This window comes from Coptis chinensis, chromosome 9, assembly GCF_015680905.1.
Source record: "Coptis chinensis isolate HL-2020 chromosome 9, ASM1568090v1, whole genome shotgun sequence".
NCBI lineage: Eukaryota > Viridiplantae > Streptophyta > Magnoliopsida > Ranunculales > Ranunculaceae > Coptis > Coptis chinensis.
In genome coordinates, this window is record NC_141464.1 from 9,407,153 (window position 1) to 9,551,331 (window position 144,179).

Below are 144,179 nucleotides of genomic sequence, written 5' to 3' on the forward strand. Positions count from 1 at the left end.
CATTCTCGCGAGCGGAGGGTGGTTATGGCCTTTAGCTCACCTACATTTTCATACTCGTTACTAGTATTATCGGTTACCTCAAAGGCTGTATTTGTTGTTTTAGGATTAGGTATTTAGATTACACGAAACACACCTTTGGGTTGGGCTTTATCTTGAGCCAACCGCTGTTTGGTTAAATTATTAACGGTTGTAGAAGCCGTTGGTTAGATTGAGCCATGGTTTGGAAAAGTTTTGGCTCACTTGTATGAAGGTGTCAAGACGATCCGGTTGTGTGGGTGTAGTAGTCACGGGTGGTATGACCGGAACTATTTCCGTGAATTATTTATGGGTGGATTTTGATAGTTATTATTTACCTAACGATACCTCTATTAGCATTATAATTATTATAATTACCTTGACTTTGTGCTTGACCTTGTCGAGTTTAAGCTTTGGTTGTTATAATTATTAAAATTCCCTGACCACATCCTTGTAGTAGTGGGGCTTGGTTAAAGCCGTGCGTGAGGCCCTACATATTGGTTATTGTACCCTTGAGGTGTGGCGTTTTGGCTATTTCTCCAACCAAAGTTGGGATTTTGTCTCAAAGCGCTTAGGTTCACTTCACTATTAATGGAACAAGCCTGTTCATAGGCTATAGGACAGTGGGAGTCGGGATGCTCAGGGCTCCAACAGAAACTACATGGATTTGAATTTACATTCATGATGGGGATTGGCTTTTGTTGTACAGAAATGGCCTCTACCTTTTTTGTGAGGGATTCAATTAGTGTTTTAAGCTCAGGATCTGATTTAACCTCAAACATATTGGTAGCCTTAACTGTTGAAGAAGAACTAGCGGAGCGGGAGTAATCGTCACTACCCCCCCAGTTGTTATTTCGCTTAGTTTGGTCCTCTAAAAATTTATAAGCCTCCGAAGCTCCTTTGCTTAAGAAACTACCCCCATTCATTATGTCAAGGACTTCTTTATGGTGGTGTAGAAGTCCTTTGAAAAAGGCACGAACTAACGTGTCTTTCGCTAAGTTATGATGTGGACACTCTATAAGGAGATCGGTGAAACTATTCCAAGCCTCTGAAAATTTTTCATGAGGATTTTGTCGAAAGAAATGAATCTTGGAAAGCATCTCATCCGTCTTTAGGGGTGGGTAAAAATGTTCCATAAACAGCTGAACAAGTTTAGCCCACGAGTCCACAAAATTAGGTTTGGGCGTTAACCAAGACGCCGCCTTTATCGGGCTAAGGTGAAAGGGAATACCCTTAATTTAATTTGTTCCGCACCAACCGTAGGATGGTGGAATGTTGTTAAGACTTGTTCAATCCTACGCATGTGTTGATAAGGTTTTTCATGGTCTAATCCATGAAAAACGGGTAACAAATTAAAAATATTTGGGGGGATTCGGAAATCCCCCGGTGGGTCTGCTAGAACGATGCAAGATTTGGGGCTATCGCTCAAGGCTTTGTAGAAGTCAGAGAGAGGCCTCTCTTCTTCGTCGGGCATTGTGTCAGGTGATGTGTGTGAAATAGTAGCTAGAGGTGTAGTGGGTGGTATACTAGATAGACTTGTTTGTTGACGTTGTTGTGTAATTACGTTCGGTGTTTTTGTTCGGCCAGACCTTAATCTCATACAAGGATAAAACCAAACTTAGCTAAACACATCAACACTCCAAACAATTCTGATATACTAGTATAAACCTCTAACAGGAGATGTGAGGTGTGAAAGAAAGGAATACCTGATTCGTCCTTGCTTCGCTTTATGAATAGCGTCTTGTTTTTACGCTTGTTCGGTGTATATAGCGAGTTAGAACACCGAAAAATATGAAAGATCAAAGTTCGAATCAAAACTGTCGAAATCCAAAAAATTTTGTTAAGGGCACGGGTCGCGCTCAGTGTATTTTTTTATAATTCGAGTTGAAGGGCTGGGTCGCTCGAGGTCCAAATGAGTTAGGGCGGTCGCTCGAGGTCCATGAGTTAGGGCGGGTCACTTCGAGGTCCGATGAGTTAGAGGGTCGGTCATTTCTCAAAGGAAGCGGCCAAATTAAATTTTACCCGAATTTTTCAACTCAAAATGGACAACCACAGTATGAATCAAACAAGGGTGGGTGGGTGTAATGGGACTTTAAGAACAGTACTAACACTACGAAAACAATACGAAAGTGAAACTAAGACGGCAGCGGCGCCATTTGATAAATGGGTAAAATTGAATGTTTACCTACGAAATGAACAATGAACTCAAAACGTAAGTAAACTAAAACTAATCTTATGATGCTTATATTTATCAAAGATTCTACTCTCAACTCTATTGAGATATAGTGGAGTAGAGTGATTCGTTCCACTTTTAGTCCTTCCGCATGCTATGTTCTCACGTGTTCGTACTATCTACTTAAAGTCTAATGAGAGATTTACGAAAATAACAACTAGACTGCGATGCAACTACCCACGAAATGCAACTAGTCGATGATATGGGGATAACTAAAGGGAATGCTACGTTGATTCGATGATAAGGAGTTATAGGGGATTGATTCCACCTTAACTTCGACTTAATTCTATTAACGGCACGAATCATCGTAATCGAATTGAATCGCCCATTGCAGAACAATTGGTTCTTCCTAATCCCTAATTACACATGACATTCCTACCAATTCATAACTAGCATGTGAGCGATTAAACCCATTCTCATGGTGAACTAATCGTTTCTAGAGTGGAAAGGAAATTACTTACGGCGAATTCTACGATATTCGAATCAAGCTTTCATCAAGGCTTCTCAACCCCTCTAATGGAGGTTTAGCCGAGAATCATTATGCAATCATTTCGATTACATTTAAACTAAACATGATATAAAGAATTGAAATTTACTTAATTAAACAATAATGAAATCTAATTTAATGACTCAAATGAAATAAGGACAGGAATTGAAATTAGATCTAGAAATGGAAATGACAAAAAAATCGAAATTGATAAAAATACTACTTTATTGATCTAATCAAAATGAAGAACAAGATTCAAAGGTTTAATCTAATCTGATAATTGAAATGGAACTAAACTTAATTAATCTACATGAAAAACTATATCTAGAATTCATTAATGGAGGCTACTAATCTAATCTATTTCTAGGTCTAACTATCTACCATTAACAAAGAGCTAAGCTTTTGTTTTTATACATTCAGATCCAAAAATCGTGCATGGGCTTGGAGCCATGTTTTGGGCCAGAGAATCAGGCCCAAAACCCAATTCTTTTAGTCCAAAAAGGCCTCTTCAGCTGCAGTTGGCTTCAACAGACTTTCCGTCCACTTTTGCTCCTCTGATTGGGTCAAGGCTTAGACCATTGGAAAGCTCTTTCCGAGTCGGTCGTTTTGACATAAGGTAGGCCTCATTCCGAGGTCTGAGTCCAAAGATATGTCCTTCGGAAGTTCTGCTGACTTTGTGTGCTGTTTCGGCCCGCGTCGACTTTTCAGCTTTTGACTGGGCTTTTAGAAAGGCTTTGTCTCCTCGAAACTTGGCCTTTAATCACAGAACTCCTTAGTAACCGACCTTTGCTCCTTTATCTCGCTAAAGTGGCACATTTCTGCACATAATGGACTTTGAAGCCTGAAATGCATAAAAACACGTAATCAGTGTTAACTCTTAATTATTACTCACATAATTGGTCTAAAAGTATGACTGTTAAAGGGTTAAAACTACAGTTTTGGGCTCTTATCAGTGGAGTAGGAAGTTCGTTCCACTCCTAGTCCTTCCGCATGCTGTGTTTTCTACGTATAAATACTCTTAACTCTAAAGTCTAATGAGAGATTTACGAAGTGGCAACTAGACTACGATGCAACTACCCACAAGATGCAACTAGTCGACTATTAGAACAACTATGGGAATGCTACGTTGATTCTATGATAATGAGTTAGAGGGGGATTGATTCCACCTTAACTTCGACTTAATCCTACTAATCCATTTAATCGTCGTAATCCGAATTGAATCGCTTCAAATAATATATGGTTACTCCTAATCCCTAATTACACATGGCATTCCTACCAATTCATAACTAGTATGTGAGCGATTAAACCCATTCTCATGGTGAACTAATCGTTTCTAGAGTGGAAAGGAAATTACGATGACTCTACGATAATCGAATCAAGCTTTCATCAAGGCTTCTCAACCCCTCAATGGAGGTTTAGCCGAGAATCATCACGCTTATCATTCCCAATGGAATTCAAACAAGACATGATATAAAGATTGAAACTTTGCTTGTTTAAACCCAATTCAAAACTACTAATGCAATAATTGAATTAAACTAATAATGACAATTAATTGAATCTACGAATTGAAATTAAACAATTAAGGGAAATGAAACTAACTTATGGAGAACACTATTTTCTTAATCTAATGAATCCCAAAACAATGATTCAAATACTAAATTAATAATCTACTTGTTCTAAAGTAATTAATTTAACATGGAACTAGATCTAAACAATTGTAAATGACCAGAATTGAAATTGACAAATAGCTATTTTATTTATCAAACTAATTAAGAATAATGATTCTAAGAGTTTAATCTAAAACAAGAATTGAATTTAAAACTAAACTTAATTTTATTACATGAAAACTAGATCTATAATTATCTATAGTTTTAGGTCTAACTTGCTACCATTAACTATCTATCATTAACAAAGAGGGAAGCTTTGGTTTTTATACTTTCAGATCCAAAAATCATGCATGGGCTTGGAGCCATGTTTTGGGCCAGAGAATCAGGCCCAAAACCCAATTCTTTCAGTCCAAAAAGGCCTCTTCAGCTGCAGTTGGCTTCAACAGACTTTTCATCCACTTCTGCTCCTCTGATTGGATCAAAGCTTAGACCATTGGAAATCTCTTTCCGATCCGGTCGTTTTGACATAAGGTAGGCCCCATTCTGAGGTCTGAGTCCAAAGATCTGACGCCTTCGAAGTTCTCACACTTTTTGTGTGCTATTTCTGCCCGCGTCGACTTTTCAGCTTTTGACCGGGCTTTAGAAAGGCTTTGTCTTCTTGAATCTTGGCCTTTAATCATAGAACTCCTTAGCAACCGACCTTTGCTCCTTTTTTTCGCTAAAGTGGCACATTTCTGCACATAATGGACTTTGAAGCCTGAAATGCATAAAAATACGTAATCAGTATTAACTCTTAATTATTACTCACATAATTGGTCTAAAAGTATGGCTGTTACAGGGTTAAAACTACAGTTTTGGGCTCTTATCAGTTGGAAAAATCTCTCACTAAACTCTCTAAACTTTCTAATGGTATAGTGTCACTCTACTTTGGAAAACATGAAGGACATGAAAGCAAATAAGGAAGAAAACACTTTGTAAATTAAGAAGCTTAAAACAAACAACTTTTAATGGAAAGGGGTTTTGATTGAATTATGGGATGAAGAGATTAACTTGAAGAATATGAAGAACATAAAGTAGAGAAAGCAATAAGGACTTAGATTGAAATACTTGTAGTGAAAGAGAACTTGATTAAAACTTTGATTGAAGAACTTGAAGACAACAATGGAAATTGAAATAAAGCAAATAAAAGAAAATAAAAAGACTTTCAATTAAATGACTTAATGTAAATTTAGGTTACACTACTCCTAACAAGCCAAATGGTTTGGACCCTAAAACATTGGATAGTTAATTCTCTATATCTCTTTGGTTTATATAGGACACCATTTACATCTTTGCCTTTCCTTCTAGAAATAACCTTGTGGGCTTTTGACCTAAGCCCACACAATATAATTCTTGATTTTGGCTTTAAGTCCCTGAGTCCATAGCTTTCAGCCTTAAGTCCTTGAGTTTTTGACTTTGACAGTTGACTTTGACTTTGGACTTTGACATTCCGGCAATTTTGCTCCTAAGTTGGAATCTTCCCAAGCAACATAAATAGTCATCCATTTTGTGCTAAAATGCACGTATTAGGAATATGCGTCCTAAATGGCCTGTATCCTGCAAACGATAGCAAAAGCTATAAGTTGTCTGTTCATTAAGAATAAGAAAGGCATATTTGAAGCATTGTAAAGGTAATAAAACGCACATTTGGGGACTGATCAGCAAGTTGTGGATCATAGCTCAGACACTATGGATCAACTTGGTAATCAACACTCTAAATCCATTTGACTCGAGTTAATCTAGCTTATCAATCTAAAACTAGTTAATTTATTAGATTAGTATAATATTAGTTTAGTTTTAAGTTTGGGCCCTTGAAGGCAAAGTTGTATAAATTATCAAAAACCCAACTTGTGGGCCTTTTAAGTGGGCCTTTATTATAACTTAAAATAGGGTAAAGCTCGAAAGGTTGGGCCTGATTCTCAAATCACGCGCCAACCGACGTCGCCTTCTCCTCAAGCAGCGTGTTGATAAGTGCTCAAAAAGTGCTATTTAACCCTCGATTATGCCTCTTGTTTAGCCATCTTAGTGGACTAATAGTGTTTGTAAGTTATGTTTTAAGATTCTACAGGTGAAAGAGAGAGTTTTGTGGAATATTAGGGAAAAAGGGGTAAAATGGAGCAATTCGGAGCATTAAGGATCATATGGAAAGCCCGTGGACAATCATGGAGAAGGCCAAGGAATTGGAGTTATTAAAGATGGGACTTGGACCTATTTTAAAGCCTATTTGGAATCCCAAGGCCAAAGGATTCGTTGCTTGGACCAAAGCCCGCAAAAGAGGATAGAAAGATAAAGCAAAAGAGATAAAATAGGCTTATGCGTCTGGGACGCATGGATCGAGCGTCCAGACGCATTGATCGCGTCTGAGACGCATTAATAGTGCGTCCAGACGCATGGATCGACACTGTAGCCAATTTCTTCTCAGTTTTGGAGACGAAGTTGGACTCTGAAAGAAGTCTATTTGTATTAGGAAACAAATGACGGTTTGGAATGCTTCTAGAGCTCATTGTAACCTCTATAAATAGAGGACCTAAGTGCCTCATGTAGTTTGCCAATTCACTTATACTCTTGTCTCCAGAACTTGAGGTAGAGAGAGATTAATAATAAAAGATCGGTTTTAACTAGCTGAGTCTTAATAAATTAGTCTTTCTAGTCTTATGTTCTTCGACTCTTTTTCTTCTCGTTCTTCGTGTTCTTCCTTCTTTATGGAAGGCTAATCTTCTCCTTCAAGGCAGAAGATGAAGTCGGTGCTTAGGGTTTGTTGATTCTTATAGTTTATGGTGTTCTTCAATCAGGTTAGTTCTTTATGTTTTTAGTTATTAGTTCAATTGCCCAGACCAGGGGATGGAAGTATAGATTAAGGTTTTTATTTATTGCAATCGAATATCATGCAAATTTAGGGTTTTATTTATTGCAATTGAATATTTGCTAGTGACATGCTTTTATTTATTGCAATCGAATATTATGCTAGAATAGGGTTTTATTTATTGTAATTGAATATTATACTATTATTCTCTACTTTTCTTCTAGTTGTGTAGTGTTTTAAAGTAAGGGAAGTATTCCTTGTGTTTGCCTTAGATGGTGATTTATTAAATAGCTGCCCAAACTCACATAAAAGGAAAGAAGATACTAGTAACATGAACATAGGAACAACCTTAAGTAGAGTTAATTGTTAACAATGTTTCATCTAATAGGCATCAGCAATCGCTCGATTGCCTAATTGTAGTCTACTTGTAAGAACAACCATGAAGCAGAAGGTCATAGATCAAAAGTATTGGTGGATTCTAATCTCTTAAATTCCCTTTCTTATAAATTCTCAATAGTTTAGTTTAGTTTAGCATTAGAATCTATAATATCTATAATCATAGTTTTTAATCCCTCAAACCCCTTTCCAATCCTTGTCCTTCATATAAACATACACTTAAAAGTGGAACGATACCCTACTCATCCTTTACTTATTGAGGGATAATTAGGTTTTGATACGCTTCTATTTTGTTCAACGACCATACACCATCTACATCATCTACCTATATCATCCATATCCCACATACACCATCTACATACACAAAAAGAAGCTTGTCAAATGGCGCCGCTGCTGTTTTAAGTTGTTTATGTTTAACGTTTTCTTTCAAGATTAGAAGTTTGGATCTTGAGGTAATTTTAGCCGCATCATCTATCCTTTTGAGAAAGAAAGAAGCTTGAAGGACATCTCGAAGACAGGATCTACCATCCAGGTTAGTCGAATCTTCATTATTTTTATTTCATTCTTAGTATAGTTGCATCGTAGTTTAGTTTTATTGCTTTCTTAGTATAGTTGCACCATAGTTTAGTTTTATTGCTTTCTAGTATAATTGCATTTAGGACCTTTTCAACAATTGAAGTTGTAAGCCAACACAGTGAAACATCAAACTCTAGTGTTTCTTGTTTGAATCTTGACAAACGGACTATCGTCTGTGGGCCGTGGTACTTAAGCAATCCAAGTGATTCACCATAACCCTAGAAGAGACAGCTTTAGACAACGGGCGAGATACTAGCTGCAAAGCCCAACCCAGTTAAAGGAAAGTAGTTTTGCATATTAGTATAATTTAGAATAGTTGCATATTAGTTTAATTGCATTCAAGCATAGTAGGATAGTTTTCATCATCTTCGCATAGCAAGAATACTAGACAGGATTGATACAATGGCCACACGCAATGATGGAGGTGTTGTGGACACCAATAATCCTGAAGCTATCCCACACATGCAAGCACAACAGAGGAAGAAGTTGAGCAATTTCTATTCGCCAATCATTAAAGACCCACCAAGCAGTATTGTTTTTCCAGAGACAGAATCTAACTAGTTTGAACTTAGAGCATCAGTAATCTCTATGCTTCCAAAAGTTCAATGGTTCACATAATGTTCAAATTTTATGTCCACATGAACAAATTTCTATCGATCCTCGAACTTTCAAAACCGAATATCGTGGGGATGAGAGTATCAAGTTAATTCTATTCCCACTCTCACTCGAAGGTAAAGCATCTGAATGGTTAACTGCACAGCCGATCAATTCAATAGACAACTGGGAGAAGTTGAGAACAAAGTTTATGAACAAGTTCTACCCACCCCAGAAGACAGATGCCATCAGCAATTTCAAAGAGAAGGTGACTGAAGAATATCATCAAAGCTGGGAGAAATTCAATAATCTGCTAGTCTCATGTCCACATCATGGATATGACAAGAGCACACTGGCTCATTTTTTCTATCAAGGACTCTCGATGATGAACAAGCAGATGATACAGTTAATGCATAAAGGCAAGTTTACATAGATGGATGGAGAGGAAGCTTACAACTTTCTCGAGAATTTAGCTGAAGAAACACAACAGTGGACCACTAGCAACGAGGATGTCGCTAGCATGGAGGGGGAACCAAAGCAATTGGTTACCAAGCACATGAACAATCAGATCAAGAACTGAAGTTTACATTGGCCAGCCTGGCCACCAACATTGAAACTCTGAGTAAGAAATTCAACCAGTTCTCTATGAATCCCTCCAAGATCAACAAGTCTCAAACTAAATCTCTCCCAGTCATGCAAGCTAGCCGATATTGTGAAGTCTGTTCGAACATTTCTCATGCAACTCTAGAATGTCCTGGTTACTATCAACATGTATCAGTTGGATAGTACAATGTGAACTCATTTCAGAGGCCCAACCAAGGTGGTAATAACTTTCAAGGTAATTATTGGAGACAGAACGCTGGACCCCCAGGTTTTCAAGATCAAAGTTATATTCCACAGACAAGTCAAGCTTCATAGTTGGTTCTTCAACAACAATTTTACTCTCAGCAAAATTCCAATACAAGTGAAGAGTTAGTGCCTGATCCTAGGATAAATTATGCCACACTTGCCAACCTGGAGAATGCAATTACTTTGCGATCATAGAAAAATCAAAAGTTTGAAAGTGTTCTAGAGCTTCTTGCACAGTCTTAACTCAATCTCCAACAATCTCAGACAAGTCAATGTTCTAGAATGGAGTCTCTAGAGGCTAAGGTCGACCAACTCACTACTGCTTTGTCTGTAAAGACACAAGCCATTCAACCTAGCTTATTGGAACCAATATCGAAGAGTGAAGATGTATGCCACATTGGGACAACTTCTAGTACTGATCACTTCCATGATCATGTCACCGATTACTACTCTCGGTCGATTGAAGATAGACAATAAGGTTGACTTACCCTCTCATGATGACATTGCTACAGAGCAATCGGTCAAGATTTCAAATGAAGTTCAAAAGGAAGTGGGGGAAATCCTTTCCACTCCCATTTGTCAAGATGAACAAGACAAGATATGCAAGAATGCCAAAGAGAAAGAAGAGTAAATACATGTTGATGTGTTTGTACCAAAGGCACCTTTTCCTATGTTTTTTGCTCAAAGCAAAAAGGACAAGCAATTTTTAGAGATGAAGGAGGCATTTGAGAAAGATAACATCAATATCCCCTTTCTCAAAGTGATCAAGCAGTTGCCATCATATGCCAAATTCTTGAAGGATGCATGTAACATAAAGAGAAGTACTCATGTTCCAAAGCGAACGTTTCTAGCTGGACAAACAACATCTATTATCCATCAGCAAGCTCCACTCAAGCTCAAAGATCCAGGAAGTCCTACAATATCATGCAAGATAGGAGAAAAATTCACGGGTAATGCCCTTTTAGACCTTGGTTCTAGTGTTAATCTCTTGCCATATCATGTGTACTAAGCGTTAGGCCTGGAGAACCTAAAGCCTACAAAAGTCAAATTGAAGTTAGCTGACCGCTCTACCAAGATTCCCAAAGGCATAGTTGAGGATGTTCTTGTTCAAGTAGCCGATTTCTACTATCCAGTGGATTTCATTGTGATAGACACCTAGGAAGCCTTTGATAAAATACCAATTATTCTAGGCCGACCTTTCCTCACTACCGCAAAAGCTTTGATAAATTGTCACAATGGTGAAATGAAGATCAACTTTGGTAAGATGTCCATGGATATAAATATCTTTCACCTGTTGCATAAGGATTGTGATGAAAACGAAGGTGGAGAGGTGTACTTCCTTGATATCATGATACAAGAATCCTTCCCATTCGAAGATACAATTGAGAGTGCTCAATCTACGGAAAACTGTGATGAACCTGAGAACCCCACCACAGAGGCATTGCTAGTCATGTTCTTGGAATCTCTATAGAAAATTCAGGATTTAAGTGAGCATAATGGAAAATTGGCAGAGAGAGTATCATACCTTGAGAAGATGAACTCTACATTTCAGGATGAACAACAGACTTCTGCCAAGAAAAATCAGTTGCTAGAGAATCAGTTTAAAGAAGTTTTGGAAAAACAATAGAATCTAGAAACTGAAATGAGTCTTCTGAAGCAGAAAGTGGACCATATTGATAAGAAGCATTGCACTGTTGAAGCCTCTTCTACACCATCATTATCTGAATGAGAGAAGTATGTGAACCAGTCTACCGCCCACCTTGAGCGCAGTCAGCCAGACATCCATTGTCATTACTGCGGGGGCTAAAAGGCACATCAGATACTATTGTCCTGTTAGAAAGAAAGATTTTCGTCAATCTTCTACACAGAGGAACCACAAGGCCTATCACACAATCATCAGACCTAAAATAGTTCAAGGTAGAGAAGCAACTTCACCAGCAATCTTTCCGACATATCAAGGAGTATTTTTGACAACCTACAAGGTGAGACCTCCTCGTCCTCCAAACATTCATCAGATTTGGGTAAGAAAATCTGATCTCCTTACTCCAAATTGATAATGCATGATATAATACTAGTCTTGAGAATCTGACTTTAAAAGACTCACATTACGTCTTGGGGATCTGACGTAAAAAGACCTAAATTTTTTTTTCTTGAACTAATTCTTGATATTCAGCATCAATGGTAATATCCTACCTTTTCCTCATCCATTTCATTTACTTCTTTATACATTGAGGTCAATGCATGCATAAGTAGGGGGAAGGTGTACTTGAGAAGTACTTGAGAAATGAATTTCGAAAATTAGTTTTCAAAAACAAAAATATTTTTGTTTCTATATCAGTAGCATGAGAAAAATAAATTTTAATGATGAGTTTGGGATATAGATTCTATACTGCTTAGTGTTGAGTTTGATAGATAGTTGATATTGTTGATTTCATTACCGCTTAGACTATTTATTATGCTCAGACATAGTTCTTGTCGATAGAATTCTTTATCAAGGAACCACCACAGTACTTGGTTAGTTTTGTGTAGTTTTGCTAGAAGAGAGATTTAAACCCCTAGTAAACTGGAAGTAGAATTTTCAGACTTAGCCCGTTGATAAAACATAAAAATGAAATAGTTTTACCTACGAAATAAAGCGATGAAACTCTATACGAAAGTAAAACTACAAACTATCTTACGAGTCTATTTTTATCAAAGTTTCCTACTCTCAAGTCTATGAGATATAGTGGAGTAGGAAGTTCGTTCCACTCCTAGTGCTCTAGCATGGAATGTTTTCTAATCTAATTAGTCGGTCTTAAGTCTAATGAGAGTTTTACGAGGGGGAATTATACTACGATGCAATATGAAAAGCAATATGTTGAATGTCACTACTGAAATATATAGAAATACTAATGTTCTTGAATCTAGATAAAGAATTAGGGGAATTGAATCCACCTCGAATCCAACTTAATCACCTAGAATAGATCTGTTGTAATCCAATTCTTACGTTCTTCTTCGGTAAGAATTGCTCGCTTCTAATCCCTAATTAACATGGCATTTCTACCAATTATAACTAGCATGTGAGGTCGCCCACCCATTCTCATGGCTAAACACGACCTTCTAGAATGGAATAGACTCTACAACGCTTCTACACTATACAACTAAGTTTTCATCAAGGCTTCATCAACCCCTCTAATGGAGGTTTTAGCCTTGATTCATCAAACCATCATTTCCCATTGAAATTGAATACAACATATTACAAAGATTCTAACTTTATGAAATTTAACTAAACAATAATCGAAATCTAATTAATAACTTAGAATTGAATGATAACAAGAATTGAAATTAGATCTAATAAATTGTAAATGACAAAAATCGAAATTGACAAGAATAACTATTTTATTTATCTAATCAATAAAGAACAATGATTTAAAGTTTTAATCTAAAACAGGGAATGAAATTCTAAAACTGAGATCTAAAACTAATTAATGGAGGCTACTAATCTAATTTCTAATCTAGGTCTAACTATCTACCCTTAACAAAGAGTGAAGCTTTCGTTTTTATACTCTCAGATCCAAAAATCGTGCATGAGCTTGGAGCCATGTTTTGGGCCAGAGAATCAGGCCCAAAACCTAATTCTTTCAGTCCAAAAAGGCTTCTTCAGCTGCAGTTCGCTTCAACAGACTTTTTGTCCACTTCTGCTCCTCTTATTGGGTCAAGGCTTGGACCATTGGAAAGCTCTTTCCGAGCCGGTCGTTTTGACATAAGGTAGGCCCAATTCCGAGGTCTAAGTCCAAAGATATGGTCTTCGGAAGTTCTGTTGACTTTGTGCTTTTTTTTCTACGTGGACTTTGACTTTTCAGCTTTGACCGGGCTTTAGAAAGGCTTTGTCTTCTTGAATCTTGGCCTTTAATCACAGAACTCCTTAGTAACCGACCTTTGCTCCTTTATCTCGCTAAAGTGGCACATTTCTGCACATAATGGACTTTGAAGCCTGAAATGCATAAAAACACGTGTCGGTGTTAACTCTTAATTATTACTCACATAATTGGTCTAAAAGTATGATCATATTGTGGTTAAAACTACAGTTTTGGGCTCTTATCAAACCACCCCTAAACAGCATTTTGCTTGTCCTCAAGCAAAGATGAGAAATTAGAATAAGTGACCAAAATGGAGTTCTATCTACTCGTTTTTTGAGTCGCGATTGCATTGACCATATCAACAAGACCTTAAACCACTAGGAATTCCCTAGTGGGCCGAAGTTATAGCCTCGTGAGAGTTTTCCAATGAAGGTACTCACAAACTTCATCTATACTACAATGACTAAGAAATAAAACTATTGTTTCCTTATTCATGCTCTAAATTAACTATACCTCTCACTAGCAATGCATATAAAAAGTAATCAAGTCGAAACCTAAGCTAATATATGCATAATAATCAATCATCTACAATAAACATATATACAATGAGTAATACTATGAAATGCAATAGCAGGTCCGTTTAAAACTTCGAATAAGCGTCCTTAAGTAGGTTCTCACAATAATAGTCAAGATACAACACTCGATTTTTCCACTCAAGTTTCACTACTCTAGTGCACAATGGCACACTTTTACCTTACAATCTCAATGATGACACACAAGGAAGCCGGAGTCGATCAAACACATTTGCCACTTACTATCACACTAACCTATTCCTAATTGAGCTAGAGGTCTTTATTAGGTGTTTCGGGGATTAGGAGATAGTTTAAGAAGGAAGGAAATGGATATTCAAAAAGGACAAGTCTGAGATAAAAGAGTCTTCATATTATGTAATTAGAGAAAACCTTGTTATTTACTTTTGCTTCTACACTTTGTTTCCATCCTTAGCCATATTTTTTTCTTTTTCTTTGGCTTTTGACTCCTTTTATTCTATTTTTTTGGAGTTTTTATTTTATTTTTATTTTTATTTTTCTTTTCTTTGGATGGAAACTTCTTTTCTTTATTTTCTGAAGCAACTAACTAATTTTTGTTTACACATGTTTTTCTCTTCTTCTTTCTTTCTCATTCTATTATCAGACTTATTCTAAATTGGGTAGGTTGCTTTTTTTTTTTATTATTATTATTTTGTTTTGTTTTTGTAACAGGGTAAAGGATTTGTGGTTTATGAAATGCTAAAGAAATGCTCAGAGGGGCGACTAGCGGAAAATAATTCATAGGTTTGAATTTCTGGCTATATCGATCCAAAGAGGGCCTAAATTCTCGCTTAGGATATGGTTTAGTGATCAAGCAAGTGGACGTGTGATTTCTCTATCCGGATTTTACTTCTCCCTTGTGTCATTTCTCAAATGTTTCACTCTTATAAGGCTTTAGGCTATATTCTCACAGGATTTGTAAAATAAGTACTCTAGCCTAGATTTGAAACTTATCTTGCTAACAATCATAGATACTCATGTAATATATTTATAGATAGATGCAAAGATTATTACCTACATATTAACCTAAGTTTCTAAAAATTATTCTAATGCAAAAGCTACGTGAGACTTCTAGATTGTTAAGAGCATAGAGAAAGAAAACAATACCAATATTCCTAAGTGTATAGCATGACTTATTTATTTATATTTTTGAATTTTTGAAATTTTAACTAGAAAACAAATGCATATTATACATATCTATATCCTAACAGATGCCTTAATTACACGTGTTTCTATGCCCCCCAACAAGAATCATGCTTTGTCCTCAAAGCATTTAAATAAAGAGGGTAGGAAAAATACCATTGAAGCGCGTGAAATTCAGGAACATCTGCAAAACAAGGTTAGAACGTACTAATATAGGAAATAAAAAACTGACGCAACTCTATAAGAGTTCCACCCATTATGGGGTTAACAAGAATCAAATTGCTTGGGACATAAGCAGACACTAACTAGAATTAAAACTTACCTTATCTCCCGGACATGCATATTATCTACCCAATAACATCATGGGTCTTGTATTTCAGCGGGCATGGCAAGTCCAAGAACAATTGCTAGCAAGAACCATAAGCGGTTCCCGGCCTACGTGTGTGATCACCTCGTGAAACCAAGCACCATAAGTAGTGCTTTGGAACAAATCTTCGAAAGACTGTTCCGGTATTAATGTAGGAGATGTCATCTCAAAATACGCTCTGGAACAGCTGCAAATCACCCGGGAACAACCCGCAGAAAATTGGAATTTTCCGTGTTCCACGAAGGCGGCGGGTCGCTCTCAACTTAAGCGCCGGGTCGCTCCTCGATGATTTTGGGATTCTAGTGTTTGAGCCGAAGTCGCCACACCTTGAAGCCTGTGAGTCGCCCCTCCGGGTTTGTATTTTTTTTTTTCAAGGGAGCGAGGTGGGGGTAAGAATAGGAAGTTTAGTGATCAAGCATGGAAAAAGCAAACACCCCACCCCCAAACAAATTTTTGAAAACAGGTTTGTAAAAATTTGTTTTAAAACGTGGGTCTTTTAAAGTCAGATTCCCGAGACTTGCTAGATTACTATTTTTATAGCTTTGAACTTTTTTTTTTCTTTTTATGAATTAGGTTTAATATAAAGGAAAACAATAAGCAGTAAAGACATAATTCACACCATAGAGAAACATGACTCAAAAACCAAGAAAACATGCAAGAGTGGAAAACGTGAATTATGTGAACCGTGGACTTAGGATCCGGTACTTACAGCCACACACTCCATAGGGAGGGCCCGGTTACCTGAATGGTGCATTCACCAATATATGGAAATGAAAGGAAATGCACCAAACACAAAATTTGAGTCGTTTATAGTCAGATACTCGAGACTTTATCTAAATATATGTATGAATATGCAATTTATCATATATCAATAACCGAAATAGTTGTGGATCGCTCCATAAATAAATATCACAGAAAACATATCCAAACACAATCAAGCACCAAGATTTCCTACGACGCTGCCTAGTGGAATGAAAGCGAAGTTGGATAGACCTATAACATAACCGAGCATGCACCTTATGTTTCATCTTTGAACGAGAGGGTGTCCTAGTGAATAAGTGTGGAAAAGTTAATGGTTGTGGAAGATATGGTGGATTGGGATAAGTTTTAGAGAAAAAGCATAGAAAAAATGAGGATGTGGGTTTAGCACAAAACTCATTCATGGTGCAGTTAGGGAATGTCTCAAGTCTGAAAATGACGGTGTCAAGTGGTTTATCCTTGGGAAGTATTTGTTTACTAGGTGGATTTAAAAAATCATGAAGCACAGGAGAAACTAAAGGATCGAGTGCAAACTCGAGGTTCCTTTGAAAAGGTGGAGGGTGGGGAATATTGGTGATGGAAGGTGAATGATTCTCAGCTAGAGCTCTCAAGTCCATATCATCAGAAATCTTGATATATGCAAGACATTCCTCAATAGGTGGGTCAAAAGGATCACTGGGATAGAGATTGAAAAATTCATCTTCCGTCATAGCATCAAGGGATGAATGGTTGTTGGCAAGGGGGACTCGCGAAGTGGTAAAGAAGCGGTGCAAAAGAGTTGCAGGAATTCTTCTTCGATTTTGTCTACTACCAGGGAGTCATTGTTAAAGTCGAATTTCGAAGGAAAGGAATTTGTTAATCTGTTTCTCCGAAACATGTTTTTGAAGTAATCTTGAGCTAAGCTCTCGATCGAGGCTAACCTCGCCATTTGTAGATGAATCGGGATCTGTGGTCCTCGTTTTGAAAACATTTACCTCAACGAAAAGATGGCCAAAGGACAAGGACATCGAACCATCGCTGGCGGTTTATGAGCCGTTGGCGAGCCAAGAAGGGACGCCTAAAATGATAGGTACAGAGTCGTTAGTGACTTACGTATCGAGGATAACGAAAGTCGGCCGGGTAATAAAAATTTTGGACTTTAACCAAAGACGCGTTTTCAACCACACCCTTAGGATACTTAATAGACCGATCGACTAATTGCAATGTCATTTTAGTAGGTTGCATCTCCTCTAGACCTATTTGTTTATACAAATAAAAGCGGGAGTAAGTTAACACTAGCCCCCGTGTCTAGTAAATACGGTCATCGTGTGAGAATCTCCTAAGGTGCATTATGCAAGATGGGATCGACCGGGGTCCTTGTACTTAACAATTCCATTATTTTCGGATAAAGTTGGGAACTGTTCAGTTAGAAAGGCGTCTTTAGGTATGTTGGTCTTACGCCTAGTAGTGCACAACTCCTTAAGAAACTTAGCAATGTTAGGTAGCTTTTTTATAGCTTCGAGAAAAGGAAGGTTTATCGTTAGATTCTTGAAAATGTTCCTAATCTCCTCAAAGTTTGTATCCCTGGTTAGCATGGCTAACTTCTGAGGGAATGGTGGTTTCGCTCTATATTTAGCGTATGGCTCGACTTGATGTGTAACCTTGGCTTTCTGTTTCTTAGGTTGTGGTTTAACTGGTACCTCTACAAAGCTGGTAGGTTCTTCGTTTCTATTTCGGTATCTAGTTCGATATCCGGTGTAGGAGATCTTGATGGGGTAACTATAGGCATAGTTACTTTGTTATCAATCACTCTTCCAGAACGGAGAGTGGTGATGGCATTTAGCTCCTCTACGGTTGTAGTTTCCGTACTAGTATTACCGTTTACCTCAAAGGCTGTGTTTGCTGTTCTAGGGTTGGGTATCGCCACCCGGAAACACGCCTTTTGGTTGGGCTTTCTCTTGGGCTAACTATTGGTTTAAATTATTAACGGATTGTAAAATGTGTTGGTTAGATTAAGCCATGGTTTGGAAAAGTTGTTGGCTCACTTGTATGAAGGTGTCAAGACGATCCGGTTGTGTGGGTGCAGTAGTCACGGGTGGTGTGACTGGAACTATCTCACGTTGATTATTTATGGGCAGATTGTGATAGTTATTATTTACCGGAATGATACCTCTATTAGCATTATAATTATTATAACTACATTGACCTTGTGCTTGACCTTGTCGAGGTTGCGCTTTTGTTGTTATAATTATTATAATTAACTTGATCCCCGTCCTTGTTGTGGTGGAGCTTGGTTATAACCGTATTGGCCTAACATATTGATTATTGTACCACAGTAGGTGTGACTTGTTGGTTATTTCTCCAACCGAAGTTGGGATTTTGTCTCCAAGGGCGTTAGGTTCACTATTAATGGAACAAGAATGTTCATAGGCTATAGAACACGGGAGGAGGGATGCTTTCGGGACTCCAATGAAACTACATGGATTTGAATTTACATTCATTACGGGGATAGGCTTTTGTTGTACTGAAATGGCCTCTACCTTTTTGTGAGGGATTCAATTAGAGTTTTAAGCTCGGGATCTGATTTAACCTCAAACATCTTGGTAGCCTTAAACTGTTGAAGAAGAACTAGCGGAGCGGAGTAATCGTCACTACCCCCAATTATTATTACGCTTTAGTCCGATCTTCCAAAATTTATATGCCTCGAGGCTCCTTTTACTTAGGAAACTACCCCATTCATTATGTCTAGGACTTCTTTATGGTGGTGTAGAAGTCCTTTGAAAAGGCAACGAACTAACGTGTCTTTTGCTAGGTGATGGTGTGGACACTCTATAAGGAGATCGGTGAAACGATTCCAAGCCTCGAAAATGATTCATGAGGATTCTTGTGAAAGAAGTGAATCTTGGAAAGCATTTCATCCGTCTTTAGGGGTGGGTAAAATGTTCCATAAACAGCTGAACAAGTTTGGCCCACGAGTCCACGAAATTAGGCCTTTGGGCGTTAACCAAGACGCCGCCTTTATCGGCTAAGGTGAAAGGGAATACCCTCAATTTAATTTGTTCCGCACCAACCGTAGGATGGTGGAATGTTGTAAGGACTTGTTCAATCCTACGCATGTGCTGATAAGGTTTTTCATGGTCTAAACCATGAAAAACGGGTAACAAATTAAATATATTTGGGGGGATGCGGAAATCCCCCACTGGGTCTGCTAGAACGATGCAAGATTTAGGGCTATCGCTCAAGGCTTTATAAAATTCAGAGAGAGGAGTCTCTCTTTCTTCAGCCATAATATCAGGTGGTGTGTGTGAAATAGCAGCTAGAGGTGTAGTGGGTGGGAAACTAGATAGACTTGTTTGTTGACGTTGCCGTGTAATTACGTTAGTTGTTTTTCTTCGACCCGGACCTTAATCTCATGCAAGACTAACTTCGAACTTAACTAAACATGCAACACTCCAAACAATTACGATATACTAGTAGAAACCTCTAACGGAGATGCGAGGTGTGGAAGAAAGGAATACATGATTCGTCCTTGCTTTATGAATAGCGTCTTGTTTACGCGTGTTCAGTGTATATAACAAGTTAAAACACTGAAAAACTTGAAAAATCAAAATTCGAAACAAACCTGTTGAAATTCGGCAAATTTCAGCTTAGAGCGGTCTTCGCTTTAAGCTTTGGCCGCCCGCGTCCAAGTAGTCGATAAGTGGCGTATCGCTTTGGTATGAGGGCGGTCGTCCCGAGGTCCATAATAACTAAGCGGTCGCTGGGTATGAGGGCTGGTCGCTCGGGGGTCCATAGATATGGCGCGCCCTTTATAGGCGTGCTGCGCGGTGTATATTTTTGCGGAACTTTTTCAACGCTGAAATGGACAACCATAGTATGAATCAAACAAGGGTGGGTGGGTTTAATGGGACTTAAAAATGACTAATTCTACTATGAAAACAATGCTAAAGTGCAACTAAGATGGCAGCGGCACCATTTGATAAAACATAAAAATGAAATAGTCTTACCTACGAAATAAAGCGATGAAACTCTATACGAAAGTAAAACTACAAACTATCTTACGAGTCTATTTTTATCAAAGTTTCCTACTCTCAAGTCTATGAGATATAGTGGAGTAGGAAGTTCGTTCCACTCTTAGTGCTCTAGCATGGAATGTTTTCTAATCTAATTAGTCGGTCTTAAGTCTAATGAGAGTTTTACGAGGGGGAATTATACTACAATGCAATATGAAAAGCAATATGTTGAATGTCACTACGAAATATATGGAAATACTAATGTTCTTGAATCTAGATAAAGAATTAGAGAGGAATTGAATCCACCTCGAATCCAACTTAATCACCTAGAATAGACTGTTGTAATCCAATTCTTACGTTCTTATGGTAAGAATTGCTCGTTCTAATCCCTAATTAACATGGCATTTCTACCAATTATAACTAGCATGTGAGGTCGTCCACTCATTCTCATGGCTAAAACACGACCTTCTAGAATGGAATAGACTCTACAACGCTTCTACACTATACAACTAAGTTTTCATCAAGGCTTCATCAACCCTCTAATGGAGGTTTTAGCCTTGATTCATCAAACCATCATTTCCCATTGAAATTGAATACAACATATTACAAAGATTCTAACTTTATGAAATTTAACTAAATAATAATCGAAATCTAATTAATAACTAAGAATTGAATGATAACAAGAATTGAAATTAGATCTAATAAATTGTAAATGACAAAAATCGAAATTGACAAGAATAACTATTTTATTTATCTAATCAATAAAGAACAATGATTTAAAGTTTTAATCTAAAACAGGGAATGAAATTCTAAAACTGAGATCTAAAACTAATTAATGGAGGCAACTAATCTAATTTCTAATCTAGGTCTAACTATTTACCCTTAACAAAGAGTGAAGCTTTCGTTTTTATACTCTCAGATCCAAAAATCGTGCATGGGCTTGGAGCCATGTTTTGGGCCAGAGAATCAGGCCCAAAACCCTAATTCTTTTCAATCCAAAAGGCCTCTTCAGCTGCAGTTCCTTCAACAGACTTTTCGTCTACTTTTGCTCCTCTGATTGGGTCAAGGCTTGGACCATTGGAAAGCTCTTTCCCGAGCGGTCGTTTTGACATAAGGTAGGCCCAATTCGAGGTCCGAGTCCAAAGATATGGTCTTCGGAAGTTCTGTTGACTTTGTGCAATTTATTTACGCTGCGTGGACTTTGACTTTTCAGCTTTGACCGGGCTTTAGAAAGGCTTTGTCTTCTTGAATCTTGGTCTTTAATCACGGAACTCCTTAGTAACCGACCTTTGCTCCTTTATCTCGCTAAAGTGGCACATTTCTGCACATAATGGACTTTGAAGCCTGAAATGCATAAAAACACGTGATCAGTGTTAACTCTTAATTATTACTCACATAATTGGTCTAAAAGTATGACTGTTACAGGGTTAAAACTACAGTTTTGGGCTCTTATCACCCGTGAGACTTGAGCGTTATACCCATTCTTTGGAGAGTTCTTACGAAAAATCTGAGTCTTAGTGACTCAACATCTTTCAGTTCTTTATGTCGTTGTAATATAGTCTCATTATTCGTTGATTTGGTTAATCACGAAGTGACATCAACTGGGGAGATAGCCATTAGGTCTTGTAGTCTATTCGAAATAGAGTATCATACTGATAAGTCAAGTAGTGAACCCATTCAGCCTTTATCCCACCTAGTAGGACCATCATGTTAAACCCTTTTGAGCCTTACAATAAGCCATTTTCTTTCATAAAACCCTTTACCCTTTACCCAACTCCAAATAAAGAGTATAGCCAAAAACCTTTATCAGCCATACCCATATGTTTCTGAGAATACGAGGGGAACAAGGAGGAAGAAAGAGCACAAAAGGAAGATTACAATGAAATACCAGAGAGATACAATGAAAACCATCATTTTGTTCTAAGTGAAAGAAGCTAGTGGAAAACAAGCATACCAGTACTAATCAAGGATATACCACTGAGCTAATAAAAAATAAATAAAAAAAGTTGAATATAATGGATGGAAAAGCTAAGATAAAGGAAGAATTTTCTTTGCAATACAGAATTTGAAGAAATCTTCCAAATAATGAAGCAAAACCCTTAGTGTTTTTCAGAAAAAACCTTTGAATCCTTTTTACCTTTCCTTCATAAACCAATACCCAAGCCAAGTTATAACCCATGACTTATCATTACAGTATGGTACGAAGTCTATAATAGGTGAGAGGATGCTAAAGTGAAGGACCCGACACTTTATATGTGATTGACATTCTTTCCATGAGACTAATTTCATCTAGAAGTCCATTTTTCAAGGTAGTATGTGGGATGTTCGTATTCATTATTCTTTTCCCCACATACATGAGGTAAAATAGTAGACCATCTTCTGAGAGATTCTTTTCTGAGAGTATGACCAGTGAGGATTGAAAGTCGAGATTATCTACCTATGGTAATCTAGGGATTCCGTTTCTTGGATAGGAGAGTATAGAAGATTGACTAAGTACACACATAAGCCTTGATTGAGAATTTTGTCAATTTTTACTATCTCCCATCATAATTTATGAGTCTTTGCAGCAATGTAGTTAACAATGGAGACTGTCTACGGGAGTAAGCACTAAGTGGGTAAGGAATTTTTCTCTCTGAAAAATACTATCATTCTTCAACATGCTATTGATTGATTTTGTGGGTATATCACCTGAAAACCCTCACGAGACTATAACTCGTCCTTTTTGGGGAACTTAAAGGTTTAAAACCTTGTTGCATATGGTAAATACAATCGCGATGCCTGCGAAAATGAGTTAGGATTTTATTTTTGTTATTAGTATGTGATTTTGATCACTTATCTATTTTTTATCTTATTTGCTAAGAGACTAGCAAAATGCTAGTTGGGAGTTGTGATAAGTGCTCAAAAAATGCTATTTAACCCTCGATTATGCCTCTTGTTTAGCCATTTTAGTGGACTAATAGTATTTGTAAGTTATGTTTTAAGATTCTACAGGTGAAAGAGAGAGTTTTGTGGAATATTAGGGAAAAAGGGGTAAAATGAAGCAATTCGGAGCATTAATGATCATATGGAAAGCCCGTGGACAATCATGGAGAAGGCCAAGGAATTGGAGTTATTAAAGATGTGACTTGGACCTATTTTAAAGCCTATTTGGAAGCCCAAGGCCAAAGGATTCGTTGCTTAGACCAAATCCCGCAAAAGAGGATAGAAGGATAAAGCAAAAGAGACAAAATAGGCTTATGCATCTGGGACGCATGGATCGAAAGTCCCAAAGCGCGTGATCAGCGTCGAGACGATTAATAGTGGCCCGCACGCATGGATCGACATTGTAGCCAATTTCTTCTCAGTTTTGGAGACGAAGTTGGACTTTAAAAGAAGTCTATTTGTATTAGGAAACAAATGACGGTTTGGAATGCTTCTAGAGCTCATTGTAACCTCTATAAATAGATGACCTAAGTGCCTCATGTAATTTGCCAATTCACTTATACTCTTGTCTCCAGAACTTGAGGCAGAGAGAGATTAATAATAAAAGATCGGTTTTAACTAGCTGAGTCTTAATAAATTAGTCTTTCTAGTCTTATGTTCTTCGACTCTTCTTCTTCTCGTTCTTCGTGTTCTTCTTTCTTTATGGAAGTCTAATCTTCTCCTTCAAGGGAGAATATGAAGCTGGTGCTTAGGGTTTGTTGATTCTTATATGGTTTATGGTGTTCTTCAATCAGGTTAGTTCTTTATGTTTTTAGTTATTAGTTCCATTGCCCGGACCAGGGGATGGAAGTATAGATTAAGGTTTTTATTTATTGCAATCGAATATCATGCTAGTTTAGGGTTTTATTTATTGCAATTAAATATTTGTTAGTGACATGCTTTTATTTATTGCAATCGAATATCATGCTAGAATAGGGTTTTATTTATTGTAATTGAATATTATACTATTATTCTCTATTTTTCTTCTAGTTGTGTAGTGTTTTAGAGTAAAGGAAGTATTCCTTGTGTTTGCCTTAGATGGTGATTCATTAAATAGCTGCCCAAACTCACATAAAAGGAAAGAAGATACTAGTAACATGAACATAGGAACAACCTTAAGTAGAGTTAATTGTTAACGATGTTTCGTCCAAGAGGGCATCGACACTCGCTCGATTGCCTAATTGTAGTCTACTTGTAAGAACAACCATGAAGCAGAAGGTCATAGATCAAAAGTATTGGTGGATTCTAATCTCTTGAATTCCCTTTCTTATAAATTCTCAATAGTTTAGTTTAGTTTAGTTTAGTTTAGCATTAGAATCTATAATATCTATAATCATAGTTTTTAATCCCTCAAACCCCCTTTCCAATCCTGTCCTTCATATAAACATACACTTAAAAGTGGAACGATACCCTACTCATCCTTTACTTATTGAGGGATAATTAGGTTTTGATACGCTTCTATTTTGTTCAACGACCATACACCATCTACATCATCTACCTATATCATCCATATCCCACATACACCATCTACATACACAAATAGAAGCTTGTCACGTGTAAGCACGGCTTGAGAGGTAAATTCTAAACCTCCTCGAAGCCCAAGTAAGAGGATACCTTATGTGTTCAAGCATGCTTACGTGATTGTTTGAAATTTACTTTTCGCACTGCAATTTACATTCGCGCATAAGGCTGAACTCGAGCCACATAACAACCATTGGGAAGTCATTCACCAATGTAGGTAAATTAGACGTTGCTTGATTCTTGAAATCCCTATACAAAAAAAAATGAATTAAAATCAATCAACTAGAGCCCAAAGTAGTCACGCTCCTCCAGAAAAGGACAAAAATATAGCCATGAGGGCTTAGAGTAATCAGTTACCAGATTCCGGTGGAACCAACTACTTTCCTCACTCCCCTCCCCCAGATTTATCGTGAATGAGATTCTTGGTAGCACACCACTTGGTGAAGTAACTGCCTACTATTCTGAGACGCGTAGTAGAGCCATCTTAGTCTTGCGCCCAATTGTTCCTTAAAGCTTTAGTTAGTGGTGGTAACTTCAAAAGAGTTTTTTTTAGAAGTGAGGTTCATCCTAAATTATTTAGAGTTTGAGTAAGAGAGATGTAAAGAAGAAAGGTAGACTCTTGTATGGATTAGAATGGTTTTAAGCTAATGAAAACATTGAAAGCTTTAGTTGTTGATATTGAAATGACTTGAAAACATAGAAGGAAAAATTGATTAAAACTTGAAATAAGAACAAGTAAATAAGATTAAAACTTGAAACAAGAACAAGTAAATAACAAGTTTGATTGAAAGGAAATAAAACAACAAGAAAGAAAAAACATGAATTGAAAAATTAGACAAGAAATTAAACAAGCCAAATGGTTTGGATCCTAAGACAATGGATGGTTTCTCTCACTCTCTTACTTTTGGATTATATACCCCTAATTTTGCCTTTTACAGATTTGCCCTTCTCCATTACAAATTAGACACCTCACACCTCACACCTCACTTTTGCTTTTGCTTTTTAGTTTCTTCTTGACCAAGGTAGGTTTAGGAAGAATGTCATATTTTGAAATAAATGCCTCCATCTCTGGTCTTATGAGTTGAGGGCTTTGACTTTTGACTTTGACCGATTGACTTTGACTTTTGCAGCACTTTTCCATAGCAGCCACTGGTCTTCATAATAAGCGTGATTAAGGCTCCTTTTGGTGTTCAAATGCAGCTTTTATGATAAGTGATCTGAAATACTCCATAACCTGAAAAAGACAATAAAAGCTATGAGTTGTCTTTCGTTAAGCATAAGAAAGGTTGTAATGCAGCAGTATACGGGTAATAAAACGCACATTAATTTGGGAGATGATCACCACCACCAAATAGCATCTTGCTTGTCCTCAAGGAAGGATGAGAGAAAAAACTAAGATCACAAATGAGTGATTTATTACAAGTTGTACTAATCTTGTTTCGTAGAGTGCGATTGTATTGACCATATGCAACAAGGCCTTAAACCACTTGGAATTTCCTAGTAGATGAGCTTTAAGCCTCATGAGGGTTTTCTAGTGAAGGTACTCACAAACTTCTTCTATTTAGTACAAAAGGTCTTGTTTTCTTATTTATTCTTAGAAGTTCATACATCTCATTAGCGGTGAATAAGGACAAACTCCTTTAAACATAAAATAACATATACACAGTAATTTAATCATCTAAAGATAAATACAAAAAACATGAGCAATGAAATGCAAAAGCAGAGTTGTTTCCGAGGCTTTTGGAGAGCTTCCTTAAGGTAGGTTCTCACAGGGGTGTGTTGCAATCACAACTCTCTGATAGATTCACTCAAGGTTCGTTCTCTCAAATGCAATGGGCACTTATATTCCTTGCATGCTCAAATAATGTCCAAAGAAACCGGGGTTAATTGATCATGCTTACCACTTACTATCACACCATCCTATTCCTAATCGAGCTAGAGGTCTTTTATTAGGAGTTACGGGGCTAAGGTGATGGTTTAGAAAGAAAAGGAAGGGAAAAACAAAATCTGATAAGTCGAGAAACTGGGTCTTCATGATACTTGCAACCAGAGAAGAACCTCGTTTTGTTCTTTTGCTTCCGAATTGTGATACATTCTTTAGCCCTTTGGCTTTTTGACTCCATATGATTTTGAATTTTTGGGAGTTCTAACTTTGTTTTTGTTTTTTTGTTTTTTTGTTTTTGTTTTGTTTTTGTTTTTTTCTTGATATCGTCTCGTTTTGATTTTGACCTTTTGGGAGATTTGATTTTTTTGACTCCTTTAATTTTCTTGGAGTTTTGGGTTTTTTAATGGGTTTTTCTTTTCTTTTTTAAGCAAATAACTGTTCTATTTTTGTACGAGGTCTTCTCTTCGCTTTTTCTGATATCTATCTAGTTCTCAACTCATCAGCTGGGTAAACTTTTTATTGTATGTTGTAACGGGTTAGTAATTTTTGGTGAAGAATAAAAAGGCTTTTAGAAAGGGTGAAGGCTCAAAGGGGGGGGGGGTAACTAGAGGAAAACTATCTTTTTAGGTTTTTAACGTTTATTTGCTGTATCAATCCAAAAAGGGCATAAATTCTCTCTTAGAATATGGCGTGGTGATCAAGCAGTGGACGTGTGGCCTTTCTATCCGGACATCCTTTGTGTCATCACTTAATAATCATTCAGATGAGGCTTTTGGCTAGATTCTCACAGGATATGGAACTTAATTGTTCTAACCTTGGCTTTGGAAACTTACTGCTATATACAAACAAATGATGATGCATGCCATTCATGAAAAGATGTAGAAACTATTGTACGTATATTAGTCTAAGTACGAAGAACAAGTTCTTACTCTATTGCTATAATGAGACTTCTAAACTTTTTATTCATCATAGAAAAAGGAAACATGACTTTTTAATACTAAACAGAAAAATATTTTTGGTATTTTTCGATTTTTTTTTAGAAAGGATGAAATATACTATTATACCTACTATATAGAAAATGCATAGTTTTTGCAAAATGTTACTATACCACCCCCAAATAGAACTATGTTTTGTCCTCAAAGTATGAAGAGATAAGGAAAGAGATTACCATAGAAACATGAGCAAACACGGCAATACACCTGTATTTTGTTCTTCATGATGAAAATACGCCACCCCCAAATAAGTTTGGGGCGTGGGTTGTTTGATATAGAACGAGAAATACAAGGTTTATTATACTAGGGATATTTATTCTACTATAAAAATTTTTTGGGTTTTGTATTTTGAACACATGCATGAAAGAAAAATGAAATTTTTTGGCATGATGTATCTGTTTTACCTTCTACTCATATACCAAATTCCACAAGAAAAAACAAAACAACATAAAACAAACAAATAATATTAAGCATATAGTTAAACTTATACTACGTCATACACGTGAAAAAGACAGAAAAATAAATAAATCCAACTATATGTACACTAGGAATCCTATTCAGAATCCGTGTGTGACTCGTCTCGACGTCTAGAAGATCCTTCTCCTTGCAGACGTCGGGACCTGGCATGTCTATCACTACGCAGGAACGTCTCTGATGCTCTGCAGTGTTCTAGTGACACTGTGCTAAAAATGTCGCTGCTCCTCTCTGAAAGTATGTTGTTCTGCTCTGATAGTCTGCTGTTTCGTTATAATGTTCCCTTGAGTTTTCCTGAGCTGGTGGAGATATGAATGTAGAATCCTCTAGCCTCCATTGAGGAAGCTAGTGAATTCTTTCCATGGGTTGAATGAATTGTCGAGTGGCATATTCAACAAAGTAATCCACGCGGCTCTGGTTGCAGGTGGAAGCCATAACTTCTGGACGCAGTGGGCATAGATAGGAACTGCCGTAGCGTCTTTGACCTCCACTAGGGCGTCTATGGCTTCGAACCCTCAGTGCTGGATGATCTTGGTGACCAGCACTGGTAGAGGGGCGGTCGCGAGTCGGATAGGGGCGATCGCTAGTCGAATTGGGCGGCTAGGGTTGTGGATTTTGTGAGGAGGAAGAAGGGAAGGTGGGCAGTCACGTGGGTTAAATAGGGTTGATAGCACATGCCTCTTTAGTGAAATTGAAATTTTGGTCCAAACCCAAATGAAATCAATAAATTCCGATCTTGTCCTTAGTTCCTTGCCAACTTCAAGAGCCGATCTGCGCTTCGTTACTCGTCTGATCTTGACCCGTGAGGTACCAAAACGATCAAGATAAAAAATGCAACGTAACCCTATATGGTACACTCACATCCAACGGTGGATAAAAATAGATGATGGAAAAAACTGTACATGAAATATAGGGAAATATGTATAGATAACAGAAGGAAAATTTTAATTAATTTTTTTGGGTTTTGAATAAGTTTGACTGAAATTTTAAAAAGGTGGGTCATTTTAAGTCAGATCCCCAAGACTTGGAAGTTCTCAAGGAAATGCTTGCATACGATCATTGAAACTGATCCATCTAGTCTTGCTAGGTGGAGTGTTTTTGTTTGCTATAGAAGACATTTTTGAAAAGTTTTTCAGAAACGAGAGAGATTTAGAAGGGGAAAAGATTTAAACGAGACGTGAAATATTTTTAAGAAAGGAAAATTTTGAAATTTTGAAATTTTTTGAGTCTTTTAACGTCAGATTCTCGAGATAAAATAGAAAGGTGGAGGTAAAAGATAGAATTAAACAAAGAATAGTATCACTTTGGGTCACTCTATTTGTTTAATTTTTGTTTGGAGGCGCCTCGTCTTTTTTTTTCCTCATTAAACAGATAACTCTATCCATACAGAGGTTTTGCCAAGAAGATAAAAATTATACGTTAATCCGGTATCATTTTGGTTACTTTGGGCATATAACTTTCATTTTTATATCCTCTAGTTTTGAAAACTATGGAGAGATGTTTTAAGAAACTTGTACTCAAAAGCTGTGATTCTAGATGGTACATACTTTAAAACAAATCATAACAAATAATCTTAGGCAACTTTCGTGTCAGCTATGTGGTGAACCCAATCTAGACAGACAGAGTTTCAACTACGTGAGTTGGGGGATTTACTATGCAAGATATGGAATGTCCTGACCCGAACAAATAGCTTGGCAATATAGGCGACCCTTAATAAGCAAAGCTGATCTCAAACTGCCCCTAGATTGCGTTATTCTAGGGGTTGGTCTATGTAAAATTCATTGCCCGTTTTGAAAAATCACTTAACTATTGATGTATCAAAAATCTATCATTAACAGCATAAAGAAAACAAACATTTTTGAAAAAGAAGTGTAAAATAAAGAAAAAAAAAATATATACTCGCTCCACAGGTTCACACTTACTTTAATGACAAGTAAAAAATGTTTTACAAAGAATATGCGAGATATACTGTAGACTAAGGCTCCAGCACTTACAACCACACCCTCTAAGTGGAGAGGTCCGGTTACTTTATTGATGTATCTCCTTTAACGGAAAAAATGGAATGGGAAAGGAATAAATCGGAACATAGGAGTCAATTCTCATAGATGGGATGATTAAGAAAGAGTTTTTAACGCTCCAGCTTCGTTCACGTCACTTGTTACTTCAAAGGCTGTGTTTGTTGGTTTAGGATTAGGAATAGCTTGACCTGGAAACACACCTTCCTGGGTTTTATCTTGGGCTAACAAGTTCATAGATTGGTGCATGGATGCTAGGATTTGGGTTTGCTGTTGCATGACAGATAGCATTATTTTGGTAGGCTTATCTGTTTGGATACTAGTTGATGGTGTAACAAGAACTAGGTCTCTTTAGTTCTTGATAGGTGGGTTTTGATAGTTTTGGTTAAACTGGGATGGAACCAATGCTCTGTTATGATTGTTATAGGTACCTTGTCCTTGTCTGAATGTATTTGTTAGTTTGTTGAAACCTGGTGGTGTTTGGTTTTGTGGAATGTTGGTCCATACGAAGTTTGGATGTTGTCTCCACGATGCATTTGGTACATTGACAGCACATACTTCTTCTGGCTGAAGTGATGATAGGTTTGTGATCAAGGGACAGGTGGCATCTAAATGATTAAAGCTTAGACAGAAATTGCATAGTGAGGTATTTACATTCATGGCTATATTTTTGTCTTTTTCTGGAGGAGCGTGACTACTTTAGGCTTTAGTTGATTGATTTTAATTCATTTTTTTGGTCTAGGGCTTCAAGAATCAAGCAACGTCTGATTTACCTACATTGGGTAATGACTTCCCAATGGTTGTTATGTGGCTCGGGTTTAACCTTATACTCTACTGTAAATTGTAGTGCGAAAAGTAAATTTTAAACAATCACATAAGCATGCTTGAACACACAAGGTATCCTCTTACTTGGGCTTCAAGGAGGTTTAGAATTTACCTCTCAAGCCATGCTTACACGCTACTTGAGGAGAAGGCGATGTCGGTTGTCGCGGGATCTTAGAATTAGGACCAACCTTTTGAGCTTTACCATGTTTTAAGTTACAATAAAGGCCCACTTAAAAAGCCCACAAGTTGGGTTTTTGATAATTTATACAACTTTGCCTTCAAGGGCCCAAACTTAAAACTAAACTAATATTATACTAATCTAATAGATTAACTAGTTTTAAATTAATAACCTAGATTAACTAGAGTTAAATGGACTTAGAGTGTTGATTACCAAGTTGATCCATAGTGTGTGAGCTATGATCCACAACTTGCCTCACACACTTAAACTTCTCAAGGCAATTAAAACTCTAATCCCTTGGTAAGTATATAACTTAAACCAAGTTTAACTCATGTTCATCATAAGGAATCAATCAAAAACTAATTTTTTCCATTTTTTCCATTTTTCTTTTTTTCTCTAACTATTACAAACAAGTTTCACTCACTTCTCCTACTTTATTTCAAAATCTGGGCTCGGAGTATAACTATTCATCAAAAATGAACTTAGCTACCGAAAAACTAAACCCACGTCTCTGGAGGTGACTAGGCGGTCATCCCCACCAAGCTTGCAGTTGTCGGCCGACACTCGGTGAACTTAGGTCGTTCTTTTGCTGTGTCTTCAGCTCCTTTCCAGCTTTGTTGTCCGGCAACCTGATTTGTAAGAAAGTAGATCAGTACTGAGAAACAATTAAATAAAATGATGAAAAATTGAATAAAAAAATAAAAATGGAGAGATGAGAATGATGCTCCCTTATTAGATTCTCAACTAATCACTTTCACTCTTCAATCGATGACGACGACGCCATTTGAAGCTTTAGTTAGTGGTGGTAACTTCAAAAGAGTTTGTTTTAAAAGTGAGGTTCATCTTAAATTGTTTAGAGTTTGAGTGAGGGAGATGTGAAGAAGAAAGGTAGACTCTTGTATGGATTAGAATGGTTTTAATCTAATGAAAACAATGAAAGCTTTAGTTATTGGTATTGAAATGACTTGAAAACATGGAAGGAAAGATTGATTAAAACTTGAAATAAGAACAAGTAAATAAGATTAAAACTTGAAACAATAACAAGTAAATAACAAGTTTGATTAAAAAGAAATAAAACAACAAGAAAGCAAAAACATGAATTGAAAAACTAGACAAAAAATTAAACAAACCAAATGGTTTGGATCCTAAGACAATGGATGGTTTCTCTCTCCCTTACTTTTGGGTTATATACCCCTACTTTTACTTTTTACAAATTTGCCCTTCTCCATTACAAATTAGACACCTCACACTTCACTTTTGCTTTTGCTTTTACTTTTTGGTTTCTTCTTGACCAAGGTAGGTTTAGGGAGAATGCCATATTTTGAAATAAGAGCCTCCATCTCTGGTCTTCTGAGTTGAGGACTTTAACTTTTGACTTTGACCGATTGACTTTGATTTTTTCAACACTTTTCCATAGCAGCTACTGGTCTTCATAATAAGCGTGATTAAGGCTCCTTTTGGTGTTAAGACGCAACTTTTATAATAAGTGGTCTGATATACTCCATAACCTGAAAAAGACAATAAAAGCTATGAGTTGTCTTTTCGTTAAGCGTAAGAAAGGCTATAATGCAGCAATATACGGGTAATAGAATGCACATTTGGGAGCTGATCATTCCTTTGAACAGGGCATAGTAAAATATAGACCAAAAGCAAAGTTTTCAAAACTTCATACTTGCAAAAATGAATTTTGAATTCGTGAGCATACATTGCAACGTTTGCGCATGTTAGGATAGTTTTAGGGTCTTGCTAAAAGTGTATGATACTGGGTTCAGGCACTTCTAATATTAGCAAGAATAAAACTGACTCACGTAAGAGAGCTCGTCGCCTTAAACAATCACCTGTTTCTAGTCCTCCATCTCATAAGATGGCTGACAAAGTAGTGCAAGCTGAAGAGCCTCTCTCCAACTTCTACACACTGTTGCAAGATGGGCCTCCATCTTGTATACGACTCACATCACTCACAAGCAATTTTCATATTCCACTGAACGTGTTCAATCTTCTACCCATCTTCCACGGGTTAGAACACGAGTTGTCGTATGAGCATCTACGCCGGATACATATAGTATGTAATACTTTTCATCATCCGGGCATCACCGACGATTAGGTTAAGCTACGAGAGTGTTTCCTTTCACTCTAGCTGGCAAGTGTCACACTTGGCTTCTTTCACAGAAGGCCGACTTTTTCGATAGATGGGAAAAGGTTGTGTTCTCCTTCATGAAGAAGTACTTTCCACCGAAGAAAACAGAAGAGATAAGAAGCAAGATATAGTTCTTCAGACAGAGTCCGAGTGAGACATTTTCTGAAGCATGGGATAGATTCTCCGACCTACTCCATTCATGTCCTCACCATAAACTTGAAAAATCCACTCTTGTCCAATGTTTCTTCAAAGGCCTTCTCCCAGAACACAAAGTAACCCTCGACATCATGAGTAATGGTAATATTTTGGATAGAGGTGCAACTGAAGTCTTAACCTTTCTTGAAAACCAAGCTAAAAAGATTACCCATTGGGGCGACATAAATATTTCCAAAACAGCCCAACCCAATACATCTAAGGCTAATAGTATTTTTGAGGTGAAATTAGATCCAGAAGTTAAAACCTTAATCGAAACCCTCACAAGAAAGATAGATGCCCTCACAACCAAACAGAAAGACCAAACCCTTCATCCTGTCATGAACGCAAATACCTCACCATGCAATTTCTGTCTAAGCTTAAATCATATAGATGACACCTATCCCTTGATCACAAACCTGTCATCACTTCAGCCAGAAGAAGTATGTGCTTTCAATGTACCAAATGCACCATGGAGACAACATCCAAACTTCGTATGGACCAACATTCCACAAAACCAAACACCACCAGGTTTCAACAAACTAACAAATACATTCAAACAAGGACAATGACAAGGTACCTATAACAATCAAAACAGAGCATTTGTTCCATCCTAGTTTAACCAGAACTATCAAAACCCACCTATCAACAACCAAAGAGACCTAGTTCCTGTTACACCATCAACTAGTGTCCAAATAGATAAGCCCACCAAAATAATGCTATCTGTCATGCAACAACAAACCTAAATCCTAGCATCCATGCAACAATCTCTTAACTTGTTAGCCCAAGATAAAACCCAGAAAGGTGTGCTCCCAGGTCAAGCTATTCCTAATCTTAAACCAACAAACACAGCTTTTGAAGCAACAAGTAACGTGAACGAAGTTGGAGAGCTAAAAACTCTTTCTTAAACATCCCCGGCAGCGACACCAAAACCTTGATAGGAAATTAACTGGCCTAAATAAACAGGCTAATTAAATCCTACTTTACTTATACTAATACTCACAAGCGCACGAGGTCTATCATAATAGGTGCGCAAGAACGAGGTCGATCCCACAGGGATTGCTATTTAGGGACAATTGAATACTAAAATATTACCTAACCTAATTCGAGTAATATTTATTGATTTGAATTGATTACTACTAAAACTATTTTACTTAACTACGGTCTAAAATGGAAATAAACTAAATAATTGGGTTTCTGTTATGTGGAGAGAATACTAGGACTATGACTCCATCTTAAACCATTGTTTGTATTTGTATGATTAGATTCTCTATTTTAGTTTTTATACTAGCGGCATTGGTAATGAGTATTGACTGCCGTCTTGATGATATGAACGTGGTAACTCTTAATCGATAAGTGTTTTCTAATGGTTCAGCACTAAGGTCAAGGTCACATAAATATTCGTCTTCTTACCGCACGAATAGTACACAATCTAGACTTAAACAGTAAAAACGTGTTTAACTAATAACAAAAGTGACCAAACAATATCGCATGCATCACATACCATATGAAAGACTAAACCTTTTGCTAATTAATCATGAACAGTTAAGAGTTTATAAAAATATGAAGTATATTGAAAATCAGAGAACCAATCCCAAACACAAAAAACAAGTTCTAGACTTCGTCTGTCCTAGTCTAGAGTTAGCTATGCATGGCATTTCAAATAACCATGATAGAAGAAAATAAAGTCATTAGTAAAGCCGATATCCTGATGTGCTCGTCTGCCTTCGTCTCTTTCGCTCCAAAGCTCTCCGTCCTTCGGTGTTCTCTTCTGGTTTTTGGATATTCTGGAGAGCTCACTTTTTGGTTCGACTCCTTATTTATAGGCTTCATTCGATTCGGGTAAGAATCTTGTGTTTCAATGGAAATAGAAATGTTTTATTCGGTGGTTTCGGTGATTGGGCGATCCCCCTGATTTCGGTTGATTTCTTGAATTGTATGGGAAGGTTTCCAATTTCTGTTAGTGAGAATGGGAGATGGAGAAGGAAACTAAGGTCCGATTCGGTGCATCAAGGTGGATATGAATGTTATGGTCTTTAGTAAGGCATGTGCTGTATCGGACCACAAACTCAACAAACTTCAATTCTAGTTGCTGCTCACGTGGGTGTACTTAAGCCCATAAGCCATGGGCCCATTTCCATTTACTTCCTTTTTGTCCTCTTTTCCTTAGCTCAATATTACTAGGCCCAACCCAATAAATCACACCAAACAAACTAGGAACTCACGTATCTCGTCAGTTTCGACACATTTAATCAATTTAACTCCAATTCCTACAAAATCAATGAAAATACACTAACTAAATCAATGAATAAATTAAACGGACTAACTAATATAAAATTGGACATAAATATGTAACATTTACGTCCTTATCAAATACCCCCAAACTTACATTTTGCTAGTCCTCGAGCAAAAATAAATCTAAACTAATAACAAAAATCAAAAATTCTAACTCACTTTCGTAGGAATCACGATTACACTCAGCATGTGCAACAAACATTTTAAACCCCTGGGTTACCCCTAGTGGACGAGTTTAGTCTCGTGAGAGTTTTCAGAGAAGATACTCATAAACTTCATCTATACTATAATGACTAAGAAATAACAGCAATTGTTTTCTTAATTTAATCTCAGGTGTCTATACATCTCACTAGCAAGGAATAAAGAATACTCATTTTAAAACCTAAGTTAATACATGCATAATAATCAAATCATCTAAAAATAAGCATACATGCAATGAACAATACTATGAAATGCAGTGGCAGGTCCGTTTTTGAAACTTTTGGAATAGCGTCCCTAAGTAGGTCCTCACAAATGTGTCAAGACAAACATATTCTGATTTTTCCACTCAAGTTTTGCTTATTGACCAATCATAAGGAATAACATCAGACGTTAAATAATTCACAATGTCAGTATACCATGGTGCAGAAAAAATAGCATACAGATGCTCATTAGGAAAAGAGTCTGGTATGGACTCAGAATCACTATCATCGTCGTTTGTAAGTCTAGATAAGTGGTCGGCAACTACGTTTTCGACCTTCCGTTTGTCCTTTATTTCTAATGTGAATTCTTGCAGGAGAAGAATCCATCAGATTAATCTCAGCTTAGCATCCTTCTTTGCGAGAAGGTACCTAAGGGCTGCATGGTCCGTGTAAACTAGAGTCTTAGAACCAACCAAATAAGGACGAAACTTATCTAAAGCATAAACGACGACTAAGAATTCTTTTTCAAGAGTTGTATAATTCCTTTGAGCATCGTTTAGAGTTTTACTAGCATAATAAATAACAAAGTGGATTTATTATCTAGTTTATGTCCCAAGACAAAGACCAACTGCATAATCACTAGCATCACACATGAGTTCGAAAGGTTTAGACCAATCGGGAGGCTGTATAATGGGTGCAGAAGTTAAGGCAGCTTTTAATGTTTCAAAAGCCTGCTTACAGTTAAAATTAAAATCAAAGATGGCATCCTTTAAGAGCAGATTAGTTAACGGCCTAGCTATTTTCGAAAAATCTTTGATAAAGCGCCTATAAAAACCTGCATAGCTTAGAAAGGCTCTAATATCACGGATAGTTCGTGGTATAGTTAAGGTTGCTATCTTATCTAGTTTGGCCTTATCTACTTCGATGCCATCACTAGATACGTTGTGACCTAGTACTATGCCTTTTTTTCACCATGAAGTGACATTTTTCCCAATTTAAAACGAGACTCTTCTCTTCACATCGTGTCAAAACTTTAGACAGGTTAGACAGGCATTCAGTGAAAGAGTCTCCATAGATAGAAAAATCATCCATGAATATTTCCATGAAACGCTCTACCATGTCACTAAATATATGAAGCATACACCGCTGGAAGGTACCAGGAGCATTACAAAGGCCAAAAGGAATTCGTTTATAGGCGTATGTTCCAAAAGGACATGTGAAGGTAGTCTTTTCTTGGTCATCAATATCAATAATAATTTGGAAATAGCCAGAGTAGCCATCCAAAAAACAATAAAAAGCATGACCAGCTAGACGTTCAAGCATCTGATCTATAAAGGTTAAAGGAAAATGATCATTTCGTGTCATGGCATTTAAATGTTTGTAATCAATACAGATCCTCCATTTCATAGGACCATGCATGGCAAAATATTCACCCTTGGCATTACGTACCATGGTTATCCCTAATTTCTTTGGAACTACATGAATGGGACTTACCCATTCGCTATCAGAGATTGGGTATATGATACCCGCATCGAGTAACCGTAAAACCTCTTCCATGACTACCTCTTTCATGGCAGGGTTCAAGCAACGCTAAGGTTCGCGAGAAGTCTTTGCATTATCCTCCAAATGGATACGATGAGTGCATACATTAGGGTCAATTTCCTTAATGTCGGCTAGGGACCAACCAATTGCAGAACGATATTCCCTAATCACCCTGATCAATCATGTCTCTTCCTCTTTAGATAACAGAGAAGATATAATTACCGGATGACTACCATCCGGATCAAGTTGAATATACTTTAACTCAGGAGGAAGAGGTTTAAGCACCGGGGGGAAGGAATATCGATAAATGCTTTTAGAGGGTCCTCATCTTGAGTAATGAATACTTGCTTAGGTAGTAGGTCTTCAAACTCTGTGTATGGAGCAACCGAAGGGTCTACGATTTGTGTAGACTCGAAGATGGTGTTTACTTCCTCTACGTAGGAGTCATCGACAAAATCTGAACTTCCTCTACGTAGGTCGGGAAACGTGTTATTAAAGTAATCTTGAGCTAAGCTCTCGATCATGCTAACCTCTCCATCTATAGACGAATTTGGTAACTGTTTCATCATTTTAAAAATATTTACCTCAACTGAAAAATGGCCAAAAGACAAGGACATCAAACCATCGCGGTAGTTTATAAGCGCGTTAGCAGTCGCCAAGAAGGGACGCCCTAAGATGATCGGAACAGAGTCGTTAACGAATTATGTATCGAGGATAACAAAATCAGCAGGATAGTAGAAATCCTGGACCTTAACAAGCATGTTTTCAACCACACCCTTAGGGTACTTAATAGATCGATCTGCTAATTGCAACATCATTTTAGTAGGTTGCATCTCTTGTAGACCTATTTTTTTGTATAGATAATACGGGAGTAAGTTAACACTCGCCCTAGGTCTAGTAAAGCGGTCATTGTGTGGGAATCTCCTAAGGTGCATTATACAGTGGGACGACCAGGGTCCTTGTACTTAACGATTCCATTGTGTTCCGTTAAAGTTGGAAACTGTTCAGTTAAAAAAGAGTCTTTAGGAATATTTGTCTCACGCCTTTTAGTGCACAACTCTTTGAGAAACTTAGCATGGTGAGGTAATTTTTTTAATTGCGTCCAGAAAAGGTAAGTTTATCGTTAGATTTTTAAAAATTTCCCTAATCTCGTCAAAGTTTGTATCCCTATTTAACATAGCTAATTTCTGGGGAAACGGTGGTTTCTCTCTATATTTAGCGTATGGATCAACTGGATGTCTAACCTTTGCTTTCTGTTTCTTAGGTTGTGGTTTAACTGGTACCTCTATAGGGGTAGGCTCTTCAGTTTCTATTACAGTATCTAGTTCAATCTCCAGTGTAGGGACAACTGGTGGGGTAACTATAGGCATAGTTACTTTGTTATCAACCACTCTCCCAGAACGGAGAGTGGTGATAGCATTTAGCTCACCTACGTTTGCATTTTCCGTACTAGTATTACCATTCACCTCAAAGGTTGTGTTTGTTGTTTTAGGATTAGATATCGCTTGACCTGGAAACACACCTTTGGGTTGTACTTTCTCTTGAGCTAACTGCTGTAAGGAAAGTTGGATGGCTTGTAAAATTTGTTGTTGAGATTGCATAAAGGTATCAAAACGATCCGGTTATGGAGTAGTATTTGCTACTGGTTGTATGACAGGAACTATGTCACGTTAATTATTAATTGGTAGATTTTGATAGTTATTATTATTAACCGGAACGATACCTCTATTAGCATTATAATTATTATTGTCATAATTATTATAATTACCCTGACCTTGTCCTTGACCTTGTCGTGGTGGGCCTTGGTTATAATTGTTTGCTGGCCTAACATTTTGATTATTAAATCCTGGAGGTGTTACTTGTTGATTATTTCTCCAACTGAAGTTGGGATGTTGTCTCCAAGGGGCGTTAGGAATAGGATAATTATTAATCGAGCAAACATTATCTTGTTGTGATTGTTGTTGTCCATAGGTGAGAGGATAATAGGAGTCGGGATGCTCTGGACTCAAACAGAAATTACTGTAGGAACCATTATTTCAGAATGACTATTTCTACAAACCGCGAACACCACGCGCAGCGGAATTAATGGGTGTCCACGATTTGTGATTGGAAAACATACCTTTGAATCCGATTTAGATACCTCTGAGAATCCAAGCTTTATGAAATCCGAAATCAACCTCTTGATCTTCTGTTATATTCCTTTAGAATAGATTGGATGTTGTGTGGACAACGATCTACCAACCCCCTTCTTTCTCTCAAGATCAGAAACAAATTCAGATCTACTTTTCTTGCCTATTTTTCTGAACCAGTGAATAGTGAATTTCGGCCAAAGAGAAAGAGTATTCTATTTATAGGCTACAACAGGGACCATGAGGAGAAATTAGGGTTGGGCCTCCTGACGGGATTGGGCTTCCCATGTTCGCCCCAAACACACGGCCCAAGTCCGTCAAAAAATGGCTTATTCCACTAAAGGCCATTGTTACACTACCGCCCTAATCCCAAATTACGTGTCAGCGTTTATGGGCTCCATATTATATGCTCGTTGAGCTCCCCGTGTTTAAGTTATCAAATGTCCGTTGATTAAGTCAAGTTACTGACAACTACATTAATCAACTTCTTATGTCCTTGAGTAGTACCACTCAACCTCATTGTCATGTCGGATTAAATCCACCTGCAGGGTTTACATGACAATCTTTTTGAGCTCCTCAAGGGGACATCATCAACCCGACTTCTTGCGGGGCACAGATTCCTTCTATAATCAACAACACACCTTACATATAATGTCATTACCCAATCCATCGAGTTTGTAGATTCACAAATGAATCTCATTCATTGATGATTTAAAGCAATGTACAATGCATGTAAGTGCCCGTTATTATATCCGGATTAGGAGGACAAGCATCCATAATAACAGAGGCGTTTGTTCTCTTATATAGTCAATATAAGGATAAACAACCTCACTTGGTCCTGTTCAATACACACAAAGTGTACTAGTGTAATCCTATAGTCAAGATAGACTAATACCAGATTATACTACAACCGTACCAATGGTTTGTCCAAATCTATCTAGGTTGTGAACGATTACTTATACTTTATAAGGTACTGATGATATGATCTTCTATGTGTTCACACCATATCATCTACAACATAAAGTATTAGACACATACATATAACTAATAACATATATAATATGCATAATATTTGCCCATATGATTCTCATTCAAAATATAAAGAATTAGAGTTAATACAAAAGTAATGCTTTTATTATATAACCCTATCAATTACATGGATTGGTGTTGACATTCATGATGGGAATAGGCTGTTGTTGAACAGAAATAGCCTCTACCTTTTTAGTGAGAGATTCGATTAAATTTTTAAGTTCCGAATCGGGTTTCATCTCAAACATACCGGCGGCCTTAACTGTTGTAGAAGAACTAGCGTTACGGGAGATATCGTCACTACCCCCCAGTTATTATTACGCTTAGTTTGATCTTCTAAAAATTTATAAGCCTCTGAGGCTCCCTTACTGAGGAAACTACCCCCATTAATTATGTCAAGCACCTCCTTGTGGTGGTGTACAGTCCCTTGAAAAAGGCACGAACTAGCGTGTCTTTTGCGAGGTTATGGTGTGGACACTCTATAAGGAGATCGGTAAAACAATTCCAAGCCTCTGAAAATGATTCATGAGGATTCTGTCGAAAGAAATGAATCTCGAAAGCATTTCATCGGTCTTCGGTGGGTAAAATGTTCCATAAACAAATGAACAAGTTTAGCCCACGAGTCCACGAAATTTGGCTTTGGGAAGTTAACCAAGACGCCTCCTTATCGGTTAAAGTGAAGGGAAATACCCTCAGTTTAATTTGTTCAGCACCAACTGTAGGATGGTGGAATGTAGTAAAGACTTAGTCAATCCTACACATGTGCTGATAAGGCTTTTCATGGTCTAACCCATGAAAAACGGGTAACAAATTAAATATATTTGGGGGGATTCGGAAATCCCCCACTGGGTCTGATAGAACGATGCAAGATTTAAGGCTATCGTTCAAGGCTTTGTAAAAGTCAGAGAGAGGAGACTCTCTTTCTTCAGCCATTATTTCAGTTGGTGTGTGTGGTATATAAGATAGAGGGGTAGTGAATGGTATACTAGAAAGGCGTGTTTGTTGACATTACCGGTTGATTACGTTAGGCTTTTTATTCGGCTAACCTTAATCTCATGCAAGGCTAACCCAATCTTAACGAAACACAACAACACTCCAAACAATCCTGATATGCTAGTATGAACCTCTAATAGGAGATGCGAGGTGTGGAAGAAAAGAGTACCTGAATGCCTCCTTGCTTCGCTTATGAATAGCGTCTTGTTTACGCGTGCTCAGTGTGAATAACAAGTTAGAACACTGAAAACTTTGAAGAAATGGAAATTTGAAACAAACCTGTGGAAATCGGGTAGTTTCAGCAGAGTGTCGCGTGTCGCTTCGATAATAGGCCTAGGTAAAGGCGCAGTGGCTTCAGTCAAGCCGGAGTTCCAGGCGTTTACGCTGGTCGCTCGAAGTTAGCCTTGGTAGGGCGCAGGTCGCGCTCAGGGAAAACCTCAAGGTCCAGTCACTTCAGCGTGGGGGGCGCTCGTGTTTTGCCTTGGCAGGGCGCGGGTCGTGCTCAGCCAAAAAGTGGAGTTCCAGGTGTTTGGGCGCAGGTGGCGCTCCAATTTAGCTTGCCTAAGGTGCGGGTCGCGCTCCATGTAATTCTGCGAGGAAAATTTTCAGTGCTGAAATGGACAACCACAGTGAGAATCAACCAAGGGTGGGTGGGTTATGGGACTTTGGAAAACTAACAATTCTAAAGAAAACAATACTAAAGTGAACTAAGATGGCAGCGGCGCCATTTGATACTACGATAAAATTGAATATAATTCTACTATGAAAAAATGATGAAATTCAAACGAAAGTAAAACTAAAACTTTTACGTATACTATTTATCAAAGATTTCTACTCTCGATACTATTGAAGTAGAGTTGGAATAGAAGATTCATTCCACTCCTAGTTCTTTAGCATTCAAGTTTTCTACGACTATCAATCCTACCAATGTCAATGAGAGTTTTACGAATTATACTACGATGCAATTTATACTAACAAGATAATGGGATTATAATGATTCAACTACGAAATGCTACGGAATACTAAAGTTTGAATCTAGAATAAGAATTATGAGGGAATTGAATCCAACTTAATAAACTAGCATAGATTGTTGTAATTCAATTCTTACATTCTTACAGTAAGAATTGATCGTTCTAATCCCTAATTATACATGGCATCTCTACCAGTTCATAACTAGCATGTGAGGAAGTCCAACCCATTCTCATGGCGAATCAACGACCTTCTAGAGTGGAATAGACTCTTACAACGATTCTACACTACACAATCAAGTTTTCATCAAGATTTCATCAAACCCCTCTAATGGAGGTTTAGCCTTGATTCATCAAACTATCATTTCCATATGAATTAAAACTAGGCATCATAAAAAGATAGGAACTTTACTTATTTAAACTCAAATGGAAACTACTCATGCAATAATTGATTTAAACTAATAATGACAAATAAGTAAATCTAAGAATTGAAGCTAATAATTAATGGAAAACGAAATTAGATTATCAAGAACTAAATATTTTATTGATCTGACAACTAAATAACAATCATTCAATACTGAAATTAAAACAAGAATAAAAACTAATTAATTAATTGAAAAACTAGATCTAGAACTAAGCTTTAATGACTACTTTCTATCCTAACATAATTGATACTTCAGAGCTAAGTCTTGTGTGTGGAAATAGAGGAGACCACATTTTCGTGCATGGGCTGAGGGTCCATGTTTTGGGCCGGAAAATCTAGCCCAAAGCCCAATTTCTTCAGTCCACAGGGCCCTTTTCAGCTGGTTTTGACTTCAATAGGCTTTTCGTCCACTTCTACTTCTCTGATTTGGTCAATATTTGGACCATTGGAAAGCTCTTTCCGAGCCGGTCATTTTGACATAAGGTACGGCCAATTCCAAGGCCTGAGTCCAAAGATACGGTTTTTGGAAATTCTACTGACTTTTGTGTGTTGTTTCTGCCCGTCTTGGCATTTAATCACAGAACTTCTTAATAACCAACCCTTGCTCCTTTATATCGCCAAAGTGACACATTTCTGCACATAATTGACTTCAATACCTAAAATACATAAAAGCACGTAATTAACATTAACTCTTATTTATTACTCGTATAATTGGTCTAAAAGTATTATTGTTAAGGGGTTAAAACTACAGTTTTTGGCTCTTATCAGAAGACTTACTCAAAACCTAGCTTGCTCAAGAAGAAAGAGAAAAAACAAAAGCATAAAGGAAAAAGGAAAAGTAAAAGTAAAAGTAAAAAACAAAGGAGTGAGGTGTCTTGATTGTAGAGGGAGAGGGCAAATCAGTAATTGTAAAAGTAAGAGTATAAAAGCAAAAAGTAGAAAGAAAAACATTATCCAATTTTACATATTTTATCAAATACAACCCAAAAATTGATATCAAATTTTATCATGTTTTCTTAGGTAGATTTACATTATTGCATTTTATTTTCTTGTATTGTTATTTATTTATTTCAATCTATCTTGTTTTATTGTTTTCTTGTTTTCATTACATTCAATACTTGGTTTCACTCCTTGTTTTCAATCTTTTCATTCCAATCAACTTGTCTCTACATTTCTTGTCATTCAATCTCAAGAACACTAGTTGCACTCATTGAAGTCATCAATGAGTGCAACTTGGCGATAAAGTTATCTTCTTTCCTCTTCATTCTTTCATGTTTTAATCCTAAACAACTTCATGTTTTCAATGTTTTCATCTCTCAAACACTAGTCTTTCAATACTCATTAGAAATAGAAGAAAAAGATGAATAAGAAAGGTTAAAAAGTTCTTGTTTTCATTCATCACCATTCCACCCATCTTAAGATTTAAGATAGATACTTCAAACTCAACCATTACTGCATCAAGGACCATCTCTTTTGTGTTCGCATCTAACACATTACCCTCTGGCCTCAACTCCACTTTTATTAGCTTGGTTCCCAAAGTTCATAATGCTTCTAAATTCACTGATTTCAGACCAATTGCTCTATGCAACACCACTTAAAAATGTGTTGCCAAGATCATTGTTAACAGACTTAAGCCTCTTTTGAGCTTTTTTGGTGGACACAAATCAGCCTGCATTCATTGCGGGCAGGTTCATCTAAGATAATTTACTCATTTCTCATGAATTGTTAAGAAATTACAGAAGGAAACATACTTTTCCTCATTGCACACTCAAGGTCGATATAAGAAAATCTTTTGACACTATCAATTGGATAGCCCTTGAAGATATGATGCAAAAACTTCACTTCCCTCCAAAGATCACTTGCTGGATCAAACTTTGCTTCTCAACACCACTTTTCTCTGTTATTATCAATGACAAACCTGAGGGTTACTTTCATGGTAAACGGGGTCTTCCTCAGGGCGATCCCTTATCGCCATACTTATTTGTTCTTATCATGGAGGCTCTGAGCTACTTGTTAAGGACGAATATGAGAAATAGCACCATTAAACCTCACCCAAAATGCAAGAAAACTGGTGTTATAAGCTTATGCTTTGCATATGACTTGTTATTGTTCTTTAAAGGTGACTATCACTCATCTGAAACAGTTATGGAGACTCTGAGTATATTCGCTGGATGTTCTGGTCTCCTTATGAATAAGCAAAAGACTACTCTGCTCACCGGAGGCCTATCTGTCAATGATAGCTTTCTTCTCGCAAACTCTCTCGGAATTAATCAAGCTCCACTGCCCATTACTTATCTTGGGCTCCCTCTCACCCCCACTAGGCTTGGAATCCAAAATTGCCAACCTCTTATTGAGAGAATCACTGCTAGAATTCAAGATTGGAAAGCTTGGTGCCACTCACATGCTAGAAGACTTCAACTCATTCACTCTGTACTCTCGTCCTTTCATATATACTGGGTTCGAACCTTTGGACTCCCTGTGGCTATCCTTGAGCATGCATGTTACTAAGTCATGCAATAAATTCCTTTGGAATGGCCCTTCTATGGGTAACAAAATGCACCATGCAAGTAGTTCTATAACTACTCTCACAAAACAAGAAGGTGGCCTTGAAATCTAAAACTTAAAAATTTGGAATCAGGCTACCTACTGTGGCCTTATCTTCAAAGTTGTAACTAAGGGAGAAAGTTTATGGGTGCAATGGAGATAGGCTCAACACATTAAGAATAAATTCTTCTAGATGATGCAGGTCCCAAAAGATTGTTCTTGGGTTTGGAAGAACATTTTGGAAACTCGAGTTACTGCTACAAAATTCATTAGACACTTAATTGCCAATGGAGATGATATTTTCCTATGGCATGACATATGGTACTCTGAGATCCCTCTCTTTGAAAATCTGGAGGCAAAAAGCGTAATCTATCTCCCTGATGATTCATGAGTTAGTACATTGATTTCTAATGGTGCTTGGAATGACATTGTGCTCAACCTACCTCCATCAACTCTCAAAAGCTTGATACTTGGTACTGAGATCAATAACTACCTCTCTCATGTATGGTGGTATGGACCCCAGACTCTACCGGCAAGTTTTCTTCCAAATCTGCTTATAATGCACTTTAGGCTCCAAGGGAGAGGGTACGATGGTATAGTCTTGTTTGGGGAAAGTATGTACTGCCTCGACATTCTTTTACAGCTTGGCAACTGTTTGCTAGCAACTTACCTACTCAAGATAGACTTATACAAAAGAGGTACTTCATACTTCAACATGTTGCTTTCGCAACAATGGCAGAGAAAACTCCTTCCATCTTTTCTTTGAGTGCAGCTATACCAAACATATTTTGAGGACTGTGAAACAACTACTAAGAATTAGGACTCATTCCCATAGCCCAAATGGTGAATGGATTGAACTTCTTATGATTTGCAGTAAGAAAACCTTGACTGCTGAAATCATCAAAGTATTCACATGTGCCACTATCAGTCATGTGTGGCAAGAAAGAAATAACATGAGATTTAACAATTCCACTCAGCCATGGAGGGTAGTCAAGAACAAGCTTATTAGTGAGACAGTCACATATCTTCAAGGTTAGCTCACCTCAGTTTATGCCAGTATATCCAAGATAGAATACTCATTGATCGATTTGGTGTTCTTGTGGACTACAAAACTAAGTTACCAACACAGTGTATTTGGCTAAAGCCCGATGAAGGTGTTACCAAATTAAACACAGATGGATCCGTGTCTGACAGCAGCTATGGTACGGGAGGAGTTGCAAGGAACTTTCAGGGAGAAGTTCTATTTGCATTTGCAAGTGCTAATGGAAGAAAATTAGTTTTATTTCAAGAGATATCACTACAACATAAAAGAGCTGTTGTGACACTTTAGAAATGTTACAAAAGACTTTTGTAACATTTCAGTAAATGTTGTAAAAGCCCTTGTTACAAAGTTTGTAACATTTATAAAATGTTACGAATGTACATTATGTAACATTTTGAAAATGTCACAAAATCCGTGATATTTTGGAAGGGTTATGAATTAAGCTATCGCAACACTTTAGAAATGCTAGAAACTTGCTTTTGTGGATTACCAAATGGGCGTGATCATGTGACTACATCAATCCACAGATTTGGCAACTCACATGTTAAAATTAACCATCTTGGAGAATGAACTATGGAAACATGAAAAAAAAAAAAAAAAAAAAAAAAAGACAAATTTGGAAACTGAGGATGTCATTAACCATCTTGGAGTTTTACCAAAGTATCATTTTAGTCTATTACACATACAGAGTCGATTACAAAATCCCCAAACGTAATGTAAAGCAACAAGCAAAGTAGCGACATTGCAATGTGTCCCACCAGTAACGCTTATTTAATCTGACCGTAATATTGACCTTTCTGTATCAATCAACAATATTTCATCCAAAACTACATTTCACGAAGGCTACATTTGGAATGGACTCATGTCATATTCAACATTATGATCACACAATTTGTGAAGAAACAGAAAAAGGCACAGAAGCAAACACTCTATAAACAAGTAATAAAATAAGTGAACTTGCCTCTGAAACTGTTCGATCTGTATCTACAAACTTCAAAGCGAGCTTCATATGCCCAAAATAAGTTAATTAAAATTTAGCTTTGTAAGTAACATCAGATTCACGAGAATATTCACTATATATCATCTATTAAAAAAATAGAGAGACCAAGAGCATCACAACAATGCTTATACATAATAATCACTTACACAGTTTCTGAAAACGAGATATTCATAAACTGAAATGGACCTTTGTGATAAAGAAAACAACTCACTACTCAGTTTAGACTGAATATGCACCTAGTAATTAAGCGCTACAACTCATAAGGATTGCACTCAAACCTTATATCAGTTTAGACTAGTTGCACTGAATCATTTCATCATTCACAAACTATTCAACATTCACTTAACAATCTAAGTATTAAACAAATAAACATGAAATAGAACAACACTCAAAGTGAGAAATCAATTAATAGAAGGAGAAATTGATCTAAACATGAAAGAAAACAAGAAACGTTGAAACAAATTGAACTAGTACGGATCAAGAGAGATGTTTCCATGAACATTATCATAAATAGTTTTGAGTCCCAGGGGCGTTATTTGGCACAACTAAGATAATACCCTGCCTTGTGTGCTAACAGTTCAATGATACTCCCAAATGCATCCCATGAGAACTCTAGTCAAGTTCCAATAGTAAAACAAACTACACTAGCAGGTTCCTATACAAGGAACTTGAAGAGAAAGATAGCGACAACGAATTTTTACAAATGCAACTAAGCAAAAGCTACATTATTAACTAAATAACCATAATTAGTCAAATGCAGAGTACAAATTCTTAACTCAAACGTTAGCAAATGCATTATTAAAGGAACCCAATTCAACAGCAGTTAAGTACCAATGACCAGATCAAGCAAGCGATCAGGTGGCATTTTAAAACTTTATATAACCTTCAGTATGAACCACTACAATAAGCCAGAATGTACTCAGGATTTGCTGTGCTACCACAAGGCATGCACAGTTATTACAGAAGCACGCCAAGAATGTGATTATTGATCATAGAAGCACCATAGCTACTGAAAGCCCTTCTGTAGGCTTAAAGTTTTCACAGGCTTTTAAGTCCCTTCTGTGATCAAAGCACCATTCAAAGAAATGCTATGAACATCTAACCATGGAAAATAGCAATCCATCAAAATAATCGGAAATGCCCACCCCTTCTTTTGCTTCCCCTTTTTCTATTCAGCTGGTTTATGATCCACAAAATACCCAACAAATTCGAATACAAAATAGAATTATGTCCAGGTTCCTACCAGCTCCGAATAGGATAGCAGAATATGGCCAGGTTCATTTCGAAGGATCCTAATCTACTATCTTTACTTGTAAGCTATTTGACTATTTGTGTCTGTGTTTCGGGTTTGAGGCTTTGGGCCATTGGCGTGGGGATGTTTCCAGGAATATATGTTTATGTCAATAATAGAACCCATTCTGAAGTCAAATTGGATTCACAACCTTCAAATGGTTAAGCTGTGCTTATGTTAATGGATATCCTCATAAGTTTCACTCCTAACTTTTGGCTTAGTAATAATTTTTCAGTTTGGTGGTGAACTCAAAATTTCTATGGAGGTTGTGACACTGATGCAAGTACGTACATACAGAAAGATAAAGGCCCTCAAAACACTCCTATAAAGCAAGAGAAGCCAACAATTATAAATAAAAGGAGACATCAGCAAAAACATTTTAAAAGAAGACATCAGCACAGGCATTTTAAAGGAGACATCAGCACAGACATTGTTAGGCAAACTGTTAACGATTGACTTAACGTATAAATAAGCTGCATTATTAACTCAAACATCAGCACAAGCATTTTCAGGGAGATTTTCTCATAGATCATCCCATGTAAAGATTTACATATTCTTTAGGAAACTTTTCACCAATCAAAGCCAGCCTAATCATCCGTTGGATTATAAGTAACTCAGTCAAGTAACCCTCATATGCAAAAAATGCACATAGGTTATAACCTATTTGTTAGTAGAAGAGGCTTAAGTCTAACACTACACTCACTCAAGAAGAACTAAAAAAACAAGAAATGGACAACTTATTAATAAAAAAAATCACAACATGTCAAAAAAGGATATAAAACTAGACCAAGTCAATTACCTTGGTGATTGAAATGAGCCCAGATCTTCAAATTCTCAAAAATTTGGAATTTTTAAGGTTTAAGCAGTTTGAGAAGAAAAAAGTGATTAAATACCAACCTAAAGACTTACCCCTATTTGTAAGATCCAACGGTCAGATTTCTTCATCTAAAAAAAAATCATCTCGTAGCCGTTGGATCTTGCAATTGGGGGTGGGTGGGTGGGTGGGTGGGTAAGTCTAACTAACCCAAAAACTTGAGTAGCAGGATGTGAATCCTAGATTCCTGTACAAAGATGATTACAAAGGAATTTTCACCATGAAAAATTAGTTCTAAATTATTGACTAAATCTTGATATCATTAGTAGCTAAATTACCTTCTTTTATTACATGGTCAGTAGGCAATGCAATGGAATAGCATAGAGCATCTTCAAATGTCTTCATACCATTGCTTGGTCTCCATAACTTCGCCTTAGGATCGTTCACAAATTTTACCTCAATCTCAGAAGCACCAAACCTGAGTTTTTTTCCTTGCACTACGATGTTGGGATTATCTGATAGCCAAACCCCTTCAGCCACAACATCTCCTCTATCCATTCGGAACAACTTGCATTTGTCACTCATGTGTGGGTTGTTTAGCTTTAAAAACATAATCATACTACTTGGTCATTAAAAACCGTTAAAAACAAATTCAAAAGTAATAAAAATGGTTTTACCTTTCGATCATTTGTAGTTGTACTGAACATTGGGTCATAGCCCTGTTTAAGACAAAATGCAAGAAAATATAAGGAAATGCTCAAACAGATGCACATATGTAATGTTTTGCAAGCCCTTAACCACTAACCTGAGTTATCATCAAATGATTCACTAAATTCTGCATAAGGATAATTTGCTCTTGCATCTCTTTCTTTTCAAGGATATGTTGTTGAATTTGTTCTCTTATCGCTCCATGCATCTCTACCCTTATCGCTTCTTGCATTTCTTGCATAATATCGCCTTGCATCTCTTCCTTTACAGACTCAATGCTTGGAACCTTTCTTGATAGTTCTTCTACTTGTCACTCTAGCTGCACAACTTTCTCTTTGATTTCTAATAAGATACCCATTTGTGATGGAGTAACACCAAATCCAACTCCTCTGACATGACCAGGATGCTCAGGCCCAAAGACTTGTGAAATTGCATTATCTTGGAGGGAGGAGGAAGAAGATTCTGCTGTCGTGTCCTTGATTTCTTGTATTGTTTTCTAAAAATTTGGGTAAGACCAATCAACAGTAAAAGAGCAAATCTTTATCTTACCATTTTCTCAGCTACTTCTGCATTCACAGGTTCTCCATTCTTTTTCGTATGTCCCTTTACCCAAACATCTGATCTAGTTATGGAAAAGGGATCCCAACTCTCCTTTTTCTAACATAAGACAAACTTAAACAATTTAAACATTTGGTTTTATGTACTATATAAGTGATAATAAATAATTAAAAGTGAATTGATGAACAGTAGATATATGATGTCGTGAACAGTAAATTATGGTGGAAAAATATTAGATAAAACTCATCAAAATCATGTGATAAAGAGGAGAGTAGTCGTGTTCGCCAAACTCTAGTTGTACACTACTTGGATATGAATCTAGATTGCAAATATGTTTTACTAATAAGAGTCAAAACAGTAGATATAATGTGTTATAAGGGGTTTAATCCGCCACGCGATTCGATTGACTATTAGTTAGTATCGAATCGTTTGTATTGATCCCTAGTGAAGACCAAGTCATCTCAGATTAAGGTTCTACTAGCATGAGAGTGTAGCTCCACTACAAATCTATTTGGTGGTAGCTCTATACTCTTGTTCTCTGTTATGAGCTCTATCTCTAATTACTCATAACAAAAAACTTGAAGTTCTTATTTGCAAAACAATAAATATTAATGATTAATCATCCTCACATAGCTTCATAAACCTCCTGTAATGGAGGTTTAACCTTGTTTAATTGGAATCGTATTAACTAAATAAACTAAAGACATAATTGAAAAGACAAATTAAGTGAAGAACTAAATTTTTTATTGATGGGAATTAATGGTGGCAACAATTGCTAACCTTAATGAAAATAAAACTAATTAAAACTAAACTAAACTAAAATTAATTAAAGAGGGGAGTTAGAAGAGTTAAGGAAGGAGATCTGAAGTGTTTAGCCATAACCCTATTTATATAGGAGAGGGTTAGGGTTACATTTTCGTGCATGGGCCAAAAAGGGGGACTTTGGGCCTCTAAAGTGAGCCCAAAGTCCATTAGGTTAAGTCTAAAAGGGTCACAGCTAATGGAAATTACTTCCGTACCCTTTTCGTCCACTTTTATAGCTCTGATTGGGGCAAGGCCAGGTCCATTGGAAAGCTTATTCCGAGATGGTCGTTTTTACGTAAAGTAGGCCCAAGTCCAAAGATACGGCCTGTTGAAGTTCTATTGACTTTTCTGTTCTTTTTCTATCCGGATTGACTTTGACTTCCTAACTTTGACTGGGCTTGAAAAAGGCTTTTCTCCATAATTCTTGGGCTTTAAATGTAGAACTTCCTTGGAAATCATATTAACTCATTTTCCATGCAAAAGTAGTGTGTTTAGTCACCTAATCAACTTCAAGTCCTGAAATGCACAAAAACACGTAAACATTACTAACTCTTCTTTATTATAAACATAATTGGCCTAAATAGAGTACTATTAAGGGGTTTAAACTTCACTTTTGGGTGCTTATCACACACCCCCAAACAACATTTTGTTTGTCCTCAAGCAAATTTGAGAAATAAAAACAGATAAGTGGCCAAAAATGTGGTCCTAACTAATCTCGTTTTGCGGAGTGCGATTACATTGACCATATGCAATAAGACCTTAAACCACTAAAAATTCCCTAGTGGACGAGTTATAGTCTCATGAGAGTTTTCTAGAGAAGGTACTCACAAACTTCATTTATACTACAACGACTAAGAGATAAAAATAAAATTTCCTAATTAATCTCAGATATCTATAAATCTCTATAACAATATAATAATAACAATACTTTTGAAACCTAATCTAATACACGCATAATAATCAAATCATCTAAAAATATACATGCATGCTATGAACTATGTTATGAAATATAATGGCATGTCCGTTTCTGAAACTTTTGGAATAGCGTCCTTAAGTAGGTCCTCACAATTTGTCAAGACAAAAATACTCTGATTTTTCCACTCAAGCTAGCTCACTCCAGTGTGTAGTGAGTGTGTAGTGGGCACACGCTTTCTCACAATCTCAATGATGTCCAAAGGAGCCGAGGTCAATCAATCACATCTACCACTTACTATCACACCAAATTAATCTTAATTGAGCTAGAAGTCTTTATTAGATGATACGAGGTTGAGGTGATGGTTTAGGAAGAAACAGAATGGATATTCAAATAAACAAGTCTGAGATAATAAGGTCTTCAATTATATATAACTAGAGAAAACATTATTCTTACTTTGCTTCTACACTTACTTAGTTTCCATCCCTAGCCTTTTTATTTTGACTTTTTGACTCCTTTTATTCTATTTTTGGAGTTTTTGTTTTCTTTCTATTTTTCTTTTTCTTTTCTTTTCTTTTCTTTTGATGGAAACTTATTTTATTTTTTTCTTTTATGAAGCAACTAATTAATTTTTGGTTTTCCACAGGTTTTTCTCTTTATTTTACTCATCCTATTCTCATACTCATTCAAAGATGGGTAGGTTTATTTTTATTTTTATTACTTTAAAAGATGGGTAAAGGATTTGTGGTTGTGAAAAGGCTAAATGAAAGGCTCAGAGGGACGACTAGCGGATAATTACTTATGGGTATGAATTTTTAGCTATATCGATCCAAAGAGGGACTAAATTCTCGCTTAGGATATGGTATGGTAATCAAGTAAGTGGATGTGTGATTTCTCTACTCATATTATATGTCTCATTTGTGTCATCACTCAAATAATCACTCATATGAGACTTTTAGGCTAGAATCTCACAGGATATGTAAAATTTAAGTAGTCTAACCTAGGTTTCAGAAAAATACTGCCAAGTACACTCATACATGCTCATGCAAGATGTTAATGAAAAGATGCAATGACTATTACCTACGTATTAACATAAGTTTCTAAGAACTACGCTTAATTCTATTACTACTTGAGGTTTCTAGACTAATATCATCATGGAAAAGGAAATAATATCATTATCCTAAGTGCATAGTATAAATTTTTTATGTTTTTTTAATTTTTTTTTATATGACAAATAATACATAATATACAACCTAATATGTGCTTAAACATTTACAGCGTGTTTCTATACCACCCCCAAACAGAATCATGCTTTGTCCACAAAATATGGAATGAAAATAAATGATAGAGAGTACCATAGAAACGTGCTTGTAAATAGTAGCACCTGTAAAAGAAAGCTAAACGATACAACTATAAATAATAAAATGCATACGCAACTCCTATATGAGTTCCATCCATTATGGAGATAACATGGATTAAAAGTCGCTTGGGACATAAGCGGACTCTAACAAGAAATTATAAATATTACCATATATAGTTCTTTCTAATCATGCATTTTCCTCCGTTTGCTCCTCACTTGTGAAATGAGGCTCATTTAAGTCTTGCATATCTATGACTACTTTCCAAGCCTTCATCCTGTTTTCATCTACCCTAGCCAACCTATTTAGTGCAATTTGGTCGGACGGGGTGCATGGGCTATTAGGTGAGGTTGTAGGTGCCAGCAAGGCCAAACCATAACACGTAAAGAACGGACTATAGCATTGGTCGTGCGCATTATATCAACCTTAACCCAATCAGTGAAGTGTGTATAGAATTCAGGAAAAAAGAATCTGATTATACGGCAAACCATAACAGGCATAAGAAGGTACTCATGCCTCATTGTATGGGCTCGTGCTAAACTAGACACTATGTCTTGGGAATATCAAAGAGCATACATCCCTCAGCTAAAGTAAGAAAGACGTTACATGTGGCGCTATTCACATTTGAAAAATGTCATTACCCTAATATATTGAGCATAATGAAAAACATAGTAGAACCCATGTTAAGGGACAGACTTTTAAGGGCTATGTTATGTTGGCATCGGTCTTCTAAACGGAAAACACCCGCCCCATAAGTCTCGTGGAAGTATGCATAGTTATAATAGAAGGCATTATCCGACATGTAATCCCATGTGTCTTGGCCAGGAGGCATAGAAAGTCCTAGAGCCAATGCTAACAAAAATTTGCTTAAATCCATTATTTCATTGTTTATGGTGACAGAGAACACTTGTTCTCCATCTTGGTTATTATAAAATTTACAATTATCATAGAAATAAGCAGTAAGTTGATGTGAATAAGTATCACATGGATATACCAATAGAGGGTGCCAACCTAATTGGTTAATCATGTCGTCGAAATAAAAGCCATAAGTGTCACTATCAAGCAAATCATAAAAAGATTGTTTCGGTATAATTTTTGGAATAGACATAACAACCGAGTAATGAATTAAAGTACTGGAAGTTAGAAAAGTGGAACCTAGAAATCTGAGCCTGAAAGTTTGCGGTGAGGGCGCGTGCGCACTTGGAATAACCCTTGGGTGGGCGCGGTGCGCAATCAAAAATGTTGATATCAATTTAATACGAGTGCGGTGCGCACTAAGTTTGGTCTTGTGTGAGGCGCGTGCGCGCTCTGAGATGCAGCAATGTGTTTGGGGTTTTCAGTTATGAACCTACATGCTTAGAGATTGATTTTATAGTGTTTGGTTGCTAAGTTTAAGGCCGGATTGTTGCTAAAATAAAAGATGTGAAAAAAACATATATTTAGAATAGTTTCGTACATATGAATTCTATTTCAGTTTTTGGAATTTCTATATATGATTAGCTTCCGAAATTCCCTAAAATTTTGACATTTCACAAAATTTAAAGTTCCTAATTACATTATGGATCCCAAATTGATGAAACAAGGCCCATGGGTTGCATATAATGGGTTTATTTATTAGATTAGTTTCTAAAATTTTGCGAAACTTTGAAATTCCTCCAAATATCAGGTGCCTAATTACATTGTGGTCCCAATTAATTTCAACAAGGCCCAAGGGTTGTTATATTTTGGCCTAAACCTGATAGAAATGTGATTTAAGACATGCAATTTCATAAGTTCACATATATTAAAATATACAACCCCCAAACAATTTGAGAGGGGGGTTCATGACATTGATAAATTAAATTATCTAAACATGTTGAATATCAACAGAAAAACTATATGGTAAAGAATATGTGATTAATCATGCATTAAATTTAACAATACATGCATATATAAATAATCACATAAACAAATAAATACTAACTACTTAACTAAAAATGAAATTAACAATTAATTAAACTAAAGTGTTTAATTTAAAATAAGTACGAAAATTAAATAGTTATTACAAAACAAAAATAATTATAAATCAAATTCATCACAACAAATCAAATATAAATAAATTATCCCTGGGAAGAAAAAGGTCCAGAACCATCAACAGGATGACGACGATGATGCTCATGTCTAGAATCAGAAGAAGAAGGCGAACCTCCTGGTTGGGGTAAACGTCTCAAGACTTCGGCCTGAGAAGCTGCATGCGCCTCTTCCATATTCTCTATAGAATTAAGCATGTCGGCATGGTTATCAGCTATGGTGCGAATGTTATGCTCTAAGCTGCGGTGATCACGTTGAATGGAACCCTGACGCCTCTGTATCGATTCACAGAGCGAAGTTAGGTTTTGTTGATGATCATAAAGCGTGCGCATCCCGCTATGGAGTAGTGAAAACCGTGCAATATCAGAAGTAGCACGATCCATAGCATTCTTAGCAAAACAAATTGGATATTCATCCTCATCTAAACCATCAGCTCTCTCTTCAGGCAGTGTCCAATTCCTTTGGACACAACCACTATACGCCTTTGCTTTTGAGTGAAGCCTAATATGAGTCCTATGTGACTCAGGCACGCAACCCCAAGATAACATAATCTTGGTAACTAAAACAAGTACGGTGCAGTACTTAGGCCTACAGCCATAAGCTCATCACATATAAAATCAATGAGGCAAAAACCATACATCATGTTCTGCAGTACCCAAAGAATGTGCAGAAATGACAAGCTGATCTCACTCGGCTTTGAAGTTCTACAAACATTCTTTCCTAGCCACTGCGTCACAGCCACCTGGTTAATCCTCAGTGACTGCTGCCTGGCACAGTGAGAACGATCATTGTATCGACCCTCAAGCAGCGTCTCTAGCATCAGCTGATGCACTCCAGTCAACTGGGATATCTGTAAGGTCAGGGTGACCTGTTTAGCGGGTATCCCAGTGATGATAGCCAGCAAATCATGAGTCACATCTCGGTGAACTCCGTCCAAATCCACAAACATCCTCCATGAAGGAAGTATCCTCTTATTCCGATAAAACTTCAATACCAAATCCTCATGGTAATACTCCTTAGTAGAGTACCACATTCTATCCCACCCTCTAGAACGCATCCCCGTACCGTAGAATGGATGGAATATCTCCGCGTTAAATGCGGATCCCGACATGATTTTTTTTGGTCGGGCCATTGGTAGGTTGGATTTTGAATATGGGTAGGGGTTTAAGTAGGGGATGATGGTGGGAAGGTGCTATAAAAATTTGGACAAGGTCTGTTTTGAAGGAGGCGCGGGGCGCGGTTGGATTCAGTTTTGAGTAGGCGTGATGCGTGCTTGGATCGATTTAGGTTAGGTTTAATTTTGTTTGAGAAGATGAAGTGAATAGGCCGATGTTGGATCTTAAATGGGATAGTCGGTGGGGTGTAAATATCATGGGTTGGGTGGAAAAATGAATTTTGGCCCAAGCCCAAATCTTTTCAATAATACCCATCATGTCCTGCTGCCTCGTAAACTTAAAACTAATTAAGATTCCTGATTCGTTAGCAGTCCGATTTTTGCGAATGAGTTGTGAAAATGATCAACATGAAGAATGTTGTCTAATGATCTAGGAAAAACTCAAATCCAACTGTGGGTGACATATGAAATGGTGGAAGAACGCCTCAAAATGCGTAAATGTCATAAGTTATGAGGGTGAAGAGAAATCTAGAATACTAGATTGTGTCACACGAATCTGAACGACTTAAAGCAACATAAACAAAGATAAGAAGTTGAGAGAACAAGGTAGGGTGATTACCCACCCCTAAACAAAATTTTAGAATAGAATGGAAAAAAAATTGTTGTGGTGAAAAAGAAGGTCTTTTAAAGTCAGATACCTTAGACTTTCTAATCTATCTAATATTTATGTGTTTTATATTTTCTAATTTTTATGAAAATGATTTTTGAAAAATACAAGAATAAAGCAAGTAAAAATGTAAATCACTCCATAGAGAAACACTACTAAAAAAGAAACGAGAGAAATTGCAAGAAAGGAATGCGTGAATTACATGAACGTGGACTAAGGATCCGACACTTACAACCACACACTTCAAAATGAGGGTCCAATTACCTTAATGGAGTACTCCCAAAATATAGAATATGGCTAGGAAGTACACCAAGTATAGAGGTCAATCCTTATAAATAGGGTATTGTATAAGGGTTTCTTCTACAGTGGGCAAACGAAATTCGTGGAAATGTTCTTAAGCATTGGCTATTTACTTGAAAGGTACTGTTGTCTTTGAGATTTACCAAAGTAATTACTCCTTGAAGAGTGACATCAGTAACCAGAAAAGGTCCGGACTAACGTGTTTTTAATTTTCTAGGAAAAATATGCAAACGTGAGTTATATAACAAAACTTTTTAACCAAGAACAAACTCTTTACGCAAAATATGTTTATCATGAATACGTTTCATGTTAGCTTTATAATCCTTCGCTAAATCATAAGAATCGCTACGGATTTCTTCAAGCTCATTTAATTGTAATTTGCGCTTGACACCAGCGGCGTTAATGTTGAAATTTAAACTTTTAATAGCCCATAGGGCACGGTATTTCAACTCAACAGGCAAGTGACAAGGTTTACCAAAAACTAAGCGGTAAGGGGGCATACCAATAGGTGTTTTAAAAGCTGTTCTATATGCCCATAAAACATCTGTTAGGCATCTAGACCAGTCTTTCCTATCAGGATTAACTGTCATTTCTAAAATCATTTTAATTTCTCTATTGGGCACTTCTACTTGACCACTAGTTTGAGGATGATACAGAGTCACCACCTTATGGGCAACTCCATATTTCTTGACTAAAGCTTTAATAACTCTATTACAAAAATGTTTTCCTTCATCGCTAATGATGGCTAGGAACGTCGAAACGTGAGAAGATATACTCCTTCATAAACAAAACTATAGTTTTATGATTATTATTACGACAAGCCATGGTTTCAATCCATTTAGAAACGTAGTCTACAGCTACAATAATATAAATGAAACCATACGAAACAAGAAACGGGCCCATAAAATCTATACCCCAGACATAAAAAATCTCCATTATAAGAATGGGATTTAAGAGCATCATATTACGTTGAGTAATACGGCCAAATTATTGACATCTAATGCATGCTTTACAGTGTGCATGGGCATCTTGAAACAGGGTCGGCCAATAAAAACCACATTGAAGAACTTTAGCGGCAGTTTTCTTTCCACTAAAATGACTCCCGCATGATTGTTCATGGCAGAAGGATAAGACTTCATTATGCTCCCACTGGGGAATGCAACGACGAATTATCTGATCTGCACAATATTTAAAAAGGTAGGGTTCATCCCAGTAGTAAAACTTAACTTTTGCCTAAAATTTCTTGCGTTCATTCCTGGTCCATATATTATGAATGATCTCAGATACTAAAAAATTTACTATGTCTGCATACCAAGGTGTAGAAAAAATTGAATAAAGATGCTCATCTGGAAAAGAGTCAGATATCGATTCAGAATCACTGCCGTCCTCATTAGTTAACCTAGATAAATTATCTACAACTACATTTTCATCTCCTTTTTTATCCTTAATTTCTAAGGTAAATTCAGTTAGGAGAAGAATCCAACAGATCAATCTCTGCTTAGCATCCTTCTTCGTGAGAAGGTACCTAAGAGCGACATGGTTTGTATAGATGATGGTCGTGGAACTAAGTAGGGACAGAACTTATCTAAGGTATAAACAACGGCTAGAAATTCCTTTTCAGTAGTAGTAGTGTATAGTAATTGCATTGAGCATCATTTAAGGTTTTACTAGCATAAAAAATAATTGTGGATTTATTATCTAACTTCTATCCTAGCACAGCACCAACAACATCACACATAAGTTCAAAAGGTTTTGACCAGTCTGGTGGTTGTATGATAGGTGCAAAGGTTAAAGCGGCTTTCAAAGTTTCAAAAACTTGTTTGCAGTCATGATTAAAATAAAAAAAATGACATCTTTTAAAAGCAATTGTGTTAAAGGCTTACCTATTTTTGAAAAATCTTTTATGAAACATCTGTAGAAACCTGCATGGCCTAGAAAGGCCCTAATCTCACAGACAGTCTGTGGTATAGGCAGAGACGATATTTGATCTATTTTAGCTTTATCTACTTCTATTCCATTTTTAGAAATTATGTGGCCTAAAACTATGCCTTTAGTGACCATAAAATGACATTTTTTCCAGTTTAAGACTAAGTTCTTTTCCTGACACCGTTTCAAAACTTTAGAAAGATTTGAAAGACAATCTTCAAAGGAATGACCATGAATGGAAAAATCATCCATAAATACTTCCATGAATTTCTCCACCATGTCACTAAAAATATGCAGCATACAATGCTGGAAAGTACCAGGTGCATTAAAAAGGCCAAAGGCTTTTATATGCATACGTACCGAAGGGACATGTGAATGTAGTCTTCTCTTGGTCATCAGGATCAATAATAATCTGGAAATAGCTAGAGTAGCCGTCTAAAAAACAATAGTAAGCATGGCCGGCTAGACGTTCAAGCATTTGGTTGACAAAGGGTAAAGAAAAGTGATCCTTACGTGTCATAGCATTAAGCTTCCTATAATCAATACAAATTTGCCACGTTATAGGAATTCGAGTGGAAACTAACTCTCCATCGGCATTATGAATGATTGTAACACCGGATTTCTTAGGGACTACATGAATTGGGCTTACCCATTCACTATCTGAAATGGGGTATATAATGCCAGCATCGAGTAATCTCAAAACTTCTGCTCTAACTACCTCTTTCATGGCAAGGTTCAAACAACGTTGTGGCTCACGGGAGGTTTTCGCATTATCCTCCAAATGTATGCGATGTTTGCATATGCTAGGGTCAATACCTTTAATATCGTCTAAAGGCCAACCAATCGCAGAATGATGTTCACAAATAACCTTAATCAAATTTGCCTCTTCAGTAGCAGATAACTGAGATGAGATAATAATCGGGGGAGTTCCATCCGGATCATGATGAATGTATTTTAACTCAGCGGGAAGAGGTTTAAGCTCAGGGGTGGGAGGAGTAGGAATGAGAGAATCAGGAGGGTGTTCCTCCTCTAAAACGCAGATTTGTTCAGGAATGAGTTCTTCAAACTCAGGAGCTATATCATGGATAGGAGTAGATTCTAAGAGGGAATGTACTTCTTGGATGTAAGAATCCTCAGTACTACCAAAGGAAAGAAGTTGGTGCATCTGATTATCTAGAAAAATCTTGTTAAAATAATCTTGAGTGAGACTCTCTATCATGCTAATTTTGCCATCTATAGTCGTGTCTGGTGTCTGTTGCATCATTTTAAAAACATTTACCTCAACAGCAAGATTTCCAAAGGAAATACACATTGAACCATCGCGGCAATTAATGAAGACATTGGCAGTTACCTAGAAAGGAAGCCCTAAGATGATAAGAACAGAGTCATAGGTGACTTCTGTGTCTACAATGACAAAATTGGCTGGATAATAGAAGTCTTGTACTTTAACAAGAATATTTTCAACTACGCCCTTAGGATACTTAATCGAACGATCGGCTAACTGCAAAGTCATTTTAGTCGGTTTTAGATCGTGCATACCTAGTTGTTTATAAAGGTAAAATGAGAGTAAGTTAACACTCGCCCCTAGATCTAGAAGAGCATTTGTTATGAAAGTATCACCTAAGGTGCATTATACAGTGGGACAACTAGGGTCCTTGTACTTAATGATTCAGTTGTGCTCAGATAAATAGGGAAATTGTTCTGTTAAGAAGGCTTCTTTAGGTATGTTTGTTTTCCTCTTTATGGTGCACAAATCTTTAAGAAGCTTAGCGTGTGTTGGAAGACATTTTATAGCTTCGAGGAAAGGTAGGTTTATAGTTAATTTTTTGAAAACTTCCCTAATCTCGTCAAAATTATCGTCATTCTTTAGCATAGCTAGTCTCTGGGGAAACGGTGGTTTTTCTCTATATTTAGCATAAGGGTCAATATAAGTATTGCCCTTTTCTTTAACTGTTGTTGGTTTCCCCTTAGGTTAAGGTTTAATTGGTACTTCAATAGTTGTAGGATCTTCAGTTTCAACTATATATGGTATCTAGTAAGTTTTCTTTATCTTGTTGTGGGGATTCCTCATGCATTATTACTTTGTTGTCAACCACTTTCCCTGAACGGAAAGTAGTTACGGCCTTTAGTTCTCCTTGTATTATATTTTCATTACTAGAACTACCATTTAATTCAAAGGCTATGTTTGTTGATTTTGGATTAGGTACATGTTGACCAGGAAACATGCCTTTTTGTTGTGGTTTTTCTTGGGCTAACTGTTGGATGGATTATTGGATGGCTAGTAATATCTGTTGTTGAGTTTGCATTTATGCATCAAATCTATCAGTCTGGGAAGGTTGAGTTGCCACGGGTTGTGTAACAGGAACTATCTCACATTGATTATTAATGGGTGGATTTTGATAGTTGTTATTAATTGGGACTAAACTTTTATTAGTATTATTATAATTATCTTTCCCTTGTCCTTGCCTTGGTTGATATTGATTGTAGTTATTGGTGGACCTAACGTTTTGATTATTAAAACTTGGAGGTGCTACTTGTTGGTGATTATTACGCCAACTAAAATTAGGATTTTGTCTTTAAGGTGCGTTAGGTATATAATTAAAAGTACAGACATCTTCTGGCTATGATTGTGGTTGTTCATAAGCAAGAGGACAATAATGATCGGAATGTTCAAAACTATAACAGAAATTACAGCAAAGAGAGTTTATATTCATGACGGGAGTTGGTTTTTCTTCTTGTTTTTTAACAGAAAGGGCATCTACCTTACGAGTTAGGGATTCAATTAAAGTTTTAAGTTCAAGATCTTGTTTAATCTCAAACATACTGGCTGCCTTAGTTGTAGAAGAAGGAATGGAGCAGGAGTAATCGTTACCTCCTCAGTTGTTACTTTTCTTTGATTGATTATCTAGAAAATTATAAGCATCTGTGGCTCCTTTACCTAGGAAATTATCTCCATTCATGATATCTAAAGTCTCTTTATGATGTTGGGATAGGCCTTTATAGAAGACACGAACTAGTGTGTCTTTACCAAGATTATGATGTGGACATTCTACTAGAAGATCAGTGAAATGATTTGAAGCCTCAGAAAAGGATTCTTGAGGCTTTTGGCTAAATAAATGAATATGTGACAGCATTTCATCAGTCTTCTGTGGCGGGTAAAATTGTTCTATAAATAATTCTACTAGTTTTTCCTATGTGTCGACAGAGTTCGGCTTTTGTGTTATTAGCCAAGCAGCTGCTTTGTCAGCTAGGGTGAAAGAAAACACCCTGAACTTTATTTGTTCAGGTCTTACGTTATGATGATGAAATGTAGTAAGAACTTGTTGTATCCTACGTAAGTGTTAATAAGATTTCTCATGGTCTAAACCATGAAAAACAGGTAGCAGATTAAATACATTAGGGGGGATTCTAAAATCTCCCGTAGTATCTGCAAGAATTATACAGGACTCAGGTCCATCGTTTAAAGCCTTATAGAAATCAGAGAGAAGTCTCTCTGCTATTTCTTCACCCATTGCTACAAATGTACTGTTCGTGGGTGTAGGTGATGTGTGTGTGGTGATTGGTGAATTTCTAGATAGGCGATTATTTCTGCGTTTATGATAAATGTAACGCCCGTATTTAACATAGGTAATTATTTATTAATTTATTTATTTATTTATTTATTTAAAATGGGTTGGATTGGATTTGGGATCCGTGGGCCTGATTTCTGGGCCCGAGTTTGTGTTGGGCTTGGGTTTCAAACCCAAGTATATAATCACATTGTTCTAGAGAATAAGGTTCCTAGAGAATAAAAAAAATAATAAAAATGGAGGCAGAGATAAAAGCTGGATTGCTGGAGGGTGGAGCGCGACGGTTCGAACGATGAAGGATTCGTCGGGTTTTAATACAGGTGAGTAGATAGTTTTTCTATTTCACAAAATCCTGAGTTTTACTGGTATACAGACAAAATTCTACTGTCAAATGTTTCCGTTCATTTTCTGTTTGTTCGGCTATGGTTATTCGGCTAGATAATGTTAGTGTAGCTTTTGTCAAAATATATAACTGTTGAAGCTTGGAGAAACCGTTAATGGCGGCAAGCCAAAACCAAACGGTTGTCCCGTAAATGCGGTTTGGTAATTGTTTCAGATATTATTTGAAACTGTTTGTGTATTCCTCTCATCCGGATATCGCTATCGCGGATAATCGAGAGCCTTTAGATTGTCGAACTGGGAACTGTGGATTAGGGGTATTTTGTGGGTTGAAATTGGTTGAGTGATGTCGGGGCTGTTCAAGCTCTATTGATGCTCTGTAAAAGAGTTAATGGCGGCTGGAGAAAACCGCCAGCAAATATTTAGTTGAACTGTTTTGGTTGTTGCGTTTTCGAATGGAGTGTTGGTTGTTGAGGTATGTTTAAAGGTTAGATTTGTTTGGTTATTGTTGGATTATGATGGAGTGTTGGAGAGTGGGGGCAGTGAAGCTTTGAGGGAGGCGTTAATGGCGTCGCCCCAGCAAGAGAACGAACTACTCATGTTTGTGATGTTTGAACTTTTTTGATGTTGAATTGTTGGTTGTTGAGGTTTGAGTGATTATTGAATTGGGTGGGGGTTGCCGGAGGTTGTATAAGCGTCGATGGCAACGCGTTGGTTCGCTAGTGAGGGGGAGATGAAATCGAGTTTTTCATGTATTAAAAGTGTGGGGTTTTTCTTTAGGAGTCCAACCGCTTGGTTGGAATGGGTAGGCGATTGGAACTTGATGGTGGCCGATTTTGGTGGCTGGTGTGGTGCTGGATCTGTTGGAGGGAGAAGAAAGAGAATGCTATTCGGTGCTCCCGGACGCATTCTATTTTCTATACACCTGTTAGCTGTTGGGCCTTGGGCCGGTTTTCGGTTTTTGGGCTATTTTGGTTTTGTTTTGGGCCGGTTTAGATTAAGTTGGTTGGGCCAAAAACTAACTAGATTTCTTGGGCCAGTTTCATTAGTGTGTTGGGCCAGTTTTGATTAAGTGTTGGGCCATTTTCAGTTTAGTCTTTGGGCCCAAGATTAGTTTAGTTTGTTATGGGGCCAGTTTCATTTTAGTGGTTTGTGGGCCGAACCAATTAAGGTTTTGGGCCAGTTTAAGTTTCATTTTCTGTTAGCTTGGGTCGAACCCAATTAGCTTTCTTTGGAACGGTTTTTCTGTTTTTGTTTTGGGCTTGGTCCATATGTTTTAAAGTGGGTCAGGTTGATTCACTAGGCCAGTTTAGAATTTTGGGTTCTAAGGTTTGGGTTTGGCCAGTTGGGTCCGAACCATTACCTTAGTCATGAGTCCATGAGCCATGTACATTGACCTTAGCCATGAACCATGGCTATGACCCTGAACCTGTCGAACATGGAAACGACAGTTTGACTTTGACCATTGACTGTTGACTTTGACCTTTGACCATTGACTATGGAATGTTGACTTTTTCCAGTTTTTCATATATTTAAGAATATGGACAAATATAGTAATAAAATATTGTCGAAAATTATATAACGTTGTTTGTCATTATCTAATTAAGATTTGACGTGAGTAGTGTGTAAAACATATATATATTGGGCTTTGATTGTGGACTGTGGACTGTTTAATTGTGCTACATTTTATGTTGTAAATTGTATGGACAAATCAAATGCTAAAATGCTGTGGAAGCTTGTATAAATTTGGTTGTCATTATCTAATTAAAATTTGATGTTGATATTGTGACATTATATAATATGTTGGGATATATATATTAAAGGCAATAGTTTTGGAGAAATAAATGTATAGACACTCTATTATTTTATCTATGAGGTAGTATAGTATGTGTGGATATTTTCCCACGAGATTATGGCTTAGTGCAATAATATATTGGCACGTGAAAGAATGAAAGTGGTTATGAGATATAATTGAGATATTTCTAAATATTGTGGCTTAGTGCAATAATGTATTTGACATGCACGTGATATAGTGGAATTATTATGAGTCATAAATGGATGACATTTGAATAAATTACGTAACGAAAATCCTAGAACCTAGCTACCACAACTCATGTGATTTGGCCCTTCTGGCGTTTCAATGAATCTGAATGGCTTTCGGGCGTAAGTAATGTGATTGGCCCTTCTGGCGTTTCAGTGAATCTGAATGGCCTTCGGGCGTAAGTAATGTGATTAGCCTTTCTGGCGTTTCAGTGAATCTGAATGGCCCTTCTGGCGTAGCCGAATAGTGGCTTGATTATTCCGTTCGCAAAATAGAACGAGACGCGCGATATTTTATGCCGAATAGTGGCAGTACTTGCATAATGGCTTCCGTGTGAGGGTTACCTGGTGTGCGGCATCCCGCTCAGGGTAGTTACGGACGGAGTGGTTCATTATGTAAGGGGAGGCATGTGGATGTACATGTTCGACGTTGGGAAGCGATTGTGGTAGCCAGGGAAACTAGGTAAGACATAGATACGACGTGATTTTAGGGACACACAAAGAAAGCCGTAAATAATATAATTATGGTAATATGTTGGTTAACTATATATCTTTAAATATATGATTGTATATGGCTTTGCGTATGTGGGTCAAACTAATTACTTGGGCGCGAGACGACCCACTCTGAATTGAGCATAAAATGCGATGCGATATATATAATATGCTTGGTTGGTTATTTGTTTAGTTCGAACCTAAAACCTCGATAGAGGAACTACATGCCTTATTTAGTATGAGTATAGTTTGTTGTGTGGTTAGTGGGAAGTTAAAGGCCTCATTGGGAGGAACTACACCGCCTTAATTATTGTACTTAAGTATGTTGTATTAGTTGTTAGAAGTTAAAGCTTCGTGGGAGGAACTAACGGCCTTATGGATTGTGTATATATATGTATAATTATATGTTGTATTTTAGAGCTACTTACACCAAATTTTTATAATGTCAACCCGATTTGCATGTTTGCTTATCGGGTGTGTTCATTAAATGAACATAGTTGATAAGTCTTGACAGGTTTAGTGTTGAAGAAGATTGGTTGCTGCTTGTGGTTTGCGTTAACGTCGCATTTCAAGATAGGTTTTGTTTTCCTTTGAGGTGATATAGATTTTCAGTTGAGATAAGGTTATTTGCATTTTCATTTGTTAATTTTTGTAATGAAGAGGACTTTGGTTTAAGTTTAAATTTTTTATTGGTTTTTAAATTATCCGCATATTTAAACTGTTTAAGGGTTTTTGGGAGTTGAGAGTGCGTCACACCTCGAAGATCGAAGAGTCGGGAACAAATAATATTTTTCCGAATTCTGTCGAAATTCGGGGTGTGACAATAAACATATATAGCAAGTTTATGCGTACTAGATCTTAATCTCATGCAAGTTTTAAATCTAATAGGCAAGTCCTAACGAGCATGCAAAAATAGCCTGATTATTACTAGAAATAGAATCCTCTGACAGTAAATTCGAGGATGTATAGAGGTGTTGCCTGGAGCTTCCTTGCTACGTGGATAAATAGCATCTTCAACAGCCTTGAAGCACGTCTACGTTACTTGAACAATTATATGAGTACTGGTTCGGGTACATGGTGTGGATTGTGAAGTCCTGTAAAAAGATTAACCTTATTAGTTTTTAAATTTTTAAGAATTAGAAAAAGGTTTTTTACTATGGGCTTCGTGTTGGGCCTGGATGTCAAGCCTATAAAACGGGCTTTGGTAGTGGGTGGGTTTATTAATTTAACTATGATTAATTAATTAATTTTTTTGGGTATTTTTCTATCAAACCAACGGCCAGGTCGCTTAGGAATTTGAGGGAGGTTGTCCATGCGTGCACGTTCCTTAATTAGATAACCCCAAATTCTGTTAGTTTGCTAGACACCGTTTCGAATGAAGAAAAATAATTTTTAAAATTTTGTAATTTTTAGCATACAAGTACTGTACTGTGCTCTTGCGATTATTTTGGAAATAATATTTAAAAATTAATTTAAGCTAATTAACTTAACCTAGGGTGCGTGCACGCTTAGAATCTAATTATATTGGGCACGAGTCGTGCTTGAGATGTAGAAGGTGGGTCTCGCTCAGTGAAGGCAAATTTAGGGCTCGCGCGCACTCGTGACTTGAAACTAGGGTTTCAAATTTTTAGGGTCAGGTCACGGGAGGGCAGGGAGTTGGCTGAGCAACTCGTATGCTCTCGAACAGTAGCAGAAAAATTCAAAAAAGTACGAACAGTGTTTTAGTGTGTTTTGTGAATAGTGAAAATAGTGTTTTGTAATCTAAATACACATAATGTAAACGAACTAGATGGCAAGTGGCGCCATTGATAATAAATTATTTAAAATGGATTGATGAACAGTATATATATATATATATATATATATATATATATATGATGTCATGAATAGTAAATTATGGTGGAAAAACAGTAGATAAAACTCATCAAAATCATGTGATATATAGAATAGTAGTCGTGTTCGCCAAACTCTAATTGTACACTACTTGGATATGAATCTAGATTGCAAATATGCTTCACTAATAAGAGTCAAAATAGTAGATATAATGTGAAAACAGTAAATTTAGAGAATGAATAAAGAAATTAGAAGTGGTTTAATCCGCCACGCGATTCGATTGACTATTAGTTAGTATCGAATCGCTTATATTGATCCCTAGTGAAGACCAAGTCCTCTCGGATCAAGGTTCCACTAGCATGAGAGTATAGCTCCACCACAAATCTCTTTGGTGGTGGCTCTATACTCTAGTTCTCCGTTATGAGCTCTATCTCTAGTTACTCATAGCGAAGAACTTGAAGTTCTTATTTGCAAAACAGTAAATACTTATTATTAAGCATCCTCATATGGCTTTATAAACCTCCTCTAATGGAGGTTTAGCCTTGTTTCATTGAAATCATATTAACTAAATAAACTAAAGACATAATTGAAAAGACAAATTAAATGAATAACTAAAGCTTTTATTGATGGGAATTAATGGTGGCTACAATTGCTAACCCTAATGAAAATAAAACGAAACTAAACTAAAATTAACTAAATAGGGGAGCTAGAAGAGTTAAGGAAGGATATCAGAAGTGTTTAGCCTTAACCCTCTTTATATAGGAGAGGGTTAGGGTTACATTTTCATGCATGGGCAAAAAAGGGGGAGTTTGGACCTCTAAAGTGAGCTCAAAGTCCATTAGGTTAAGTCTAAAATGGCCACAGCTGTTAGAAATTACTTCTGTGCTCTTTTTGTCCACTTTTATAGTTCTGATTGGGACAAGATTGGGTCCATTGGAAATCTGATTCTGAGCCGATCGTTTTGACATAAAGTAGGCCCAATTCCAAGGCCCGAGTCCAGAGATACGGCCTGTTGAAGTTCTGTTGACTTTTCTGTCTTTTTTCTACCTGGATTGACTTTGACTTCCCAGCTTTGACTGGGATTGAAAAATGCTTTTCTTCATGATTCTTGGGCTTTAAATGTAGAACTTCCTTGGCAACCATCTTGACTCGTTTTCACCTAATCAACTTCAAGTCCTGAAATGTACAAAAACACGTAAACAGTACTAACTCTTATTTATTATAAACATAATTAGCCTAAACAGAGTACTATTAAGGGGTTTAAACTACACTTTTGGGTGTTTATCAATAAGCATGGAATTCAAGTATTCAACATAGACATGAATTACCATTTTAGCCTCTAGACGTGCATATTATGAGTAAGTGTGTGTTTCAACCGGATTTGTTTGAATCCTGTCCTCTTTTCCTGCAATATACATCAATAATATTAGTCGATATTCCATCTTCCACGTATAATCTACCAAAAATAGTTAACGTGACACACTTGGTATTCGCGTGATGAATGTTTCCTAACAAATATCTTCCACATTCGACGATTCATATCTTTAGGGCATGCAACAATCTTATCACGCTTATTATCATGAGCATCAATTTGGGTATTTAGTCTTGACTTTGATGTTCTCCATAAGCATCCAAACTTCTTTAAAACGTAGTTCCTTGATTCTTCTTTAAGAACAAACTTTTGCTACAATTTCAAATAAAAAGCATCATTTATTATTAGTTCTCAAGTTCTTGCAACATTTGCATGGGCATCTTATTCGTATACAGACTTCTACATTTTTCTTTTTCTTTGAAGAAATATCTAACCTAGCCAAAACATTTTTCTTAGCTAAAACAATAACTCATCTACCCCAACTCGATATTCTTTCATAAGCTTGTCATGCTGCATCCATGCCTTATCCATGACAAGTCAAGCGAGATTTAAGAAACCTGCTTGCATGTAGTAGAAAGCCATAAAACCAGCAGAGGCTAGTACCATAGCAAAAACAAACCAATTCAATTATATCAAACATCAAATTAGACGACAGATATTTAATTTAATCAAAATGGCCAAAAAATAAGATATAAGTGAAATACTTACAGATTTGAGATTTGAGAATGTTCAATTTCAAAAAAACAAATCGAATTTCAGAGGTTTGAGATTTGACTGTGTTCAATTTCGTTAAATTGAGATCTTCAGTTTATAGGGTTCCAATTTTAGGGTGTTTTCCCTTTTCGCGAGAGAGAGGTTTGAGATTTGAGAGTGTTCTTCATTTTTTAGAGTTTTGAGATTTGAGAAGTTTTGAGAGAGTTTTTTTGGTTATTTCTCACCTTTTTGGGTGAAATATGTATTTAATTATTTCGAACGATATATATCACAAATTTCGTATTTGTCGAAAGAAAAATCCGGCAGTTTGTACTTAGGCGCTTTTTCGATTTCTTCAATTTTCAACTAAGTAACATTTCTCAAAATATGTGACAAACAATGCCTACTTGTTATTTGTAACTTTTTAAGTGGAAATGTTACAAAACTTAAAAAAAAAATTGTAACATTTCATGAAAAAAATATTACAACCCCAACAAAATTTTGTAACATTTTATAGACACATGTCGCAAGTCAACTAAAATTTGTAGCATTAAGTAATAAAATGATACAAAACAATATATATGATATTTTTTAATTGATAATACTTTATAAAAAAGAGTTACAAATGTCTGTCGTGCGTAACGTTCACCTGAAAATGTTGCAAAAACCATATTACAAAAGCTCATATTTGTTGCAGTGTATCTGCCATTTTGCAAGGGATTCAAGGTTGTTTAGAAATGAACCTCACTCGGATCTTAGTTGGCTCAGATTATTTGGGGGCAATAAACATATTATTGGGTAGGGAACCATCTCCATGGTAATGTCAGAATGTTGTCAATGCCATTAGCGCTCTTATTAGGAAATGTACTATTATTATCTTTAATCATGTTTTCAGGGAAACAAATTGGGTTGCAGACCATTTGCCTTCCCTTAAAACTGAACACACTTGTATGTACTTCGTATCTCCTCTAAGCTCTATGCTTACTACCTATGTTGAGGAGGACAAGAATGGAAACATCTATCTCAGCTTCTAATACAAGTCACGGGTTATGCCTAATCCTAAAAAAAATTATTCAAAAGAAATAAAAACCCCAAAAATTTGAAATTGTCCTTTCGGATAAAAACTTTTAATTTAACACCAATACCCACTTGTAGGAGAGAGAGAGAGTGAAATTTTTGGGTGGTTATGTGAGATTCTTCACAATGTTAATGGCGATTAGTTAGTTTTGGTTTTTAAGAAAAACAATGAGCAGGAGAAGATAGAGATGTTTTGTTTCTTATTCCAATTTAGCTTCCTGAAAATAGAAAAAAGGTTGGACATGTGTCAAATTCTACTGGGCTTGTTGATGTGTACTTGTGTTAAATGATTCAATTTATTCATGGCTTAGCTAGACAAGCCAGATTCTACAATTACTTTGACTTGGCCCAAGTCTCTGCATCAGTAGATTTATGGGCGTTAGATTTAGTAAATGGACGGCACATAAACTGAGTAAGAAAATGAGTATTTAAAGGTGAGTAAACCGATATAAGGTTGGCTATCTTGACAGCTTATCTTGATATCCAAAACCTAAAAGTGTATTTGTACATTAAACTAAGGGCTGATTTTTTATAGAGAAGATCTTCCTATCTTGGATAGAATCTCCACCAAAACTCGACTCAATTGGATATGTCTAGCTTTATTAAAAAGAGTATTAAAATTGTAGACAGTTAGATAAATATTGAACTTAAACACAACTTTTGACAATGTTAGACATGTTCAAATGTCTTGATAATTTGTGAAGATAATCTTTATTGTATGGAGAACATATTCCTAAAAAATCAGCTCTTAGTTCATTGTGTAAGTTGTAGATGTCAAGATAAAAGTCAGCATATATATAAGTAGACAGCAAACTTTCGGACAGCATCTAAATAGCAAAATGTCCGCCGTTGGATCAAAACAAATCAGATCAAGATTAAAAAATGAAATTTCGAAATTGAATCCAAAAAATAAAAAAATTCAGTTCTCACAAAATACGAACCCAGCAAACAACAAACTCACGATCACGAGGGTTTTGAATTCTCCAAATTCATACAAACTCAACAAACAACAAATCATCAACAAATTCAAAACCACCGAAATCCCCATATCATGTTTTAAGCACTTGGACTACTGTAACAGTTGGAGATATATCTTAAGAGTGGCTCACCCCGAGTTTTATTCGAAAGGTTAGACTAATTCTCTTTCAATTAGTTAGTTTAAGTTGCGTTAGTATAGAGTTAGATTTCGTTGGATTGCGATAGAAATTTAAAGACTTGAGTTAGATTGTTATGATGCTGTAGTGAATTTAAAGAGTGAAGAATTGGAGAATCAATTTAAAGACTTCAACTGTTGTAGTGTTATGGCCTTGTGGGTTTTTCAATTGGAGAATCAAGTGATTGTATTGTTGCAAATGCTGGTAGTCACTCTCAATATTCACAACTGCATGTTAGCGCAGAGCACGACAATGAGGGGGGAAATGAGAATAAAGGATTGGGTTCTGCTTTAAGTTTAGCTGAAAAGGCAAAGCCTCTAACAGGAAGTTCGCCACTTTCCCAAAACAATTTAGACAGGTATTATCGTCAGAAGGGTCCTCGCATTGCAAAGGTTGTGTGGAGAATTAATTGCAGTGTCGAGCCTTTGGAATTTGGGACCTTCCTGGAAAATCATGGTCAAGCAGCCAGGCCATATTTCCCAAGGGTATGTCGATGTATCTTATTTCTCATGTTCAAATGAAGATGCTATGATCTAGAGCTGGAGTCATCCACATTTATTAACTTACTCTATATACATTCTTTTGTTTTCCTCGTCACTACAGGCTTTAAGAGTAGGGTCGGTTATTTAAGTGTGCTAGATCCAACAAAAAAGTGTTTCTACGTCTCACAAATTGTGGGTGCTGGACTTCTTGGGCCTCTGTTTATGGTAATTGAACTCTGTTAAAATTTGATATATCGAATTTCTATATATTCTTTTAGTGCTTCTTCCTGATGGACTAGAAAACCATCCAACCTATAATTCAGTACCCTAATTGAAACCCAATTTCTGTAACGAGCTTACCTCGTTACTAGGGGGTCTTTGGAAAATGGAATCTTTTCTTCTTTTCCGGCTTAGTTCAAATTCAAATGTAGAGCTTGGAGCTTTTGCAATATGTTTAGCAATCTTGAGTCACGTAATACTTTATGTGCCTATTTCAGGTTTTGATTGAGGAGTGTCCGACCGAGGTATTCGTACCATAGTACAAAATATCCCGATATATCGCGATATTTGGGGATATCTATCTATATTTCAGAAAAAGATATATAAATATCACGAAATGTTAAGAGATATATACGACTGCAAATATCTACGATATTTTGACGATATTTGTGATATTTGAGGATATTTGGGGATATTTGGAGATATTTAGCGATATTTTGTGTATATAACAATTTTATTTAATATTTACCATTATATTTTAAATAAATATAAATAATGTATCATGATATATCAAGAAATATCCACAATATCTACGATATTTGTCGATATTTTAGATATATCCACGATATTTCAGACAAAACAATGTCAAATATCCCCAAAGAGAGGGATATATCCACGATACATATCCAGAAATTGAGTATCGATAAATACCCATATCCTGATATTTTGTACTATGATTCGTACACCTTTCAGCTTCCAGATGCTGGGACATGGTGAGGGACAAAGTAAATCAAGAAATAAGGAAACAACATACCTTGGGAAGACAGCACCTTCCTCCATTACAGCCTCCAGGGAGTCTTGATGGCCTTGAGATGTTTGGGTTTACTTCACCAGTAATCATGCAGGTAAATCTACTGCAGGAACCTGTCATCTCATTGTAACTGCAAGACTTAGTTTTGGAGGCTCTGTCTGGTGCTACTTCCTAGAATTAATGTTTGCAGCTCAGATAGAATTCATGCTAATATAAATTTTTACGCAACTTGGATGGAGCTGAAAATCTGGTTGTTTGCTTATTACTTGTTCATTTGAACAGGCTATTGAGGCAATTGACAGGAATAGAGTTTGTACAGACTATTGGAAATCCAGGCCACTGGTTCAGAGGCTACACAATTCTTTTGCTCGAGACCCCACCACAAATTTGGAGGCAGATGATAAAGCCAATCCCATCAAAAGTTTGTTCAAAAAGGCTAATCCAGAAGAGTTTCACTCACTGTACAGCATATTGAGTGACAATAAACCTGCTGTTGATATAGGATTGGTGACTCAGCTCCTTCCGGAAGAGATTCAGAATCGTCCAAAATAGTTTTGACGCTTCAGACAATGAGTTCTAAAACTGGGTCTGATCTCTGATGCAGGTCCATTACACTTTGTAAATGCCAACTAGCCACTTTTAATCTCACCACATTCTTTTAGACCCTAATTCTTGAGGAGTTTAGTAACACTGCATGGAGAAGCGGAGTACTCTGTAAAGCTACTGTCACTCATTTTTTGGACAACTAATTTTAGTCCACGATGCTCAATACAAATTTTGCAACGAGTTCATAAATTTGTACTTACAGTAGTCCATTTGTTAAATCGAATATACAATTTTCAACTGTTGGTGTACACTTCCCGAGACTTTAATATAATTTATTTTGATTTATTTTGTATCTCCCCTACATTTTGGGACTATTCGAAAACAAGAATCTCAATCGTTTATTTGCAGATTTGTTTTCCCAGATGAGTGATTCTAGATATCAAACAAACGGCATAATTACATATTCTTGAAAAAGAATCTCAACTGAAGATGGAGGAAACATGAATGCCTAGAGATTCATAGCAGCAAATCAGTAAAACTCTCACGATTTATGTATTCTTAAATACTGAAAGGTGATACAATAGAAAACCCTCCTGCTTCCTTAGGGAATCTGAGAATTACAACGAATTACAAAGAATTGCTGCCTTGAATTCTACATAACACATGCCTGCATAACTCACAAGCCTCTGCCGAAACCAATCCATGCAATGTTATGATACCAATCACAACGTTTTGATGGTCTATGACAGGTAAGAATTGCACTGGAGATGGGGGAGACTCCATCTTCTCCATAGCCTCAACTGCCATTGCGTCTGGACCTATGGTTCTTGGGTTCCTGTCAAAACCAAAGCGTGGACATATTTACAGGCATGAAAGAATGAGAAACATATTACTTCTTAGTGCCATAATTCAATGGCTTAGTCTCTTACCTATATTGCACATTTCTCCAACAGAAGTTTAAAAATGCCTTCTCCACTGGCCTTTAGTGTTCGTCGCAGATCTCCGTCTGTGAAAGTCCCAATTAGATGATGCGCACTGTCGACAACAAGAAGACACCCACATCCTTTGCTAGTCAGCTCTACTAGTTGATCCATTATCAGATCTCCTTCCCTGCAGACAGGAAGTTCTTGCTTCTTCATAACATCCTTCACCTGCAGCAGAAACAAATCAATAATATTCATTTGCATCTTCACAATTTTCACTATTCTTCTAATAAGCAAACGGGGAGAACCAAGAAAGAACAAGATCAACAATAACCATTACACTACAACAGTTGAAGTCTTTAAATTGATTCTCCAATTCTTCACTCTTTAAATTCACTACAACATCATAACAGTCTAACTCAAGTCTTTAAATTTCTATCGCAATCCAACGAAATCTAACTCTATACTAACGCAACTTAAACTAACTAATTGAAAGAGAATTAGTCTAACCTTTCGAATAAAACTCGGGGTGAGCCACTCTTAAGATATATCTCCAACTGTTACAGTAGTACATGATATGGGGATTTCGGTGGTTTTGAATTTGTTGATGATTTGTTGTTTGTTGAGTTTGTATCAATTTGGAGAATTCAAAACCCTCGTGATCCTGAGTTTGTTGTTTGCTGGAAGGAAATTTCAAAATTTCGTATTTTGTGAGAACTGAAATTTTGGATTCAATTTCGAAATTTCGTTTTTTAATCTTGATCAGATTTGTTTTGATCACGGCCGATATTTTTCTGTTTAGATGCTGTCTGAAAATTTGCTGCATACCTAGCCGGCCGATATATACCGGCTAGATTGACAGCCAAATTTCCACCATTCGATATTTTTAGAGATCTAATCAAGATATATCAAAATCCATATAATCTTACGAAGGTTTCTCTTTCCTATTCCTCCTCTCTCCAATTTGTTCCAAATCCAAACCAACACCTTCAAATTCAACACTTCTAACACAAAATCAAACAACGAATCTGGCAAGTTCGGCTTCTATTTGTGACCAAAACTTGTGATATGCTGTTGGGCAAAACCTATTCAACCGCTAAGCTTCCAAAATCGTTTGGAGGTTATGGAATTCATCGAGAAATTTATCTCGCCATAGCTAGGTATGTGCATTACAAAAAATTGAAATTTAATTTAGGTTGCTATGATTGTATCCATCTTACGATACAAGACAGATAAATTTTAAATGCTATTATTATATGTATTTGGGTTGGTGTTTGTGTCCTCTCTTTCCTTTGTTGCTGGATATCATCTGCTTGATTGAGGTTCTTTTGGGAGTGCTCAAAAATATATATGGGATGCCTTGAGTTTAGATTTCTGCTATGATCCCGGAATTTGTACAACCACTCTTCCTATTCTGTAATAGGTTGACAAAGTCTCAATCTCCACCTACATAAACCTTTAGTAGACTGATAGGTTTGCTGCTACTTTCTATTAAACTTGGATAAAAAATTTGGTTCTGAATTACTAGTCAACCTTCTTTTTTCGTACCTACGATAGAGTTAAAGTAGCCAATGAGAATGAGCTCTCTTTCTTTACGAAGAATCTGGCATCTATATATAGAACTTGTAGCTGCACACTCTTTCAAAAGTGGTAATTTATGTGATTTTCATGTTCTAGGTATGTTTAGTAGACTATTGACTCTATGTGTGTTGGGTTCTTTGCTATGGATCCTTTCTATTATAATAAATAATAACTGAGCGAGTAGTAGTTAGTTACAATCATGTCATTTCCTTTTTATTTTGTGTGGTTATATTCACGTCAAGTACAAGGTCTTCACTTCCATAGTGTTATTTGTTGTGAACTCATAGGTTGCTACAGTATGATCTACATGAACTGTAAATGTCACTTATGTTGGATTATGGAGTGCAAAATCTGGATCTCGTGTAGTGGATAAATCTACCAACTCTGTCTTGTTTTTACCAAGTGATCTTTTTGTTAGAATGTTAAAAATCCGTGTTGTTGCTCTAAAGGATCATTTAGAAAAGATATAAAAGTATGCTCTTTCTGAGAGGATTATAACCCTGGAAGTAATCTAGATTTGGTGAGAAGATTCCTAGCTGACAGAACAAGGAGATTAGACGAGACAATTTAGTTTTTCTGTTCCAAAACCAATACTAACACAAGTAGATTTCCAAAACCAACATACCAACACAAGTAGGTATCCTTAATGATTGATATTGTTTGTCAACTAGTGCTTGACAAGCCATCAGCTCAGTATGGTTATTCTCACACGGAATGGATTAGGTGTTTATGGACGACCTCTCGTCGATAGCAAGCACTTATAATTGAGAAATGCTCTTCAGTGGTTTAGCCATTAGGCGATAGCGGAATGTGTTGATTATCAAGAAACAGCTTTTTGTTTCTCACTTTGCCATAAAAATTATCAATTAACTTTGAGCATTGTTTATTGTATCAAGCTTATTATTATAACAGTATGAAAAGTGTCAAAATGAGATTTTTCTGATTATTAGTAGTGGGCTACTATGACTTGATAGTTATGCTGCCATGAACTATCTTACATTTTTCTATATACAATATACTTTTCTATGTTATCCCATTGTTCTTTACCCTATAGCCTTATCCATTGTTCTTTACCCTATAGCCTTATCCACATCCTGTATATATACACTATTAACACTGATTTTGTTTGTTTGTCAAGATGGAAATGAAGCAGCACTATAATGTCAATTTTGTCGTTGTCTGTATTCTGTGTTTTTTAACTTCAAGATTGTCGTGTCTAATATTTGAGGAAGCTATTTCTGTGGTGATTCTGGTTCCTTTTTGTATAATGAGTTGTGATTAAAACTAAGTTACATTGACACGGATAGGTGTGTCCGTATTCAACATGGATATGAAGTGTCTGACATGGCGAAATTCCAAAAATTGAGTTATATCACATACAATATGACACGTGAATACGTATCCGGCACGGATTATTTTTGAAATATGGTATGTCCATGTTACATAGGATTAAAATAGTGAGTTACTTTCATACAGCCATTCAAATAACAAAATTGAGAAAAGATTAACAGTTTATATAGGAGACCTGTGGCTCACCTGTTGTTTTTTCTTATTCTGCTTATTTGGTACAAGTGCTGATTTGTGAGAGCTTCCTTACTTCCTACTAATATATTTATATATCTTATATTGCTTGTCTAAGTCAAACGTATGGAAAGAAAGAAGAAGGATACCATGGCCACATTGTGTGATCTGTGGAGGTAGCGGGAGAGTGGACTGCCGATACTGTCAAGGCAAAGGTCAGTTCTGTTTTTTTTCCTGCACAATCACAAGGCCTGCAGCAGTTCAGCAGTTCTGACAGCTTTGAAGATTTTAGTTTTGAAGATTGCAATTCTGACAGATTGCAGCTTTGAAGATTGTAGTTTGAGACTTTGAGTTATTTGTTTCTGTGTTGATGTCACCTCAGTGCTGCAAGAGCTTTTGTACACTAAAATAGATGGTATAATATATGCTCTTCTCGAATGTTATAGAGGCTTTTCCTTTTTGCCTTTTTTTGTGACTAATTATGTAACGAAACTCAATGACATGTTTCTCTTGTAGACTTAAACAGCAATGAGCTGGTAGTGTGAGATTTTGATCGGTTTTGTGGTTAGGATGTTGTTTTAAAGTTCTTTTTTTCAAGTTATTTTTTGGCGGGTTCATACTTTAAAATTTTGGTTCTACTGCAGTTAGGTAAAATATGCTTTGACGAGGTACCTGCAAAAAAAAACAATGAAATCCCACGTACTTGGGTCTTCATTAGTGCTTTTCTGGTGCTTCATTGACATTAAGCAGCAACATCTTTTTGTTTTTTAAGCTGATGTGGTGAAAAAATAGTAGTTCTAACTCTACATTGGTTCTAACTTCTGAATAGGTAGCCAGCTCAAGACTTTGTGTAAACTTTGTTGAGTGCTGACTTGACTGTGTGACAATATGTCTCATTGTCTCTGTAGTCAAAAGCATACATTTACCTTTTTAAATACACATTGTTGGAAGATTTTTAAATTTTGTCACAATTTTATCATGTTGAACAAAGAACAATCAACACAATTCATTTAAAAGCAATTTGATACATCATACAGACATAGAGTTGTAATCCAATTGAAACTGAAAATCCCATGTTGCGTTACTGGTTTAACCATTTTCTTGGTTATACATATTTGTCTTCAACTCTTCATTATCTCCAAAATATATATATATATATATCTCTATTAGTAAAATACACCATAATTAACTTGGCCTTTTAAATTAGACCAGCCTTTTTTCTACCACCTAATACCCCTAATTAAATACAAAAAAACATTATTCAATGTCTTAAAAAAAGACTATTTCGTCATTTAATTTTTTATTTCTATTTATACCCTTCAATTACAACACACAGACAAAGGAGTTTTATGTAAATTCAGAACAAAACCCAAATCCACTTATATTGACATAATACGCGGTGTTACCTTGCCATTAATACCCACTTAAATACCATTAATACCCACTTAACTACCATTAATACCGAGTTCTTTCAACTTCCCCTCTTTCTCCATGAACTCTTTCCAAGATTGGTTTTTGCTTTATGCTTCCAATTCGGTTAGATCGAACGTAACTAAAGAAGGACTTGAGAAAAATTTCATCAATCGTGGTTCTTGATATACGAGAACTTTATTACCTTTGTTCAATGCCTTCACCAAGATCTTTTCTCTACCCTCAATCGACATATCCATAGATCCGATTTCAACAAGCGGTTAAAGTTTCGGATCAAGGTATTTTTATATTAATTAATCTTTTACAATTTTATATTTTTCTTCGGACTATTAATTTATTTTATTTTATTTTACGCTTCTTGGTATTATTCCCGGTGGCGTTGGACGCTTTATGCTTGTAAAATTGTGGGGTTGATTAAGGTGGATGATTATGATAAGGCTCTTTCCACCATTCAAAATCTACCCTCTACTCTCAACGACTTCAATTTCTATAAGGTAATAACAATAATCTATAAGGATTAACTGTATGGATTTTTTGGTCTATAGTTACATGAGTTTCAGATTTAATCAGATTTTTGTGAATATGAATCATCCATGGAGAAAACTGGATTGTTTGGTGTTTTTAATTGTGAAATGTGTCCTTGATAATGACTTGGCCTATATATATCTATTAGAGCTGAACAATTTTTTTTTTTTTTTTATCTAAGTAGGCATACTGCCTGTACCGACAAAACAAGTTGGATGAAGCTCTGGAGTGTATGCATTCTCAGGAGCAAACATCTGCTACTATGTTGTTAGAGACTCAGGTTCTATATCGTTTAGGAAGAATGGATGCGTGTATGGATGTCTATCAAAGACTTCGAAGTTTTAAGATCGTGTCTTTAGAAGTCAACATTGTTGCATGTTTGGTATCCGCTGGAAGAGCATCTGAAGTTCAAGGAATGATGGATTCGCTTAAGGTCAAAGCAGATAGAAGCTTTGAGCTGGGATACAATACTGCTTGCTCTTTGGTTCAACAGATGAAATACACGGAGGCAAAAACATTGTTGCTTACTTCTCAAAGGTAACAACTGGATAACATTGATGGACCAATGAAGGTTCTCTTATGTGTGTATGCGTGTTTTGTGTGTGTGTGGGTGTGGGTATAGTATTATCTATTAAGTTTCATTTTGGTGGAATTTTAACAAGCTTGCGATGCAGGTAATGACTTTGTCAATCCAAATCTTTTTCATATTGAAGAAATTTCATTATTCTTGTGAGTTTCTAAGTTCTAACTTTGACTTGGTCTTCAATTTCAGGAGTTCATGATCCTTCCAGTGGGAGCCTCCTCTTTCAAAGAGGCAATGAAGATGGGGGTGGAAGTATATCACAATTTGAAGGTACTCATTCTACATTTAATTTCTTTGTACTCATTCTACATTTAATTTTTTTGTGTCGTCATTTTTTCATAACTCAAAAATTGGTGCTCAAGTAAATTATTCGCATAGTTCAGTGAACTCATGAGGGGTAGTATCATATGAATATCACAAGTTGAAATAGTTGGGACTAACTAGCTGATATTATTAGAAATATATGTATAAAGAAAAAGAGCGTAATCAAAGAGGCTATTTACTTTGAACCGAGGATATTTATTATTTGGAGATTCATTTTGCCGTGTTCAAGTGAAAAATGCAAGTAGCATATTGTTGCGGTATGCTTGGACAATCGCCATTTGTGCAACTTGTGAGTCACAGTTAAGGTGTTTGTTCTGACCATCAACAAGAAGTTGAAGCCGCGGTATTTTTGGGGATTCGAGTTCTCAAGTTGTTTGATGTTTAAACCCAAGAATTTACCTCGCCCTGGTTCTCAACCCCTTCATCAACACCTACAAGATAAACTCAGAAATATCTTACATGCATACAAAGATTACTAAAGAAATTGTTAACTTGAAAAAGACTGCTCTCGATGTGCTCGGTTTCTACTCTTTTAGGATCTCCAAGATTTGAATTTTGAACCATCATTGTAATCACAAAAAGACAACAAAGGGTTGTGTGCGTTAGATCTTACGTGGAGTTGACTTATATATTTTCCTTTAGTCACCCGGCCTATTTTTTGTGCCGTAAGGATATTGCTCTGCATTCCAATCGCTTTTATTTTTGTTATATTGTTAATTCTGTTTTGTGTGTTATTCAGTAGTACAAGTACAAAATCTTAAACTTACTTAAACTTTTTACCGACACTATATGGTCGATCTGTGAGAAGGTCCGAGCCGGCTACCGGGCAGATTGGAATTAGTAGACTAAGGATATATAATTTACTAGAGATAAAGCTTTTTCCTTTTCCGTGTCGAGCCAATGGATTTGTTAGGCGATGATTGGGTGCAAATACATCGAAGACAAAGCAACAACATGCAAATCATTATAAAAGAAACTATATGTTGTTGTTTTGTTGGTGTCAATGGAGTTGGAAAGTCCACCAATCTTGCAAAGGTTAAAGTTGTTTCCTTGACCGGTTTTGAGATCACCGATTGTGGGAGACCTCGCTAATACTTTTGCTATCTTTCGACAACATGATGTCGTCATCATGATGGTCTGTTTGTGATACTTTCGGTCCGGAGTGCCGAAAGCGACTTAGGACTCATGCACGAGGGCTCCGTGTATGTGAGTCGACACCGGTTTGGTAATCGTTGACTTTTATGTACGGTGCAATGTAGATTATATAAAGTGATGTTATAATCGATATGTTGGCAAATTCCTATTTTTGAGAAGGGATACGAGAAAAGATCCCGGCTGTTGTTGCAAAAGGAAGCCATCCAGAGGCTACTCGCATTGGTTCAGATGTAGTTATTGTAGATACACCGGACATATGCAAGTATAGTCTCCTAATGCTATTGTTATCATCCTTGCGGCATCATTGTTGTCTAAAGGACATCCATATTTAAATCCTTCTTACTACATATACAATTTAGTTCATCCGGGGTGTTTTCATATATGTGTGCCATACTTACGATTGAATCGGGGAGACTAAGAGAACCAAATAACCATGGATTTAGCCCGGTTTAAGGTTTTTCTATGGACAGGTTGGACAGTTGATCGGTTTTTTAAATTCTTGGTACCAATTTTAAAATTAATAAGATCCAATGATCTTAGTTATCAATGTTAAACAGCTAGACCTATGAGTGGGGATGATCGCTAACCGAGGTCCCGATCCGGGGGTAAGTTTCGGAGAAGAGCCCATGTCCATTCCAATGGATATAGCGATCCCACCACCCAAGGAACGAACCCATCGCATACAAGATGTCGGCATCACGACACTTCACAACTCAAATCCCATATGCCTTCATGGGTGTGGGTCCGGGTTCCCTCAAAAGGACTAGACAAGTGGTGGATCTTTAGAATGTATCTATGATCTAGACATATTACATTCAATGAGGCGCTTACACCCCTGTGGTTGTATCAATATTCCAATAGTTGAGGAATGACCAGCCAATGACTTTGTGAGGGTGATCTCCTAAGTCCTGACTACATAAATATCAACACACACACACACTAAGAGAACACCAAAAATTGAAACTTTAACCCTATAAAAAATATGTTTACAAATGTAAGAATTGTTGGCAATTGATTTCCATTGTAATTTGGAGACTACATTTGGTATGGTCAGATTTGGAATTAAAAGATTTTATGTAGAGACGAGAAGATCCTATCCTAAGAAAAATTTGATTGTAAAATTTCGAAGGATGTTAAAATCATGGATTTTTTTTTATAAATTATAATCTAAGGTAATTGCTACTCATAGGCTCTGTTTGATAGTTGTGAAACTTTCATGTACGAATCTTTTGAGTCGTGTTCAAACTAGAGATGAAAGTGTACCAGTTCAGTGTATTGGACCTCAGCTAGTTTCTCTAGCACCAACAAAAGATGTGTCTATTGGAACAGGTTTCCCTTCTGCTATTAAAGCTCACATGGAGAGCCAACATAATGGGTGATCACTTATTTAAAACAATAACGCATTTGTGAACTCTCACCAAGTCCCCATCGATGGGATAGAGTTAGCACAATCGCGAATCGGAGAGTGGGGCCTCTCAAGGCTACAAGACCAACCACGTATGAACATTTGTTCGGATATTCATCTGTAAATCTCATTCATACTTGAATCAGACGCATTACCTTGCTTTATGCCTTTCTATAACTATTTTTATTTACTATACTTCATCCAAAATCAATTAGCATTTTGTTAATCGAGAGTTCCCCGAAGTTTCATACTTTGTCACAACACGTGAGTAGAATCAGGTTTCCCGTTTAATTAGGTGGTCTAATTATTGTCAGTCCAAGACACAACATACATACGTACACACTCTCCTATAAAAATTTATTGAGTGCTTTCTCTCAAAATTTGCTAGCTTCCAAACACCCCAATTTGGAAATTAATAAAAAATGGTGAAGTAAAATTATGTTTACACTTTTTGGCAAGTTTTACTTAACATCGCGTGCATAGCACGTGCATCTTGCTAGTATATATAACGTAGCTATGTGGAACAAAGAAATATATTTGTCAGAACTGTTGCAAGTTCAGCAATTCAGCTCCCTTAACTGCATCCAGCTTCACAGTTTGAATAGCCGAATTCAGCTCCCATATCCACATAAGTCAAAATTTCCAAAAGTCAAAATTACAAAACATGAACAAATAAACCCCAAGAATACAAAAAAGAAACATAATTTATTCAATAAAATGTTGTAACGATTACCCAATAGTGAAGTGGTCAGAAGAACCATCAACAGGGAAATCAACAACACCATTGTTGTTATTAACATTAGAACTTTGAAGCCTTCTGCCATGACGTAAACTATCATAAACTTTAAGTTGATTTAACTCAACAGCTCCATTATGAAATGATCTCTGCCACTGACTGGTTCAACAACATCCTCCACATTACTTATGCTACAAGAAACATTCACATCCTGCCTCTTTTCCTCAACTTTGGCCTTCTTATTTATTATGTTGTACTCTTTCTATCCCGTCATCATTTGCAACACCAATTTGAACTCTCTCCAAACACTTTCTGTGGTTTCTTAGTTTCAGCCATAGTACAAAATATCGGGATATGGCAAAATATCGACCTCTGATTTATGGATATGTATCATGGATATATCTCCTGTGTGAAGATATATTACATTGGGGCATCTGCAAATATCGTGGATATATCGATATATATTGAGAAATATCGACAGACTATGTGTGGATATTTCTAATTGCAAATATCGTAGATATATCGCGATATATCAACAAATATCGACAAATCAACTATATTTTCTTTGAATGTGGACATTGTAAAGGTTGAATTTGATCAGTCCTTACAAGTATGAATAATGGAAAAGATTGTGATGGGTCGAGGTTTGACTGAGCTCGTTTTGGGACGAGTTGTCTACGTATCAACTTTTTGTGATTAACTTGAATCAAGTCATACGTAATTTCTCTCCTCTGTTTTATAGGTAAGTACCCAATGCTTCCCCCCTTTCCTCCGTCAGCTCAGGTCCCTGTCTTGATGAGAATAAATGAGCTTTTAGACAGTATTCATGAGCGCGACTGATACTATGGCTTTAACCAACACAGCTACGTTGAGCGTTACTGCCCATTGCGTGCATGTGCCAGGTTGTCACCTCGTTCTAGACGAGGTGTTATGTTGTAACGATCTGTCATGAGTCCTGGAGGTTGTCACCTCGTTCTGGACAAGGTGTTATGTTGTAACGATCTTCTATGGTTTTCCTAATTCGTGTTGGACACATGCATAATATATATATTCCCTCACAGTCGTACTTTTAATATAAATTACTCTCTAATGCTCAAAAATACACCTCAGAATTCCTACATATTACATTGACTTTTCATTCTTTAACAATGAATCTTGAATTTTTTTTCTTCATATTACAATACTTGTTGCACTTGCATTGAGCGTTCAATCATATAACGCATCTATTAGATATTCTGTTGTGATTGAATCCATGATGAGAGCGTAAACGCCTGCAACCCTGATGTCCATAAATGCCTTGCCTATAGAGTCTATCCAACACTCTAACGTCTTCTGGAGACGACCAACACAGCTCCAATCCACTTCATCAGTTGCCAATAGGACGTGTTCAATTACATCACCTGCCAAAACCATGCTCTCACTAGTATCCTCCCCATCACTGCCATAAACCGCATCGATCATCTTGATCAAGCTACAACATATTGCAACCCTTTGGTTGAAGCTAGGATTTTACATCTTTCAATGGAGGTTGTTATTTGGGACAATATGGGAAGCATAAATAAAACATAATAGAATGGTCTTGGTTCATCCTCACCCTTGATGGAAAGAAGGTACCCGAGAAGATCCAGAGCCTTTAGCATGCAGGCAAAGGGTAATTCCACAAAGTACTTCTCAACAAACAACGCTGAATCAAGAAGATCCTCTCCTTTTCTATGATCATGATCCTTTGCCTCTTGCAAGAACTCCAGAACCTTACCCATCGTCTCGTTCGGACCATTGACCATCATTATTCCCATGCTTTTATCAATATAACTCATTGATTTCAGAGACGTTTTCTGCTGAGACCGATTTCATCATCTTTTCTAATGAGACTGATTTCATCATCTTTTCTTATGATGATTCATTTACGTATGAATCTTCAACATAGATGCGTGCACACAAGAACAACTAGCCTTAGCATTTCTAGAGATAAGAGATAAGAGAACGAAGATAACAATAAAACAGTCACTGAATACCAAAGACACGTGGCATCTACAATTATTACAAAACTCAGGACGTGATACAGACCAACTAAGCAAAACCCAAACTATACAGAGACAGAAAAATCCTACAAAAATTTCGACAGAATTTCCTCTGTATTTTCGACATTTCATAAACTTAAATCCTATCATAACTTGGAAATCCAATAAAACTATACCCAACTACTAAAAGATATACTGATTCGTAGAACCGGCTACTTAACCATCTCGACTAGTGCCAGTTAAGTCAAGTAACCAACCCTCGAAATATCGACAAATTCAAGCCAACTACTTCAATAGGTAGTAACATATTAATTACGTCTACTGTATAGAGATGTATGATTAAAGGCTTTGATGCAAACTGAAGATAGATCCTGAATTCTAATTTCAACGAAGACAAGTTCGACATGGAATTTACTCATTACATGTCAAGATCTAGAAAGTATCATTAGCTCTACTAATTCAAAGATGTAATTAGTAATGAGCAAAACTTCTGTCAAAGCAAGAGATGTTGATTGTCAGAGAGTTGATTGAATATAACTAATAGGTGTGACAACAAATCAACTTGAATGGAAGGAACAACTTGGTTCAGCTCACCTCAGGGCTCAAAGTAGAGGAATAAAATTTCAAAATTGTGACGACTTTCTACTTATGCTGATTTCCACAATTCCAAACGCATATGAAATGATAAACTAGCTAGATTAAGAATTAAAGAAAGCAAGTCAAATAAGTGAATAAAGATAATTCTTTCAAAACAAGCTATAGATTTTAAGAAACAAATCTATAGATTTCAAGACAGCTACTCTTAGAAGTTAAAATAAGGTTGATAAGCTAATAGAATCCTTAAGGTGGGCAACAAAATCCCTCTATTTTTGTTTGGTAGCATAAGGTGAGCAATAATCCGAAGTTGAAATGAAATTGTGCTTGTACATTTTTTAAAGCAAGCAACACACAAACCAAGAGTAATCACAGTTTAGAAGCCTATCACCGAAAATTCTCATTTTTTTCAATGTATAGTTTGATTTTTAAAACAAAAACTTGGAAATTATCCACACAAATAATGCTTTAAACACTCCATCAGTAGTAGAAGAAGTGTACAATCTTAAAACATACATAGCATGATACATTACAATCAACCCCTACAGGTAGTAATACAAGTAAATTGACTTAATAAAGTCGAAATTTCTTACAATGATGAATACCTTGAGTTCTGAGAATTAAATTTGAAACAATTAATCTACTAAACCAGATACCAGATGATCAAGTAATTGATTGATACAAGAATGTCCTTCTGATTTTCTACATGTTAGACATGGAATTATTCTCATCCAAAGTTTGCTAGTGTAATGACATTAAGCCATTCATGCCGACCTTCTTGTCAAAGATGAAACCAGTGAAGTGCAACTCTAGACCGCACCCCTAATAATTAAAAAAAAAGTCCACACGCTGGTAAGTAGCTAATTTTTTTTAGAACAATTTCACCATTGCATCACCAAACTAAGATTCCTGGCTCTGTCCTTGCTTATAGGTTCAGTATTGCTTACATATCTCCATGTCTGTCATCATTTCTAGTAGCAATAACTGCATTAACAGCACATTTGTGGTGTCACTGTTCTCAACTATACATCGCTTCCAAGTCCTTCTGGGAAAAGGTACCCCATATATACTCAATTACAAATATCTGATTACATATACTTCTCATCAGTGTAAACAGAGTAATCACACCACAAAAAACTTAAAACAGAAAAAACAGAAGAAGAAAAGATTGAGATCTTTTCCACACTTATGAAAATAAACCCAAAGTACTTATGCTCTAGTTGGCTGACTTTGCTAAGCTAGTGCATATTCTGATCTAGTAAACAAATGAACAGTCTTGTCTGGACGATGGGGTACTATATTTTATGCACTTCAAAAGTACACACCTATACAAGTTCGATCCCAAGAATTCCAAATAGTTGTGAAGCATAGATATACATACAAACAGAATAAATTGGAATTGAGATAGCAAACCTGTGAATCTGAGATGGGTTATGATCAATTTCTTCCATGATGAAAAATTATTTTCAGAAAGAGTCTACGTACTCTCCACTCCCATGAAGGGAAAAATGAAAAAACATGGTGCTGAATTTGTTTGCAATTATTTTGGCAAGCGCGTGGGAGAGGGTAGGCGTAGGGCGTGGGAGAGGGTAGGAAGATATTGAGGGTAGGAAGATATTGTTCTCGCCGTCGATTTGCAATCAACTCAATCCTTTCTTTCAAATCACGATATACCCACTGTATCGTCGAAATTTCACAATATATCTACCTATATCGTCGATATTTGTATTTATATTTATCCAATTACATATCGCAATATTCCGATACTCATCTCTGATTCCTCGATATATATCACAATATATCACGATATTTTATACTATGGTTTCAGCTACATGATTGCAGTAAGAAGAATGATTCAAAGGGACCAGATCGAGATCTTTCTGGTACACTAACTCTCTATAACTTTTCTTTTTTTTGGTAAAGACTAACTCTCTATAATTCAAAATTTTCTGGCGCATAGAATCCGAGTATTTGACACCAAATCTCTTGACCCGAGTAGAAAGGATCAAGTGCAAGACAATACAAGTGCCTCAGAATTTCATTCAAGACCGTCCTCTTTGCTTTTCTTGCAGTTCATTGCACCCCTTTTTATTTGCTCGACTAATAGCTTGTGATTTTTTTCTTCTTTTATCATCTGAAAATCTCACTTCTTGGGCCCTGCAAATTTGCTCATCCTCCAAAACAATGGCTGACCATGCCAATAAAACATTTGCATTTGATAAACAAGAAGTAACTATCAATATTTATACTCAAAACGGGTAACACATAATATAAAGTGTTGTTAAATATATAAATCAAACAGCAAGTTCAGCTATGGACCTCTTCACTCCAAAAGCCTGAGCTGATGGAGAGACACACTTCTTTCATCTTTTGATAGCGAGAGACACAAATATGCATATCAAAGGGACACAGGGTATAGAATGGGGAAAAACATACTCCACAATAAACCAAGAACAGACACTGCACACAACATTCAAGGTGCTGGAAATCTGGAAAACTGGAATACAGGCCTGAACCCAACGTGCTAGGATCTACCGCTATGATAGTTGACCTATCTATAAGTTGAGGTTTACATATGCTCAAGCGTTGATCGTAATATAATCTGCACTTCCTATTACTTTTCTTCACATTATAATAAAACAATACAATAGACATATCTAAAGCTCGAGGCAGAACAATGGTACATTGACCTTCACAACATGCTCGGTAACAATTCTCTATAAAACGTGACAAAGAAAGAGATGCTTTGAAGGACACAGACACTTTGAAGAAGGCAGAAATATTACCTCGCTAGATGAAAACTCTTTTCGAGCTCAGATTTAAATTGAGTCCGTCAAAATAGAGCAATCAATTTACGCCATATGAGTTTCCAGTTTCAAAAAAATTCCAATCATATTTCGTTTAGCAAATTGACGCCAGCAATGGAGAAGCACCAAACTTGTCAGATTCGTTGTTTGATTTTGTGTTGGAGGTGTTAAATTAGAAGGTGTTGGTTTGGATTTGGAGCAAAATGGAGAGAGGAAGAATAAGAGGGAGAAGGAGAGAGAAAACCTTCGTAAGATTATATCGATTTTGATATTTCTTGATTAGATGGTTTTTTGAAATTTGGCTGTCAACCTAGCCAGCCGGCCCGATATATATATATTTCTTTCTATCATGTTTTTTTTATCAAATATCTACTTAACAAAATAGGGCTGCTTTTATACCCAACGGTTGGGATTCAGAGCGGGAATTGAGGGTCACAATTGCCTCACAATTGCCTTCACGTGAGATTACATCAATAAATAAAATTCTTAAATGTGGTAACACTTTGTGTCCAAATCTTTCATTCTCCGAGATTAGAATTTAATTGCAACTTACGTGAAAAACTTTGAAACCTTTTGGGTTTTCCCTCCAACTCTCAGTGCTTCAACCACAGTGCGATTAGAATTTAATTTGGAAAAACAAACATTTGGCTCTCCTAGCAATTAGCTTCGGTAATGAGATCTCTCTGTCCATGGGAGAAATGGGTGGGTGAGGGTTTTTGCATTCCGGCAAGCTTTACTACCAATTTGTGCTTTTATTTTAATTGATGGGGTTGAAAAGAGAGCAAATTAAAATACTACCAATTTGAGGAAACAAATAAGAGCAAGGGTCAGAATTCCAACAACCTTATATACTGTTTGATTGTTTGTTTAGGAAAATTCGACTGAACTTCCTATTTTATGGTGAAGTAAGTACGCCTGAGTGTTGATATCGTTATTTAATCATTCAATCTTTTGTTGCTTATCAATTTCTTTTTCTATGTGAACATATAGTGCCAGTTTTTTTTTTTTTTAATTATCATATATATATATATATTAATTAGATAGGAAAATTTACATTGTTTCATCCTTTAATGTCCCGAAGCCACAATGGCGGGGTTGTTAACCATTCTTGAGGAACAGGGGAGGATTTTCCATGGCTAGCTAACATATGGGCCACTTTGTTTCCAGATCTGTTTATCCACAGAGTACAAAAGAGTTCCTTAGTAGCTAATAGGGCCAGAGCCTCAATAAGATATAGCTGAGAAGACCAACCTATATTTACAATCTTCTTATTTCCCAAAAAGTTACTGACAGTTTGGGAGTCAGTTTCCACTTCCATCTTCCTATGATTGAACTTCAAGCTCCATTGGATGGCTCTGAGTATCCCTCTGCTTTCTGCTTCTTCTGCTGTGTTATCTTTTCCTTGTTCAGTTCCTACAGCCAAGAAAAGGCCAGATGAGTCCCTAATCACATAGCCATATGTTGTGTTCTTTCCTTTTGTGAAAGAAGCATCAACATTTAGTTTAACCCAGTTTGTATGGGGTGGTTTCCACAAGATCTGATGAACAGTTTTAACTCTTTGTTCCTGCAAGTTTAAGATACTCTCATTACAGTTAAAGAACCTTTGCATAGATAAAGACAACTTAAGCATATTTGGTCTTCTTTGATCATGGTATACTGAGCATCTCTCCGACCATAAAGTCCAATATAAGTGTAAACAGAATTTGGTCCAGAGCTTACGATTGATTAGCCATTTGGGTGGTGGATTATACCAATAATCTATCCATTGTTTCACATGTAGGTGTGCAAAGTGTATTAATCTTAGCTTCAAAGGTGTTAAGAACCAGAGTGCTTTAGTAAAGTGGCATGTCAGAAGAATGTGGTGGATAGTTTCCTGTTGCTGCCCACATAACAGACAAGATTTGTCAGGTATATAGAACAGTTGGGCAAGGTGATCACGAGTGGGGACTATGTCATAGTAGCACTTCCATGCAAACAGAGTGGCTTTAGGACAATGAATGTTCTGCCAGAAGGCCAAGTTTGTTTTTGATTGTGTTGGCTGTAAGAATTTGGAACTGAGATGTTGATATAGTGACTTGACTGAGTGTATACCTCTTTTTGTAAGGTTCCATTGGATTTTATCATCAATAGGGGATCTAGGGAGGTAGATTTGTTGGATTGCCATACTGGTATTATGATCAAAGAGTTGGTTAAGAATAGGTATGTTCCAAGTCTTAGTGTGATGGTGGATGAGATCTGACACACAAGTGAGAATGGAATTATTGTAGGTGGTGATTGGGACCTTGCCTAATGGTAGTCCAGGTATCCAAACATCATGCCAAATGTCTACATCTAGCCCATTACCAATCTGCCATATAGAGTTATCTCTAATAGTAGGGAGAACTGTACACATGCTATACCAAAACCAAGAGGAGTTATGTACAAAGGTAGAGTGTAAGGCAGAAGTATTGTTGAAATACTTACCTTTCAACTGCTGTGATAAGAAGGAAGATGGATTAGTGATGATATGCCATATTATATTATTCTACTTAAGTGAGCATGATTATCCTGTTCAGTATCTCTGATTCCTAAGCCTCCATTCTTTTTTGATTTGCATATGAATTTCCATGATTTGAGGTACAAAAGGGTGTTTTACTCACTCGGGCTCGTGCCCCACCAGAAGTCCCGTTGAAGGGCATTGATAGTATCAGTAACTTTATGAGGTAAAAGAAAGGTACTCATGGTATAAACAGGAATAGCTGATGCAATGGATTTAATCAAAACAGTTCGAGCTGCCTGTGAGAGGAGCTTACTTTTCCAGCCAGAGATCCTATTACTAACTTTAGAAATAATACTATTAAAGATCTCTGATTTATTTTGCCCTAAGAACAGGGGAGAGCCAAGGTAATGTTCCCCTATATGAATAGTTCTCATATTGAGCATATGAGTGATGATATTTTTATGATCCTGGGCCATGTTTTTACTAAAATGTATGCCAGATTTTCCATAGTTAATGTCTTGTCCAGTGATCTTACAGAACTGTTTTAAAGCATCAAGAAGCTCGGATGCTTCTTCAATATTGGCCCGACAAAAAATGAATGCATCATCCGCAAAAAGAAGGTGAGAGATAGCAGCACTATTCCTAGAAATTTTTATACCATGAAGCTTGTTTTCATTGGTCTTCTGATTAAGAATCCTAGAGAGAATCTCCATACAAAGAATAAACAGTATAGGAGATAACGGGTCTCCTTGCCTGAGACCCCTAGAAGACTTGAAATGGCCAGTAGGTGTGCCATTAATGATAGGGGAGAAGTGGGGGGAGGTAATGCACTGTCTGACAAGGTGGACAATCTTTTGGTCAAACCCAAGGGAAGAGAGAGTAGAAAGGATAGAGGACCAACAGACTTTGTCAAAGGCTTTGGACATGTCTATTTTGATAGCCATGAGACCAGAAGTTCCTTTTTTTAGCTTAAGGGTATGCATGATCTCATGAGCAAGAATGATGTTATCACTGATCTGCCTTTTAGGCACAAAGGCACTTTGGAAAGGGGATATACAATTTGAGATGGCCTTTTTGAGTCTATTGGATAAAAGTTTGGAAATGATCTTGTAGGATATGTTGCAAAGACTTATAGGACGGAAATCATTACAAGACACAGGGTTTTGACACTTAGGGATTATGACAATGTTGGTGTGGTTTATGGGAGCAAGAGAAAGCCCTTGAATGAAGAAATTAGCAACCACACCAACCATTGGATTCTCCGGATCAACCACAGATTATCAAACCCTTATCTCGTAGGAAATCACGTGGGAAAGGAAAATGGGTGGAATCCTCAGACAAACCACCCAAAAAGAGGAAGGCTGTGTCCTCACCACGAGAATCATCACCAATTAATCATCACCCACTGATGGTTTCAGAACCAATCCCTTACTATCCATGGATTCCTTATATCCCACCAACTGAGGATATCTTAGATTGCTCCTCATATGAAAGCCAAACTGATACTCAATCACATGAGCCCATTCCACCATCTCCTTCTCCTCTTGATATTGAACCCACTCTTCAATCTGTTTGGGACATGATCTCTAACCCAACTTTCAACCAAATTCTCCTGTCACAAGGCATCATACTCCACTCTGTTAGGGGCAATTTAATTGGGGGCCCTGAACAAGTAACTCCACAATCTGAGATTCAAGCCAATATCCCATTACCATCTCATATCATTGAAGACGCCACCGACCTCCACATGCAGACACCCATCAATCTCACTGTCGAAATCATGAAAAATCCCTTGACTGAAGCTAGTCCACCGAACATTCCCATCTTTGAGCATCTGGAACTGGGAATAGATATGTCTGGATCTTATGCACAATATGAGGATACTATTATTAACTCCACCAACCAGGTAATCCACATCCACTCAAGTTCTCGATTTCCTTCTATAATAATCTCCTCTGACACTTGCACTATTAATACTCCCATGTTAGCATATGTTGTACATAATTACCGTAACATTTTGTATATTCAGCATCTATTCCTATCTCTTACATTCTTCTATGGTTTTCATTTTAAGTTTAACATCCACCGTTTTCTGCTTCTGAATCAACAATCTGTCTTTTTAGCCGTTGTTTTTCTTCAAGTGATACATTTATATATACCAATCATATATCATCTGTACATCTTACTTCTTAGGACCATCATATTCTGCTTTTTTCTGTTTAAATCTTGTTTCCCCATGGGGTTAGTGACTGGACCAGATCAGTCACCAGTAGTGTTTTTATGAAGATCCTAAGTTGGAATTGTAAAGGGTGTGTTAATCCAGGCACTGTTCGACACCTTACCAACATCATCAATGTAGATAACCCGGACATTTTATTCCTTTCTGAAACAAAAGCTTCTAGTAATTATATGTATAGTCTTTCTGCTTCTCTGAACTACCCCCACCATCATTGTGTTCCATCCAATAATACTGCCGGGGGTTTGTGTCTCATGTGGAAAAATGGTATCCATATCAAGGTTCTCACTTACTGTTTTCACCAGATAACCACTTCCATTACTCTTGGCACCTACTCAACACCTTGGATTGCGTGTTTCTTTTATGGTAGCCCCTACAAAACTCACAGGGACAAAAGCTGGGACTCCATTAGAAATCTTAGGGACTGTGACAAACCACTCCTAATCATAGGAGACCTGAATGTTATTCTCTCTGAAGAAGACAAAAAAGGAGGTAATGAGTATGATATTCATGATAGTTACCCTGCCCATGAGATCATTAGAAACCAGGCTCTTATTGATTTAGGCTACAAAGGACATCCCTACACTTGGACCAATAAAAGAACTGACAAGGACAACATCCAACAAAGGCTAGATAGGGCACTCTCTTCTCCTGAGTGGCTCCTAAATTTCCCTGAATCCATTCTCTACCATTTACCAATCATTGCTTGTGACCACTCTCCAATCCTTCTCAATACTCACCCATCTTTTCAAAACACACACAAGCCTTTTAAATTCCACCATATGTAGATTGACCACCCAGATTACCCAAATGTCATTACAAAAGCTTGGCAAAGAGTACGTCTCCCTTTAAACAGTCCATCTAACCTCTCCTTTGGGAAACATCTATCCTCCACTAAAAAGGCTCTCAAAGTCTGGAACAGAATCATCTTTGGTAATATTTTCAAAAAGATTTCTCTTCTCAAGAATCATATTGCTGATATTCAAACTAGAATACCCTCTAGAGAGAATGTTAACTTAGAGCATATAGTGCCAGTTTATGTAACCTTTTGTTGGGCTATTGCCAAGGCGGCTATATGTGCATGCATGTAAATGGTTTAAGGAGTAAGGACCTCAGTATGGTCAAGTTTATCAAGTTTAAGATTTTCTATTTATGTATATTTTTCCATTCAGTACCAATTTTTCTAATAGATTGCTTTCACTTATCCAATTTTGTTTTGCAATGCAGGTTTCACATAACATGCATGTTAGTATTTAACTTTCACTGGAAATTAGTACTTTTGTTGTGTTTGTCTAATATTATGTTTTTTTATTGATGTTTGCATTTGATTGCACTGCTGTATAATCATCTCCTCTGAGGGATCTTTGCCCACGGAATCAAACGAACAAGTAACAGTTGCCCAATATGTGGTAACCAACTTTTTCTTTATTTCTTTCTCTTTTTTCTTATCAGAATCTTTCCAATTGTTTGAGAAATCCAATCTAATAACTGTGTTTAAACTTTTAGGATTTTTTGTGTTACACGCGTGATTTATTTCATCTTCGTAAATGGTATGGTATATGTTTTTTCTGTTTTTGTCCAATGTTTATCTTTTGTTAAGTAGATTTCACAATGAAAAATATGTTGGCAATATCAGAGGCGGAGTTATTTTGTTTTTTTGTAGCAAATGGATTGCTTCGACTATTTTTCCAAGCTAAGGTTGGGGATTGGTGATTCCTTTTTAAAATATTATTTTTTGGAATTTTGTAGTTTATTTTGCACGTAATTGGTTTTGCTTCGGCAAACTTTTTTCAATTAACATAGATAGAATGAGTGAACTTCAATAGAAATTATGGTGGCTATTATATTCAAAGTTAAATTAGTTATTTCATTTTACCTTATTTTTCTTATCAGTTTTTTGATTGCCTAGGATATTTCAAGGGAAAATACATCTTTCTTCAGGTTTAAGTGGCCATCTCTAGCCCATTACAACCTATTGGCTATTGCACCACATCATCAAGTTAAAGCATCAATTCGGGTAATTGGTTTTTGTTTTTTTTTTGGTCAGTTCATTTTTGTTATTTTACTACAAACAATGATTATCTTTTTTCCATTTACCTTTTGTTGTACTTCATTTGCTATTAGCCTAATTTAAATATATGGAGAGTGTCATGGTTTAGCTTATCTATATATATTTAAAATTTTGAACTTTGTGGTGGAAGTTGAGCGTTGAGCGTAAGTTTAAATTATGCACAATCAAGGGTTCAAATGATGTAGCAATTCCTTGGGAATTGTCATTGAAAACAATGACTTTTGTACCCCAAACAATTTTTTTCATTCATTTTTTCCACTGTGATGCCCTCTTTGCAGTACCCCTTTTATTATTTGCCCATTTTTATTATGTGGAGTTTTAATGTTCGATCATTGATCATTTGCCTATTTTTTTTTTGTTTTGGGTCATGCTTATGGCTGGGAGACCTGTGACCACTTCAGAATGCTTAGCGCATAGTGAAATAGATGAAAATGTATGATCAGTCAAGTAAGCTAATCAAACTAGCACTGGGTCTTTCAGTCCACTGTCTATGAATTTAATTTCGTCAAGGAGCTATACAATCTTGGACCAAGAATGTTAGTTATATTGGGTTTCTCATGGGGAGCTTACCATAGATAATAAGTTCACTTTGTTTAAGTTTTTCAATGGGGATGCTTACCATATATACAACTGAAATGTTTCTTATACCAAAATTTTGATTTGTGATAATGCCATATATATCATTGCTTCCATGTCATGTACTATTTCAAATTACAAGCTGATGGGTTTGTTTTGGATCCACTTATTGTATTGATCTCCACGTGGTATACCTTGACACTAAAAATTAGTCACGCAAAATTTATTTTCATTGGGGGTTTCTCCTAATTTGTTTTGTAGCTAGATTATGTTGTTACATTATTTGTGAAAATTTGTTCTTTTGTGAATGTTGAGCACTGCAGGGAGGCATAAGTTGGATTGCAATGGAATTTAATTGATTTAGCTTGGTGTTTTTATGAACTCAAGCTCCATTAGACATGTTCGAATGGAATTAATAAATATGGAGCAGACACACTCCTTCAGCCAACATACACAAACTTGGTCTTCTATAGATTTTTTTTCCTCATTACGGGTTTGTCTTAATTTGCTTGCTAAATTGTGCTGCTACAGTGTTTTTATTTATTATTTTTTTTTTTCGATGAATGTTGAGGATTGCAAGCTGGTAGTAGTAGGATAAGGAAATTGAGGGAGATACTTGATTCAATTAATGGCACCGATTTTGCACTTACAATGAAAGTCGGAGATTCAATTTCAAATCCAGAGCCAATGAAGATTTTATTTATACTAAACACCTTTATTCACCTAGCACACAACACATTGCAAGAGAACTTTCCAATATAATTAAGCTGATCTGGTTGGGTGAATGTGGCATAGGCCATAAGCTTAGGCATCACCTTCCCTCTTAACCTTATTTTCAATGTCTAAATTTCATACTATAATGGATGCACTATGAAGTTGTTATAAAATGGTACTTTATGGGTGTAGTGACAGTAATTAAACTTTTATAAGATGGAAACGTCAATTTTTAGTTGTCTTCATGTGTTGTATACAAAACATGATATGTATGCACGTTAATCTTATCAATCTATATGCTTTTTGGCTTTTCTTGGTGACAGGGTTTTAAAAAGTCGTGTTTTTTTTTACTATCTCATATAAAATGCTTGAATGCTGGCTCTTAAATTATTTTTTTGGAAACAACAATAACTTTTCTTTTGTATTAGATATTCAATTTAGAGACGAACGAGTCATAATAGAAAAAATAAGATATTACATCAATATTTTTTGCATTATTTCAATTTTAATGAATTCATCTCCATTTTATTTTTTATTTCTAAATCAATGTTAATCAAGAACACTTGAAAACATTCCGTGCCGAATTCATCTCCATTCTATTTTTTTATTCATTTATTTTTTTTGCAGAAATGGATAATATGTCAGACACTTCTAAAGTTACAAACAAGACAACCACAACCTTTGAAGACAAATTTTCAATTTATACGACTCAAAATACTACCTCAAGACATAGAGCTTTTATATATTTTTATGACTACACCTACAAGACACACCTAATACCAAAACTCACAATTGGAGAAAACCCTGAAAAAAATGCGGATACTGAATTATATTCTAACGGTATGAACGATATAGATTACGTTGTTGTACATCACGCGTTAAAATTAAAATCCCCTTGATAGTCTCTTGCCACAATTACTACAAGAATAATTTTGTAATTATTACGTTTTCCAATAATTTTGTATCATACATTTCTTTTTTCGAAGTTCCACGTTACTATCCAACTTCAAAATGTTTTCCATTAGTTTGGCACAAAAATTATCAAAGTTAACTAATCTACATAATTGAACAATTTTTTTTAGCACATTAAATAGACTTATCATCTACTTATCAATTTTTTTTTTCTATTACAATAAATAATAAATGTATGTGCAATTTTAAATCACATTATCAATTATAATTATGTTTTTTTATAGAATTCATGTCTATATATGGACATAAACATGGGCATGCATGCACCACTGAAAACTTTTGACTTCTTCGTGTAGCCTTTGTTTTAAACCTAGCTAGTAGGCATGTTAGTATCTTAATCTAGCCAGTTCATTTCAACCGTTCAACATTTCGGAGAATATAGAACAAATACCTCTGTCGTTATGACTTAACTGCTAGCTTGCATCAGTTGCATGGGTCTCGATGAAATGAAATAAAATAAGAAGGAGCTAATAGAGTCCACATTTCCACTATCTATAGCTGTTATATAAATTGTTAATGGGGATGGTTATATGAACTCCACTAAAACGAACTCCAAATGAACTCCACCACTTAACTCAATGAATTAGAAGCTGATTTTTGGTGGAGATGTTTTCCACACAATATAGATCATCCTCACAAAAAATCAGCTCATTTGAAGATGTACAACCTCATCAAAAATCATTTAGAAAGTTATGAAATTATCCAACAGTCCAGATTTTTTTAATTTCGATACAATTTTTGACAAGATTAGACATATTCAATTGAGCTGATTTTTGGTGGGGGTGTTCTCCATCATGAGATGTATACATCCACAAAAAATTAGTCCTCAGTTCATTTTGTAAGTTCATTTTTATGAGTGGAGTAACTTTGGAGTCGCTATAAGGTGGAGTTCATATAACCATCCCCATTGTTAATATATTATTTAATTTGTTGGTTGGGTGTGTGAATCTCTAACAACAAGCTAAGTGATGTAGAATTGTAGCTCAACAAACTTTGTAAACTACTCCTATTGTTCAGGTCTTATTTGAATATTTGATTATGACCAGAGATATAAAATCTATAAACTAACCCTCTCTACTCTTTCTGTTGACAAAATGTCAAGCCAGTCCACTAAACAAATTCATATGTCCTAGCTCTACTTTATTATTACAATAATAACTGTGTAACATTATCTATAAATTTATGCGTAGTCTGATCTGATATATAGTCAAATTCGAACTGGTAGCACATTGAAACTGAGATGTCCGGTGTACATACATTCTGTGCCATTTTTCTTGCAAATTTGTACCGACATGAGAGCAGATCACAGCTCCTTTGTTTTTTGTATTTGTTTTCTAAAAGAATTTCTAGTATAACGAAAAAGAAAAGTGTAGCACTGTATCCTAGACTAGAGTACTAGATTCGTAGTGCTTCTTTACCAAGTCCATCACATGAGGCGTTTGATATTTCAATTATTATAAATTAAAATCTTGGTGGGTAAGCAACTTTCTATATATATACGTTAGATTGGAGTGAGGGGGGGGATTTGCCACGTGGCTTCTTAAAGTCACAACAGCTATTTGTACAAATTTAGGGGGGACCCACTTTTCTTGAATGGTTTCTGAACTGGAAACAGTGCTGTGAGTCCACTGCCATGATTCCCTTTTATCTACTGCGTTTCCGTATCTCTACTACACTGCCACTGTTTGAGACACGTACTGAAACAACCAGAGGCCGGACAGGAGACAGACGGATGGACCCCACCAGTCCTTTTCGTCCTACTCAAAAACCAAAAGTCCACAACAGTTAAGAGACAACAAAGTGTATATGTCATGTAATGGACTTGGTAAAGATATGAATCATATGATGATGAGGTAATAATATGTGGGAAGGTAGAGTGTCAAAGAAGAAGAGATATTTATGGTGAAAGATCATCAGTGTGATCAGTGAGAAGAAGTTGATGTGTTTTTGAGGTGCAAACAGATGGAAAGCCTGTCAGCCAGCTGGGGTTGTACAGAACATTGAAAAAAGTATCTACTGTTGTTCTACTTAAGTAAATGCGATATTTGATGAGTATTGTTTCTATTGCTGGGGTTATTCTGAAGCTTCCGAGACTACTTTTGAGAATATGTAGGTGGGTTTTGGTTAAAATGGCTTTGAATGGGAAGCTACCTAGTCCTAAAAACAGATCATCTTGGTGGTTGAAGAAGGAGAAGGTTCAAGGTTTTAAGTGGAGGAGTAGAGCATATCTTATTCTGTGGGTTTTTCTTGTAAGTTGTGTAGTTGGGTTTCTACTGTTTTCCCCTAATGGTAATGGAGTTTCAGGGATAAAGCATAGAGGTACAGAATTGTGGTGGGAAGAGAAAGCTCGAATTCTGCAAGTGCGACTCAATGTCAGCAAGGACCAACTTATTTCCATGGCTTCTTTGTTTATGAGATCAGAGCAGGTAATCTGCCTTTGATTATTATCACTTTATCAGTCCTTTAGTGACTGTTGTTGCATCATCTTGAAGTATTGTTTACACATACATACACATATCAACTTTATGTATGTTGATTATTGTTCAAATTAGGAGCAAATGGATTCTTGTTATGTTAGATATTTTAATGTATGTATATGGTAGAAGTTTCTGTCTTGGAAGCTTCACTGGACGCCTATTAGCTTGTTGTGTATGTGTTAAGACTTAAGACAAGCTTTGATGGTTCCTTGATTGGATAGAGTTTGTCACTCAACAGGACAACATAAAACCATCTTTTGTCTGCAATTTTAAAGTCATTGATTTGATCTCAACTCACCTAACAACAAAATAAAACCATCTTTAGTCATCAAGTAGAAAACTAAATTTGAACCAAAATGGGTTTCTGAGTTCAGCTCAAATTACAGACATTGATCTATCTTTATTATAGAAGTTTCCGTTTTGAAGGTCACACTAGATGGTTTGTTATGTCTATGCTAGGTTATGAGATAGTTGCAAAGAAAAGCTTCAATTATTACTCTGGGTAGATTGGTTAGTTGAGTTTCTCAGCCAATGCGACAAACCTCTTTCTGCAATATTGAGGTCATTGGTATGATTTTAAGTTTTTAACTCACCTAACAACAAAATTAGACCATTTTGTGCTGATGGAATGAGTCATCAATAAACCCTAGTGCAGATGACTAAATGTTTTCTCTGCCCCATATACTCATGGTTGTATACAAATCTGTTCTGACCAGTGTGTTTCACTTTTCCCTCAGAATCAATCCTTGGCATGTTTCGATGAAGTGGGACTCCAAATGCCATCAACTGATGGCATTGCTTGTGCTTTGGAAGAGTTGTCTTCAGATATGGTGAGATTTGAAACATGGAAGAAGTGGTCAACGAAGAAGTTAGAAGGTATGGATCAGTGTCTGGTTCAACATGACTCTGTTCCTGAAAAGCTTGAAGGAACATCTGTGAAAGGGGCACTTGCGCCAACTGTTTTATCTCAAAATACTTTAGTTTCTCTATCATACGATCAGATATGTGGGAAGGTAAATCCAGTTCAATTAATCTAGTTATAAACTTTGCATTTCATTTTTCTGTTTACTGGTTGGCCTTTTTTTGTTCTCAGGTTATATTCTCTCATGTAAGACACTTCCCATGTAATAGTCTCCTGACACATGAAGCATGTTTTCAAAAGAATAATAGCAAACAACATTATTTGTACCCTCTTATCACACATTGCTACTAATATTTTTTCTAATTCCAAACTTTGTTTACTGTCGTTATTATACTGAGATCACAGAATATATGGAACAAAATTGTACTAATGATACTCATCCTTTATTGCTTCATTTTTGTCTCTAAAGTCTAAACTCAAAACTCAACATTGCTTTTACCCAAAGGATGTTATGATTCTTCATAAAGTCTAAAGTATATTCAGCTGTCATCTTTTATGTGAGCATGTTCCACCATAGAGCAGAGTAAACGTGCACTTTAAAAAGCCGAATGCGTTTTCATACATGCAACAAATATTAAGAGTAGTAACTGCTATAGGAGCAAAAGCCAACAAAATATAATCTATTGCATTGCGCTAGGAAGCACAGATACCGACACGCGACACGGATACGACACAACACAGATACGCGGACACGGTATTTTTCAAAAATATAGGACACGGATACGTCATGGACACGTTTGAATAATATATATATATCGCCGTCACAGAAGGGGCACGGAGCCTGCTAAGCCGTCCTCTTTTCTCTCTCAAAAATTTCTTGTATGCGTGAGATTACTATTCTGGTGTGTCCCCAGCGATTCCCTTGCGTGTCCCCGCATGTCGAAAATTAAAAAAAATAATTATAAAATCGGATACTCCAAATCGCGTATCGGACGCGTATCGGGGCGTATCCATGTCGGACACGTATCGGACACCGATACTTCACCCTTAGAGACGTATCAGTGCTTCATAGCTTGCAAATACTTTTTAAGATACACATGATCTCCTTTTTGAAGTAGTAGACACCAAACAGACTTTCCATCGCGGCCACTGGTGCTTTTGATCTCAAACATGTCATTGCAGGGCAGCAATCATTGTATAACATAGGTCTGGGAATATATGTTATCTCTCTGCACCATAGATGGCTCCATAACTCCTATTCCTCCATGATTGTTCTAGTCATTAGTTTCATATCTTATCATTGAGAAGAAAACACTAACGACCTTCATAAGGTCTCTAGGCACAAAAATGCAAGTGAGTAATTTTCTTATTTTGGGTTTTAAATGAATGTTATGAGCAGGAGCAGTGCAAGGGTCACCACAAACCCTTCATGAAGATGTGCTGTTGTCTTCTGTTTGGCATTATGCTAATCTGGAGGGTCTCCCACTGTCAAGAGGGATTCTGGATTAATCAGCAGTGGAAATGCGTTACGCATCAGCCTCAGGGTCACTTACAGCTGCTTCAGAAGCAGAAAAAACTTCCTCAGAGCTCAGCCAAAGGTGATGGGAAGTGGAGGAGAACATTGTTGATTTTTTTTCTTTTGTCTGGGGGGATTGGATCTACACGGTTATTTTGTTTTATGAACAAGAATACAGTTTGGTGGAGGATAGAGATGCTCGCAAATATGTGTGATGAGCGTGCTCGAATGTTGCAAGATCAGTTTAATGTTAGCATGAACCATGTACATGCACTGGCTATTCTGGTTTCGACCTTTCACCATGGAAAGCAGCCATCGGCCATTGATCAGGTAAGGATATATGAAGAGGAAAAAGTTTAATGTATATTCTTCTCTTGTAGGGGTATCTATATATACTTCCCGGCGCCTAGTGTTTGTTAGGAATCGTTCTTAAATTGATACCATGAGAGGAATAATTTCATCTATATTGTTCTCCTGTATAGGTCTATATATACATGAAAATCTTGGGATACAAGCTACATAAATATGTAAATCAGCAAATTATGTTGCATATATACGTCATGCAATACACATGCTATTTCTTGTGTATCCTTAACAATTTTTTCTAAGCATATTTTTTTTAATATTATTTTAGTACATTTGTGTCAGTCCCTTAATAGGATGCAATCTTGATGTGTTATCCCTTCATTTGTTGCAATAGCGAATAACTATTTTGGTAATGTTATGTGCACACACTAGGATGATCAATGGCTATGCCGCAGATGGCATTATGGAGTAGGTACCGTCAAAGAGACTCTGTTGTGCACACAACAAAGCACTAAAAAATTCTTTATGCTATCGAAAATTTTGTGAGATTATAAGTTAAGGCGTGATTTTAAAGCTGGAAAAAGTACAACAATTCCTCTCTCCGCCACAGTGCAACTTTACTCTGTTACACGATTTAAATTTACTTATTTCTCTCTTTTACACTTCCCTTTCAAATGCTATTAATTTACACACCATGCCAGCATCTTAACCCAACATCGACTGCTTATACTGTGATCAAGAAAATTTCAACCCACTCTAGCTGTTAGAAGGGTTTCTTAAAGATTTAGTTTTCTCCCTCCAAAAGCAACCGATTTATTATATGCTTATTTTTTTGGTGTGGTGTTCTTGTTTGTTTCTTTATTCTATTTTTTTTTTCTTTCATTTTATGTTTCTGTATTAGTGATGTCATATATACTAGTATTAAATCTGATGTCATTCAACTCGCAATTCATCAGCAAGAAGTTACATCTGATATAGAGTGTGGGTTCAGGGTTGAACCATTTTCTTAATTATTATCTGTATAGAGAATGGACTCTTCTTTCCCTGGCATATGCATCGTGGGATGGTAAAATTCTATGATGCCAATATAAACAACATAGATGTTGACAATTTCTCTCTTGCCCACAGAAAACTTTTGCTGAGTATACCGAAAGAACCGCTTTTGAAAGGCCACTGACTAGTGGTGTTGCCTATGCTCTAAAAGTCTTGCATTCTGAGAGAAAGAAATTTGAGAACATGCATGGATGGACGATAAAGAAAATGGAGGAAGAGGACCACTCTGCAGTGCATGATTACATTCCGGAGAAGCTGGATCCTTCACCCGTCAAAAATGAGTATGCACCTGTCATATTCTCCCAGGAAACCGTCTCTCATATTGTCTCCATTGATATGATGTCTGGAAAGGTTTGCAACATTTATTTTCTTTCATTTTATGAACCATTTAGATATTCTCGTAAGTGTAGTGATTATTGGTACTCTGGAGAATGGGGCACGTAGGTATGACTACAATATAAATACAGTTAGCTCTAACCTTTGCCGTACATACGTTGAAGTGGTCGTATATGAGGTATTATTCTACACTAGAATCCAATCAGGTGATTGATGCCAGTGTATAAACCCTGTTTTAACTTTTATAGTTCTGGACAGGAAAAACATGGTGTAAGGTTGCTCTACTACTTCTTGACTAGATTAACTACAGCCTTGGTCTTACTCGTTGTTTGAGTTTGATAAAACACAGCATTCAGGATACAGCTATATATTCTCTTGCACTTGGTCCTAGCTGGTCCAATGGAATATAGAGAGCTGCAAAAAAATGGAGAAAAAAAAGAAGAGAAATACGGAGATGGGAACTTGGGGTTATGAATTTGTATATGTCAATCTGTGCTCCGGCACCATCGAATGGAGCACCACCACTTATTTAAATTCGAAAGTCTTCACATTATATCAGCTTTTCTTGATCTCTCATATGAAGTACTAAATACATACAGCATTGCAATGGTAGCCTCATAAATATGTTGAAAAGCTTAAATTATTTAGATATACAACATCTATGTGATTATAAATAGAATAACTAGTTCTTCTTCATTTATGTGAACAGCTCATATTGTCATTCTATGAAGGAAACATTTTTGCATATAGCATTTAAGGATCTCCGACATGCCACCCCTCCTGAATGATATTTACAACCTTCATCACTTTGTAGGAAGACCGTGAGAACATCTTGCGGGCTAGAGCATCTGGAAAGGGAGTCCTAACGTCTCCTTTTAAGCTGTTGAAATCCAATCACTTAGGTGTCGTACTCACTTTTGCAGTGTACAACATCAAGCTCCCCATTAATGCTACGCCTGAGCAACGCATTGAAGCAACTGAGGGGTAAGTTGTTCAAGTTGGCACACTGAAAGTAGTATTATTATTTTTGGGTTTTGGATGAGCTTGTTTTCATTCAATAATTATCAATAGCCTGAGATTCTGGAAATCATTTTGAAAGGTATCTTGGTGCATCTTATGATGTCCCATCGTTGGTGGAAAAGCTTTTGCACCAGCTCGCGAGCAAACAAACGATTGTTGTGAATGTCCTTGATACAACCAACAGTTCTGCACCGATCAACATGTATGGTCCTAATGTAGCAGATACGGGTCCTTTGCACATTAGCAAGCTTGATTTCGGGGACCCGTATCGAAGGCATGAGATGCGCTGCAGGTTAGTTGGCTTGTTGTAAGTAAGGTAAACCTCAAAACAGAATTGATACAGCTGATGCTCTTGTTGTATCTCCAGGTTTAAGAAGAAACCTCCCCCACCTTGGATTGCAATATTAGCATCAACTGGATTTTTAGTGATCACACTACTTGTGGGCCATATCTTCCATGCAGCTATTAACCGCATCGCTAAGGTGGAAGGTGACTATCGTGAGATGATGGAGCTCAAAGTCCGCGCAGAAGCTGCTGATGTGGCTAAATCCCAGGTATATCTAGGGCTACATAATGATGAATATTATTCTAGTTGCTGCATGTCCTTGCACTTGATTTTTGTTGAGGACAACTGAGCTAACATATACTTTTCCTGTTTGTTAAAAAAGGAAAATCGCTCAGTATCCTATATAAAGTCTACTGAATCTTGATTGAATCAAATGCTGCTTTCGCTTTGGGAATACTTCCCCTTGTTCCATGTTACCATGCTAGTAAGTTGTGTAATTCTTTTGTAGTTCCTGGCTACAGTTTCCCATGAGATCAGGACTCCAATGAATGGTGTTTTAGGTGCGTTAGAAGTTTTGGGCTCTACTTTGCTGTGCCTTGTTTTGGTATAAGCCAAAGCTCATCCTAATGACAATATGTTGCATTACAGGTATGCTACAGATGTTGATGGACACTGATCTCAATGCAAATCAACTGGATTTTGCGCAGACTGCTCACTCTAGTGGAAAAGATCTGATATCACTAATAAACGAGGTCCTTGATCAGGCTAAGATAGAATCAGGCAGGCTTGAGCTTGAGACTGTCCAATTTGATCCTCGGACTGTCCTTGACAATGTGTTGTCACTGTTCTCTAGCAAGGCACATGATAAAGGCATTGAGGTAGAACCAAACCTACCAATTTCTGAGTGCTTTTGATCTCCTCCTTTTTTTCTTTGTACTGTTATTTAAAATTTTCTATTTCTATTTTATTTATCACTGTTTTCATTGCAATGACAATCATTTGTTTCTTCCTTCGGACGAGAGAAGTTGGCTGTTTACATATCTGGATTGGTGCCTGAAGTTGTGATTGGGGATCCTGGACGTTTTAGACAAATAATAACAAATCTCGTTGGAAATTCAATCAAGGTTAGTTTTCTTTCTTCTTTAGTAGAATCATTTTCTTTCCTGGTCCCACAATAACAGGGCATTGAATAACAGTCTTCTGGATCCAGTGTAAAGGAAAAATTATAATGTAAGACTGCGGTGCGGAATCTCTACAATCCAAGTAACTTAATTTCTTGTAATGTTATAATTGGTTCATGTTGCTACAAAGCAGTATATCAGGTGATTGCATAATCATCGTAATTCGGTTCTGATCAATAGTTCTTCTTCAAAGAAGTATCTGATCTATAGTTTCCTTTTAATTGCGCAATATATCAGTTGCTTGTTCCCAACTACTATTTTAAGCATATCCTGGTCTTATCACACTGATTTCTTGTTTGTCTGAATCACAGTTCACCGAGGAAGGGCACATATTAGTCTCAGTGCATTTGGCAGATGAAGTGAGGAGTCCACTGAAAGTTAAGGATGAAATGTTGAAACAAGAAATGGAGTTGTTATGGAATGGGGTACACACCTCTTATAATACGTTGAGTGGGCTCCCTGTAGTTGACAGGTGGAAGAGCTGGCAGAGTTTTCAGATGTTGATTGGTGGATATAGAAATGAAGTAAGTGAAATGGTTGGTATGTTAGTAACGGTTGAGGACACCGGTGTGGGAATACCCCGAGATGCGCAAAGCCGCATCTTCATGCCTTTCATGCAGGCTGACAGTTCCACTTCACGAACTTATGGTGGAACTGGTATAGGCTTGAGCATTAGTAAATGTTTAGTCGACATGATGGGTGGAGAAATTGGGTTTGTGAGTGAGCCTGGCACTGGGAGCACGTTTTCATTTGCTGTGGCTTTTAGAATAGGAGAAACTGATTCTGTTAATACCAAACAGTATCGAATTCAATCACCAGTCCCAAAATTCTGCGGATTTAGAGCTCTAGTGGTTGATGGGAAAAGTATCCGTGCTGAGGTTACAAAGTATCATCTCCAAAGACTTGGAATTGATGTGGATATTGCCATCAGTCTGACACCAATATGTTCTCATGTATCAAATGTGTATCATACGAGGTGTGTTTTCTTTGGGACTGTGGTTTTTACACCCTGGTATTCTTTTGATACATTGCATCCACGAAAACCTGTTTAAACTTATATCTGTTTAACCAATACAAACTCAATCAGAGAATGCTAAAACATCTCACTTTAAGTGGTGTGCTTTCCAGAACCTTCAGGTTGCACTTTCTACGTTTGCTTGAAATCACTAGGGTGAATCCTTACAAAATTGAAAGAGAGACAGATTGAGGATAGAGATAAGAGAGAGATTTATGTGTGTGAGAGCGTTTACTTTCCATAGAATCAGGATTCCATAAAAAACAACACACAGCAATCTCTGCCCCCCCCCCCTCACACACAAAATTGCTTTTAGGTACCTCTGAAAAACTTTATTAACCTTGATAGAAAATAGTCAAAATACCTGTACTTCTGTTGTATGGCTGTTATGTGCTTAGTCTGGCGAATACTGGTTTGCAGTGAGAAATCACGTTTACACATGGTGCTTGTTGACAAAGATGGTTGGGATGAGGAAACAACTCTTGCTCTTCCTCATCTGCTCAAAGAGCTCTACCAAAGTTTGAGAAACAAGTCTTCTGAGTACTGTCCAAAGATTATTCTCTTGGCTACCACCAGCTCTAGCGAGCTCGACGAGTTCAAATCAGCTGGTTTCGTGGATGATGTTATTACGAAACCCCTTAGATTAAGTATGTTGGTCACATGCTTCCAGCAAGTCCTTGGTTCAGGAACCAGGAAGCAGCTGAATAAAGTGAAACCAACAGTCCTTGAAAGGCTTCTGAATGGGAAGCAAATTTTGGTTGTGGATGACAATGTTGTTAATCGCAGGGTGGCAGAAGGTGCGCTACTTAAGTATGGAGCCAAAGTTACCTGTGTTGAGAGTGGGAAGGCTTCTATAGAGATGCTTCTGCCACCACACAATTTCGATGCTTGCTTCATGGATCTTAAGATGCCTGAGATGGATGGGTAAATAAGTGACATACTTTTCCCATCTTTTCTAAGTTTTGATCAATTTCCTTTAATTTTTGCCTTAAATATATATATGTAAATTTTATCTTATGGGTACACCAAACTTCAGTAATACTGACTCACATCCTTAGAAAGGGCACCCAATTAGGTAGGTAACTAGGTAAGATCAAGAATATCCCGACAAATAATAAAAAGACTAAACCAAGCTCATTCCAGTTTTCCATCATCTGATTTAAATCTTCCTATTACTTCTACAATTCCTTTTAATTTTTTGGTCTTTATTTGCAAAAAGTAAAGATATGCATTTCTGGCTGTGTTTTCTTCTCTCTGCCCGTCTGAAGTGTATTTTCTCAAACGGATTGCATAGAATTCCTACCACTAAGCTTTAAATAAGTAGGTGTTTTTTTTAAGAAAAAAAAGTAATTATTTGATAATTAAAGTAGTTGTTGCTCTCAATGGTTTTCTTCCAAAATCTCTTCAGGTTCGAAGCTACAAGACAAATCCGCTGTATAGAGAATGAGGTAAATGAAACCCTTCACTTGGCGGGAACATCTAGTGAGACATTTGGAAACGTGGTGCATTGGCACACTCCAATACTTGCCATGACAGCTGATTTGATCCAGGCAACACATGAGAAGTGCATGAAATGTGGGATGGATGGTTATGTGTCAAAGCCATTTGAAGAAGAGCAACTGTACTTAGCACTGAGGCATTTCTTTGACAGTGATCAATAGAGGAACTGTACTTAGCAGTGATATAATTCTTTGAGAGTGATCATCAATAGAGCCAATATACTTAACAGTGATGTGTTTCTTTGAAAGTGATTAATAGAGCAAGATTTGTGATTGAAGCCATTTCATTGGTGTTTGGGTCAACTGGTGAACAATAACATTGCTGGTGCAACCAGGTACGAGATGCTTTTGCAAGTCTTTCTGTTGGAAAATGGCAAATCTGCACCATGGGAATCATATTCACTAAGGCTTTCATAATGAGGTGATTCCCTGGATGATCTTCCAAAAATGTTGACATAATTCATGCAAGACATTAATCCATTATCTCTGCAACTTCATGGTGTGCATTCACACACACACACAGAAATAGTAGTGTGGATCTATTCTTATACTGCTCATTTCTATGACAGTGAAAGTTCACCATTCAATAAGATATTTTAAGGAGCACTATCCAAGGCAAAGTATGAGTTTGTTGAAGTTGATTGCATTCATGTCATACAACCGAGATCTTTTCTTCTTGCCAGGAATAACGTTCTGTTCCTTTGTATATATTTCAGATTGAAATTGTTTTGTTTTAGTTCATCGGGTCTACCCGTCTAGTTGTATTTTTATTTAAATTCAGATGAACAGTGATCTCCACAAGAAAAAACAAATATGGTTAGTGGTTTCTCATAGCAGTGGAAGTTGGGAGTTTGTGACATAGAAAATACATGCATAGATTTTCATGCACTGATATTAACTGGACATTGACTTCACCACAATGCCATAATAGTATGAAAATACTTGATTGAAGCTTTTTATCATCTTCCAGGGCCGTCCTCTGCATAATGGTACCACATCCGATGATCACAAGAAAGAAGTGCTTGGCTGCTGAAGGGCCGAATAGGTGGCACCAGTGACGATTTAGTCATAACTCATAAGTATCTACCATCATTTTATCATTAATATTTGTATAACTTTCAAATAAAATAGAATGATTTTTGTATACAAATTGAAGTATGACCTCGTAATGTTTCATTGTATGTTAGGTTCTTACCTTACGAACCTAGAACAACTCAGCTGTAAAGAAAAAGAGAGGGAGTTAATAGGATAAGATGGACAAATGACAAGCTAAGATAAATAGAGAGACGCGCGGGAAGAGAAACTAGAAGTAGATAAATGAGAAACAAAATTCTTAATTTATATTTCACATAGCCCGCTTACAATACAAGGACTCCGGTTATAGTGTTCATCGGACAACTGAGTTCACCCAAACTAACGTACTGCAGCTGTAACGTTACTAAACAGCTACTCCTTTAATTCCTAGCTAGCGTTGTACAGGAGGTGATATGTGTATGTATTAGAAGTAATTCTGGACGTCAGAGTGAAGAAGCGTTCTCGACTGCGCACTTCGAGCGCGCCCACGCCTCGATATTTGCGATACTCGCACCGCTTGTATTTGTACCGATCTTAGATATTTCTTATTTTAGTTTTCTATTTTAGGAATTTGTAATCTCTATAGAAATCAATCAAGTAAATATTCTTTCAAATCAATCTCTCACTCTAATATATCATGGTATTAGCTTAATTTCGATCCAAACCCTAACCCTAACCGCTCTAAACTTCCGCCTCCTCTCAATTCTCAATGGTCGACGCCTCAAACACCATTAATGACTCTCTTCCAGATTCAGATGATCTTTTCTTTGTACACCACTCAGATAACCCCACGACTATTCTTGTATTTCCTTTGTTATACGGTGACAATTATCCGACTTAGTTATGGTCTATCTCTAGAGCATTTCGAGCAAAGAATAAGTTTGGTTTTGTCGATGGCTCTGTCACACCTCTTAGCACTCCCAAAGAAAAATCCAAGTGGTCGCGATGTGATGACCTCATTGCTTCATGGATTCTTAATTCTGTTACTCCAGATATCTGTGGAAGCATCCTCTATGCCGACTCTGCATCTGAAATTTGGAAAGATCTAGGTGATTGTTTTTCACAAACTAATTCACCCAAGGTTTTTCAACTGAAGGATTCCGTCACTCTTCTCAAACAAGACAATCAACCAGTATCTATTTATATCACTTTGCTTAAATTTTTATGGGATAAATTAAGTTCTTTGTCTACTATGTTTGCTTGTACTTGTGGTCATGCATCTATTTTTGCCAAAGAGGTTGAAGACGGTCGTTCTATGAAATTTATGCAAGGCCTAGATGCTCGCTTTCAATCCATTCGCAGTCAAATTTTCTTAATATATTATTTTCCTCATATGTCCAAGATTTATTCTTTAATCCGATAGGAAGAGAAGCAACAAGAGATTCATGCACTCTCTCTTCCTTATGCTCCAGTCGTTGCTACCCTGAGTACTTACTTTCAAAAGACCAACTGGGCTTCTTCTTTGAAATCAGGCCGGTCTAAACCTCCGCAGCACAACACTGGTTCGCCTCAGTCTAGAGCGCGCGTGCCCTCAGATACAGGGCCACCAAAGCGCGCCCGCGCTCGTCCATTCTGCAATCACTGTAACCGCATTGGACATCATATTGGTACATGTTACAAACTGCATGGTTATCCCCCCAAGCCTGCTCAAGGCAATTCAGTTGCTACGGACTCCAATTCTCCTGTTTTCTCCACTGAACAATATAACCAACTTCTCAGTTTGCTTGATTCAGGTAGTATTACTTCACAAGCAAATCTGACAAGTATATCTCTCGTGTTTTTCTAAATCCATATGAATCATTGACTCTGGTGCTACCAATTATGTTTGTTCATCATTGCATATGTGTTCTCATTATCATACTTGTTTAACACATTTTACTCTTAAACTTTCGGATGGAACAGACCATTTAATTACTCATGTTGGTAGTGTTATTCTTTCTCCTCTTTTACGTCTTGACAACGTTCTGTTTGTTCCCACCTTTCATTTTAACTTGCTTTCCATTAGTGAACTAATCAAGTCTCACCCTATCTCTGTCACGTTCACTAATGATTCTTGCCTTTTTCAGAACCAGTTATCGAAGAAGAAGATTGGATTGGGACGGCTTAATGGGGGACTCTACCTTCTCCAACTAGCTTCCGTTTGCTCATCCCACAACTCCACCACCAATAATTTATGTCATTATCGCTTACGACATCTCTCTTCCACGCCTTTGCAGATTTTAGCTAAGTAGTTTCTTTTCATTTCTAGTTCCAATAATGCTACTTGCAATGTATGTTCGCAAGCTAAACAAACACGTTTATTTTTTTCTCATAGTTCAATAAAAACTATTAGACCTTTTCAAATGATTCATTGTGACATTTGGGGTCCTTTTCATTTACCATCATATTCTAATGCTCGTTTTTTCTTAACTATTGTCGATGATTTTAGTCGTGCTATATGGATTTATCTTATGACTGTCAAATCTGAAGCTGCCATGCATTTACAATCTTTTTTTGCTATGGTTCATACTCAATTTCATTCTACAATACATTCGTTCATATCTGGCCATAGCTGTAGGAACCGTTATTTAAGAATGTAAATTTCTACAAACCGTGAAAACCATGCGCAGCGGAATTAATGGTGTACACGCTTTTGATTGGAAAACATACCTGTAGATCGGCTAAGATAACTCTGAGAATCCAATAGCTATGAAATCAACAACCTCTTGATCTTCTGTTGTATTTCTATCAATATATTTGATGTTGTGTGGGTAACGATCTACCAACCCCCTTCTTTCTCTCTTGGCCTATCTCACTCACAAAGCTAGAAATGAATTCAGATCTACTTTTCTTATCTCTCTTTTTCAACCAATGAATAGTGAAATTCGGCCAAGAGAGAAGGGTTTGTTTTTATAGGCTACAACAGGGACCATGAGGAGAAATTAGGGTTGGGCCTCCTGACGGGCTTGGGCTTCCCATGTTCGCCCAGAATACACGGCTTAAGTCCGTCAACAAATGGCTTATTCCACTAAATGCCATTGTTGCACTACCGCCATAATCCCAAATTACGTGTTACGTTTATAGGCTCCATATTATATGCTTGTGGATCTCCCTGTGTTTAAGATATCAAATGTCCGTTGATTAAGTTAAGTTACAGACAACTACATTAATCAACTTCTTATGTCCTTGAGTAGTACTACTCAACCTCATTGTCATGTCGGATTAAATCCACCTGCAGGGTTTACATGACAATCCTTATGAGCTCCTCAAGGGGATATCATCAACCCGACTTCTTGCGGGTCACGGATTCCTTCTATAATCAACAGCACACTTTACATACAATGTCATTACCCAATCCATCGAGTTTGTTAATTCACAAATGAATCTCACTTATTGATGATTTAAAGCAATGTACAATGCACGTAAGTGCCCGTTATTATATCCGGATTAAGAGGACAAATATCCATAATAACAGAAGTGTTTGTATAAAGAAAAACAACTTCACTTGGTCCTGTTCAATACACACAAAGTGTACTAGTGTAATCATATAGTCAAGATAGACTAATACCAGATTATACTACAACCGTACCAATGGTTTGTCCAAATCTATTTAGGTTGTGAACGTTTACTTGTACTTTATAAGGTACTGATGATATGATCTTCTGTGTATCACCATACACCATATCATCTACAACATAAAGTATTAGACATATGCATATAACTAATAATATATATATTATACATAACATTTGCCCATATGATTCTCATTCAAAATATAAAGAATTAGAGTTAATACAAAAGTAATGCTTTTAGTATATAACTCTATCAATAGCAACATTGATGACCATTTTCATGAAATCCAAGTTCTTCGATCCGACAATGGATTCGAATTTATAACCCATAACATACAACAATTTTTTTTTTCCAAACATGGAGTTATCCATCAACGTAGTTGTGTTGCTACTCCCCAACAAAACGTTGTTGTTGAAAGAAAACATCGTCACTTACTAAACGTTAAAGTTGCATGAGCATTACGTTTTTAAGCTCATCTCCCGTTATCTTTCTGGGGTGAATGCATTCTCACCGCAAGCTATCTCATTAACAAAATTTCTAGCATCTTGTTAAATGACAAATCACCTTATGAGCTTTTGTTTACAACACTTCCCACTCTTGCCCATCTTCGTGTTTTTAGTTGTTTATGTTTTGCTCACAACATTTCCATTAAAAATAAGTTTGATCACCATGGAAAACTTGTCATCTTCGTTCATAGAAATCAATCAAGTAAATATTCTGTAAAATCAATCTCTCTTCAAATATATCAGTATGCTCAAAAGGTTGTGTAAAAATATAGGGGTTAGATGCTTTAGTGTCGATGTGATCGAGTGAACTATGCTAACAGGTGTTTAAGCTTCTTTTGTAATGACACTGTCATATATTTTTGGGTTCCAATACTTTTAGACATCTATGTTGCATTCTAGCAGTCTTGCCTTGAAGAACCGACCCCTGTCACCAGCCCCTTCGTTTTTGAAATTTCAGAATGGTTATTTACCCCATAACATAGCAAGACGTCAAGTGATTTTATGAATTTTCTAGTCGTCCTGTCAGTGCCATTAGACGCTCGTTCAATTCACTCTTATGTTGGCTTAGAACTTTAGATTACCAAAAGGGTAGATCTGTTCTGGAGATGAATTATTGGAATATGTACTTTTTCCTTGATAGGAGGGTTACCAACTAACCACGAACAAAGTTCCCCCTTCACTTTTGAAAGAGCCCAAAACATCCCTTCATGTTCACACATTCTTGTGTTTATTGACTTTATTCCTATAAACACAAATATGTGACCAAAGGAATGTGTGAACCAAATTTCCAGTATATTAGTAGTCGATCAAGGCCCACAATTTCCATATCATCCACATATTATACTCTTGATTTTTCCAATATACATAGAAGGTATCATATTTGTAGTGGGCAAATATCGTGCCCTTAAGTATTTTTATATGATATTCTAAAATTTGAGATATTGACATAAAAATCAATATCTCGGTATATTTCGTGGTTATGTTCAAATGTTTGCAGGGATTAAACGGGAAAGAAAGGAGAGAGACAAATAACACGTGTCAAGAGTGGACTAAGTCAAAGCTAGTTGAGGAGACTATAAAAAGACAGGATGAAGAAGAAAGGGATTCATTCAATCATTCTGAAAAGGTTTAAATATAGAAATATGCAACGTACTTATGTCCTATTAACACTTGTAACAACATAGATTTTTTTTTTTACAAACGTATCAATGTACTATGCCCGATTTCACAAAAATAGTAATCTGTTAGCATCCGTCAGTTAAGTGATGATGTGTCAATTTATTTTCAATTTTATTTTTTTGTATTTTCCACCCTGCATAATATTAGGACGTGATGTGGCGAAAATAGTACACCTAAGATAATGGGTGAGATTGATAACTCTTAGAGTCTTTTATTTTAGGGTTTGCTGGTTCGATGGTTGGGGAAGAAGATGAGGGCGAGGGTGATCCTGTACACCCGGTCGTTTCTTAGTATAAGAATTTGGGTTAGACTGTTGGGCTGGGTTATAATCTTTTGTTTCATGGGTCGGGTTTTGTCATTTTTGGGGGATGGGTCCTTATTCTTTTTGGGCCTTAAGAGTTATCAATCTCACCTATTATCTTAGGTGTATTATTTTTGCCACACCACGTCCTAATATTATGTCGGGTGGAAAATACAAAAAAAGAAAATTGAAAATAAATGGACACATCATCACTTAACTGACGGATACTAACATATTGTTATTTTTGTGAAATCGGGCATAGTACATTGATACGTTTGTGAAAAAAAATTCTATGTTGATACAAGTGTTAATAGGACCTAAGTACGTTGCATATTTCTGTATTTAAACTTTCTGAAAAAAATTCATTAGAATAGGAGAGAGAAAGAGAGGATCAGAGCGATTGTAAACTTTCTATTACTGAATCAATAAAAACCTTTAATTCAATTCAATTCAATTCAATTCAATCTTTCATTCATCTATCAATCTGTGTGATCTGAGAGCATTCAAGTGTATGTGTTCTTGGCAAACACATTGGCGCCGTCTGTGGGGATCGAACAAGAAAATTTGATGTTTTCTTCTTTTGCGATAAAGAATCCGAAGTTTTGTCTCTAAGATTTGAGTGAAAGAAGTGTGAAAGAAGAGTGGAAGAAGTGTGGAAGGTGGATTATAATGGCTCCGAAGAAAAGCGCAAATAGCAAGCGAATGGATAATGATAACCAATCACATACAAGAAATACAAGGGCTTTAGTAAGCAGGCGATATCAGGAGGAGAACATGGAAGGTGAAAGTTCACTTCAAGAAATCTTGAAAAGGTTAAGGCAAGTGGAAAAACAGAATGCTATTCTACTGAAGGAGAATCAGGAGATGAAGAACGGGGGTTGAAATAATGCGGTAAAAGATCTCCATATGGAAGATGAGGAGGAGTGTAGTTCGAAATTGGGTAGTCATTTTACTGGGAAGGTATCAGCAAGAAAGGAAAGGATTGCAGAAGTATCGCCAATATCGGAAATTCCGATACCACAGCCTATTACCAAAGAAATGGTATAGGAGATGATGCAAAATTAACTTCTCGAAAAAACTTCTGCGTCAATAAGAAGACTGGCTGACGATGTCAGCAGAAATCCGATACATCAAGATGTCGAGATGATGCCCATTCCACCAAAGTTCAAACTTCCTAAGTACAATCAATATGATGGGACATCAGATCCGATGGACCATTTATTCGGGTATAGGCACCAATTTTCGATATACAAAGGAACAACTTATCATGATTCATTGTTATGCAAATCCTTCTCCTCAAGTCTGAAAGGGAAGGCGTTGAGATAGTTCTGTTCTTTACTGGAAGGATCAATAACATGTTATCGGGAGATTGAGGAGAAGTTCTTGACCAATTATGGTCATCAGCGAGTGAAGCCAAAGCAAGTGTCGGCTTTGTTCCAACTCAAGCAAGGAAAGAAAGAATCTCTTAAAGGATTCTTATCGAGATTCAAGGCAGATGCACAACTAGTAGAACATTTGGATGAAGCTGAAATGACAACAGTAATGGCTTTTCAGACAGGGCTTATTCCAGCTTCCGATATGCATAAGTACATGCTTTGTAAGGATATTAAAACTCTGAGAGAGTTGTATGATAAAGCCGAGAAAGATGTGCAAGTTGAGGAAGGTATTCTATCGGCATTGGTTCAACCTGTGTTACAGGTGTCTGAGGCGAGTAACTCTATCAAGGAGGAAAATTATCATAAATTTGATAAGAGGAAGTCAAATGATTCTTATTCGAAATCAGACAGTCAACCTTCACACAAGAAAAAGTTCTAAAAGTCACTGAAGGAGGAGTTAGATCCGAGTAATTATATTGCTATTAATACTACGCTGGAGGACATCTTGAGGAGAGTGGGGAAATAGCCTTATTTCCAGCATCCAATTCACAAACCTCGGGAAATAGCAGATAAGCCTTTCTGTAATTTTCACAAAGTCAAAAATCACAAGACAAATAAGTGTCTACAGTTGCTCAAAGAGGTGGATCAATTAATGCAAGAAGGGAAGCTCAGGGAGTTCAGGGCTGATATGCTAGGCCGGAAGTGACAGCGGTAGTACAGGATAAGCTTTTAGGGGTGATTAACATGATATATAAGGGAGTTATCCTACAAAAGAAGATTGTAAGGGATAAAATCCGAAAGATCTCAACAGTGAAAGAATTGTTAGAGGTGAACATAGAACCGACACCAGTAAACCCTTCATTAGTAGCGGCAAGCATACCTGGAGCTATTATGTTCGTTCCAGATGATTTGTCAAAGGTAATGTTACCACATGATAATGCTCTGCTGATAACATTAAGGATATCAGGATATGATGTGCAGAAAGTATTGGTAGATTGTGGAAGTTCAGTCAATATTATGTTTTGGAAAGCATATACAGGTATCGGCTTTGATGAGTCACACTTAAAAGAACCGTAGTTTAATTTGTTTGGCTTCAATGAAACGTCAACTAGACCAGCTGGGGAAATAAAATTGCTAGTGATGAGGGCATGTCCACAGACAATTATAATTAAGTTCATAGTCATCAAGCATCATTCAGACCATAATGCTATTTTGGGAAGAAAATGGATACATGCTATGAGAGCGGTTCTAAGTACTTTTAATCAAGTTATCAGATTTTCACCTTTTTATGGGCCACATGAGATAAGAGGTGATCAGTCAAAATCTGATAAATGCAATTTTGTCACTGTGAAAGGCATGATGAAAGAGAAGACAATAGATACTGGGGGCATCTCAGAAGATACCAGATAGCAATTAACAAAAGATGTGTCTCTAAAATCCGATACCAAAAAACATCAGAAGGATTTTAGATTTACATCAGAGATGAAGACAGAAGTGGAAATAGTTCCGAGCAAAACAATGGAGGAAGTGCAAAAAGTCAATATCGGTCAGGACAAGGAAAATTGCTTCACTTTTATCGGAACAGAGGTGAATGCATGTATCAGACAAGATTTGGTGGAGTTCTTAAGAAAAAATAAAGATGTCTTTGCTTGGTCGATGTCGAATCTTCCGAGTATTGATCCTCTTATATGTTTTCATAAATTGAATATGCGAGAAGGAGCAGTTCCAGTGCATCAGAAGCATAGGAGAGTCAGGCCAATATATGCAGACACAGTACAAAATGAAATACAAAAGATATTTGAATGTGGCATCATCAAAGAAATCAATAACTCATAATGGGTAGCAAATATTGTGGTTGTCCCAAAGAAGAATGGCAAGGTTAGAATATGTGTGGATTTCACAGATATTAACAAAGAGTGTCCCAAAGATTATTATCCGATGCCAAGAATTAATGAATTGGTAGATCGAACAGCTGGTTTCGAACTACTGAGTTTTTGTGATGAGCATTCAAGATATTTTCAAGTTATAATGGTAGTAGTGGACCAATTGAAAACATCGTTTGTTGTGGAAGGAAGTCTTTATTGTTTTGTTAGAATGCCATTTGGTTTAAAAAATGCTGGAGCAACGTATCAGAGGTTGGTCGAGAAAATGTTTAAACACTTGATCAAGCAGATTGCTGAAGTCTATATCGACGATATGGTGATAAAATTGAAGAAAGCAGAAGATCATGTTAAAGACCTTGAAACAGTGTTTCGTATATTCAGACAATTCAATATGAAGCTCAACCCCGAGAAATGTACATTTAGGGTTAGTTCAGGGAAATTTCTGGGGTATATAGTCACTAAGAGAGGTATAGATGTGAATCCAGATCAAATTCGAGCTATTCAGCAAATGCCTTCTCCAAGTACTAGGAAGCAAATACAGAAGTTGACAGGGAGAATTTCAGCTTTGAATAGGTTCATATCTAGAACTTCCGACAGATGCAAACCCCTATTCAAGTTGCTGAAGAAGAATACAAAGTTTATATGGGAGGAAGAATGTGAAGAAGCTTTCTCATATTTAAAGAAATATCTTCAAGAAGTGCCAACTTTGATAAAGCCTAAGGAAGGTGATACTTTATTTTTATATTTAGCAGTATCGGATTTTGCTATTAGTTCGGTATTAGTAAAAGTGGAAAACGGGGCTGAGCGACCTGTGTACTTTCAATCCAAGACCATGCTTAAGGCTGAAACTCGATATTCAATGCTAGAAAAATATGCATTAGCTTTCCTTTATTCTACTTAAAGGTTGAAACCTTATTTCCAATCCCACTCAGTCATTGTTATGAAGAATCTTCTGTTAAAGCAAACTTTAGCCAAAACAGCCAAGTCAGGCAAAATGGCGAAATGGTCAGTACTTATTGATGAGTTTGGAATTGAATATAGGAATAGAGTTTTAGAGAAGAGTCAGGTATTGGTGGATTTTTTAGCGGATTTTCCCGCTGAAGATTAAAATTGGAAGATTGAAGAAGACAGTAGCCTAAATTTGCAAAAACCTAATGATGTAATGGATGAAGATGATCCATGGTCCGATAAATGGTTGGAGACTTTTTGTTGATGGATCGATCATCAGGACAAAAAGGATGTGGTATCGGAGTGGTGCTGATAACACCAGAGAATCAGAGATTGGAATCAGCAGTTACTCTGGGGTTTCACACATCCAATAACGAAGCAGAATATGAGGCATTGATTACAGGATTGGAAATGGCTACATCGCTAAATGTCAAAGAATTGTCTGTATTCAGTGATTCTCAGTTAGTGGTAAGCCAAATCAATGGAGGGTATTCAGCTAAATGTGACAATATGATTGATTATTTGAACTTCGTTAGATTGAAGCTCAAAGATTTCAGCAGAATAAGATTTCAGCACCTCGACCAAGGAGAAAATCGACATGCAGATGCTTTAGTATATATCGCTTCTATGTTGGAAAATACAGAGGGACATGTGTTACATGTGGGGGTGCAGCAGAACCCAAGTATCGATACTAAGCATTCAGAGGTTATGGAGATAGATGCGCTGGGGGTGTCATGGTTAAGCCGTTATGTTTTATTCTTGTCTAAAGGCGAGTTGCCAAAGGATAAAAATGAAGCTAGAAGAATAAAATATGGAGCTGAAAGATATTTGCTGATTGAGGAGGAGTTATATTGGTAAAATCCTAGGGGACCGCATTTGAAATGCGTATCGACGACAGAGGCCAGTCAAATTATTGCAGAGATGCATGAAGGGGAGTGTGGAAAACCATTCAGCAGGAAGATCATTGGCTAACAAGATAGCAAGACAGGGATACTTCTGGCCACAGATGCGAAGGGATTGCCTTCGATATGCAAAGAAATGTATCCAATGTCAGAAGCATGGACATGCAATTCATGTTCGAGCAGAGGAATTGCACTGTGTGTCAAACCCATGGCCATTTGCCTTATGGGAAATGGACATTGTTGGACCTCTAATACCTGGGAGGGGGAAGAAAAGGTCCATACTTGCTGTGACTGATTACTTCACTAAATGGGTAGAAGCAATAGCTTTGCAACATATCAAAGAACAAGATGTTATCAGCTTTTTGTTCGAAAGAGTAATATGTCGATATGGTCTACCATATGCAATCATATCAGATAATGGTCCTCAGTTCATTGGAGGTAAAGTAAAAGATTTCTTGGAATCGTATAAAATCAGACACTTCACATTGACACCTTATTATGCTCAAGGTAATGGGCAAGCTGAGGTGACAAATAAAACCATTATGGATAATATCAAAAAGAAGCTAGAAGACAAGAAAGGTTTATGGGTTGACAAGTCAAACAGTGTGTTATGGGCATACAGAACAACTCCAAGAGTAGCTACAGGAGAGTCACCATTTACTCTAGTATATGGTATGGAACCAGTAACTCCAACTGAGATGGTAGTATCTACATCTAGAACGATGCTTGTTGAGAAAAGGTTTAATGACCAGGGGATGTATGCTGAGATCTTAAACTTAGAAGAAAAATGAGAACAAGCAAGAATAAAGATTGATTGTTATCATAGACAGCTAAGAAAAGCATTCAATAAGAAAGTCAGAGCAAATTTTTTCCAAGAAGGCGACTTAGTGTTGAAAGAAGTCACTCAAGCAACAAAAGAGAAGGGAGCTAGAAAATTATCAGCAAATTGGGAAAGACCTTACATTGTGCATAAGGTTAGAATAAATGGAGCATATTATTTGAAAAATGCTGATGGAGAATTATTACCAAAACCTTAGAGTGTCACTAATCTGAAGGTATTCTATCAATAATGTATTTTTTCAATTCTTTTGAGTAAGAAGCTATGCAGTCAAAATATTCAGTTTAATAAAAAGTTTCAAGTTCATAATGCAATAATGTTATAATTTTACATAAAAAGACCTGCTATCAACAGAAATGCTGATAGTAGGCATATCGCCAAAATGTCCTGATATAAGAAACAGATGTAGATATCAGGCACAAAAAGCCCTACTATCAATAGAAATACTGATAGCAGGCATATCGCCAAAAAGTTATGATATCAGAAATAGAGGCAGATATCAGGCATAAAAAGCCATGCTATCGACAGAAATACTGATAGCAGGCTGATAAGAGCCCAAAACTGTAGTTTTTAACCCTGTAACAGTCATACTTTTAGACCAATTATGTGAGTAATAATTAAGAGTTAACACTGATTACGTGTTTTTATGCATTTCAGGTTTCAAAGTCCATTATGTGTAGAAATGTGCCACTTTAGCGAGATAAAGGAGCAAAGGTCGGTTACTAAGGAGTTCCGTGATTAAAGGCCAAGATTCAAGAAGACAAAGCCTTTCTAAAGCCCGGTCAAAAGCTGAAAAGTCGACCTGGGCGTAAACTTGACACACACAAGTCGTGAGAACTTCCAAAGGCCGTATCTTTGGACTCAGACCTCGGAATGGGTCCTACCTTATGTCAAAACGACCAGCTCGGAAAGAGCTTTCCAATGGTCTAAGCCTTGATCTAATCAGAGGAGCAAAAGTGGATGAAAAGTCTGTTGAAGCCAACTGCAGCTGAAGAGGCCTTTTTGGACTGAAAGAATTGGGTTTTGGACCTGATTCTCTGGCCCAAAACATGGCTCCAAGCCCATGCATGATTTTTGGATCTGAAAGTATAAAAACCAAAGCTTAACTCTTTGTTAAAGGTAGCTAGTTAGACCTAAAAAATATATATAATTCTAGATCTAGTTTTCAGTAGAGTAATTAAGTTTAAGTTCCAATTTCAATTCTTGTTTTAGATTAAGTCTTGAATCATTGTTCTTGATTGATTAGATAAATAAAATAATTATTTTTATCAATTTCGATTTTTGTCATTTCAATTTATAGATCTAATTTTAATTCTTGTTGATTATCATTTCGTAGTTTAAGTAGATTGAAACATTGTTAGTTAAATTAGTTAAGTTAGACTTTTAATATGATGTGTAGTTATAATTCAATGGGAAATGATGGGTTGATGACTCAAGGCTAAAACCTCCATTAGACGGGTTGATGAAGCTTTGATGAAAACTTAGTGGTATAGTGTAGAAGCATTGTAGAATCTATTCTACTCTAGAAGGTCGTGATTCGCCATGAGAATGGGTGGACGACCTCACATGCTAGTTAGTATTTGGTAGAAATGCCATGAACACTAGGGATTAGAACTTCGAAATTCTTGCTTTGTAAGAACGCGTGAGAATCGAGATACAAGAATCTATGCTAGGTTATTAAGTTGGATTCGAGGTGGATTCAATTCCCCTCTAATCCTTTATCTAGATTAAAAAACAATCATATTTCCATAGCATTCGTAGTTTAAATTCAACATAATCAATTTCATATTGTATCGTAGTATAACACCCTTCGTAAAGCTTTCATTAGACTTAAGACCAATTAATTAGACTAGAAAACATTCCATGCTAGAGAACTAGGAGTGTAACGAATTTGTTACTCCACTCTATTTCGATATAATTGAGAGTAGAAACTTTGATAAATATAGACATGTAAATAGTTTTAGTTTACGTACGTTTTGAGTTCATCGTTCATTTCGTAGGTAAACTAATCATTTTAACGTTTATCAAATGGCGCCGCTGCCATCTTAGTTTCACTTTAGCAATGTTTTCATAGTATAATTAGTCATTTTTAAGTCCCATTAAACCCACCCACCCTTGTTTGATTCATACTGTGGTTGTCCGTTTCAGCGTTGAAAAGTTCCGCAAAAATATACACGGAGCGCGACCGCGCCCTATCCGAGCGCACTTGCGCCCAAAAGCTTGGAACCTTGAGCGCGACCCGCCCCCATCTTGAGTGCGAACCGCCCTAAAACACTGGAACTTCAAGTTACACGGAGCGCGACCGCGCCCTAAGTGAGTGCACCCGCGCCCTAAGCTAAATTTTCCGGATTTCTACAGGTTTGTTTCGAACTTCTATTTTTTAAGTTTTTCAGTGTTCTAACTTGTTATTTACACTGAACACGCGTAAACAAGACGCTATTCATAAAAGCGAAGCAAGGACGCTTATCGGGTATTCCTTTCTTCCATACCTCGATCTCCGGTTAGAGGTTTATACTAAAATATCAAGATTTTTGGAGTGTTGTCGTGTTTAAACTTAGACTTGCTGAGATTAAGGTCCGGTCGAGAAAAACACCGAGCGTAATTAACCGTCGTCAACAAACAAATCTATCGAGTATACCAATCACTACACCTCTAGCTACTATTCCACCAACCACACCGACATAATGGCTGAAGAAAGAGAGACTCCTCTCTCCGATTTTTACAAAGCCTTGAGCGATAGCCCTAAATCTTGCATCGTTCTAATAGACCCAGTGGGGGATTTTTGAATTCCCCCAAACATATTTAATTTGTTACCCGTTTTCCATGGTTTAGACCATGAAAAACCTTATCAACACATCGCGTAGGATTGAACAAGTCCCGACAACATTCCATCATCCTACGGTTGGTGCGAACAGATTAAACGAGGGTATTTCCCTTCACCTTAGCCGATAAAGGCAGCGTCTTAGTTAACTGCCCAAAGCTAACTCTGTGGACTCGTGGGCTAAACTTGTTCAGCTGTTTATGGAACATTTTACCCACCCCTAAAGGCGGATGAGATGCTTTCCAAGATTCATTTTTCCGACAAAATCCTCATGAATCATTTTTTGAGGCTTGGAATCATTTCACCGATCCGCTTATAAAGTGTCCACACCATAACCTAGCAAAACCGTTAGTTCGGTGCCTTTTTCAAAGGACTTCAACATCACTATAAAGAAGTCCTTGACATAATGAATGGGGGTAGTTTCCTAAGTAAAGGAGCCTCGGAGGCTTACAAATTTTTAGAAGATCAAACTAAACGTAATAACAATTGGGGGGGGGGGGGGTAGTGATGATATCCCCCGCTCTGTTAGTTATTCTTCAACAGTTAAGGCCGCCGGTATGTTTGAGATGAAACCCGATCTATAACTTAAAAATTTAATCGAATCTCTAACTAAAAAGGTTGAGGCTATTTCTGTGCAACAAAAGCCTATCCCCGTCATGAATGTCAACTCCAACCCATGTAATGTCTGTTTGAGTCATGAGCACCCTGAATCCTATTGTCCTCTCGCCTATGAATAACAACAATTAGAGCAAGACGATGTTTGCTCCATTAATAGCTATCCTATTCCTAATGCCCCATGGAGACAACATCCCAACTTTAGTTGGCGAAACAATCAACAAGTTTCACCTCTAGGGTTTAATAACCAAAATGTTAGGCAAGCAAACAACTATAATCAAGCTCTACCTAGGCAAGGACAGGGACAAAGTCAGGGAAATTATAATAATTATAACAACCAAAGCGAACCCACAACAAGGTTTAGCACAAGGTCGGGTAATTATAATAGTTATAATACCAATAGAGGTATCGTTCCTGTTAACAATAGTAACTATCATAACCCACCCATAAATAATCGTATTGTGAGATAGTTCGGTCGCACCACACGTGACTACTACACCATCACATCCGGATCGTATAGACGCCTTTATACATGTTACCAAACAACTTTTCCAATCAATGACTCAATCAAACCAACAGATCTTACAATCCATAAATCAGGGCATACAACAGTTAGCCCAAGAGAAAGCCCAACCAAAAGGCGTTTTCGGGACAAGCGATACCAAACCCTAAAACAAAAAAACACGACCTTTTGGGTAAACGGTAATACTAGTATGGAAACTACAATCGTAGGTGACCTTAATGCCATCACCACTCTCCTCTCTGGAAGAGTGGTTGATAACAAAGTAACTATGCCTATAGTTACCCCATTAGTACTCCCTACACCGGATATCGAACTAGATACCGAAGTAGAAACTGAAGAGCCTACCACTGTAGAGGTACCAATTAAATAACAAACAAAGAAACAGAAAGCCAAGGTTACACATCAAGTCGAGCCATACGTTAAATATAGAGCGAAACCACCATTCCCTCAGAAGTTAGCCATGCTAACCAGGGATACAAACTTTGAGGAGATTAGGAATGTTTTCAAGAATCTAACGATAAACCTTCCTTTTCTCGAAGCTATTAAAAAGCTACCTAACCACGCTAAGTTTCTAAAAGAGTTGTGCACTATTAGGCGTAAGACCAACATACCTAAAGGCGCCTTTCTAACCTGAGCGGTTCCCAACTTTATCCAAAAATAATGGAATTGTTAAGTACAAGGACCCCAATCGCCCTCTTCAAAAATGCACCTTAGGAGATTCCCACACGACACCGCTTTTTATTAGACACGGGCGAGTGTTAACTTACTCCCGTATTACTTGTATAAACAAATAGTTCTACAGGAAATGCAACCTACAAAAATAACGTTGCAATTAGCGGACATGTCAATTAAGTATCCTAAGGGTGTAGTGGAAAACGTGCTTGTTAAGGTTCATGATTTTTACTATCCTGCTGATTTTGTTATCCTCGATACAGAAGTTGCCAACAACTTGGGCGAATCACGAAACGTAATATGATGCCATTAAATCCAATCTTGATAGTAGAAATTTTTGACGTTTGGGGAATTGATTTCATGGGTCCCTTCCCAGTTTCCCACGGTTTCATTTATATTCTAGTTGTCGTGGACTACGTGTCTAAATGGATAGAGGCCCTAGCTTGCCGTAGCAATGACCATAAGACCGTTGTATTTTTTATTAAAGAATATATTTTCTGTTGGTTTGGCATTCCTAAAGCCATCATTAGTGATGGTGGAACACATTTTTGCAACAGAGTTGTTGCATCCCTAGTGAAAAAGTATGGAGTTACACACAAAGTAGCAACTCCTTATCATCCACAAACTAGCGGACAAGTAGAAGTTTCTAATAGGGAAATCAAAAAGATTTTAGAAACAACTGTAAACCCTAATAGGAAAGACTGGTCGAAGCGTCTATCGGATGCCTTATGGGCGTATAGAACTGCTTTCAAAACTCCTATAGGTATGTTTCCCTTTAGACTTGTATTTGGGAAACCATGTCATTTGCCCGTTGAATTAGAGCACCGTGCTCTGTGGGCTATAAAAAGCCTTAACTTCAATATTGATAAGGCAGGTGTCAAATGCAAATTGCAATTGAATGAGCTTGAAGAAATCCGTAGCGATTCTTACGATCTCGCGAAGGATTATAAAGCTAACATGAAACGTCTTCATGATAAGCAAATCTTGCGCAAAGAGTTTGTGGTCGGTCAAAAGGTCTTGCTTTATAACTCCCGTCTACATATTTTCCCAGGGAAACTAAAAACCCGTTGGTCTGGTCCTTTTCGTTATCAAGTCACCCCACTTACGGGGCAATCACCTTGGTAAATCCCAATGGCAACAATACCTTTCAAGTTAATGGTCAACGGTTAAAAACATTTTCACGAACTTCGCGTCCTCGATGTAGAGGAAGTCCTTCTACGGGACCACATCTATGAGGATTGACCTTTGTCATTGGTGTACTTCCTTTCACTTCCATATAGTGGTAAGTGCACCATTCAGGTAACCGGGCCCTCCCTAGGGAGAGTGTGGCTGTAAGTACCGGAACCTAAGTCCACGGTTAACATAATTCACATTTTCCACTTTTGCATATTTTCTTGGTTTTGGAGTCATGTTCCTCTATGGGGTGAATTATGTATTTATTGTTTTTCGTTTTTCTTATAATAAACTAATAAAAAAAAAATAAAAAAAAAATAAAAAATTCTTAATAATAGAAATAGCAATCCAACAAGTCTTGGGGAATCTGACTTTAAACGACCCACGTTAGAACAAATTTTGTGTTTAAAAATTTATTTGGGGGTGGGCAATCGGTCTTTCCATCTGGATTGCCCGAACTTTCCATTTGTGTTGCTTAGGCCCATTACTTGTAGTTCAATAGGGTTGACGTTATCTTAAACTTAGATTTTCTTCGTTCGCATAACTTACGTCATACACACACTTCGAGGCATTTTCTACCTTCTTATACGTCACTCATGGTTGGAATTGAGTGTTTTATGGATCATTGAATTGGAAATTCTCTAATGATCATTTCCATAACTCATTCGCCAAAATCGGACCAGTAACGAAGCGCCAAATTGAATTTGAAATTGCGCGAAAAATTGGAAAACTCGGAATTCAAATTGGGCTTGGGCCCAAACCGCGCGCGCCGACGTCTCTCCTTCCTTCCCAAAAACGCAGTTCTTTCCCTTTCAATCCCGTCGGTTACCAAGTTTAAATCAAACCTTGAACACCAAAAAAAAAAAAAAAAAGAGAGAGAGAAGAAAACCTAACTACACCCACGCCAAGAAAATCAAATCCAACTAAAATCTTCTCTAAACCATTACCACCACCACCCCAACTCCGAAAACAGCCACCAATTCAAGTAACCACCGCCACCACCGTTGATTTTAGTTGTTTTCTTCAAACTCGCCTCCCCACAGTCTACAAAACCATTAGTTGTCTCGAAACTTCAATGGCGCTCTGACGAAGAATTTTGCCGAGCACGCGCGTTTGCTTCGACGACTTGGCGCCATTTTGACGATGGAGATGATTATGAGAGATTGGAACGGACTGTGGTACTTTCGATCGAGGAGTTCTATCACTATGATTTGGTAGAACAGTTTTATAAGAAGCGAGAATTGGAGGGGATAGGATTTTCATAAAGGTAGCGAGAACGAGGAGGAAATAACGAGGCGGTTGTTCGAACTGTCGAATTACGCTTTGAAAGCAACCTAGTAGCGACAATTCAAGAATCCCAATATCTTTGGAGTTCCCGCTTTGATGAAGGATACCGTCGTGGAGGGTGAATACAATCCGACATCTCATTCGCGTCGCCGGTCAACCACGAAACAATCAACTGGGTCAGAGCTCGGTGGATTGGTATGAACATCCTCGGGAAAGACAAAGTCGATGATATCGGCCTGCATGTGTCCGCGTTCTCTGGATTTTGCAAACAAATAAGTATAATTTATGCATCCTCGATTTAATGTTTAATGTGATTAGAGGAGTGGGAAAGAGTTTGGCGCCTCTTCCCGTATTGATCACTAAGATCATGCTCTCCTTTAGAGCTGTCGCAAGATCTGCTCCTATTAAGATCAAATTGCATTCTAATGCAAGTATCTATACGGATTGCATCCAAGAGACTTGGCCGTTGTCTGAAGGAAAGGTGGTTGAGTCGGAGGATGAAAGGGAGGATATGACATGTCTGGATGACGATGCATTAGATAATTGTAGTTCTAATTTAGAACGCATGCAAGTGTTGCAAATTGCCTTGCGTTGCGTTTATGGTATTTGTGAAAATATCCGAGATCGACAGATTGTAGTTCGAAATAAGCAAACGAACCTTCAGACGAGACTTGAAATGCTCGAAAGGGGTGTCTAACTTGGAGACTATCCACCAGCATCACCAAACCCAGTATGCAGTACTCAGGACTGAGATGGAAGCACAGCACTTGTTCCGAATAGAGATGCTACGACGCATGCCACCCGTGGAGGATTCTGTTTCAGCCGAGTCCGACAAGCATGAGCGTCGTCGCCGAAGGACAGATGGTTCAAGCCATTCTCCATCCCAGGGCCAATCTCCATCTCAGGGTCCATCTTCATCACATAACTAGGTGTTCACCATCAGTTTGTGTTCGCTGTTATTTCATGATTTTGTTTTATTAGTTGGATTTTAATTCAGTTGTTAAATTTAAATATTAAGGTGTTTGTTTTATGTTGTGTGGTTTTAAATTTAAGTTTTAATATAATTCGTTATATGATCATCCTGGCACGTAAATTTGTCTTGGAGGAAAGGTTGAGAATTTGGCCGATATCGGCATATCTATGAATTGTGTGGTGGTAGCATGAAATGTAGGAGAGTTTAGAAGTTACTATTCTAAATCCAGTATAAAAGATACCAGGATTTTTACAAAATCAAGAAGATGGTTTGTTTCCTTTTTCGGGTTTGGAATCTTTCTATTTCCGAAAATTGCCTAGCTTTAAACAATTTGGCAACTTGCCGATTCGTTTTGGAAGCACAGAACCTATTTAAACCCCCTTCATTCTACACTAACAAACCACACTATACCCCACCATCATCCCTCACCTTTCACTCCAAGTTTTTCCTTCTTTTTCCTCTAAACTCCTGTTTCAGCACTTACGAGCACGCCTGCCTGCCCTGTACACTTTCACAAAGTTTAGTCAGAGCGCGACCCGCGCCCTCCTTGAGCGCGACCACGCCCAAACTCTGTAATTCTAAAAACTCAGAGCGCGACCTGCGCCCTCCTTGAGCGCGACCTGCGCCCAAACCCTGTAATTCTAAAAACCCACGAGTGCGACCTGCGCCCAAAGCGAGCGCACCCGCGCCCTGCCATCTGTAACACGGAAATTCCAATTTTTTGAGGGTCATTCTAGGATTTTTGGAACTGTTCAAGGAGTCGTTGAGATGACATCTCCTATAGTCATACCTGAACAGTCTTTTAAAGACGTGTTGGGAACCGAGACCTATGGACATTGGTTCCGACACAGGATCCTGCAGTTGGGATGGCGTCATCTACTGGTAAGTGATGACGATTCATATTCACCACAGCTTACTGTTTATTTCTACGACCACGTTAAATTCTATTGTAATTAGGATGGAGAACAAGAATTCTCCGTCGTAGTCGATGACACGACATATAAATTCAATAAAAATGTGGTCGCTTTAGTTTCAGGATTACCAATACCTGATCCTGTTCACACATGGGCATATATGAACGATAATGCATACCTTTATGATTATACATATTTCCATGAGTATTATGGGGGAGGGGTATTTTGAGTAATGGACCAGGGGCGATATAGCATTGCCCTTGGTAGCCTTTCTCTAAACGTAGGCACCACCATGTTATTCATCCTGATGAATATTTTGGGAGAATGGCAGTTCATTTCTACAAACAGTACTGCGGGTGACATTTTCCTCGCTTTAGCTGAGGGACGTCGCCGATATGACATTCCCGAGTTTTAGTCGCTAGTCTTAAGAGAGCCCAAAGCATGAGGCGTAAGTATCTTCTTATGCCTGTTTTGGTAAGCCGCATCATGCATAGTTGTTTACCTGTATTCTGTGAACAATTCACAGATTGGAAAATGGTTGAAGTCATGAGACCCACCAATTGGGTGGTTAAACTCATTCGCGAATAATAACTTGGCGGGATGGCGGTCGCGACCTCATTTGGTCGCCCGTACATCCCATCGGACATAATAACACTTAACGGGTTAGCATTAGTAGATGATAAATGGCGGCAAGCTTGGCAAGTTATAATGGACCGGGCGGGGATGCGAAGGAAACTCATCTCTTTACCGAGGAGGAGGATGTTTAAAGCGGGGAGATAATGTAAGTTTTAGTTTTGTTATTGTCCGCTTATGTCCCAAGCAAATTAATTCATTAGCCCCATAATGGGTGGAACTCTTATAGAGTTAAGGTCGGTATTTTTATTTTCCCTATATTAGTATATTCTAACCTTGTTTTGCGGATGTCCCGAATTTCCGCGCGTTCCATGAAATTTTTCTACCCTCTTTATTTAAATGCTTTGAGGACAAAGCATGCTTCTTGTTGTTCAGGCATAGAAACACGTGTAATTAAGGCATCTGTTAGGATATAGAAATATATAATATGCATTTGTTTTCAAGTTAAAATTTTTCAAAAATATAAATAAATAAGTTTATGCTATACACTTAGGAATATTGGTATTGTTTTCTTTCTATGCTCTTAACAATCTAGAAGTCTCAATAGCTTTTGCATCAGAATAATTGTTAGAAACTTAGGTTAATATGTAGGTAATAATCTTTGCATCTATCTATAAATATATTACATGAGTATCTATGATTGTTAGCGATAAGTTTAAAGCTAGGCTAGAGTACTTATTCTACAAATCTGTGAGAATATAGCCTAAAGCCTTATATGAAGCGAAACATTTGAGAAATGACACAAGGGAAGTAAAATCGGATAGAGAAATCACACGTCCACTTGCTTGATCACTATGTCATATCCTAAAAGAGAATTTAGGCCTCTTTTGGATCGATATAGCCGAAATTCAAACCTATGAATTATTTTCCGCTAGTCAGCCCCTCTGAGCCTTTCTTTAGCCTTTCATAACCCACAAATCCTTTACCCTGTTACAAAAACAAAACAAAATAAAAAAAAAAAAAAAAAAATCAACCTACCCAATCTAGAATAAGTCTGAGAATAGAATGAGGAAGAAAGAAGAAGAGAAAAACCGGTGTAAACAAAAGTTAGTTAATTGCTTCAGAAAATAAAGAAAAGAAGTTTCCATCCAAAGAAAAGAAAAATAAAAATAGAAATAAAATAAAAACTCCGAAAAAATAGAATAAAAGGAGTTAATAGCCAAAGAAAAAGAAAAAAAATATGGCTAAGGATGGAAACAAAGTGTAGAAGCAAAAGTAAATAACAAGGTTTTCTCTAAGTTACATAATATGAAGACTCTACTATCTCAGACTTGTCCTTTTGAATATCCATTTCCTTCCTTCTTAAACCATCTCCTAATCCCCACAACACCCAATAAAGACCTCTAGCTCAATTAGGAATAGGTTAGTGTGATAGTAAGTGGCAGATGTGTTTGATCGACTCCAGCTTCCTTGTTGTCATTGAGATTGTAAGGTAAAGTGTGCCCACCGCATTAATGGAGTAGCTGAAAACTTGAGCGGAAAAATCAGTGGTTTTCGTCTTGACATTTATGTGAGGACCTACTTGAGGGCGTTATTTCGAAGTTTTCATAAACGAACACGCTAGGCATTTCATAGTATTACTCATAGTATTTATATTTGTATCATAGATGATTGATTATTATGCATATATTAGCTTAGGTTTTGACTTGGCTATTCTTATTCATTTGCTAGTGAGATGTATAGATAGTTGGGACATGAATGAGGAAACAATAATTTTATTTCTTAGTCGTTGGAGTATAGTTGAAGTTTGTGAGTACCTTCATCGGAAAACTCTCACGAGGCTATAACTTCGTCCCACTAGGGAATTCCTAGTGGTTTAAAGCCTTGTTGCATATGGTCAATGCAATCGTCCTCAAATAAACGAGAGTAGTTAGAACTCCATTTTTGGTCACTTATTCTAATTTCTCATCTTTGCTTGAGGACAAGCAAAATGCTGTTTGGGGTGGTTTGATAAGAGCCCAAAACTGTAGTTTTAACCCCTCAGAATGATCATACTTTTAGACCAATTATGTGAGTAATAATTAAGAGTTAACACTGATTACGTGTTTTTATGCATTTCAGGTTTTAAAGTCCATTATGTACAGAAATATGCCACTTTAGCGAGATAAAGGAGCAAAGGTCGGTTACTAAGGAGTTCCGTGATTAAAGGCCAAGATTCAAGAAGACAAAGCCTTTCTAAAGCCCGGTCAAAAGCTGAAAAGTCGACGCGGGCAGAAACAGCACACAAGTCAGCAGAACTTCCAAAGGCCGTATCTTTGGACTCAGACCTCATAATGGGTCCTACCTTATGTCAAAACGACCGACTTGGAAAGAGCTTTCCAATGGTCTAAGCTTTGATCCAATCAGAGGAGCAAAAGTGGACGAAAAGTCTGTTGAAGCCAACTGCAGCTGAAGAGGCCTTTTTGGACTAAAAGAATTGGGTTTTGGGCCTGATTCTCTGGCCTAAAACATGGCTCCAAGCCCATGCACGATTTTTGGATCTGAAAGTATAAAAACCAAAGCTTAACTCTTTGTTAAAGGTAGCTAGTTAGACCTAAAAAATATATATAATTCTAGATCTAGTTTTCAGTAGAGTAATTAAGTTTAAGTTCCAATTTCAATTCTTGTTTTAGATTAAGTCTTGAATCATTGTTCTTGATTGATTAGATAAATAAAATAGTTATTTTTATCAATTTCGATTTTTGTCATTTCAATTTATAGATCTAATTTTAATTCTTGTTGATTATCATTTCGTAGTTTAAGTAGATTGAAACATTGTTAGTTAAATTAGTTAAGTTAGACTTTTAATATGATGTGTAGTTATAATTCAATGGGAAATGATGGGTTGATGACTCAAGGCTAAAACCTCCATTAAAGGGTTTGATGAAGCTTTGATGAAAACTTAGTGGTATAGTGTAGAAGCATTGTAGAATCTATTCTACTCTAGAAGGTCGTGATTCGCCATGAGAATGGGTGGACGACCTCACATGCTAGTTAGTATTTGGTAGAAATGCCATGAACACTAGGGATTAGAACTCGAAATTCTTACCGTAAGAATGTGAGAATCGAGATACAAGAATCTATGCTAGGTTATTAAGTTGGATTCGAGGTGGATTCAATTCCCCTCTAATCCTTTATCTAGATTCAAAAACAATCATATTTCCATAGCATTCGTAGTTTAAATTCAACATAATCAATTTCATATTGTATCGTAGTATAACACCCTTCGTAAAGCTCTCATTAGACTTAAGACCGATTAATTAGACTAGAAAACATTCTATGCTAGAGAACTAGGAGTGGAACGAATTTGTTACTCCACTCTATTTCGATAGAATTGAGAGTTGAAACTTTGATAAATATAGACACGTAAATAGTTTTAGTTTACTTACGTTTTGAGTTCATCGTTCATTTCGTAGGTAAACTAGTCATTTTAACGTTTATCACAGGCATATCGCCAAAAAGTCCTGATATTAGAAACAGAGGCATATATCAGGCACAAAAAGCCCTACTATCAACAGAAATGTTGGTAGCAGGCATATCGCCAAAAAGTCCAGATATTAGAAACAGAGGCAGATATCAGGCACAAAAAGTCATGCCATCAACATAAATGTTGATAGCAGACATATCGCCAAAAAGTCCTGTTACCAATAGACATATTGATATCAGGCATATTGTCAAAAATCCTGATATCAACAGAAATGTTGGTATCGGGCAGAAAATGTCCTGATTCAACAGACGTGTTGGTATTAGGCATATTGTCAAAAGTCATGGTATCAAAAACAATGTCAGATACTGGGTACATAAAGTCCTGATATCGACATAAATTTTGATATTAGGCATATTGTCAAAAATCCTGGTATAAAAAACAATGGCAGATACTAGACACATAAAGTCCTGATATCGACAGAAATGTTGATATTAGGCATATTGTCAAAAGTCCTGGTATCAAAAACAGTGGCAGATACCAAGCAAAAATACCAATGCAAAGTAAGGAAGCAAAAATACCAGATATCAGTTATATCTTCAAGGGATAATACATCAAAAATCATCTGATGATAAAGGTATGTGGTTATGTTTTATGTTATTGACAATAATAATTAGATTTATGGGTATTGATACTAGTTTAAGTATCACTGATACTCTCTTTTTGGTTGAGGGTATCGAAAATTTCATTTTCTATTTTGATACAAGTCTAAGTATAACTGATACTCTCTTTTTGGTTGAGGGTATCGAAAATTTTATTTTATATTTTGATACAAGTCTAAGTATCAGCGATACTCACTTTTTGGTTGAGGGTATCGAAAATTTTATTTTATATTTTGATACAAGTCTAAGTATCAGCGATACTCACTTTTTGGTTGACGGTATCGAAAATTTTATTTTGATACAAGTATAAGTATCATTAATACTCACTTTTTGGTTAAAGGTATAAAAAATTTCATTTTATATTTTGATACAAGTCTAAGTATCAACGATACTCACTTTTTGGTTGAGGGTATCGAAAATTTCATTTTGATACAAGTATAAGTATCACTGATACTCACTTTTTGGTTGAAGGTATCGAAAATTCTATTTTCTATTACAAGTTGGTTGAGGGTATCGAAAATTTCATTTTGATACAAGTATAAGTATCATTGATACTCACTTTTTGGTTGAGGGTATTGAAAATTTCATTTTCTAGTTGATATAAGTATAAGTATTAGCGATACTCATTTTTTGGTTGAGGGTATTGAAAATTTCATTTTGATACAAGTATAAGTATCACTGATACTCACTTTTTGGTTGAAGGTATCAAAAATTTTATTTTATATTTTGATACAAGTCTAAGTATCAGCGATACTCACTTTTTGGTTGAGGGTATCGAAAATTTCATTTTGATACAAGTATAGATATCACTGATACTCACTTTTTGGTTGAAGGTATCAAAAATTTCATTTTCTATTACAAGTCTAAGTATCAGCGATACTCACGTTTTGGTTGAGGGTATCGAAAATTTCATTTTGATACAAGTATAAGTATCACTGATACTCACTTTTTGGTTGAGGGTATCAAAAATTTCATTTTCTAATTGATATAAGTATAAGTATTAGCGATACTCATTTTTTGGTTGAGGGTATCGAAAATTTTATTTTCTAGTTGATACAAGTATAAATCTCAATGATACTCTCTTTTTGGTTGAGGGTATTGAAAATTTCATTTTCTAGTTGATACAAGTATAAGTATCACTGATATTCTCTTTTTGGTGGAGGGTATCAAAAATTTCATTTTCTATTTTGATATAAGCCTAAGTATCAGCGATACTCTCGTTTTGGGTGAAGGTAACGAAAATTTTATTTTCTATTAATACAAGTCTTATCATTGGTATATTCTTTGGGGTTGAGAAATGGACAAAAGCATAATTGAAGCATTTAGAAACATTCAGAAACATAACGGGCAAAAATTGATGATAAGGAGGGAAGGAAATTGTAGCAATATTATAGAGTCCATGCCAACAAAATACCAACTTTAAGCTGGAGGGGTATTAAGGAGACCATCTATTTTAGCAAAATCATCAACAATGTTTTGGGTGCTACCAGCACAAACGCGAGAAGCTGCAACGGTTGATGCATCAGGATTAGTATGGTAGGAGGTACAATTATAGGGTCTTCAGCATTAGTATCATCAGGAGTAAGTCCATGGGCTTCAAGAACAACATGAGGTACATATGGTCTGAAAGCTTCTAATCGATCACCTAGAAGATTTAAAGATGAAATGACTTCGTTAAATTTAGCATCAGAAGCTTCCTTGTACTTCGCCTATTCTATAGCGAAGTTGTCGGTAACTTGCATAAGAGTTTCTGCGTGTTCAACGATTTTTTGCTGTAAAATCTTCTTAGCAGTTTCAACATTGAGTTTCAGATCAGTCTTCAATTGATTATTCTCGGCCTTCAATTGAGTAGTTTCTCTTGTCAAGCTAGTTACTTCTCGAGTTAATCTATCAAGCTCTAATTTCTGAGCATCAATTGTTTTTTGAAAACGACCGACATCCAATTATTGCTTATAGTGGAGATCAAATTGAGCCAGGGCAGCTACTTTAGCCTATGGAAAAGATGGGAACATATAAGCAGCTAGGAAAAGGTTGATTAGTTAAGAAATAGTAGAAAAAGTAAGTATGAGTACCTTTTCAAAGAAGTCACAGAAAGACGTCAAGCGTTCAACAGAACTCACTTTGGACATTGCAAGTTTATCCATGGGGAGAACACAATTGGTAGAGAGAGTAACACCTAATTCCTCGCTAGGTTTATCACCAAAAAGCGAAGCGGTTAAGGACACATCACTTCCATCAATCATACGAAAGACAGGATTGAAGATGGTACTAGGGTCAGCAGAAGGAACAGATTCAAGAGTCTGTCCAGTGGTGAGACCACTTTCCCCCCAGTGGGTTTTGCGTTTCTTGGAATTAGTATGAGTAGGGTTAGTTTGTGAAGAAGCAGTAGATTTATCTTTGGGAGCCGCAGGAGGGTTGCCCCTATCAGAAGCAGTATGAGTATCGGAGGGAGGGACAAGATGCTTGTCCTGAGAAGCTTTAGCCGACACATTTTCGGAAGCTTTTTGTTTTCCCTTATCGCCTAATTGGCGACCAACATTTGGGTTCATGGACAGTTGAGGTGCCATATATGTATACAATAAAAGATGCTGGTCAAATATATTTTGTAAAATTGGCTATTCATAAAAGTCAGGAACTTCTTTTTTAATTTGAGGAAAAAGATTTGGAGTCATGGTAAGATTGTTATCTAAATAGTAAAAAAAAACTTTGGGGAAAACTAGGAGGCAATTCATGCAAAGCAAAGGAGGACACGAGAAAAGAAGGATCATTTATGGGATTTCTTGAAGGAGATTGAGTTGGAATTGGTGACTAACCCATTTTTTGAAGAGCCCGACTCTTAAGAACATAAACTGGTTCGCGATAACTTTTGATGTCAGAAAGGGGAACAGTGATTTTGGGGTTCCCTTCTGCATCAACCCCAGTACGGACATTGATTTCTTCATCTGTCCCTTTTAAAAGTTTGAGTACTCTATCTGAGTTCCCACGCGCTTTGTCAAAATGAGGAAGAAAAACTGAAAAACTGAAAAGATGTAGAGAGGTTGGGGTTAGATGGGGATTCCGATATATAAATATCGAAAATAAATCAAAAGGAGGGTATACCTAAAGAGTTGAAGACTTGATATTTTAAGGGAGGATTTGCTAGAGTATCGGCACTTTCCCAAATCACCTATGACATTGACAGGATACTTCGTCCATTTTTTGTCGCTCTTACGATTCTGACGAAGGATGCCCTTAATGTTTTTCTGGGTATGTTTTTTGGGATAAAAATATCCGATATGCTTTTCACAAAATCTATGGTGCATAAGGATGTCGAATAATCTGATTCTGTCAGCTTCATAGTTTTCTGGGGAGAGGTGACTATTGTAATAATTACAGACAAACATTAATCTCCAAAAGTTACCCATACCCTGGCCAGGGGAAATGTTCAAATAGTTCAACATTTCACGATCGAGATTAGTCAGAGGAAATCTCAAACCAGCGACAAGTTGGCCGACAGTAACAATGATTCCTTGTTTGGTACCACTTTGACATTTGGTGAAAGTTCGAGTACTAGCATAGTGTTGGAGATAAAAGGAGGGAATTTGATAGGCAGCCTGGACTAAAGCTAGATTGGGTCGTTTGATGAAAAAAGCGCTAAGTCCATGTCTCCATTGACTTGTATTTTCAATAGTATCGCGCTCAGATTCAGAATCAGTGGCTTCAAAAGGATGACAGGGAACTCCTTCTACGACATAAGATAACTCCCAAGAAGTATGAGGTCGATGGGAGTTAGTAGAAGTGGAGGCAAAAGTGTGGTTATCGAGTCTATCGTCAGAAGGGGTATCTTCACTATTGATGCTAGCATCAGAAATGGTGTCCTCACTCGCCATTAAAGTGGCTATAAGCAAAGAAGGGATGACAAAGGTATTTTTAGTATCGTCAATTTAAGATATATAGCACATTATTAATAATATAGTATTGGAGTATTAGAAATTGCGATATAAAGGGTTGGCTCATCGGAAATATCGTTATAAGTGTTTGTCAGTTGATATATCCGATAGTTAAGACAGAACAAAGGAAAAATATTCAAGCAAATCATTTTATGTACGAGAAAATGCAAACTTTTACATATTTTAGAGCTTAAGATAGTGTTGTATACCATTGTATAAGCATGAACACACAAACACATACAAGTTTAAGAGATTTAAATTTCAAAAACCAACTTTAAAACCCTCAAACTGTCGTTTCTTTTTCTTGCAAAGTAATTATAACAATGCCTGTTCTAGAGAACTTAACCAAGTGCAGGAAGAAAGAAACGTACCTTGTTAATTGCAAGAGGGGATTTTCTTCTGGAGAACAAGCTGGAATTTGCAGAGAGTGGAAGACGAAAAGACCAAAGTTAAGTTCTGGTTTGCGAAGTAGCGTCTCTAAGAAGCTAGAAAAAGAAAACGGTTTGTTTCAAATTTTTTATACTTAAAAATATGGACCAGTTGGGTATTTGGGCCCAAAAGTTAAAAAGCTACTTGTTTTCTGATATAACCGCTTCTCAAAATTGAAATTTGAAGTGAAATTTCAAATTTTCGAGAGGGGCGATGTAGTAGGCAAATATTGTGCCCTTAAGTATTTTTATCTGATATTCTAAAACTCGAGATATTGACATAAAGATCAATATCTCGGTATATTTCGTGGTTGTGTTCAAATGTTTGCAGGGATTAAGCGGGAAAGAAAGGAGAGAGACAAAGGACACGTGTCAAGAGTGGATTAAGTCAAAACTAGTGGAGGAGACTATAAAAAGACTGGATGAAGAAGAAAGGGATTTAGTCAATCATTCTGGAAAAAATTCATTAGAACATGAGAGAGAAAGAGAGGATCAGAGTGATTGTAAACTTTCTATTACTGAATCAATAAAAACCTTTAATTCAATTCAATCTTTCATTCATATATCAACCTGTGTGATCTGAGAGCATTCAAGTGTATGTGTTCTTGGTAAACACAATATCAGCATTCTATTGGGTTGGAAGAACATCTAGGTGTAGTTCATGCATTTCAATCAGGCAATGTTCATTGGAGGTTTAGAAGCTATTGGAACAAGTCCAAAAGTAAAGTCTTATGGCTAAACATCACCTCATTATGAAGAGGTAAACTTCTCCGCACACATATGTGCTCGACAAGGATGTGCACTAGCTTTAGGAACTAAACAATGGTGGAACTTTAGGAACTAAACAATGGTGGAACAGTAGACCGGAATTTCTGACAAAGCTTGAGGACCCTGCTGCCACATATTATAGATTTATTTCTTAATGAGCTCTTGGAGTTACACTCTAATGACATGTCGCTTCCATATATATATATTGGTCTACAGTAATATTTCGGGCGTTGCACATTTTTTCCAATTTTTGATGATTTGTAGGTATATACTTGAAAATTTTACATTTTCTCTTTGATCTACTGCATTCAGTCCCGAAGGCTAACATAAACCCTGAAGCCTGAAGGGTAATTTAACCATGGAGCCATATAACTCCAATAGAAACCTAGCTCGATGTGGTGCTGCGTTCAAATAATTCACGAGTAAAAACTCCCCAGGGTTGGCTGCCGGAGTCAATGGTTCATTGCTAGTGATCCGCTATTGATTGGCTCATTCCTAGTCATTCACTTCGGTTAGGAATTTATGTTTCAGAACTGAATGTGATACAGAACGAAGGAAGACTTGTGAATGGAAATTTGGAGAAAGGTGTTATCATCTTTGACATATTTTCTTGTATGGACTTGTGGCTTGATTTCATACACAACCAAAGGGTGGTTTGGGAAGTTCATTTCAAGAGAAAAAGCAAATCACATTAGCTGTCGTGAACTCAAAGCATTATGAAACAAACTTTAGAGAATATTTTCTTTCTTTACATTTCTTCTTATATAAGCTTGTAACATCCATTGGCTTGACTTACCAATTGGATAGAAACTTCTGCAGCAGCTCGGAAACAACAATGTTGTCTCTTCTGTCAAGAATTCTGCTTGCTCTGTTCTTTTCTATGGTTATTATACGAAAATCAGGTAAAGTAATAACCACCATTTTCATATCTTAATCAACTTGCTCGATTTATTATCTTTCAGAGCAGAAACTTTGTGCACATGCATGCATGTATGGGAAATGGGAATTCATGATGCTTTTGGTCTTACAATATGAATCTACTCGTTATGGTTGAAGTTATTAAGTGTATTATATCTTTATTCTAATTTGATTACTGTCGTTTTGTGATGAATATAGACGGACAATTTGAGCAATGGTGCATAGCTGATGAGCAGACCCCAGACAATATTCTGCAACGGGCACTTGATTGGGCTTGTGCACAGAAAGATGTTGATTGCAGTAAGATACAGGTGAATCAACCTTGCTATCTCCCAAGTACTGTCAGGGATCATGCTTCCTATGCATTCAACGACTACTATCAGAAGTATAAACACAAAGGAGCATCTTGTTACTTCAATAGTGCTGCCATGACAACTGAGCTTGATCCAAGTAAGACTGCTAATTTAACTTCACATTCTTTTTCGTGTTACTTACTTTGAGTACTATAAGTGTAGTCGTGTAGAGAAAAATCCTTATGATATGTACCAAATTTCACACTGGATTGAGATCTGTGATCCCATTCCCTTCCCAGTATTCTTTGGATCTGCACACGTTGTTAGCGTAGTCCGTCGTGTGCCTATAAAGCGTAGTCCATGCATGTGAGAATTATGAGGCCATGTCTTGCCTCCTAGTGATTTTATGATAAAATT

General features: G+C 36.8%; 5 protein-coding genes, 3 long non-coding RNA genes, 1 other non-coding gene and 1 pseudogene across 18 annotated transcripts in view; 6 read left to right on the top strand and 4 right to left on the bottom strand.

The window, feature by feature from the left end:
• Positions 1-33,388: 33,388 nt before the first annotated feature.
• LOC147474703 (small nucleolar RNA R71) lies at positions 33,389-33,494 on the bottom strand. The gene has a single exon (XR_015209962.1). It is a non-coding gene; the product is annotated as a small nucleolar RNA R71 (small nucleolar RNA).
• A 9,875-nt stretch (positions 33,495-43,369) lies between these two features.
• LOC147474704 (uncharacterized) lies at positions 43,370-51,474 on the bottom strand. Of its 4 annotated transcripts, XM_086584628.1 has the most exons (5): positions 51,199-51,468; positions 50,747-51,145; positions 50,619-50,660; positions 50,280-50,541; positions 43,370-43,906 (listed from the first exon to the last, which is right to left on the bottom strand). In XM_086584628.1, the coding sequence occupies exons 2-5, from the start codon at positions 50,903-50,905 to the stop codon at positions 43,860-43,862; spliced, it is 510 nt and encodes a 169-aa protein (XP_086440754.1). In that variant the 5' UTR covers positions 50,906-51,145; positions 51,199-51,468; the 3' UTR covers positions 43,370-43,859. The 4 variants fall into 4 exon arrangements, 3 of the variants coding, with proteins under 3 accessions (XP_086440754.1, XP_086440753.1, XP_086440755.1); XM_086584627.1 differs by having other exon boundaries at positions 50,747-51,468; XM_086584629.1 differs by lacking the exon at positions 43,370-43,906 and adding an exon at positions 47,487-50,188 and having other exon boundaries at positions 50,747-51,474.
• Positions 51,475-72,652: 21,178 nt separating this feature from the next.
• Positions 72,653-75,329, top strand: LOC147474705 (putative lysine-specific demethylase JMJ16). Of its 6 annotated transcripts, XM_086582529.1 has the most exons (5): positions 72,653-72,902; positions 73,017-73,413; positions 73,532-73,635; positions 74,383-74,534; positions 74,723-75,329. In XM_086582529.1, exons 4-5 carry the CDS (start codon positions 74,400-74,402, stop codon positions 74,990-74,992), a joined length of 405 nt encoding a protein of 134 aa, XP_086438655.1. In that variant the 5' UTR covers positions 72,653-72,902; positions 73,017-73,413; positions 73,532-73,635; positions 74,383-74,399; the 3' UTR covers positions 74,993-75,329. The 6 variants fall into 6 exon arrangements, with proteins under 6 accessions (XP_086438655.1, XP_086438654.1, XP_086438657.1 ...); XM_086582528.1 differs by having other exon boundaries at positions 72,653-73,413; XM_086582530.1 differs by lacking the exon at positions 73,532-73,635 and adding an exon at positions 73,908-73,936 and having other exon boundaries at positions 72,654-73,413; positions 74,366-74,534.
• A 172-nt stretch (positions 75,330-75,501) lies between these two features.
• Positions 75,502-76,246, bottom strand: LOC147474706 (putative arabinose 5-phosphate isomerase pseudogene; annotated as a pseudogene).
• A 174-nt stretch (positions 76,247-76,420) lies between these two features.
• Positions 76,421-79,579, top strand: LOC147474707 (uncharacterized). Its single transcript, XR_015207661.1, has 2 exons — positions 76,421-77,069; positions 79,130-79,579. It is a non-coding gene; the product is annotated as an uncharacterized LOC147474707 (long non-coding RNA).
• Positions 79,580-80,842: 1,263 nt separating this feature from the next.
• On the top strand, positions 80,843-81,823 carry LOC147474708 (uncharacterized). The gene is made up of 3 exons (XM_086584244.1): positions 80,843-80,936; positions 81,152-81,504; positions 81,740-81,823. Exons 2-3 carry the CDS (start codon positions 81,200-81,202, stop codon positions 81,747-81,749), a joined length of 315 nt encoding a protein of 104 aa, XP_086440370.1. The 5' UTR covers positions 80,843-80,936; positions 81,152-81,199; the 3' UTR covers positions 81,750-81,823.
• A 6,426-nt stretch (positions 81,824-88,249) lies between these two features.
• LOC147474709 (uncharacterized) lies at positions 88,250-90,946 on the bottom strand. The gene is made up of 2 exons (XR_015208439.1): positions 90,572-90,946; positions 88,250-89,973 (listed from the first exon to the last, which is right to left on the bottom strand). It is a non-coding gene; the product is annotated as an uncharacterized LOC147474709 (long non-coding RNA).
• Positions 90,947-96,548: 5,602 nt separating this feature from the next.
• On the top strand, positions 96,549-98,560 carry LOC147474710 (uncharacterized). Its single transcript, XR_015208525.1, has 3 exons — positions 96,549-96,716; positions 97,217-97,324; positions 98,278-98,560. It is a non-coding gene; the product is annotated as an uncharacterized LOC147474710 (long non-coding RNA).
• A 2,675-nt stretch (positions 98,561-101,235) lies between these two features.
• Positions 101,236-112,360, top strand: HK2 (histidine kinase 2). Of its 2 annotated transcripts, none has more exons than XM_086582416.1 (14): positions 101,236-102,066; positions 102,855-103,130; positions 104,379-104,825; positions 105,930-106,205; positions 107,005-107,174; positions 107,290-107,502; positions 107,578-107,764; positions 108,005-108,056; positions 108,145-108,374; positions 108,522-108,620; positions 108,989-109,653; positions 110,113-110,616; positions 111,101-111,612; positions 112,162-112,360. In XM_086582416.1, exons 1-13 carry the CDS (start codon positions 101,677-101,679, stop codon positions 111,351-111,353), a joined length of 3,762 nt encoding a protein of 1,253 aa, XP_086438542.1. In that variant the 5' UTR covers positions 101,236-101,676; the 3' UTR covers positions 111,354-111,612; positions 112,162-112,360. The 2 variants fall into 2 exon arrangements, with proteins under 2 accessions (XP_086438542.1, XP_086438543.1); XM_086582417.1 differs by having other exon boundaries at positions 111,101-111,526.
• Positions 112,361-143,290: 30,930 nt separating this feature from the next.
• Positions 143,291-144,179, top strand: part of LOC147474712 (glucan endo-1,3-beta-glucosidase 12-like) — a 1,707-nt gene continuing 818 nt past the window's right edge. The window contains exons 1-2 of the mRNA XM_086582010.1: positions 143,291-143,453; positions 143,668-143,919. Of these exons, the coding sequence (XP_086438136.1) occupies positions 143,387-143,453; positions 143,668-143,919 (319 nt within the window). The 5' untranslated portion in view covers positions 143,291-143,386. The remainder of the gene's footprint in view (positions 143,454-143,667; positions 143,920-144,179) is intronic.

Coding starts and splice junctions, on each gene's coding strand:
- LOC147474704 (XM_086584628.1), bottom strand. CDS start 50,905: ATGCAAGGCGATATTATGCAAGAAATGCAAGAAGCGATAAGGGTAGAG. Junction 50,661..50,746: donor ATCATTTGATGATAACTCAG/GTTAGTGGTTAA, acceptor TGTCTTAAACAG/GGCTATGACCCAATGTTCAG. Junction 43,907..50,279: donor TGACCATGTAATAAAAGAAG/GTAATTTAGCTA, acceptor TATGTATTTTAG/GTATTGAAGTCAATTATGTG.
- LOC147474705 (XM_086582528.1), top strand. CDS start 74,400: ATGGTGAGGGACAAAGTAAATCAAGAAATAAGGAAACAACATACCTTG. Junction 74,535..74,722: donor CTTCACCAGTAATCATGCAG/GTAAATCTACTG, acceptor TCATTTGAACAG/GCTATTGAGGCAATTGACAG.
- LOC147474708 (XM_086584244.1), top strand. CDS start 81,200: ATGCATTCTCAGGAGCAAACATCTGCTACTATGTTGTTAGAGACTCAG.
- HK2 (XM_086582416.1), top strand. CDS start 101,677: ATGCGATATTTGATGAGTATTGTTTCTATTGCTGGGGTTATTCTGAAG. Junction 102,067..102,854: donor TGTTTATGAGATCAGAGCAG/GTAATCTGCCTT, acceptor CTTTTCCCTCAG/AATCAATCCTTGGCATGTTT. Junction 107,503..107,577: donor AGGCATGAGATGCGCTGCAG/GTTAGTTGGCTT, acceptor TTGTATCTCCAG/GTTTAAGAAGAAACCTCCCC.